We start from the raw sequence: 124,334 nt of genomic DNA on the forward strand, positions 1-124,334 counted from the left end.
GCAATGTAACGCCACACTTCCGATCAACACAAGCAAAAATGTGCTGATACTTAACGCTCGACCATTCGAGGTATTGAATTTTGACTCCTTCACCGACAGCTTATCACTCGGAATGAATTCTACGCGCTCCCCGATATGCACTTGCAACAGTAGATATTGTTTTTGATAAAATAATTAATAAATTTCTTTTTTCTATGAATTGAGACAAGCAGAGATGTTGTTTTAAGATATGACATCTCGTACACCGAGAGTCGAAGGCGGGACTAGAGTGTGTGTGTGAGATCTTTGGAAATATTCACAAAAAAATGCGAGACGGAGTCATGCTTCTCGGTATAGCTTAGCACCTTTCTAGGAACATCCCTCCAGAGAGAGAGAGAGAGAGAGAGAGAGAGAGAGAGAGAGAGAGAGAGAGAGAGAGAGAGAGAGAGAGAGAGAGAGAGAGAGAGAGAAAAGGTTCTAGTAGGGTATTTTACGATAACTTTCCCAGTAATCTTTTACTGATATAATAGAACGCCGTGTGTGACCGAAGCTCGTAAAAATCCTCATCAGCGCTTTGGAGTCAGACATGAGGTCAAGCCAACGTCAACATAAAATTTATGTTTCCTGCCGTCCGCTATACCTACCTGGTCTGGTCGTTTATTCGCAGCTGGAGAGCTTCGCGTGTTCGCCATGTGCGCATTTCACCCCAGTTGGGTAAACCGCGGCTTTTGTACCTTTTCTATAAGTACTTATTCCGTAAGAAAGTCACAAAAAGGTCAACGCGTAGATGGTAATCGTAAATACGAGGGGGGAGCGGGAGCCATGTGGCCGTTTCTTTGTGTCTCACACTAGGCCTTTCAATGCTCTTCGTACACACGCACGCCGTCCAATGGGGAGACGGCACAGCCCACGCTCCCCTCTCTCGGCTGGCGCTTCTCGATACCATGCGGTCTGCTCACTGCTGCTCGCCGCTCGCGCCTGAAGTCTGTCTGAACCGATCGCGCGCAATACGAGTCGAGAGCTCGGCGACGGCTGACTGACGCTCACTCGCTCGTCGTCCACGGAAGAAGAAACTACTCTGCTCTGCTATCCGCATGCAGCGCACGAGTACCGGCGGAGGACGCGATATCCGACTTCAAGTCAGACGCGCGCGCCGCGCCGAATACGAGAGACTTCAACGTGCCGTCGGCGCGTTTACCTTCGCGTGCCGCGCTGTCCTGTGCCATCGAGCCCTCGAACGATGTCATCTTCGGAGGAGGAAGACGACTACCATCAGCAGAAGTCGAGAAGCCCCAGCAGCAACAGCTTGGCTTGTTGCGAGTTCAAGGGATTCCTGATGCGCAGTAATCTGACGTTGACTCGGGCGCACGGCAAGGACCACTACTTCGAGTACGCCGAGCGCTACGAGACTTGTACGCGCTGCCGTCGAGACCTCCACGAGTCACGGAAATACTGCGACAATCCCTTCGACAACCATCAATCCGGAAAGATACTCCGCCACAGCATCGTGCCCGTCACGGGCAAGCTCGCCAACTTCAAAAAATATCCGGCCTTCAAATACTGCAGATACGTATGCGCTTTTTGTGTGTACAAAGCTAAAAAGATGTACAACCAGAGGAGAGGAGACAGACACATTTTGTACGAGTCTAAACCCAAGGTAGATTTTTTCGCTTCGCACGTGTGCATTTTACATTTTCATTTTATGTTCTGCTTTTAAATGACGTTGACAGTGATCTTGACGGGTTGCACTTACAATTTTTTTTCTATGAAAATCACGGTGTTTATTGCATGACTTCAGTGTGGACTGAGAGGTCTATTTCAAATTTCACTGATAAATGTGTGTATTTTTTCAACGATTTAAAATCATTGTAGTTTATTGTACGTTATTCGCGTCAGATTATCTGACGGTGGAATTGTTTTTGACGCGTGACTACTATAGTCGGTGGAAACCAACGCACAGGGTTGCGTTGGCTGGAGACGTTGCGATGTTTGTCAACATTCTTTTGAAATTTTTGAGACAAAGCCACACGGACAGTCGCGATTTTAGAAGAGTAGAACGTGCACTGTGTATAATTTCACTACCATTTTATACTAAATGCTTTCAACAGCGCGTTCGTAAATTTGGTTTTCCTTTGCACCACTTTTTTTTTAATTTTTTGCTGATCAATATTTTGATTCTACCCGAAATTTGAGTTCCAGTAGAAAGAGTTGCATTTGGTTTTGGTTACTTGTTATTTTGAATTAACTGTTTTCATGATTTCATAGCTTTTGATCTCGCTTTTGATGTTAAAATTGTATTCACTGCATTAATTTTTTTTGTTGGTGCGAGTAAAATAAGATGAATATTAACGAATTAATAATATGAAGTTCACGAATAACCGCAATGCATGTGAGCTATTCGACGGAACTAACATTTTTACAACAGTTTTAATTAATTATATATGTGCGTTCGCTGTTAAAAGTAACTTAGAGTGCGCGCTATTGCGATGATAAAAAGGTTAGGTGAATTTGATAGGATTTGATGATAATAAGTCGGATTCTATTCAAATTGCCTGATCTAACACTGTCTGCATTACGATGCTCAATATTTATTTTAAGTGTCTTTTAACACCAAACATAACATACGTAGATTTCAAAAATTATATGTCTCTTTTCACAAAATAGTACATTACAATACTAGTGCCATAATAGTACATTACGATACGTGTGACTTAAATGGTTCTTTTTTATACGGTGCAGTTAGCACCTGAGCGTAGCGAGGGCGCTAAGCGTTGTGTAAAACAAAACCATTTAAGTCAAGAGTATCGTATAAAATTTTATAACACAGACTGCTAAAATCCGCAAGTCGCGTCTATTCGTGACTAAAGTAGTCCTTATTTGCACCGTGAGGTTAACGCACGAGTGTAGCGAGTGTGATAAACACGGTACAAAAAAGGACTACTTTAGTCACAGATAGGCGTGACTTAAAAACGGATTTTAGCCACACTGTGCCATAAATAACTCATTACTTCATGAGAGCGAGGGATCTGAACACCGTACCGTGAAGAACTACTTGTGACACGAGTATCGTTCGCTATCTTATAGCATTGACTAGCATGAATTCGCTGTAATGCCTATTGCCATCGGGACGCTACCGCGCCCGTTGATTCGTGACATATAAGCAGTCCATTTTTGCGCCGTGCGGGTAGCGCCCGAGCGTAGCTTAATACCTAACTACATGCATGGTAAAAATGGACTGCTAATGCCTCGAATAGACGTGACAACGGATTTATGCTAATTAGTACTATAAGATAGCGTGCGATACTTGTGTCGTAACTAGTCCATTACGGTACGGCGTGTTTTAGCACTCGAGTGTATGCCACTTGCATCGTAATACACTCTTTGTGGAAAAATCCGTATATTTTCTATTAAAAAATAACAAGACCAAACCTAAATCTTTTTTTATACTAATGAAGTCACTACACTAATCAATCAAATATGTGGTGCCCCTGAGATGCAAGAGTTGCAAAAAACCGTTTCTTTCAGAAATTTGAATTCTACTGGCCAACATCTCACACCAAATCGAACATAATTATATGCTTTCAAAAAAATCTTTTCTTTAAAAAAACCTGTTGGTTAGCAGTCCAGATCACTGCTATATGTCATATGTCGTCATTCCCATTTAAAATCAGAACGAATTCAACTTGAACTATCTTACAAGGATGCTGTAACTAAAGCCAATCGAAAATTAATATTTTCAGTATATTTGCTTTTTTATTAAAAAATTTCACTCATGTTAGTTTGTTGGAAAACTTTTTTGGCATTTCAATTCTACTCATATAGGGTTCTGATTACATATTCTATTTGAAAAATGATCTCAACAGTCAAAACATTTAAATTACTTATTATTGGTTTTAAGAATGAATAAGATTTTTGGGCTTATTATTTTTAAGCTATGTATCAATTTATTTTTGAATTTCAAATCAACTTATGTTAAATTAAAGATAACGTTAAATATTATTGAAAATGGGTGAATATTAAATGAAAAAATCAGCAATTTATAACAAAATAACTGTAATTTATTGAACTGGTATTTATAAGGAAGAAATCACGTCAGTTAAATGCGACTGCTTTATTGAGACGCTCGTGCGAGACTAAAACACTTGACAAAGAGTCTACAGACAATCGAGGTGCCTTCGGCCCGTTTTTATCTCTTTTTATACTCAAATTTCACATATTGAATCTATATTTCTAGTTATTCTGTAAATTCATAGCAGTATTCCAACAAATATTTAGGTTATTTCCGTATTTAAGTCAGTCTTCTTATTTGTTTTATCTAATTGAAAAGAACACATTAATTTTTGCATTCAAAGCCAAATCAATTGCCTCAATAAGTAGTATTAATTGAATTCATTGTATATCGTCGCTCCCTAAGAAGACTAGCACAGTTCAAATTTCCCGGCATAAGCAGTACAACTCATTTTACGCACACTAGACTAGCACAACTCGCACATTTGCCGCGAAAACTAGCACAACGATTTTCTATAAAAATTTACCGATTTTTGCAAAAATGTCCCCAATGAACATCTTTAAATGTTTACAAATTTTTACCGAATTTAAAATTGTTTTCACAAATACAATAATTTTTTACAAGCATTTATATAAATTGTTCACTTTCTTAGACATTTTCGAAACTTTTTAAAACTTTGAGGTTTGTCTATCTTGGTCCAAGGTTTTCATGAACTTAATTAATCCAATAATCCAATAAAAACGTGAAATACTCACATTTTAAGTAATAAAAGTGCGTTTGCAAGCTGAAGACGAGTACTGCAACCAAACAAGGTCAAAAAGCCCACTTAGCTCTTGGTGCACACTACATTTTTTGCAACGCACAGACAAATTTTTGTGTTTTTTCGTACGTTTTAAGCGGGGCTGACGTGAGTATCTTTTGGTACGCCAACCATGCTCTTGTTCGAACATTATAAAGAAGCAAAACTTAGTTTTTTGTAAATAATAAATAAATAATGTAAAATATCAAAATCAAAGCTTATTCAAAAAGCGAGCAAAACAATTTTAGCCCAGCGGTTGAAAAGAGTCACTTTAGTCCCGATTGATAGGTACGAGAAACGCGAAAATCCTTCGTGTGTTGCAAAATAGTATATTGTGTACCAAGGGCGTAAAGTAGGCTTTTTTAGACCCAGTGTGGAGATTGCAGAACGAGCCACCGAAGAGTACTGCAATATCCACATTAGGTCTCAAAAAGCCTGCTTGGCCATTGGTGCGCACTATAGTTTTTCTAACGTATGTATTGATTTCTGCGTTTTTTGTGCCTATAAACGGAACTAAGGTGACTTTTTTGACACGGCGCCTCAAATTATTTAGTTGTACATATCATATATATACCTATATACATGTATCAGTACATGTGTTAATCATTTTTACAAAATTTTCAAACCGGTCAAAAAATGTCACTTTAGAGCCGCGTTTTAGATCTAAACGCGAAAATCGTAAATGTATTACAAAAAAGAATTTTGGGGGTTTAGTACTGTAGTCCATGTTGAAAGAAGTCCACTATCAATTCCAAATTTTGCGACCTCTACGTTTTGACCCTAAAAATCAAAGGCTGCCGACTCTCCTTGTAGTTAAGAGTGGCAATTACACAATTTGAGATACCTTAAGCGTACAGTTGCATACAATTTTCTTAAAACACCGTGTGCGCAGTTTGGTTTCTTGCTGCACAGCGTGTGCGAAATACCCGAATTTTGCACTGAAGTCGAAACGTGCGTAAAGCACTTCATTTCACGCCAAACGAAGCTTTTTGCACGCGATTCGGCTTCAATCTGAGAATCGGCTTCGTAAACTATGTGGTCTCGAAAAATCGAGCTTTTCACACTTATTGCCAAATAAAACATTTCGATACTAGTGCACAAGAATGTAAATTAAAGCAAATGCAAAAAGGTTACACCATGCCTTAATCATACTGTCGCACATTTTTTGACACGCAGTGTATAAAGTTCGCAAACACACTCGCCGTCGGGTCGTGCTAACTCGCCTCGACTCATACTACAAACACACGTGGTCGAAAAGCTATTTTTTGTATCGCGCGGACGTAAATTCGCATTTTTTCGTCTGTGTTAACGGGGACTGACAACTGTTTTTTTTGTTTTTGTTTAAACATTATGGAAAGGCGAAATTTAAATACTGACCAAAAAATACCGTACACCAACAAATTTTTCTACGCGGAAAAATTCTACACAGATATTTTCAACTCAAGAATTAATTTTACTAGCTACAAAACTTTACACAAACATATAAGATATTGTCATACCATTGTTACAACAATGCTTACAAATTCGTCTAAAGTTTTGCAGTGGAGTAAAATTATCTCTTGTGTAGAAAATATCTGTGTGTACGAATTTTTCCGTGCGTAAAAATAAATTTGTGTATAGGGTATTTTTGTGTACGGTATGTTCGGGGACTTTAATTTAAATTATTAGGAATTCAATAAATAAATAAATAAATAATGTAAATACATCGAAATCGACCTTATTTTTAAAAAGCCGACCGAAAAAGTGTCACTTTAGTCCCGATTAAGAGGTAGAAAAAACGCGAAAATCTTTTTTAAACGGTGATTGAATTCAAAGAGAACGTGAAATCGTCTAAATGAACTACCAAATTGTGATGACAAAGTTTGGCAAACCTTATCGGAATTTTAATAAACGTACATACATAGTCACCTCAATCGTCAGGGCGCTGGATCGCTAGTTGCATTGCCGAAGTCGGCTCTTGCTCTTGCTGCTAGTAGGCGGAACCGCTCTCGCGCCGCAGAATATTAGACTCCCACTGGGCGTTTAAACGTTTAAGTATTTGTATACCTTCGATAGCGTAGGTGTATGCAGGCGTACACGAACCGATCATTGTCAACGAACACTTTTGTCTTTTGAAAGCAGGAAGACTCTTGCACGCAGGTACACAAAAGTTAGAAATGATAGCTTCTTGAAATAGGCGTGTTTTCGCACTTTTCAAATAATGGGCATTATAGTATCGGTGTCGTTTGTTAGGACTATAGGATATTCTCGCATTCTCGCAGCCAAAATCCGACCGCACAAAAGAGGATAGGCATGTGCAGTCTCACGATTATACAGGCTTATATACAGGTATATTATAAAGGCAAAACCCTTCAGCATGTATATGAAAAATTTAGCATTTAGGTGATGAATGCTTCTTCTATGTTAAACGTTATAAACAGACTGAAAAAAGCAAATCATTTCTGCAGAACAAACAATTTTTAATCCAAGTAGTTATTTGTAAAAAGTAAATTATACTTCTTTGAATTCTTCGACAGTTCGCGCAGACTTTTAATTCCATTTAGCCGTGTTTCCTGTGAACGACGCGTGCCAGGGAATGTCAAGTGGCTCGCATTTTAAATGCCTTTTACTCCTGGATTCGCCGATAAAAATGATGCAGTAGAGAGATCCACGCGTTAGATAATTGGTGTGTGTAATTGTTTCGCGCGAACACGTCTCTTTGAGTTTGTCGACAAAGCATCAATAGGTAGTCGTGTTTCGGCTTGATAAAATCTAAAATCTGCTTCTAAATCTATTGTGTCTACTACTAAAATTCGGCGAAAAATCTGATACAGTATAGAGATTCGCATTTCGCGAGACGGGATTTTATTTTTCTCTTCGGTTTTGCACATCCTTACAAGATATCATTCGCTTCTTACGGATTTATTATCACGAAACTAAAAGAAGGTTTAATAAGACACGACATTGCGAATCTTTCGAGCCAGTAAGCTAAGCTCACAACGCTTAGCGGTGTCTCCGATGGCTGCTCCCGACGATGCTCCGAACGCATCGTCAGCGGGGAACGCCGCGGCCTGGAGTTCTCACGGGCTGCAGAAGTGCATTGCATGCACTGCTGCACGTGCAATCGCTCGCCGTCGACGCGTCGCTTTCGCCGGCGGAGCGTACAGATCACCGGCGACCACGACACGAAGCGGAGCTCCTCTCTCCTGCTATACATGAATCTGCAAGCATCTTCTGTTTATTTTCTTTTGCTCACATCAGAGCGAGATCACCACTTCGCAATTTGTCTGTAATGGCAGTTATAAGTTCTCGATTTATTTTAATCCGCAGTTTAAAACAATTGTCGCGTCGGCCCTATAGCTGCTCCCGGCAGGAGTGTATATTACACACACTTGGTTCACGTTTATTGCCGTATACATAGTTTTAAATGGCCAAAACCTCATAAAATTCTGAGAGCTTTCATTCTGCTGTAATCGATTGTATTTTCTCCCGTGTATATAAATTTTTTAATGATACGAGTTATTTCCATGTTTTTATTTTATATTTTATTCAGCTGCGAAGAAGTGCTACAGATGCCCACGAACTTTACTTTCGTCCGCAGTTTCATCTTTTATGCGTGTTAATTTGGCTTCAAGTTTAGTTAGTTGATGTTATAATAAAACTGTCTGTTCTTTAGGTTTGATTATTGTTCAGTAATAAACTTTTGTCAATTCATTAGCTGCATATCGACGGTCGAAGACAAAGAACACACTATCTCGGCTGCTATCGCAGCTTCAAAAATGAAGAATGAAATTTGTCTGCTATTTCGCAGTTATAATAGTCCTGTACACTCTTTTAAAAATGGCCGAAATACAGCGTTCGTGAATCCGCTGCCGAGATAGAGCGTTCTTTCCCACAGGTGTATCGCCATACTTTAAGTTTCTGACTCGTGATGCATGCACTACGTTTTATAATATGAAAAAAACGACGCTCAACAGCTGATTGCGAGCAAGCGCCGCCGGCATCGGGTAGCAGCTCGAAGCGCCTGCGCTATACTACGTGCTCACACAAGCAGCGCTTTGGACCAGACTGCTGCTTGCTCTCGCATATATAAGTATCCCTTTACATTTCACACGCAGTCGCCGACCTTTTATATTCAGATCTCGCCGGGCGGTTCGACGCGCTACACGCGCTCTCGATATAATGTCAAAGTGCAGCTTCGTTTGTGATGTTTTTTTAATATTTATAAAGTGACGAATGGTTTATCTTAGAATAGTGTAAGAAACACGCCTCGAGAATTGATCGGAGTTATGTGTGATTACTGGATATTGGCTAGGGACATCGTTAAAAATGCAAATGACGCGTGGGTGGAACAATTTCTCTGCAAAATTAGTCCGCTGCGACAGAGGCGCGTTTTCAAAAAGGTGCTTATACGTAGACGATTAATAAACGAGTGTATTATATCTTTGTTGAGGAGTTTATGAAAGATCACACGCTTTGCGACAAGTCGTATTATTTTATGAGAATTCTAAGATAGCACGCGTTAATAGTGCTTGATTTTTCACGTAAATGTCGATCAATAAAAGTGAATTGCAACTTTTCTGAAATGTAGACTCTCGTATTGTTGTATTAAACTGTTTTCGCGGCTGATCTAAGACTTTCTTGCAGATTAAAGCCTGTCTAAGAGAAAAAGGACTCAGCAAAGAGGATGTGAAGAAAGGAATCATACAAATAATGACCAAACCACGAGTTCCACTAGCGAAAATCGAAATGTAAGTACATTTTTCATACATCTAGTTATAAATATTTATAGATATCTATACTGTTGTCTCGTCGTATTGTTTTCGTGATTGAATTGCAACTTTTTAGCGAATATGTCGAGTATCTAATTTCGCACGGTCATTAAAAAATAAGTACGCAACAAAGGGTTTCCAAAGTGCGCGCAGAAATGACGCATTACTAATGTAATAATCTAATAATAAAATCGAGCGAGCCGCCACTAGCTGCGAGAATAGGCGTAAACCAATAATTTATACCACCATTAGCATCCTAATTTTATTGCGCTTGAGTTGTGACGCAAATATTGACGCTGAGAAAGAAGGCGAGAAAAAGATAAAAATAAGAGTGCATCAGCTTGACTGAAACCGAGGCTCCGTCTCGTCCCAACCGCAATTCGAGCTGTATAGCTTTTTATGCTGATTCAAAGAATACTTGCGGCATGTGTGCAACGTTGGGCCGCGGTGTGAAGGCTGAAACTTGAGTCAATAGCTTCGAAAAGTTATTACTCCTCTTAGTTTTTAGCTCAGAAAATTCGATTAGAATAGTCGCATAAAACGGAGTTTAAAGTTACGTGCTTCATTCGGTCTGAATGTATCCTTTTGTTCTCCGCCTAAAAATACTGTTGCTTACCGTCATAAAAAATTTTTAACGAAGCATTTCTTCGGATATTTTAAATTGGATTTCATTTCGTCGCTCCCAGCGAAGACTTGTACGCCCCAAATCACTTATACGAAGAGTAGGCAATTTTATTTCCCGCGGCGAAGAGTAGCACAGTTCAAGCTTTTAACGCAAAGACTAGCCCTTTTCACAGCTTTGCCGCGAAGACTAATATAGCACTTCTCGCGAAAACACTAACGGGGCTTCATTTTTAAACAATTGATGATATTTACGGATACAAATTATATTACAATAATAGCAAAATAAACAAATCGGATGGTGTAGTGATGTATATTGAGAATTCCATTATTGAAAATACTGAAATTATTGAAATAGGTAAACTTAAAATAATTAATTCAATCATTGAAACTGATAATGGCAATATAGAGATATCAGCACTATACAGATCACATGACATTCCAAAAATTGAATTTATTACCAATTAACCAACAATTACTATATAACAAGAAATACGCTAATAATCACTTAATTATAGGTGATTTTAACATTGACCTACTAAATCTAGATAATATTAGTCAGGAATTTCTGAACAATTTTTTGGATAATGGTTATCTACCGGGATTTTAAGGTATTACTAGACCGTCCGATAGGAATAATAACACTGGAACATGCATTGATAATATATTTACTAAAGCTAAGACAATACACACTTTACATTTTAAATTATTAAGTACAGTAACAGATCATTACCCATTATTTACAGCATAAAAAAATATAGAAGAATCAATAACCCAAATAAATTATGATAAATTAAGTAGCATAGCCAGTAGAGAAAAATGGAGTACAGTATTCTCAATGCATGATCCTAATGTAGCCGTGAATACATTGTTAGAAAAAATAAATAATTGTGTACAACGGGCTACTTTCATAAAGAAATTAAACAATAAACACAATAACAAAGTACCCAGAAGTAAATGAATCACTAAGGCAATACTAAATTCTTGCGAAAGAAAAGAAATACTATACAAATTATGGAAAACTGAACCAAATAATGTGAATCTAAAGATAGAATATCGGAATTATATTAACATTTTAAATAGGGTAATTAAAGAAGCAAAAATAATATATGATAGAGATCAGGTTGTAAAAAATAGTGATAATCCCAGAAACCTGTGGAGAGTAATCAAACAAAAACTAGGTAAAAATGCGAAAAAAGATAGAAATATAAACCAGATTTATGATGATAGGAAAAATTTAATAAATAATCATACAGATATTGCTAACCATTTCAACTCTTACTTTAGTAGCATCGGCAAAACATTCAGTGATCAAATAGTGCAACCAATGAATGTAAACGTCAAATTAGCAAAGATAAATAATAATTCTATTTTTATTACGCCTACTAATTACTTTGAAATTACTGGCATAATTCAAAATATGAAATTAAAGAATGGAGGAGTAGACAACATAAACTCTAAATCACTAAAAACTCTAACACAGTACATAGTAGACCCACTGGTACAAATTATAAATATATGCATAGAAAAATCTATATGGCCGACTGCGTTAAAAAGTGCTGATATAATACCGATACATAAAACTGGAAACAAGAGGAATATAACTAATTATAGACCAATATCTTTAATATCCAACGTAGCAAAGATCTTCGAAAAAATCATTTATAATAGAATATTGAGTTTTATTAGTACATTCAATATTTTATCCAGTAATCAATATGGTTTTGTTAAAAATAGAGGTGCGAAAGATGCTCTGGCAGAAATAACCAAGATTATTTATGAGAAATTAGACAATAGTACCCCGATTGCAATCACTTTTCTCGATCTTGCGAAAGCTTTTGATACGGTAGATAATAAGATACTACTTGATAAACTTTATAACTATGGAATCAGAGGCACGGCACACAAACTTATAACAAGTTATCTGGAAGGTAGAAATCAAAGAGTAAAAATTAATGACTGTATAAGCGAATCCAAAACAATTACTACGGGTGTACCACAAGGTACTATCTTAGGTCCACTGTTTTTTATTATATATGTTAATGATCTCTTGCAAAATATGCCTGCAAATTTAATAATATCATATGCGGATGATACAGCAATTATTTCGACAGATAGTTCTTGGACAGGAGTAGAGGAAAAAATGACTAACTACCTGTATAAAGTATCTAACTGGCTTGCACTAAATAAGCTATCACTAAACATTGACAAAACAGTTTGTATGACTATCGGGAACTACTCTGGTAGCGTACCTAAAGATTTTTTAATACAAATTGATGGCAAAGACATCAAAAGAGTTGAAAATACCAAGTACTTAGGAATTATTTTTGATTATAATATGAAATGGATAAATCATATACAGTATTTAATAAATAAGTTGAAATATATGGTATTTATTTTTAGAAAGATTAATACATTTATGCAAATTAAAACTTTAAAAATGATATATTATACATTTTTTCATAGTGTTATAAATTATGGTATAATAGCTTGGGGGTGGTGCTTACTCCACTGCTACCAATCTATTACAAAGGCTACAAAACAGAATTTTGAAAATCATAAACAAAAATAATTTTGCTCAGGATAATCCATTGAGTATTGGGCAACTATTTGCATATCAATCACTAATATACCACTACAACACATTAAAAGTTAAATTTTTAAATTCAGAAAGCAAAACTAGGAATAAAAGCATTCAGATACCTAGGAGACTTAAGACTATAAGTAATAAGAATAGTTATATTAAAGCCATAGGAGTTTATAATGATCTGCCAAATAACCTAAAAACTTTAAGCTCTAAGAATTATACTTATAAACTAAGAGAATGGGTTAAGTTTCACATGTAAAAAAAAAATCTTTTATAAAATTAATAAAAAATATTGATAATGTATTTATAAATTGCTATGTATTCTGTATACAAATTTTATTAAAACGTTATTAATCAATCTTTCATATTGTAAAACTGTTAAAGTGTAAGTTAGGTACTACATATCTTGAAATAGATTTTATTTTAGTTATAAGGAACTATAGTTAGTAAGTATACCGGCCTCGCGAACAGGTAACTGCGTTTACCTCTGCGGGAATTTTACTATTATGTAAATAATATGTAATTTTTTGTCTGGTTAATAAATAATAATAATTTATGAACGCCGAAGCGGCAAATAATAACATTCTCATTCAAAGAGCCAGCTTATAGTACAAAAATTATTAATTATCATAAGTTTTTCTCATACTACAAAGAGCGTTAGTTTGAGCCATGAAAAGCGCAACTCTTCGCGGCTAATAAATTAGTCTTCGGTGCGAATTCTGAAATGTACTATACTCTTGATTCGTTCTCTCCCGATAAATATCTTTTCATTTCTTATCGCTATATAGATATAAAGAATAGCAAATGAAAATATTTATCAACGCTCTTAGCAGTGCGATAGCTTTCGAGTGTCACTGGATTGACTTGTAATAGCGAAAATTCCGACAATTTTATAAATATATTATGAAAACAAATAAGGTCGTTGAACACACGATCATTTTAGATGTCCCATCCGCGGTCACGAAATTCTTAAAAAAAGGTAAACAACACTCATCATATGGCAGATGGAAACAAATGCCGCATCTCTCGCACGGCTCACGCTTCTGAAATTTAATGATTTGCTTCGTTGTCGCGCCTCTTATATAAATACTTTCCGCGTCCCTTACGAATTCTCTTGTTTCTATATAAAAATACAAAGAAAACCAAAGGTGGGAGAGTCAACCCTTGTTAATAAAAACTCCAACAAATAGATATACTGACGACGTTGCGTTGGTATGGTTCCCAAAACATTCGCATTTCTTATCGCCTTTTTCTATCTCATACTTCACCTTATCGCGAACAACTAAATACTTGCAGAGAGTCGAGTCTCGGACAGACCCGAGTGATGCAATCAGCAATGTGAACATAGGTATTCCGTCCTTCGGCTCGTCAACATGCAGGCAGCACGTTGATGCATCTCGGAGCAAAAACTCTCCTCCGCATGAGCCGAGCCCACGTGCAACAAGTGCCATTGTATCATATCTATAGGACGCTCTCAGGGCTTTCTGCCGGGCACGGCACCCTCCTGCTCCTCTTTCTCTCTCTTTGCTCTGTCGATCTCATCTGTTTTTCAAGGGACAGCGCTGCAGCCGATCGCTATCGTTAATGCTCAGGCGCAGGTCGGTCACTTTCCCATCAGCGAGATGCATAGAGAGCGACAGAGAGAGAGAGAGAGAGAGAGAGAGAGAGAGAGAGAGAGAGAGAGAGAGAGAGAGAGCTAAAGAGAGCGCGAGAAAGAGCGGTGGGGGGAGCGAAGGTATTAGAAGCGCGCCGCGCCGGCAGTTGCTCGCCGGACGCCGGACGCGAAGGAGGTGCTGACTTCTGCTTGTTGGCGCACGCGGCAGTTCGCAAGTCGCTCTATTCGATTGTTTTGCTTCGCTCCGAGCCGCTTTCCGCGAACCCAATAGTGGCTCCGCGGACTCGCGCTCGGCGCTTTGTGAGACAACGAAATTCGCTGTGCTCGTGTAACCTTCGGCATCGCGATCAAGTTATATGTGACTCAGGGCAGAGATGCGCGCGAGATACCGCTGCTGACTCGCGCTTCAATTCTAAGCTTGCATGTAAACAAACGGGGGCGGCGGTGGCCGATGTTGCCAAGTGCGAAGACCACCAGACTCGCCGACAAAGAGGCCCGATGAGGCCATGAACAAGGACAACGAGGACCGGTACTGCGACTACCCCTTCAGGCTGCAGGAAATCTCGGGCCTGCCTTCGGACTTCATCAGGCCCGATGTCCTACCTGTGCGCGAAATCCCTCACAAGACCGATCCGCGCCGCGACCGCAGCCTCCAGCATGTCCTCGATCTTCAGCGCACGTGGGAGGAGAATAACCCTCCGCTCAGAGACAAGCCTGTGAACAACGATATTCCCTGGAAACTGCGACGCATCGACGACATAGACAAAAAGTCTATCAAACTCGCCGACACTGCGCACATGCCCCACTGCCGTGATCCTCGACGCGCTGAAATCGTGAATCCCCGGCCCCGCGAAGGTGAGGCTACCTCCACCGAGCGTCCCAGACCACCAACACCGAACCTGGTTGAAAACTTCCAGATACAGGTGGAGTTGGCAACCTGCCCCATCCTCACCGTCGACCTCACGGAATGGCCGGAAACAGTTCATTCCTACATTGATGTTATACCCCACGAGTGCAACATCCTCCGGGCCGAATTGCTCGCCTCTTCGCCCAAAACGAGCGAGCAACTAGTCGACGTCGACAACGAGAACGTTAACATCCTGCTTGAGACCATGCGCCGGCGCGAAAATAACGACGACGTGGAAATCGTCGAGGACGACGACGTGACCGAGGTCTCGGGCTACAACTCCGGCGACACCACCAAGCCCATGCTCAGCATGAACGACGCGAACCGCGTGTACGACGTCGAGCTTCCGCTGGGGAGCTTCCTCGGGGACGAAGAACTCCCACCCATCCCCGTGGTTAAGCCTGAGCCGAAGGTAGTGCGGCCCGTGCCAAGCTACGACGAGAGCAACATTGATCTGGTTGATCTGTGCGACGACGACGACGAGGACGTGAGGCCCCTGCTGCCGAAGCGCGAACGTAGCTCATCGATAGTGTGCGGTGTTCTCGAAGTCATAACTCTCGACTCGGACGACGACGTCTACGACGACGGAGCTAATAACAGGGGAGATGCCTCGGTGCTGGAAGAAAGTATTACCCCAGCTGAGCAACACATGGATTCGACGTCGAGGGTCTCCGATCGCCCTCGAATTCCAAGCTTCCCTCGGGGCCAACAAGAAAGTGCTGGTCAAGTGCTACTCCCCGCTGCGAGTGGCAATGGTGTCGTGAACAGTAATACTGCGACGGCGAGCCAAAGCCGTCAAGTGCTACTGGACGAAGTTAATTCGATGCATGTCGACGCTGAGATTTGCGAAGTGCGCGATAATGATGCAATAAGCGCAGCGGGCCGAAATCGGACTTGGAGGCATCTCGATGATGCGAGGATTAACGAAGTGCAGAAAGTAGTTGAATTCGACGAAATCTGGGATAGTATGAAGGAAACCGATTGGGCGGACGATTCGATAATTTTCCGCCCGAATAATAACGAAACTGGTGATGGCGATATCAATAGTGATAAGAAAGAACCCGAATTCCAAATGGAATGCGAGACGACAAATGAAGCTCGCGAAAACTTCGATAACGAGCCTTGTCTATTAAATAATAATAAGACTGATGATGACGAGCCAGCGCCACGGCGAATTAGTATAGTAACGAGCGACGCATTCCATGCGCAAAAAAAACTCTTAATCGATGTCATTTCACATGCGAACGACGATATGGGAAATGATTCCGAATATTTAGATATTTTGCCGAGCCCCATGGAGGAAACTAAAAGCCAGCAGACGACACCTGAAAACGTAACTACCGAGCAATTGCAGCGGGTGATAAACGACATGACGAGTGCCAATTATCTTGGCCGATCCATTTTTGCAAATTGTTCCCCGATCGAGGACATTACTCTCGCTTGCCCGGAGAAGAGAAAGACAAGAGAAAAGGGACAAGAGTTTCCGGAGCAGAACAGCGAAGAGGTGCCGGAGCCGCCGGAAAAAGAGCGACGAACAAGTGAACGTAAAGAGTCCCTCGATCAAGACGAAAATACAGTAGTCAGTAAGCCGTCCGAGCAACCGGTGCTCAAAGTAAACACACCCGCCACCGTGCCTAATGTGTCTACCGCGATCAAGCTTTTTCATCAAAGCAAGTCCATGCAATACCTGCCAACTCGGGACAATGCGCCGCCTCTGATGACTTCGACTATCTTCAACTTCGATCAGGCTCTGCTCAACCACCTCATTAATTATGTGAGGAATTTCAATATAGAGAGGTCCAGCATAGAGTTTATGCTCCATGACTACGGAGGACTGTCGGTCACCAGGGCCATGCAGGTTGTTAACGAGACTTTCTGGCGTAACAGGTAGAACATTGCATTGAGCCCCTCCGCGCTTGCTCTGTTTCGCACATTTTAGACGCCGAGCGATTTGAACTTTATACGAGTGGTGTAGTGGGATATAATTATTGGTTTACACTGTTTAGCTTGATAAAGTTGTTTTTAAGTAAAACTTTTTTTGCCCTATAGCAACGTTGCTTTTTAGACAGAATGAAGTTATATCGATGATTCGTTTAATCGTGCCGATTAAAATGAATTAATCATTATAATAAAAGGCATTACTTTGTAGGGTGGATGTTATAAATTTATAATTTTTTTTTTTTTTTAAAGCTTTGTTGGTTGTAATTAATTGCTGAATATACTCTGAGTTTAGTCGAATGTTCAGCATTAATTTGTTAATGTAATATTTTTGATATCTGAATTATTACATCAATTTCACAATGATTTAATAAAACGTAATACAATATTTAATAAATTTACTTCTGTTTTCTTTTTCAGGTATAATCATTGGAGTCACCATGATTGGGATAGATCCATTAGTACTGAATCTTCAGATTTACTCATTAGTGAAGATACCATAGATATTTTACCTCAAGATGATCAAATTGCAAATAATATTGATGCATCATACTTTTTAAAATACCCGGGGCTAAAAGCAAACAAACCAGCAATAGAAAGCGACATGCAAACAATATCCCAGGATTCACGATTTTATTCAGATAATCATGCTCTTCAAACAAATACAAAAATCAGACGAAATACAAACCTGGAATCAAAAACAAGTGAGTTTGATACCATTGGAAGTAAATCAGAAATTAAGAAGATTAAGAAGCGTCATTCTCTTCCTACAGCTATTGATCCTCATACAAACTTTGAATTCCAATCAAGTGTTTTTGATACCATTGAAAGTAACTCAGATATTAAGAAAATTAAGAAGCGTCATTCTCTACCTACAGCTATTGTTCCACAGTGCTATAGTTTTTCAAAGAGGCCACGTTCAAAATCGTATGATTCATGTAACAGCCACAACAAAAGTATTTCACCTATAAAACTTACATTAACGAGAGACCAATCTAATCAACAAAATTGGTTTGCGTCAACTAAAAAGAGTCCCAGTATTTCAGAGTATAATAATCTGGGAAAAAGATCTCATAAATTGAATTGTTTCACAGAAAATGTGAAAACAAGCTGTCATTTAACAATAGGTTTTACTAAAAATCAATCTTGCAGTGACAAAATTGTTCCAGAGCTTGAAAATAATGATTACATTAGCAAACCAATAATTAGTGACAAATTTATTGGCAAGCAAAGTTTAGAGAAACATTTATCACCATTTTTAAAGAGTAGAGTTAAAAGACCACATCAGGTGACTGAAACAGTAGATATGTTACAGTCAAACTTTACCTCAAAACGTCCAAAACTATCTGAACAAGCATTAGATGCAAATATCAACATTAATATCAATTATATAAATAATCATTTAGGTTGTATGAACAAACAAGATATAAAATCTGTTGAATTAAGTCAATCATTCAGTGACTTTTCAAAGAAGGATTTATCAAAGAGCTTTAAAAATAATGTTTCCAATCTCAATATTTCTCTAAGTTATAGTGATACTTGTGAAAAACACAATGTGTTACATATTAGATCAGAGTCTAATGGAAATGTACAAATAGATCACAATTCAAACATTGCAAAGAATAGTCATAAGGTACAAAAGATATCTAGTCCAAAAAGAAAAAAGTCACCTGAACAGAATAAGAGAGGCAAGAGAACATCAGTGGAGATGAATGAAAGAAAAAAAATGAAAATCGGCCAGAAATTTGCAGAAATCTTTGGTGATTCTGATTCTGATGCATTAGAAATCATATGTAGTCCTAGTAATTTTGCTTTATCTGAAAAGGCATTATCCAAAGGTAATTATATTGATTCAGATGATAGTCATCATAGCGATGCTAATTGTGAAACAAATGTCATTGTGAAACAAGTGACATTGAATAAACATGATATAAATGCAACTTTAGAAAAGTTATCTAAGGTCTCAGAGATTGAATCAGTATTGAACACTGCAGAAAAATGCATTAAAATGGCAACTAATGACTTAGTACTAGACCAATCTGAACATTCTTCTAGCTCAATACAAGAAAATCAAGACTTTGAAGAATCACTCAAACTTACCGAATCAAAAACATTAGGTGTAAATGAATCAAGCAAACTTTCTACTAGAGCTGTACATCCAAATAAGTCAGATAAAAATTCTATGTTACTAGAAAAAATAGAAACAAATACAACAATAAATTCTATTGCCAGGCTGATTTCAGAAAAAACATCAAACACTTCATTAAAAACGTCTGAAAACAACATTGAAATCTGTGAATCATCTACAGAACCAGTAACAATCAATGTAAAGGCAAATGAATTAGCAGATAAATGTGTGAGTAAAGTGCAATCTAATGTATCATTTGAACATTTTTCATCAAATACATCCGAAATAAGTTTATCAAAAACAACTGAAATAAATTCACCAACATCAATAACTGAAGAAACTTCATCAAAAGTTACAAGTGAAGATCAAGTTGAAATCCATGAATCAACCACAATCATTGCAAAAACAAACGAATTTGTAGATAAATCTGCAAATACAGTGCAATCGGATCTATCATCTGACAATACTTCATCAAGTACAACATTTGAAGTTACAAGTGAAGATCGAGGACTTTGTAATTTGAATGGTACAAATTGTGATTCAAGTAAAGATGAAACTATGGATCTGCAAGAGGGTGATTTTGATTTCCAAGTGGATAATCGCTCTGTTTGTTCATATGATGACTGTTTATCTTCAGATACTGCGGAATCAGAAGATCTAACTTGTTCATATAGTGTAAAGATCCAAGGTTTAGGAAATGATGAGAGTACTAATAATAGTAAAAAGCCCAAAAATCAGCAACTACTAGTTTCTAAAAGATCTGAAGTCACAGCTGAGCAAAATAATACTTACTGTTTTGAAAAATCACCTACATATATCAATGAATGTGGTATAGAATGTGTTAGGAATGAAATAAGTGATAGCACTGGTGCTAATAATGAAAAAACTAAAGATTTCAATAGTTATAATGCAGAGGGAAGTTTTGACTATGATTCAGATAATCAATTGATTATTTGTGAATCCCCAGTCCAAAACGAAGTATCATCATCAACTATTTCATTTCCTAATCAGAATTCTCCAATAACTTTTGGTAATAGCAATAATATTAATAAAGAAACTTCTTTATTATCAAGCATTGATGCTGCAGAACCAATTAGGACAGGTGCTTCACCAGACAAAACTTTGCTTGCAGATTTAAAAGATCCAAACATTTTAAAAAAGTATAACTTATTTCTAGAAGAAGTACCAAGTGAAACTTTCACTGAGTCAATAGAAAATCAGGAAGAACTAGAAGCATTTGAATCTTTAAAAAAAATAAATGATTACTTAGAAAATGCAACCTATGAAAATATTATAGAAGAACATAGCAATCAATCATTAAATGAACAACTAAAAAATTCAATTGAGGAATTCAAAAAATTCAATATTCATTGCATTGATATTGATGCTGATGAAGTAATTAATGCAACCAAGTCGATAGATAACAGTAATTCAACAGTAAGAAATTTTTCAGGAACCTTTAAAGTAAGGAATATAAATGAATTATTAGAGAAACCACAAACAAATATAGATTCAGCATTATCACAAACAAATATAGATTCTGTAAATGAAAAAACAGCAGGTAAAGTTGTAAAAACACAATCAGAAGAATTTTCAAATATAATAGAATCAATATATAACAGTATATCTTCTTCTCTTGAACAATTAATACTTATAGTGAAATCAATATCTTTTACAAAACAAATTCATAGTCCAGTGGGAATTAAGATTATCCCTAACACTGTCTCTCAACTTAATAATCAATCTTGTGAAAACGTATTACCAGTAAATTTGTCACAATCAACTGCACTTTCAAATAATTCTCGAGTTTGTATTAAACTGGCCTCTAATATGTTCTCAAATGAATTTTCTACCACAGATGATTTGCCAACGATTTACTCTATGGAATCTCCACTTCTAGATACTCTGCAAGTACTAATGCCAGCATTGAGAACCAAAGAAGATGTAGAGAAGTATAAAAAACTTTTAATAAGCAAACTTGATTCGCATTTAGAATTACTTCAAAACATCCCAAGAAAGGACCTCGTAAGATTCAGTGATGATCTTTTGAAATATAACACACTATCTGAAAAGACTTGGGAATTTCAACAATTAATTCTCACCATAATGCAGTGCATTAGTAGACTTATATACTGTGCTGTGGATGAAAATAAACAGCGTATAATACAAATTATTGAAAAAACCATCAACCTGTCAAAGTATAAGCAAGTTTATTTAGGAGAAGCTATAATACTTTATCAAAAGTTGGCAACCCAAGGTCTATGTCATAAGTATATATTTTTATATGATCCTCTAACTATCGAATTTGACGTCGATCGTAGCTCAATGCCTGATAAGGATTTTAAGATGAATGACAGCCAAATGACCATTTATTTTCAACAAATCACATCGTATAGATCACTTCAAAAACTTCCACATTTAGAAGTGAGTGACCTTAAAGTCATAGCCAGCAAGCCGATCACAACTCACCAAATTAATAGGTAATAATAATAAAATTGAACCATTAATTAATAATGTTCTTTTTTACTATTTAAAATAATAGCACTAATAAATAGTTGAAAATCCTTAATTAAAATTTATAATTTAATTCAAATAAATTATTTAGTTTTCAGAGCTTTTCTACAAATAATGTCCAAATGACAGTATCAAATTTACGAAATGCTCAAATCTCACAGCAAGTGCAATACAATCAAACAACATTAATACCAAGCTGTGTACCTCAATCAACTGGTATCCAAGTTCCTCCAGTACCAATGCCAAGAAATCCTTTAATTCAACAAGTATGTTCAACGTGTAAGAAAGCAAGTACTTTGATGATTATTTGCTATTGTAAAAATGTTATATACTGTTCACCGAGCTGCCATAAAAGGGATTGGATTAATCACGCTAAGATTTGTAAAAGTAACATGTTCATGCATCGTCAGTTAAATTAAGTTTTTGTAAGATGTAGTTTTATAGTTATTATAACTGGAAGGTTTTCAAAACTCTCTGTATCATAAGTTGTAACATCTTGTTATATTGTATTTATTGTTGATTTATATAGAAACACGTAAAAAAGTGGTTGAAAACTTTTTTACGTTTAATAAGTTAAAATATTATATTGTAATTAAAAAGAAACTTATTTTTTAATTTTACATTAAAATTAAACATTTTTATAATATTTAATTCTACAATTTATTTATCCTCAAATCCCAATCACGATATTTTATGATGTAGTAAAACAAAACTTATTTAATAATAAAAGAAAATTTGTTTTTCAAGATTTTATTTTTTCTGCTACTTACATGAATGTGCCAAAAAGTACGATTTGCACAGTAATGCAACAATGGAATACATATCTTTAACAATTTGGTTTTATCAATTCATAGCATAGGTAACTTATGTATTAACTATAACAGCTTGCAAATATTTTAATGTTCATATCCAGTTGGCAGAGGATTAACGCGGGGATTGTGGAAAAGAGTATGGTTGCCATCACCCCATGGGAATCTCTAGAACATTATAATTATTCATTTTATTTGATTTATAATATTAAAAACAATTTTTTAAGTAATATAATTTTTATCATACCTTGGTGCGAATTCTCAAATGTTCATATGGAATAAATTCTGGAGGTTCCTCATGTTCTTCATTCAGATATACATTCAAAAAACCAAGAGTTAATACTACAGGTACACCAAAAAGACTCAAATTTCTCCACATATTATATGCAGCCTCTGAAAATGACAAAAGATAAAATATTATAATAACATTTTCACATAACAAATTCAATAGGTCATTACAAGCTATTTTTATTTCTTTTATTAAGAACTGTATTTTATCATTCTAATATTATCTAATGAAAAAAATATTGTAATTGCTGTTTATTACAAAAGCATTAATATTGAAGATGAAAATTGACGTAAAAAAGTAAAATTTTGTTTATAAGCTCGTGATGAGTATATGAACATACATTATACATGACAAATAGAAACAGATAATCTTAGTTAAGACATATAATATTGAAATAAAATTTTCCAAAATATAAATTTATAAATAATGCATACAAAAGATGACACATATATAAACTAAGTTCACAAATGAATTATAGTTATAACCAAACAATATTATTATGTAACTATAGGGTCTCTAGTACTCAAAATTTGGATTTCAAACAAAAAAATGATGATACTTCTTGTACTGAATTATAATGATAAGCACAATGAGATTTCAGAACTGATGAAAAGTAAAAGAATACAGTACTTAATTTTATTATTCGTAGACAGAGCGAGATAAGAATGAAGAACTCTGAATACATTTGGTTATATAGCTTATGACGTTGGGTGAAGTATTCAATTTATTAGATGCATAGAGCGTTGCGAGTAAACTGTTTACTTACGAATCTTTTGCGGGTCTCCATGCGATGAATAATTTCTGGTAAATAGTTTTTGTGCAATTGCACGACGAAGGATTACAGATGCAGCCATGTTTGCTTCTGATCTGAGCAGAAAACACCTCTATACCTTTCAGCTCCTCTTCTCGAGTTTCAGTTCTGCCAACAATACTTACTAAGTACTATCTTCATATCTGACAACTGATGTGAACTGTCCCGAGTCCGCTATCGATGTCCATGATATGAGTAATATAAGATAATGGAATGATTAGAGAAACATACATTAAGGGCCCTCGGAGTATAGATATATAACTGTACAGAAAGGGTATAGCAAATAATTACATGTATAATTTTCAGCCTGATCGATGCACTGGTTGATTCAAAAGTTGGAATGGCAAGGTATCGCTATAATTTCTCTCGTTTATCGGCCCTTAACTATATTTCTTTGAATTTTTTAATGGATTACTGTCTACTGATATATTTTTTGAATTTTTTTACCTTTGAGTTGGTGCAAGTGTCTTGCGCTCGAAAGACTGAAGTCGAAAGTTCGAGAAATCGACGTTCGATTCTGTCTATTTATGCTCCCTTCTTTCCGGTTTGCATCGACGCACGAGCAGGTATATTACTGCTATAATTTGTTGATTTATTATGGTTTAACAATATAAAATAATTATTGAAAGTATCAAAAGTTAATGTATTGATATTCTTTTTTAGACAGTAAAAATGGAAAACGACGCAGGAGAATTCGTTGACTTGTACTGCCCAAGGAAATGGTGAGTAACGCACGTGGTTTTCGTGTCATTGTTGCCCATTGCAATGCACAATTAGAAGTAATTGCATTTTTTAGTCGTGTGAAAAGTCAGTTTTGATATTTTTGGCCTAATAATCTCAGTATTATAATTTTGCATCATTAGCTTTATTTTATTCTTCGTTTCGAGGTTGAGGTTATGTCTGATAGAATCGCTTGTTGGTTACACGTTGCATCTACTATATCTAGGAAAGAGAAATTCATGATCATAATGATTATTAAAAATTGTTTGCAGCTCTGCGAGCAACCGTATCATCCACGCCAAGGATCATGCTTCTATCCAAATGGCATTAGCTGATGTTGACCCAACCACGGGACGCATGACAGACACCTACAAAATGTATGCTATCTGTGGAGCTATCCGTCGCATGGTAAGTTTGATAATTTAGTTACTTTTTAGAAATATTCGGTATTTAAAAAAAGTTCCAAACCTGCGTATATTTATATAATTGAATAATTTACCATAACTTAGTTTTGTTATTGGATTATCCCTCTATTTATTAATATTTAACGCGGTACATTGAAATCTATATAAAATATTATTGATATTATGAATGTAGCAACTTCAATAAGTTACATACAAACTAATTTATTGCAATTATTTTTTCAGGGTGAATCTGATGACTGCATTGTTCGTCTTGGAAAGAAAGATGGAATTTTGGCGAAAAACTATTAATTTAAAGAAATGAAAAAATAAATTTTTTAAAAATATTTATCACTTGTATTTATTCTTTATTGTCTTCTTTTATATTTATATCAAATAGCCTACATATAAGTTGTTTTACTATACCAGCAGCGCCGTTCAAAAAGAGTTGACATGTGTAAAAATTCATTGAAAGTTATAATGTTTTAAATTTTGTAATTAATGTAACATAGTAGTAACTAGCTGATTGAATGTATACATTTTGAAAAATTAGCCTGTTTAGTATTATAAATGCATTCATTTTTTATACGATTTTAATGCAGATATTAAAAATATCAAATGAACTTAAAATCAGAATAAAAGATATGCAATAAGTTATTCACTTTAATTTTACAATATTTTATAAGACTATTCATTTTTAGACTTTTAAACTAAAAATTTATAAATACCAGATAACAGTGTATACTTTTACACAAAGTTTTGAAAGCGTTATGCTATCTATTAAATTTATTTATTTATTCATCCAGAGTAATAAATACATGTTATAGTTAACTCCAAGATATACTTGGTATATCTGGGTTAACTGACATCCTATAGAGGTAGACACAGCTACCTGTACATAGGTCTGGTATATACTTAATAAAAAGATCTTACAAAACTAACTTACAAACTAAAAACTAACAAAATGAAAATCTTACTAAAATTGCACTCTTTTTTTTTTTTTTTGTTAGTTTACAATATATGAGTACTGATCCATTTCTTTACCTTTTTCTTACTATAATTTTCTTACTAGATGTTTTAGATTTGGATTAGATTTAGGTAGTCAATTAAATACTTGTATCGCTCTAATATGATTATTCTTATCAGTAACAGCTTTAGAGCATTTTGGCGGTTTAATAAGTTTGTTTCTAGTTATACTATTTGATGTCATATGCCGATTCTTAAGTTCATTATAGTGATAGATAACACATTCATAAGCGAAAATTTGTTTAAGGTTTACTGGATTATTTTGATCAAATTTATTTTTGTTTATAATTTTTAATATTCTATTCTGTGATCTTTGTAATAATTCTAGGTTGTTTTTGTACGCACCACCCCATGCAATGTTTCCATAGGTTATTATGCTGTGGAAAAATGCATAGCTAAAAATACATACTTATCTCATTTTAAATTGAAATCAAAATTAATACCCAGATACTTATACTGTTCAACTCTGTTCAGTTCATTACCCTGTATAAATATTTTTATATCATTCTTTTTTGGAACACTATCACAGTAATTATCGAATGTCATATATACAGTTTTACTTATATTAAGAGATAATTTATTAAGCAACAACCAAGTAGATATATCCTCTAGGTACATATTCATTTTATTTTCGACTTTGGTCCAAGTAGCATCAGTTGTATAAATAGCTGTATCATCAGCATATGAGATTGTACTTTCAGTCCTATCTACAAGCAGGTCATTGACATATATTATAAATAAAAGTGGACCAAGAATTGTCCCTTGTGGCACTCCCGTAATTACTGTCTCATAACGGCTGTCCGCTGTTCCTATTTTAACTTTTTGTTTTCTATTACATAAGTAACTATTATTTTGTGCGCTTTACCCCTTATACCGTAGTTATACAGTTTGTCTAGTAAAATAGCATGATTGACAGTATCAAAAGCTTTAGACAGATCTAGAAAGGTAATTGCTATTGGTTTGCTTTTGTTTAGTTTACTGTAAATTATGTTCGTGATATAACTTAGAGCATCTTTGGTCCCTGTATTTTTTCTAAAACCATATTGATTTTTGGCTAGTAGATTAAATTTGTCAAAGAAGGATTGGAATCTGTTATATATTATTTTTTCTAATATTTTTGCTAAATTAGATATTAACGATATTGGTCTATAGTTAGTTATCTCCATTTTGCTACCATATTTGAAAATGGGAACTACCTCCGCTGATTTCAAGGCATCCGGCCATATTGATTTATCTATACAAAGATTAAATAATATGTGTGTTAATGCATTAACAATTAAAGGTGATAGTACTTTCAGAGCTTTGGAGGGAATATTATCAAGTCCACCATTTTTCATAGTCATATTCTGAATAATTTGCAGTATTTCTGAGTTATTAGTTAGTTTGATAATAAGATTGTATTATTGTTTATGGGAGGTAATTGTAATTTTTTACCCTGTGGGTTAATAATTTTGTCGCTTAAGTCTTTTCCTATTTTACAAAAAAAGGAATTCATGTAGTTGGCAATTTGTATCGGTTCTTCAATTGTACAGTTTTTATCTATCGCTATTTTATTAATTGTTGTATCCTTTTGCGAGTTTGTTCCTAACTTATTCTTAATGTGTTTCAAAAGTTGTTTAGTATTGTTAGTGTTATTTTTAAAGAAATTTCTATCATGCCTAAGCTTTGCTTCATAAATCAGCTTATATCTAGCCTCTTGGTATAGTTCTTATACTCTACTTTAATATTATTATTATTTGATTCTTTGCGCATTTTTTTGTATAATTGTTATTTTTTCTCGCACGAGACCATGATAGCTTTAGTGATCCATTCCTTTCTTGGAGTTTTTTTTACTTATTTTCATATTAATCAGACTTTTAGATTTTTCTAAGCAATCCTGTATCTCGTTTATTAAGTAGGCTGTAGCGGAGTTGGGATCATGCAATGTTTCTATGATATGCCAATTTTTACTGCTAGCTATCCTCTGTAGTTTAATAGTGTAATTATAATAATGGCGAACAATCTCTTTTTTTGATTTAGGTGGTTTATTCAGCTTTAAGAAGATTGGGTAATGGTCGGTAAATGGGATCATAAGTTTGAATGATTTAGTGTCAATAGATTTAGTTTTTATATAGATATTGTCAATGCATGTTCCGTTTCCACTACCGTTCTCAGGTCTTGTCGTGTGTCTAAATCCTGGGGCAAAACCCTTTTCTAACATGTTATTTAATACTTCTTGGCTATAATTATCTTCTTTCATAATATCTATGTTAAAGTCACCAATTATTAAGTGATTTTTAAGATTTTTTTTTATATAGACGTATATGTTTTTAAGTTTGCTATGAATTCTAGAGAAGAGAGATCATGGCATCTGTATAAAGATGATAATTGAACATTGCTATTGTTACTTTTGTAAAAAACTACTGTTGTTTCTGATATACCATCCTGTATATAAACTACTACCCCATGATTTTGATTTATTTTACCATTATTGTAATACAATTTATAACCGTTTAGTGCAAAAATTTGGCAATTAAACATCTTCCACGTTTCTGTACATACTATTATGCTAGGTTTAATCTTCAAACTCTTAATAAAAATTTCCAATTTATTAAAATTGGCATTTAGTAGACTTCTGATATTTAGATGCAAGATATAACTGTCATTTTTGTATAAATTCTTATTAAGAGTTTTCAGATCAGGATATGAAATTTCTTCCTGTAATACTTCTTTTTATAGCTCTTCAATTTTTTTTTACATATTAAATTATGCAAAAGAAGTACCCCGCATGGATATTAAAATGATGAATTAAAAAATGATTCAATTGAGCATTTCAATTATAAGTAATGGCTATTTTTGGAATCGTTTGTAAGTAAATAGTACTTATTCAATCAGTTCATCTGAGATATCGCAGTATTATATCAATAATTAACTAGGGAGGTATATTAATACTAAATTCTAAACTGCATATCATTAATGAAATTAACAAGTTAGTGTTACCATATAAGTATTATGGACATCCATATTCTAATATTTTGTAAACTTTTGTGGTTTTTAATTCAACTTCAAATCTCTCGAAGTTCGCATGATCTCGCGCCGAAGGCCTGATGCAGTCTGGCCGAAATCGCTGATTCGCCTATATATAAGTATCCCGTATATTTGGTGATATTCTTAAAATACGTAGGGATTTTTGTTCATAAATCTCTAGATGATTTCATGTTTTCACCCATAGCATGCTCCGGGTCTCCGGTCTCATCCTCGCTTATGCATATATATATATGTATAGTCACTACTCGCTAGTCGCTATAGAGTGGGACACGTGCCTATCTTGGTGTCATTTATAACCTCACCGGTATTTGCGTTTACCAAAACACGAAAAACGAAATAATGTCAAAAAGTTATAGTGAGTTAATAAGGGGTTTGTTTATCCATTATGTCCTACAATTTTCAAAATTATTTTAAGATAACTTGAATAAAAGAGAATCTCTGAATTACACGCGTAATATTCATTGGATACTGAAACTGAATGTTCTTTTGTATCTACTATAATTTTAAACACTTTTTGAATATCGTTGTAATATATTTAAATAATGTCACTGTAAATATTTTACTGAACATCATGACTCAAAATTACATGAGTAGTGATTCTTACAAAATATTTACATTTTTCATTGCTATTTTGATTTTGAATTGTCACAGTTATAATTAAAATCATAAAAATAGTTAAACTTCTTATAAAAACATAATTTAAAATTTTTCAGGTTTTGTATTTAAAATTTAGACTTCTCTTGAAAGTAGTTGTGGTCAGCAACTTATAAATCCAAAATGAGTAAATACCAAAAATCTGGTTTTCGGATGACAGTGAAACATCTGGATCCAAAAAGTCTTGCATTTTCAGTTTTTACTGCTGATGATATAAAGAACTTAAGCGTGAAAAAGATTACTACCCCTGATTCCTTCAATGTACTTGGTCATCCATTAATTGGTGGATTGCATGATCCTGCTTTAGGTAAGTTTTGTTATTGAGCATCTATGAATTTTATTATTGAAAAAAGATAAGATAATCTTGGTATATTAATAATAATAAATTTGTATATTTTCTTCAGGACCTTTGACAGATACATCAGATCCATGTAGAACATGTGGTTGCAATGTATACAAATGTACAGGACATTTTGGCCATATAGATTTGCCAATGCCTGTGATAAATCCTTTATTTCATAAAGCATTGCAAACATTACTAAAACTAGCTTGCTTAAATTGTTTCTCATTACAAATACCTCCTCTTGCAAAGTTACTGTTATCTGCTAAATTGACTCTTCTCCAAAGAGGGTATTTCAGTCATATTGAGGGATTTGAGCAAGAAGTAATGTCACAGATTGCAGATTCAAATGATGGTCAAGGAGCTGATATTGAATATGTTCGAGATCAAATTAATGCAGGTCTGCAAAAAGTTCTCGAAGTAACAAGATTTAAGAAAAGTTATAAAATTGCAGACTTTAACACAAAAAATACTAATATGCAATGGCATCTCTATGTCGACAGTTTTTTGAAGCAGTATAGTGCTGGTAAAAAATGCATTCATTGCCACGAGGCTATATCAAAAATCACAGTTTTAAAAAACAAAATAATGATACAGAGAGTTTTGCAAAATGCTGATAAAAATGAAAGTCAAGGTGTTGTTCACAAATTAGAACAAGTTTTTTTGATGCCAGATCAAACCAAAGAATATATGCAGAAGCTATGGCAGAATGAAGAGGAAACTCTAAAAGTAATATTTCCTTGCTTGAATAATTTGACTATAAAAAATCCTACGGATGTTTTCTTCTTTGAAGTTATACCCGTATTGCCACCCATAGTTAGGCCTGTGAACTTTTTAGATGGGCAATTGATTGAACACCCTCAAACTCAAGTTTATCGATCAATCATCATTAATTGTCTTACTTTGAGGAACATCATTCAAGCTATTCAAGATGGTGACACAAGTAGATTGCCAGATGCTGGCAAACTTGTTTACAACAACACAAGAGGTAGTTCTGCCATTGAAAAATTGCACAATGCATGGCAAGAGCTGCAAGCAAATGTTGACCACTTGATTGATCGTGATATGAGTAAAACCACTGAATCTGCTAACTGCCAAGGATTGAAGCAGGTTATTGAAAAGAAACAAGGAGTCATACGTATGCACATGATGGGTAAAAGAGTAAACTACGCTGCTCGATCTGTCATCACACCAGATCCTAATTTGAACATAGATGAGATTGGTATTCCTGAAGCTTTTGCCACCAAACTCACATATCCAGTTCCTGTCACACCTTGGAATGTTGCAGAGTTAAGGCAATTGATACTGAATGGACCCGATGTCCATCCTGGAGCTGTGATGATTGAAGGAGATGATGGCTTTATTACAAGACTAACAGCAGAAAATTATGTACAAAGGGAAGCCATTGCCAAACGACTCTTGACAGTGACTGAGAAGGCCAACAAATTTTTTCACGGTGTCAAAATTGTTCATCGACACTTGCAGAATGGAGACATGCTCTTGTTAAATCGCCAGCCTACTCTTCACAAACCCAGTATTATGGCCCACAAAGCTCGTATACTCAAGGGAGAGAAAACTTTGCGTCTCCATTACGCCAACTGCAAAGCCTATAACGCTGATTTCGACGGAGACGAGATGAACGCGCATTTTCCTCAGAACGAACTGGCCCGCGCCGAAGGCTACTACATCGCCAATGTGTCAAATCAGTATTTGGTACCCAAGGACGGAACACCACTGAGTGGTTTAATTCAGGATCACATGATAGCCGGTGTCAGACTGAGCCTGCGTGGAAAGTTTTTCGAGAAGGAAGATTACATGCAACTCGTCTTTTCCGCCCTGTCTGTAATTCAGGGTAACCTGATTCTGCTCCCTCCGGCCATTATAAAGCCCATACCGATGTGGTCCGGCAAGCAAGTGATCTCTACTATCATCATCAACATTATCCCTCGTGGCAAGGCGTTGATCAATCTCACCGCCGGCGCTAAGATCGGAGCTCACGAGTGGCAGGTGACAAAACCACGACCTTGGAAATGTGGCGAGGAGTTCAAGAATCCCAAAACCATGTCCGAATCCGAGGTCATCATCCGCAACGGTGAACTGCTCTGTGGAATATTGGATAAGAAACACTATGGTGCTACTCCATTCGGTCTTATTCACTGCGTTTTCGAGCTGTACGGTGGAACCACGTCGAGCAGGCTTTTGAGCGCTTTTGGCAAGGTGTTCCAATCTTATTTGCAGAGGATCGGTTTCACTTTGGGTATCGAGGATATTCTGGTGAAACAAAAAGCTGATAAGAAACGTACTGAAATCATCAGCGAGTGTAGGAAAATCGGAGAGAGCATTCACAAGTAAGGAAAAATTAAAGTTGTATTTTTATTAATTACTTCAAGTAATGCAGAATGCGGTAGTCATTGATGATTTTTTTACAGATCTATATTGGAAGTCCCAGAAGACACCCCGATGGAAATTGTGACGGCCAAGATGGAGGAGTCCTACTGGAGCAATCCGAAATTCCGTGCTCAGGTAGACAGAAAGTACAAGACTGCCCTGGACGTCTACACGAATAACATAAATAAGACTTGTCTACCAGCCGGTCTCATCAAGACCTTCCCCGAAAATAATCTCCAGCTGATGGTACAATCCGGTGCCAAAGGTTCAACTGTTAACACTATGCAGATCTCCTGTCTCCTGGGACAGATCGAGTTGGAGGGCAAACGTCCGCCGCTGATGATCAGCGGTAAGAGTCTGCCGAGTTTTCCGGCTTACGATCCCGCGCCGAGAGCCGGAGGTTTTATCGACGGCCGCTTCATGACCGGTATCCAGCCCCAGGAATTCTTCTTCCATTGTATGGCCGGACGTGAAGGTCTCATCGATACCGCCGTCAAGACCAGTAGATCCGGTTACTTGCAGAGGTGTCTGATCAAGCACATGGAAGGCTTAATGATTAACTACGACGCGACGGTTCGCGATTCTGATGGCAGTCTCGTGCAGATCTACTACGGCGAGGACGGCCTAGATATCCTCAAGTCCCGCTTCCTCAACGACGAGCAGTTCGAGTTCCTTGTGGAAAACCGTAACGCCATTGCGGATGAACAGCTGCTCAAACAGCTCAAGGCCAACGCTGACCCACAGAAGATCAGTAAGCTCGTGAAGAAGATTCACAAATGGGAGAAACGCCATGGAAGTTCTCTGGTTAAAAATCGCACGAGTGCGTTCACCAAGTTCTCTGCAGAGCACGCCAAACCCGATAGTTCCAAGAACAAGATCATCATACCTGCGTGTGGTAGAAGTAAGGCGTCGCTGTCACTCATGAAGAAGTGGATTCGAACCGATGACGAGACCAAGAACATGTACAGATCGCAATGCGACAGGTGTCCCGACCCCTTAACTGCGAAGTATCGTCAGGACTTGGACTTCGGTGTGCTTTCGGAGAAGCTCGAGAGTTTGATCGATAATTACCTCAAGAAAAAGTCTGGTTCGTTCACGACCAGTATCGGCAAAGAGGAGTTGCGCGAAGTCTTGTGCGCAAAGGTCATGAATACATTGTGCCCGCCTGGTGAACCCGTTGGGTTATTAGGTAAGGATCATTGATTTTCTTTTTCATGCTTTTTTTATTGTTGATTCGGTAATCTATAGGAGAATTTTTATATTCGTAGCTGCGCAATCCATTGGTGAGCCTTCGACTCAGATGACACTGAACACCTTTCATTTCGCTGGTCGTGGTGAAATGAACGTCACCCTCGGTATTCCAAGGTTGCGAGAAATCTTGATGATGGCCTCGAAAAATATCAAAACTCCGAGTATGGAAATACCCTTCAAGAAAGATTTACCAAATCTTACGAAACAGGCAAACAAGGTATTGATTTCATTTTGCAATAGGCACGCTTTGTACATTACCGTAACAAGCATCAGCCGCATCAACAAATTAACTAATAAAAATTTATAAATTTGTAGGTGAGGCTGAAGTTAACCAAATGCTACATAGCGAATGTGCTGAAGCATATCAAAGTCGAGCGAAAACTGGTGCACCAGCCCCAAAGACAGATGCAGTACACGATCACAGTTGAGTACCTGCCTCACAGGTACTACAAGAACGAGTTTGGAGTTCATCCGAAAGACATAATCACGAAGACTGAGAGGTTATTCTTCCGCGAGATATTCCGAGATATAAAGAAGGCTGCCAAGTCAACTGGTTCGATCGTCTACTTCAACGAGGAAAAGAGACAGACAAAGAACGAAGACTCGAAGCTGGACGAGGATGACGCAGGCGCAGAGGATGAACCCAAGTCGCGAGGCAGGTTTGACCTAGGAGAGATGCATGAGTCCTCAGACGAGGAAGAGGTAGCCGATGACGCGGACGCGACAACTGCCAGGTCTGTTTCACGTCATCAAGAGAATCGCGAGTACGACGACCCTGAAGAAGAAGAGGAAGAACCCGAAGAAGCGGATAACGACAACGAGAACGAAAATGACAAGGTGAATAATGCACCGGCTGCAAATAAAGATGATGACGATAACTTTAGGGTGTCGATGCATGGCATCAATAGGATACAATACGAGCAGAGGAAGCTCGATATCGTTAACATGTACGTACACGCGCTTGACTACGACTACGATGCCGAGAAGAATCAGTGGTGTAAATTAAAGTTCTGGGTAAGTAGAAATTAGTTTTAAATTATACTATACATTTATAATGTATTTTTAATGAGTTAAAATGTTGAATATTTACTTTAGTTACCTATCAAATTGACGAATATTGACATGCCTACGATACTTCGAAATGTTGCCAATAAAGTAGTTTTATGGGAGACGCCAGCTATCAAGAGAGCATTTACTTTCCAAAATCCAAGTGGTGAAACGATATTGAAAACGGATGGAATTAACGTCGTGGTATGTATATTTTTTATAGTTCATAGTTCATTAAAGTTACTGCATCGTTACAATTTCTACAAAGAATTAAATAACCGTTGATCTTTTTTTTTATAAAGGAAATGTTCAAATACAATGAGATCTTGGATTTACATAGGCTATACTCTAACGATATTTATGGCATATCTCAAACTTATGGCATTGAGGCAGCAAATAGAGTTATAGTGAAGGAAGTCAAAGATGTGTTCAAAATGTATGGAATCACGGTTGATACAAGACATCTATCACTGATTGCCGATTATATGACATTTGAAGGACGATTTCAGCCTCTCAGTCGTAAGGGTATGGAAGATTCTGCTTCTCCACTACAGCAAATGAGTTTCGAGAGCTCTCTTAATTTCTTGAAAAATGCCACACTTCAGGGTAAGAGTTTATATATTTTTGTTTATCTTTGAATAAATGATTTTATGGGAAAACTGGAGCTAAGAGATTTTTTATCTTTAGGTAAAAACGATGATTTAACATCCCCGTCGAGTCGATTGATGTTGGGTCAGCCTTGCAACTCTGGTACAGGCGCTTTCTCGTTAATGGTAGATATTCAACAACAAATTAGCCAACTGCATTTGCAACCTTTACCTGCTGTGAGTTGATACCGTTAGTTCAATTTATGAAAATAAAATTATTTTTATATGTAAATTTTTAAAGCTATGTTAATAATAATGTTAAGGTTGTTTTTATGTAAAATATATTAAAATAAAGGTACATTTAAAACAGCGCATTTCTAATAAATTTTAATTTTATTGTATAAAAATAAAATAATGTATTGTTTAGAATTCATCATGATCAAGGTTGGCAGTAAAAAGAATTTCAAAAAATAATTGTGTATTTGTATATTACGGTGATTATTATAGAGTGAGCACGTCACATTTAAAAAAATTTAATAAATTCGACAATAATGTGGCCTAAACATTATGCCACATTTGAACTTGCAAACTATTTAAACTTGCGTTTGGTTTACAAGCAAAACTTCGTTAAAATTTGTGATTTAGTTGAATAATCATTGCATATTTGACAAATTCGTGATCGATAACAATATGGATATGTTTAAACTACTTGTGTTTTTGTACAGTAAGCTTGACTTTTTCAATGTTGGCTCCAGAGAATTTGTCCAGCTGAAATGAAAACAATGATCAATTAATGAAAAATTGCAAAAATACAAATAATTAGAGCTTTCAATTTTCATGGCATACTAATAAATACTTACAACACTGCCATTCTTGATGAATACAAAGGTAGGCATGCTGTTGACATCGTATTCCTCAGCTACACCTTCCAACTCATCAACGTCAACTTTCAGGAAGACAACATCGGTCAGTTCCTATAGCAAATATGGATGATTAGATTTTGGTATAAAGAGTAATGAGTGCATATTAATATGATACTAATGTGATATTGCATACCTGAGAAAGTTCATCAAGCTTGGGGGCAATCATTTTGCATGGTCCACACCATGTTGCAAAGAAGTCGATGACAACCAGCTTTTCGCCAGCTTCAGTGAGCTTGGTCTTAAGTTCTTCCTGCAATCACCAGGGGAATGTATGATTAGTCATAATTAAGACAATTACTGGAGTGTATTCTTGTCTATTATGCAATTTCATATATGATGCATCACCAAGAATATTGGCTGTAAAAGGAGACTATGCTTTCTTCTGAATATACCATTCAACATTTTTCTACTATTTAGAACCCGCTTAATGGCGGACTGCATATCGAGGCTTTGCAGAATCAAATCTTGAGTCAGGTGAAAATGTTTATCAGAAAAATTGACTGTCTTTTTAACGACTTCTCTGCTGAAGTTATGTAATGAAAAAAAGGTGAGCAGTCTGATAAAGCACGATTTACTGATAAAAAGAGTTAAATTGTATCAGGTTCAGCGCAAAGTTTTACATTGAGCAATGAGTAACCCATCTGAGAATTTCAAAGATAAGAGGCCTATAGGTATAGGAAAATTTTTTCAAAACAACAGCTGCATTGCATTAATTCATATGTCACATTTGCAGCATGTTCAGACTGATTAAGCTCTATATATCCAAGATTTGTGCAAAGCAGAACCAATGACCCAGTTAGGTGTCTCTCTCTCTCTCTCTCTCTCTCTCTCTCTCTCCCTCTCTCTCTCTCTCTTTCTCTCCCACTGCTATTGACCAGCAGAGAGCGAGTGTACATACACTTGGAAGCTACTTTACACAGCCAACCAAGAAGACTGAGAGGACACAATTTCTCACATGAAGTCATTGTACGAAATCTATAAATATCGGGCTACTTAAGAGACGGGCATTTTCCCTGCTCATCAGCCCTATTAATAGGCAGTGCATCATTGTAATCAATCCAGTGTTAAGTACAGTATCCCCAATGATAAAAGAAATCGCGACTCCGAAATACGTTTTGGAGCACAGCTCGTCGCGACTCGTTTTCCGCGTTGTCATCTCCCGATCGCGATAATATTCAACGCGGAAAATGCAGTAGACCGACGACGAGCGTTTTCCGGAGCTCGACTGTAAGTACACTCGCTGCGTACCGAGGATGTTAATTAATTGCAGCTGATCGTCGTCACCCATCAGTAGCGAGACTCATGCGGATTTCGCAATACGCGTTCACACGGCGTATATGCACAGTCAATCCGCGGCCTATGCGTAAGTATGCGGCATATTATGCCTACTCGGCGTATAATCGCGTCAAGGAAAAAAGGAACGCTTAAAAGTAACAAGCGGCGGCGGCGGCCGAGGTGCTCGCGTAATCGGTGAGTAAGCCACGCGTTTCTCGCGCTTTACGACACGGAGACACACATGCCGGAAACGCCGAAAGCCGCTGCACGTCCGTGGCATCAGAGGCGACGCCACTTGGACTCTCACGTGGAGTACTCGTAAGTGTGCGCAATATAACCGTCATAGTTTAGCAGGAATATATCGAGAAAGCTCGTAAATCAATTGGAGAGCGCGTGCTCTCTACGTGGACGCGATAAAAAAGAGTCACGTTATGCTTGCGACCTGCGAGGTTCTATCGCAGGTTCTGATCGAGCGAGGCGCGCGCTGCTGGTGCGCCGTGTAGTCACCACTCGAGCGTAGCGTTCCATTTTTCTTGCCTCTCAAGGTTACGTTCGATTTCGCGCGCGGGAATTCCAGCGGCTATGTAATGCACTGACTATTCGTCGCACACGTTATTATTATACTTATAATTGGTCTCGGTTTCGCGAGTTCTCCGAAATCGATGCACGCGATGGCGTATTATGCGTTAAATGGTACTTACGGCGGTCTTGACTTGGATAACCATTTTGATGGGCGGTTGAGCGAAGTTGATGTAATCGAATTCGGGAACTGTGTGTCCGGGATCGCGCGTCGCGAGTGACTGTTCATTGTGGCAGAGGCGCCGGATTGCCGCCGGCCGCCTAGGCGGCTACGTCATCGGTGAAGAGAAGGGGAACGCTTTGCCGTATAGCACACGGAGTAGGTAGAACTATATCTGTGTCCTGTGAGTGTGTGTGTATACGGTCTAGAAAGAGAGAGAGAGAGAGAGAGAGAGAGAGAGAGAGAGAGAGAAAGGGAATGCGCGCGCGCCGCCGCCGCATCAAAGCGACGAGAGAAGAGAAGTGGGAAAGACCCAAGTGCCGAGAGTTGCCGGAAAGACGCGAGCGATATGCGCGGCTTGTATGTAGAAGTTTGCTTTTTGCTCCGGCCCGTGAACCAACAACCCATAGCTATAGCACATTTCGTAGCACGCGGCGAAGACTAGCGTAATTCAGTTTTCGCCGCAAAGACTGTATTGTAATTTTTAACGCATGTTTCAAGGCAAAATGACTAATATGTTTTGTAGCTCGAGAAAAATTCGCGATTAATAATTGTTGTACTATTTATAGCTATAGCTTAAATTGTCGACGAGGACTTTGATTAAATCCGACGGATACTGACACATTTCCTGCAAAATGTTGCATTTACATACTTTTCCTGCTGGTAGCATTGCAGTGTACAATATTTTTGCGGATGCATTACTAATGATTTTATAAGATCATGCATTCGCCGGCTCTATAGATTTGTGATCGGAAGAATTGTGATTCTCGATGGTCTCACAGAGGTGTATCTTGTACTAATACTGTCTTATACTCTAATTTATGCAAACATTATTATTAGACGTTAAAAATAGGTTGAATAAATACGTCTGCTTTACACTACTGTGTGATCAGGTGCCTGAATATACACATTATACATATAGGTATATATCGATGATATACGCTTTTTATTTGCATTTTCATCAGCCAAAAGTACGAACAGTATTCATGTAATAGCTCCTGTATAAAAATGTCTATATTAATTTCTGTAATTTTCGAAGTATTTTTGTTCTTCAACGCACTATTCTTTTTTGGCGCAATACAAAGCAAGCTCTGACAGTCGTTAGACTCATTATTCTCCTTTTTGGCATTGAGCATCAGACGTCCAGGGGCAAAATTGAGAAATATTAAAAACTATGACTATACCCATGACGCGAGGCCAAGGTACGAAACATGCCATGATATCACGGTGACGTCACGAAAAAACTCACGCTTTAATTGTTCCGCTATTGATCGTGACTCACATTAGATTCGAAATTTTATACTGTCCGCTGAAGCGATGTGGTCTTCAAAAATATCCTTTAATTATTTGATATTACAGCAATCGTAGTTGCATTTGCGTGCCGAAACTCGATTATTATTCCACGAACCTCCGCGTACTGCGTAGTCTGAATTCCTTCAACTTATCGATTGAACTCCTTTATGGTCAGTTTACGTCGAGTTTATGAAGCTCCGAGGTATCAAGGCCAGCGCAACCGAAACAGGACGTTCAAAATAGCTTGTTTTACTCTACTGTTAATAATTTGATTAATAATTAAGTTTTGACTGCATATAAAAAACAAACCGTGTGTGTCATTATTTTGTTGGCTCGCTGTATGTTCTGTATTTGATGTTTGTTATATAATAGCTATAGGAAAAGGTTTTAAAATTCAATCGCAAATATTACAGCTTCTAAAAAAGTATAAGAAATGTGCTGATCTGATAAAAATGGAAAAACTGAAATATTTAAAAATAAGATAAATTCATCGTGTGAATAATAATGTTTTCTTAGTCAGGTAATGCATTACCTAGAACGCAATATAGGCTGTGAGCAAGTATTGTATATAAAATTTTATAGCACGGACTGCTAAAATCCGCAAGTCACGCCTGTTCGTGACTAAAGTATCCTTATTTGCACCGTGAGGTACTTACTCGCTACGCTCGTGCGATAAACACAGTGCAAAAAAGGACTACTTTAGTCAAAAATATAGGTGCAACTTAAAAGCGGATTTTAGCCGCACTGTGCTATAAATATAGATTTGTCATTCCTTATTTAAGGAATTTTTTTCTCAAGTTTTCACAATTAAATTAATAATCTAACCATCGCTCAACCTTTGGTAACGGTTGCACAATGTTACATAATATAATATAGTAATCTGTATATATAATTCGTCGTCCTTTACGAAGAGCAGCATATTTCAGAATTCGCGCCAAACACGTACTTAGTAGTTGCACCTTGCACTTTTCGCAGCGGGAATTAGCATGTTTCATGCTAACACTATACAGTTTCATTCGTTCCAGAATACTCTAAATAGCGCAATTAAGTAAACCGCGCCCGGCCGTTCTTCATTAAATACCGCAGCCGCCAACGAATTGTAAAAAAGTTAATGCACTTGCCAACATACCTATAACATATCTAATAACTATAATAAACCAATAAACTTGCACGCGGCGAGCGGATTTCGCGCAACTCCGAAGAATTATATACGTATATATTATGACATCACCACAAGAGAGCTGTCCGCGTGTTTCCGACTAAGCATCGCCCGCACGTGCGCGTAAAGAATCTTTGCGCGTTTAGTGAATAGCGTCGCGCTAGAGTCATCAATGCCATTTGTATGTATCGTGCATGAGTGAGTAGCGTCGACGACCGCTGCTGTTACTGCACTGATGCTGCATGCGCCAGCTCTTATGATAAGTACGCCTCGCACGATCATTGAGCGAGGGAGAGAGAGAGAGAGAGAGAGAGAGAGAGAGAGAGAGAGAGAGAGAGAGAGAGAGAGAGAGAGAGAGAGAGAGAGAGAGAAGTCTTGGTTGAATGGCCGTTTGGATGTAATTATATGCACCTTAGATGGAATATCGAATAAACAATAATATATCGTTAGTCACTCCCAGCAAAGCGACGATAATATGAATAAAGCACGATGTGCCGTCTTCGTCAAAGAATTGAAATTTGCTAGTTTTCGTCGCTAATATATAAAGAAATGTGCTACTTTTTGCTGGGAGCGACGATATTTTCAAACTCGAATTTGATGGAATTGTGAATTATTTGTCGATAGATTTGATTGTAGTTCTGATGGCAAGTCATTATTCCGACCGATACAGGATGGACTTTGGACTGTTGTTTGTTTTACGGATGTTCTGTTCTATCTCAATTGAAATTTCGATTTTAATTAATAAATGTGCCCCTACAGCTTTGAATAAATTATCGCACTTTCGGTAAACCCAAGATTTTTACCATTTCAAAAATAACAAAATTAACAATTAATAGCAATACATTTCCTGGATAATAAAAGAAAAATACGCAATATAATCGCTCGCATCGTGAAAACGCGTGAATGATTTGAAAAAATATCCCTTTATTCATTCGAAAACACTTTTATTTGAGCTAGGAAAATGCATATTTGGTAAAATATTTTTAGCATCATATTATTATCTTTACGAAATGCGTCGAATTAATGTATGTAGTGCTAATTTATCTTTTTATAACAAACCCCGAATCGCATTTTTCTTGCATGTCATTGAAAGATTAAAGGAAGCTAATTGCTACTAAGTCAGCCGATGTTGATATATATTGGTATAAATCACATACGCACGTATAAAAGTGCATGCATATTATATAGTTCGTTCTTTATTCGGCTGTCCAATTGTACAAACTTTTTGTCGTCGATTTCACGCGCATATATTGGTTTCTGGGTAAGTGTTGTTCTTTATATTTGTATACTACCAACGGTTTACGAAGCGCTTTCGCGGACTATTATGTATATTATAACAATCGTATTGAATTCGAAGATCATGAAAAATTTATTCGAGAAAAGCACCAGATTTTCGAGCGATCAAAAATTCTTCACATAATAACTATGTGTATAGATATAGCTACCAGTATGCCTGACTAGACGCGGCATCTAGGTATATATCTATCTCAATCAATATCGCAGATCACACCTTTACTCGCTATCCTCATCAACGTTGCACTGATCAATATTCCATTCCTTCTCGAAATGTATGTTCATCTCTTAAGTATATAGTATAGACTTATGTATTTTAAACGAAAAATGTATCTCGTGCGAAACTTTTTGCTTATTCCATAGCGATTCTGTTGTTATACGCATCAAAATACAGATCTTAAAACGCTGGAGAAAATTAAGAATAAATCTCAAAATAATCCAAAAGCAACAAATTTCAAAAAAGAAGGCATACCCTCCGATTTTTCTTGTTTATCGTTCTCGAAAAATGTGCCTTGTATCATTATTTTCTAGCAGCTCATATACAAAGCTTTTATATTTTGCTTAGCTTAAGCTATATAATAATATACATACCGCGTTTGCCAGCAAAAGTGCCGAATCATCCCGACAGAGGCGCGAGCAGCCAGCCAGCGTGTTTTGAAGCTCCTTTCCCGAAATAACCTGCAAGCTCGGCGAAAAGCTCCACGCCCGAAAATTCATCGATCTCCAGTCTTATACCTATAGGATATAATCCCCCGCGACACACCTGACAAGCAGTAATAAGTGCGATATCGCTTATCAGGCGCACCGCATATACATAAATCCTCTCTGAGCATAAGCGACCCCTTGATATAGGTATCGATCAGCTGGCTACAGCGACGAGGACGACGAGTTGCCTCTCTGGCGTCCAGCGGCGCGGCTGCATCAGTGGTGGGGCGCGTATATGTCCCTCGTTCCGCCGCCGCCTCTGTTCGGGCAGCAAACGAGACGGGGCATCAGTTGCGCGGAAAGACATCGGCAGGACGGAAGGAAGTCGCGCTGAGCCGCGCTCGACATGGCCAAGCGGGAAGAGCTTGAGTACAACTTTACGTTCCCGGGCGCGGCGAAGCCGGCCGCTTCGTCGAACTCCGTCAGGTCCGTCGACGACTTCGTCTTCGTTTACGAGGAGCAGAAGAGACCGCTCGTCGTGCTGCTGGGATGGGCCGGCTGTCAGGACAAGTACCTCGCCAAGTACAGTGCCATCTACGAGGAGAGGAGGTGCGCTTTTTTTCTCATTTGCAAATATTTGTTTCGACGGAGCTTGTTTTAATTTTCGCGACACACACGCGGAATCGAGACCGGACGATTATTGATCAATTGCTACCGCTGCGCGCTGCTGGTGTAATGTAAACGCGAGGGTATAGCTGTATTACCGAGGCGCGCGGCTGTAAAGCTCTCGCTGCAAGCTCTCGTGAAAGGCACTTTGTCACAGCTCGGCTTATTATGCGAGATTGAAAAGTCATCGGCTGCTAAGAGTTTTTTTTATACGTGATTCCCACAAAATTGTATCGGTCACATACTAATAAAATTGTCCAACGAGTTGAGCAATTCGCGCGAGAGGTATAACGAGCCTGTCTTTTTTGTCGATTTGCGTCAAGTTTATCAACGGTAGCCGTGCTTTGCCTTTTCTTTGCCTCAATATATAACGCGTGACTACAAGATACATAGAAAAGAGTGCAACCGCTCGCATCGGCGCAAAAAGTCGACGATAATCAAAGGTCGATCTTGCGAAATCGAGTTTATTACAATTTGATGAAACTTTTTTTTTGATGCCGACGAACGATCATACTACTACTACTTACTCCTCTATAGTATCAGCGCACGCTGCTCATCGAGCGGAAGAGCGCATTGACTGAACCGAAGAATGAAACTATTACTCGGTAACATAAACCTACTACCAATAACAATCATCGTCAAACGCTAACGACGACTCGAGCCGGCTTACGCAAGAATATAATTTAAATGCATATATATCGCCCGGTCATCATCAGTGCGAAAATTGCGCAACGTCCGCTAGCCGTGACGTATAATTTAAATGTCCCTCCTTGCACCGCCGCCCTGAAAAAGTTCGACATTGAACTCGTGAGACATAATATATTTTTATTCCATATCGCAGCTGCATCACACTGCGATGCACGGCCCCGATGGAGTACGTCTTCTGGCGGCAGGACCGACTGCCGCGAGTCAGCAGACGTCTCATCCAGCTGATCCGGGAGAAGTGCTCGGACGAACACCCGGTCATCTTCCACGTGTTCAGTAACGGCGGGGCCACTTTTTATCACCACATCAGTCGCGCGATGCAACAAGCCGGCTCGCCGCTCAAGGTATCTATCTCTTCACTCTTGTGTATACGTTATGTATGTACGTTGGTGTCTTCCGTCGATGGTCGAGTTCATTCGCGCTGTCTAAGTATATGCGCGCGTGCATGTGTCTCTACAGCTCAGTGTTGATGCGGTATTGACCGGCTTTTCCGGCGAGGGTATATATTATACCGCCGGGTATGTTTACCGCGAGTCAAAGCACTTTTTTACACGTTGTTTATTTGTGTATTTTGAGTCACGCCAAAGTGTGCTCGAATGTGTCATTTATAGTCGCAAAGTGAAAATCTCTTACCTCTCCTTACACATTGTGTATTATGTACGTTATCGCACTGACGTTAATATTTTTGGTCAACTTACGATATTGGTTCATTGAAAGGACATCTCAATTATATTGGCAAGAGGCTAAACGAAAATGAATGAAATGAAAAATAATACTGTTTTTTTTTCAGGTAAAAGGTGTCATCTTCGACAGTTCGCCGGGAGAAAACCGGGTCTCGAGTTTGTTCAAAGCCTTGAAAGCGATAATTGGCGGACACCCCTTGACGAGCATCCCAATCTCGTTCGCGCTCACGCTATTCTTCTCGTTCGTCTGGTATTTCGAGGTATGCACACACTACTTAGCACATATCGTGGCTCACGTTTGTATTCGCGAGAGTAGTCTAAAAATATACCCGTTCGATTTCGAGCAATGTTTGAAGATTCAATCAGACTCATCTCGTTGCACTTTGCCTTGCAGATAATAATTTTTCGAGCTTTGGGCAGAAAGGAGGTGATAAAAACTGATCCCATATCCCTGACGGAGGAGCCGTACTCCTGGCCGCAGATATTCCTGTACTCGGACGTTGATTCGTTGATACGCGCGTCTGTGAGTATATCTGCCATATATGTTACAATATAATCTGCTCTATATAATAGCTTGCTCGAACATTCAAATATTCAAAAATATGCAGCGAGATTCCGCGAAAGAAGTAGTGATTATATACCGCGCGCGCGGTTCAATTTCAAGTACAAAGTTTTTGCGGGTCTTTTTATTTTACGACAGCTTTTACGTAAGCGACGATTTTTAACACCCAACGTCCGCACAGGATGATTATGTTGTTTGCAGTTGTATCTCTAAAGCATTTAAATGCGGCGTCGCTATACTTATATAGCCTGGCTTACCGGAAGGAAAGTCATGAGCATTGTTTAGCAACGCCTGTACGCGTTTCGAATATAAAATACGATTGCGTATGGATAATTAATTCGAATCACAACATCGCCCATCTGCTTGGCACAGGACGTGGAGAAGTTCGCGAGCCGACGGGCAGAACGTGGCGTGCGCACGCAGTTGGTCCAATTCACGGGCTCGCCCCACGTCAAGCACCTCAACACCTACCGCGACGTCTACGTGAGCACAGTGTGCAGTTTTATCAACGACTGCCTGCGCGACAACGGCAGTCCGAACAAGAAACCGGAAACGCCGCTCTACCTCACCAAACGCATCGTTTTGCCTCAGGAAGCTGCTGTTAGCACCAAGCAGCAGTGAGTCGCTAATGACTATTTTTTCTTCGACACGAGATGCGATGAATTGAAATTTACAAGCCGGCGCTGTATGCATGTGTATGAATTGATATGAATATATCACCAACAGGTGTGCTCTCTGAATTTGCTTTAGCTTGGAGCTTTGTGTTTTATAATTCTTGTGTAAATTGTTTTTTTAAGCGCGTGATCTAAACACACACACACACACACACACGCGTATATATATATATATATATATATATATATATATATATATATATATACGTGTGTGTGTGTGTGTGTGTGTGTTTAGATCACGTAACCGACACACACACATATATATATATATATATATATATATATATATATATATGTGTGTGTCGGTTTTGTTGTTTTATTACTCGATTTTACAGTGTATTTTTTATACCGAAATAAGTATGTGCGTTACTTTGACGAGAATAAAACATTATTCGTGTTGTGTTCATTTTTTTTTATTTAATACTTTGAGTCGAGTTCTCGCATCATCAGAAAATTGCACGCATTAATCGCAACTTAATTGATACACTTTGGACGATGGATGCTCTTTTTTAATGCACATCAAGAATAAGTTAATTGTACGAACCTAAGCATGTTATAAAATCCAACAAATTTATCAAACTGAATTGACAAGAAAAATCGCATTTAATTTTAATTAAACTATTATATTAATACGTGCACAATTTTAAATAATGTATGTTCATTTCATATCAAAGATAAAACGTGATTATCTCTTATGATTGAGCTTTTCAACGGAATCTCACATTCTTATACGTATTTTTTTATTATTCTCCTGCTAAATAAATTTTAGTTCCTTTTTTATATTTGAAATTTGACAAGATGCTAAAATGTCTCTGTTGTCGCACAATAATCTTTTATAGCTGTAATTATATTTTATTTTGTTACATTTTTTATTGTAATAATCGAAGTTGATTATTAGCTTTCTATAAACATGATTTATTATTATCCGTCCGTTAAATGATGATTAGTTATTTATATGTTTACTTAGAGGAGAACGAATATATTTCAAACACACCGAACAAATACTTTAGTCTTCCATTTGAATTGATAAATTGACAAAACATACATTATGCCACAATAATGTACAGATATTGCATTTATTATCATTCGATCTTTATCTTGAATGTTTATATTCAAAGTCCAAATTATCATCACTACAAAAAGATCAACTATGAAAAAAAATCTGCAATATAAATATACCGTAATATATTGTACAATTGACAGGCAATATAGCGAATCTCATTTCAATTATTTATGTGTTTACTATTATACCTTCAACAAAAACTTATCAAAAAAAAAAATTGTCACATAAAACCTACATCTCCATTCATATTCATTTCATGGCCCAAGTATTATTATACTGAGGTCTGAAATCAATGAAAAAAATTAACACGCCCTAAAAAAGTAGGAAAGAATTTTAGTAATTTGCTTTAAAATTAAAAACGTTTACGTGCAATTATTATACCTTATATAAGTCTATAACATAAAATAATATGAATGTGTAGATATTTTCAGAAAAAAGCGTCGAGCTGGTCTTGATGCAAGCGACTATTTATAAAGAATCTTACTTATAAAATTCAACTTTATAATTCTTTGTGAAATTACGCATTTAGTGATGTATGTATGTACGTATCGTACGCTCGTAACCCGGAAACAGACTTTTTCAAGAATGACGTACTATATTATATTTTAAAAACTATATTTTACATGAAATTATGCTTTATGATTATCGCATAGGGTATCCAGAATTTGAGTGTATAATGAATCAGATAGTTATGAATAATAAAGACTGAATTGATAATCCTATTTAGATATCCTGTCTTTTTTTACGCTTATTACATTTTTTGCTCATATGAGTATTCTTATCATTAAATAAGTAGAGTGATTTTCATCGTCAACTGCTAATTAAGCACGATCGACATTTCGCGAACAATAAATGCAAGAAATGCTGATTGCTTGAAGTGCCACTAATATAGTATTCGATTCTATGTTTTATTCCGCAATCGATGATAACTTCCGCTCTGTTTTCTCTTTGGTCATAAGAGGTTGGTCGCGATATTTTGCAAAAATAAAATATTAGTTTATTCCTATTAAACCTTAAATGGTCGACTTTTAAACTGGCGAGCGCAAGAGGAAAAAGTTCAGTGAATCGCAAATTTAATTCATCGTCGGCATCGAAATCGAAGGCTTTGGATAGCTCAACACAAATTTACGACTCAATTGAAAATTACAAAAGAATTAATGCTCTCACTGTTTTTCTGGAAGACGACGATCCAACGGAATCCGATAATGATTTAAAAACTAATGATAAAGAAAAAATAAAGAAGTACCAATAATAATTACTTTATAGCATAGTGTGGCTAAAACCCGCTGTTAAGTCACGCCTATCTGTGACTAAAGTAGTCCTTTTTTGCACCACGTTTATCACACTCGCTACGCTCGTGCGCTACCTCACGGTGCAAATAAGGATTACTTTAGTCGCGAATAGGCGAGACTTGCGGATTTTAGCAGTCTGTGCTATAATAGTACATTACGATACATGTGACTTAATTGGTTCAGTTTTACACGGCGCATTTAGCACCCGAGCGTAGCGAGGACGCTAACTGCGCCGTGTAAAAAAGAGCCATTTAAGTCACACGTATCGTAATGTACTATTTTTGTATTATTTTAGTTCAAATATGATGCGTAATTTAAGGATTGCTTTTCTAGTGAAACGGATAAATCTCGTATAACTTCAAGTGCTAAGAAACCACTGATAATCACAAAACACAGTGATAAATTACTAAATCTTAAACGCAGTGAGAAATTTGAAGAAGTCATCAAAGCTTACACCGCAACAAGTACTAATAGCCTGTGAGTTCAATTTCATCAAATTCATTGTGTCGTGATTTCAGATCCTAATAGTTTTCATGATTGTTATCATTTTCAAGACGTAAAGCGAAAGAAAGGCCCAAGAAGCAGTTAGCCGATAATGCGTTAAAATATCGAGGAGATAAGCATGATTCTAAATTAAGTTCAGGAAAAATGGCCTCGGACGAAGCAAATCCAGCTGTGAAGCGAGTTTGTTCAAAAGATCACAAGGTAAAATCAATTGAAACAAAAGACTGATAAGGCCGTTCGCATAACGATTTAAAGCCTCAATGTTTTCAAATAGATTTATAATATAATTATTTATTGATTAATTTTGATAATAATTAGTAAAAAGTACCTATAATAATAAATGTTATTATACAGGCGCGAGAAAAAGCGTCGGCAGAAAAATACGTACAAAAACTTAAACGACCATTAAAAAGGATTTCTGCTACTCAGAAATACATGTACACATTTGGTGAAGTGGCAAGTGACGTAATCGATTATAAAGGAAAACGAGATAATTATACTGACGGTATAAAACGTTCCAGTAATAACAATAAATTATTTTGTTTTATACACATTGAAAGATAAAAATGGCATTTATTTGTTAGTTTAGGTACTAAACGATCTTTATCAACGGAACAGAATAAAAGCAAAAAGACAATTTCGGATGTTTTAAAGCGTCAAGAAAGTAGTGCAACTTCAAAATCTTCTCAATGGTCGGACGTTGAGAAACAGTTGAAAAGTATTAGATCTCATAAGAAGCAAATAAATCAATTGATAACGAAAGAATTGAGAGATACGAAAATTAGTTGGCAAGAGATAACCAGCAACAAAAGCTTTGCTAACGTTAGAAATAAATTGAATCAAAGTCAAGACTCTCACGTTGAAAAATTATGCGAATCTTTAGAGAAATCGACTCAAGAAGTCGAAAATTTCTACCGTTCGTTTACGGGTTTGGATAGTTTAAAAAATGATCATGCAAGCAAAATTGTCGAGCAACATGAAAACGCCAAGTTTGCATATGAACGAGGAGACAATAATGAAATAATCTCGCTGGAAAATTATGCTGAAACGATGGACACTTGTTATATCGGCGATAACGCTCCAAAAGAATTTCCTGGAGAGAATGGTATAACTTTAAAAAAATCTATTTTTAGCACGACGAATGCAGGAAAAAATTCGTCGATTAACGAAACGTATAGCAGTCCGACAAAAAGCATGTACTCTGATATAGAAAGCACAGCCAACAGGTTTGCGGATTTAAATATTTCTGCAAATTTATGTAGGAATACCAAAACAAATAATAATGAAACGATAAATTGTAATGAAGAAGATACAAATTCATTCAACGAAAGTAGAAAATATTCAAGAGCAGGTGGTTGGACAAATACTCTTACAAAACAAAATTGTGATAGCTCTTGTCAGATCGGCACATCTATTCCTGCCAATTTTGTCAGAAAACTTCCAACGGATAACCATGCTATTCCACAATTATGCAAATCCGAATACTTGAGAAAATCCTGTGGTTTAAATTAGTGAATTTCATTTTCTTTTTTGCTTTAAATACTTTTCATTCGATTAACCTGTATTACCCGTCGAAATATAAAGAAAATTGATAATAATAATTATATTTTTGTGTTATTCTTATATATTATTGAAATTAATCATAACTACAGTTGAAAAAGTATATTTTATGGTAGGAACTAATACAATATCAAAAGTTATAGCACCTCAAAATAGTTTTTAAAAATTTAGGTCCTTTTAAAAAATGTAATTTACGATGTTACAATTTATATTATGTACACGGCATTTTGTCACAGAATATACAAAAATCTTCTGCAAAATAAAGATAGGTTTTATTTTTATCACGAACTAATTGATCGTACTTTCGTTTGATCTTGTCAAGATTTAAATCTTTTCAACACTCAAATGTCTTTTGCATGATATGCCTAACGAATATCTTTTTGTTTTTTCCCCCTTTTTTTGTACCAAACATTCGTGTCAAAATTTGATTTTCATGAAGACACTCAAAGTTTCTTGCTATCCGTTTAGTAAACACAAGGCTCCTTCAGAGGATTTGGCGAGTCGATCATCCACTCCGATCTCATTTGTGTATATCACAATACTGGCTGCGCTGAGCTGTGACTTTGGTAAATTATGGCTCCGGTAAAATTGATCGCTGCTGCCAGAACAAATACAGGCATCCATCGACCATGTGATGCAGTTACTAATTCAGCTGTAAGTGGTCCACATAGAATTCCAGGTATTGTTGCCTAAAGTTTTAATTTTTTTTAATAAAAAAGTTTGAAAATCAAAACACTGAGCCATGAGGGTCAAAGAACTTACAATAGTGTTGGATACAGCAAATGTTATACCAGCGTGATTTGGCGCAACATCGGCATGGTTGCTTAGATGTCCAGAAGAATTGCATGCACATAATCCCATTGATATAGAGACAAATCTGTACATGAAATGTGATAGCAAATTATGTGTTTGTGTTACAAAAATAATTTTATGTATTTACTGGTAAAACTTACATCACTGCTAGTAATAAGTTATCAACTGCACAAAAAGCTAATAAAAATGCTCCTGGACCAATTAAACCAATGTTGGTCATCAGTCTTCGTACAGACAAGACTGACCATCGTTTCTGTATGAGATTGTCGGCGCTATGTCCCGCAGCTATAAAAAACACAATTTTGGTTAATTACATTTTCAAATTAAAGCAATTTTGAGAATGTCAATCCTTTACACTTACCAATGCCAATGAGTGAATTGACAATGTATGGTAAAGCTGTTAAGCTTATACTTTCTTTGTTGGCTGATAAATTTCTTGAAAGATAAGTTGGTAACCATTGCATAATAATGTAATTACTCCAGTTCATAGCAAAATGTGCTATGTATAAGGCCCAGAGTGGCCAATGAGTAATGAATTCAGTCCATCGTAAAGCTCTATTTTGAGATACCTGTTAGTAAAATCAATGGTTAATACTATTAGTACTAGCTTACAGAATTAGTAATTGAATTCGTTGAAGTACCTTGGGTAAAAATAATGGTATTTCATCCTGTGAATTAGTTTCTTTATATAATATTGACCACAGCATAGTCCATAAGATACCAATTGATCCAAATAAATAAAAACCAGTTTGCCATGCCAAGTGCGGACATAACTAAAATAGACAAATTGATTACTACGGATGTTTGAAAATATTTCCATAATTTGTTATTGCGGATTCACTGCCTTACAATTGATGCCACAACTTGGCCAACAGATCCTGCAGCAACTAGGTATCCAAATGCTCGAGATCTCTCTTCTACTGGCACACTATGGGCAAACAAGTGGAATATAACGGGTAAACCTGCAACAAGTTGTTTTTTCACTAAAAATGTTCAATTTATACAACAAGATCATAAGATAAGACATGGATTCTTACCTAGGCCTTCACCAAGCCCAAGAATTACCCTGGTTAATATAAGCAATGGAATAGACTGTGCTAAGAGTGGCGTTATGACTGTGCTTATCGACCAAAGCAGCACAGCTGCCATCAAAACAGTTTTGCATCCAAAACGATTGGCTGTACTGGCTCCAATGATCTGTGAAAAAGGCAATTTGAATTACAGGAAGATAATACAGTTGATTCAAACTTTGATTTGATTTGCACAAATACGTACCTGGCTTGTAAAGTAGCCAAATGCAAACGCAGAGAGAATCCATCCTTGCCAGTGAAGGTTCCACTTGAACTCATCGGTCATGGGAACTATGGCAATAGGCATGATAACTCTGTCCGCAGCGTTGATAAAGTTTGCTGCCGAACATAGAGCAACGATCCGCGAAGTTCGCGGCAGCATAGTTAAACGTGGCATCTTTACGTATAAATATCGAGTTTCGCTTTATGACATACGACGGATAACCTGGAAACGGAGGGAGGAAAAAAGCTGTTTAAATTTCGACGAAGCCTAACCTCGCCGGACAAGGTGGAAACCGCACTGAAATATTCAAAAAAGGCTTACCACCGCGAGATGAGTCCATGGTTTAGTGAGACAAACCATGTTCTCTTGTATAATTCACGATCTGCAAAACACCGTTTTAAAGTTACAAAAGCGATATGTAAACATATTGCGAGTCTCGCAGTACTCTCGCTGATCCTCAATTGCGTATAAGTACCGGGCTTCCCGTTTTGGATAACTGTGCGTGTGTAGTCGTGCAGTATATCTTCTCTATATGTATAACCATTTGACGTGTCAGCTGTTGTTGCGGTGAACGGTTGCGTAGGCAGGCGACAGATGGCAGGTAGTGTCTGAAATCAGAAAATTCTGTGCAACTTGTGCGTGCCTGTTAGAGCAATGTGAACACGTTTGTAAAAAGAGCATCCATCATGAGGGTGATAAAACACTTTTAAAACACTTTTGAGTTAATATAGCAGTTGAGAAGTGAGATAGATTCCTCTACTGGAATATAATATGTTTATAATAATAATACCGTGTGAATACAACTATCATGCAGAAATCGACAAAAAAGCGAGCAAGTGTAAGTAGAAACCCGAGTCGAAACGCTGTAGTAAAAGAAAATAGGTGATGCATAAACAATTCAATTAAATTATTATAAGATGATTTGTAGGTTATATTTTATATGTGTTATTCTTACGTTTTACGGATATAGTATGTGAGACACAATTCTCTAGCGTAATTTCAATATTTTTTTTGATAAAAGTGATAAAACCATGATTGTCAAATTTCGTAAGTATAAAAGAGAAACGTGTATGTATCGTTGGGTATATGTCGTCGGTCCCTACAAAGACTAGCACGTTTCAAATCTCTCTGGAAGAGTAATACTTTTCATTTTTCGCCGCGAAGACTAGCACTTTTCACAACTTTGCCGCGAAGACTATATAGCACGTTTCACGACTTTGACAAACAATTGATGATATTTATGAACGCCAAAGTGGTACATGCAAAGAGACGGTTAGTGCAAAAACTATTGTCATACGTTTTTTTCATGAAAGAGCATTAGTTTGAGCCGTGAAATGTACTACTCTTCACGGTAAAAGTGAAAATTGCTAGTCTTCGCGGCAAACAACGAAACGTACTTAAGTACTAGTCTTTGACGCGAGTTCTGAAATCTACTACTCTTCGTAGGGACCGACGATGTATACCCAATCTAAATTGATTGATGCAAGGTTATTCGCATGAGGATTTTGACAGGTGTGTCAAGTGGCGTATTTGAGTTTATTTTGAATAATTCTTGATTTTTGCACATCGTAAGAGGAAAATAAATTTAATTAAGAACATTTTAAGGAAAGGCAGGCCTCCAACAATTAAAAATTGATTAAGTTATACATCCAATTTATGGTAAAAATTAATTTGGGGCATAACTATATGCTGCATACATTGTTGAAAAAATTTCACAGCTGTATACTGTCATCTGTAAACGAACTATATGTTCCAAAAAAATTCTCCCCATTATGGCTTATAGTAACGTTTCTTAAATAAGCGCTGCAAATCCAAAAAATATTGAGGCTGCTTCACAAATATCGCGGCGATCGAAGCTTTTTCCACAGCATTATCTAATACGTTGGAAAGCAAGTCTTACATACTACGCAAGTCTGTAATTCGAAGTGAAGATGATCCCAAAAGTATGAGGATGGGAGGTGAACGGCAAGAAAGGAACTACGAGTGTTACAGTACCTACATTGCCTTTAGGCAAAAGAAATTTTTTCGGTAGTAGGAGGATCCCGCCAAACCGAGTATAAAATGAGCCCAACACGCACTTGACTACATTCAGTTCTCGTCTTCTCGTCCCATTCGGAACTTCGCAGTTCTCAAACTCTCGAACATCATGAAGACGGTACGTACAGTGATTGTGCAGTAATATAACAAGTGATCTGAATTCGTGATACGATTCAATTGTGCCGATTTAATTAGTATGAGCGAAACAAGCATTATAGTCGTGCTGAATTAAGAATTTAAAAACCGATCGGATGCTCAATTAAATTGAACCCAACGTGAAATATATTAGAAACTGTAAAGTTTGTGTGGCATTTCAGATCGCAGTTTTCGCCGCCCTCGTGGCCGTCGCCCTGGCCGCTCCCCAGCGCAGGCAGGCCGGCAACCCAGCCGAGGTGGTCCTCGTGAAGGAGACGCCCTCCGACAACATCGGTCTCGACGGCTACAGGTTCGCCTACGAGCTGAGCGACGGGTCGACCCGCGAGGAGTCCGCCCAGCTGGAGAACCGAGGACCCGAGGACTCCATCCTCCGCGTCCAGGGATCCTACAGCTGGTACAACCCCGAGGACGGCCAGACCTACACCATCACCTACATCGCCGACGAGAACGGTTTCCAGCCCCAGGGCGCCCATCTGCCCACCCCTCCCTCCGCCTAGATTTAAACAAGTTATTTATTTAATAAAGTTGTTTTTTTATACGAAAATTTATGCAGTTTTGCGTCTCCTTTATTTCCGCACCACATGTATCTTCGTCACTTATGCAATGAAGCACTTTTACATTGATTTATCACTCGTCTTCTACATATTATTCGATTCTATTTTTATTAACTAAAAGTAGTATAGATGCACGATTCTAATGATTATCTTAGCTATAATAAATGACATTATAGTACTTGCATAACGACGTGCACAAAGCCATATTGATAACTCGCAATCCAGTTTTTACTGCAATGTTCGAACACGAGATCAGAAAAACAAGCAAAATAAAATTAAAATCATTGATGTAAGTGGAAAAATAATGAAAAAAGTGTTACGATTTATTTACGCGGCCAAAGTCAATAATATTCAAGAACTGACAAGTGAATTTTTGCCAGCAACTGATAAGGAAAGAATTAATTGCTGCGAATGCGAGAGAAGTTTTGATCGGCAGCTGAGATACTGAAAATATTGCCGAAACACATTCTTATTAGATAAATGTCATTACGCTAAGCTAAGATCGTCTGCTATTAGTTTTATTCGTATAAATAGAAAAGCTTTAATAAATTCTTTCAATAGGGTTTACAAACATAATCATCGACATTACCAAGAGAAATCACTAAAATACTGATGTAATTCGTCTTTTTCAGATTTATTATTAAATATTCTGTTTTCAATATTATTCTGATCCCTATATAAAAAATCCCTATATAAAAAAGTCATGACCGGATGAAGTGAAGCCAAGAATGCGTCAATATGATTGGCTCATGTAGTGCGCATGCGTCAAAAGTATCGTTAGAATTTTTTGATTTGTTTTTGATTTCTAAAATTGATTCTAATTTTGAAATTTATATGAGCGCGAAATGAATCATATATTGTAAAGTTTGATATATTTCCGTGATAGAAAACAAATATTAAAAATATCAATCAAGTATTTATATTCCATTTAATAAGTTAATGAAATTATAGTCTACTACAGTGCGCGCAGCGCACTGCGCTAAGTCTAGTATTAGTAAAGAAGAACGCGCATACACATAAGCTATAATACTACTCTATCCTACTCTAAAAAAGAGAGGAATCGTCATTCTATTGGTTCTCTGATTGGTCGTCGATTGGCCAATAAGATTACGAGATAGATGGCGGGACGCTCGTGATAGTTTGTTTCTAACCTATAAAAATGTTTAATATAAAGCAGAGCGCACGGAGCGCGCATTGATCTTGCTAATACAGTAAAATTAGAAATAGATATACGGAATATTAGTTATAGCAAATTTATTATAACTATAGAGAAATAGATAGATAAATTAAAAGAAAATATATAATTTCTTATATTGAAATTGCGAACATAATCTTTGTTGATGGTACGCATGCATAAGCTGGTCTTGTAAATAATCTGAAGCTTAGTACGGAACAGTTAGTCTAGCGAAATCACGAGTCAAGCTGAGCAGGTACCGCTTCGAAAAGTTTTCCATTGCGTGAGACTTGGAAATACGAAAAAAATTAGAACGACTTCAAACGCTGCAAAAAATAACGTAAGTTTGGTTATCTTTAAGGCTAAAACATCAGCATCATGATTATGATATAACAGATATTTGAACATGTCATTTAGGATGGATTTAAATATGCAACGTAGACGCCAGCGCGATGTGACACACATCAGAGTCAAGGAATTCGAGTATACGTGTTTAATAGAGAATTTCAAATTTTACCACTGTCAAGTAAGAAAGGAATTACAATCTCCAGTGTTCAGGATGGGCGACAACGACGAATACAAATGGTGTTTGCATCTGTATCCAAATGGATACGCTGATCAAGATGAAGATTATTTATCAGTGTATCTGGAACTGTTGGAAGAAACAATTGATGAACGGGCAGCATTCTTAGTTTTATATCTTGTCAAGAGAAATGGAGATGACTCCGATGTGGCCATTGAAACCTTTATAGAAAAAATAAAGCATGGCAATTCTCAAAAACGCGAATTTCCCAAGTTTACCGAAAGAGCTTATGTCTTTGACAAAAGCAATGACCTATTGCCAAACGGCGCACTCACTTTACGCTGCAAATTGTACTTGACCGATGAAATCGTAAACGTCTCCCATCCGTCGGAGACGTTTTTACCGGCCGATCAGATGTTGTCCTGAGATTTCGAGGAACTTTTGAGGAACGAAAAGTTTAGCGACTTCAGGTTAATCCTGGGAGATAAAGTGATCAACGCGCACAAGAACATTCTAGCGGCGCGTAGCCACGTGTTTGCCGCTATGTTCGACCAACCTATGAAAGAGCAGCAAGAGAATGAAGTGGAAATCGAGGATATCGATTACGACGTTATGCAGCAGCTATTGCAGTTCGTTTACACGGGAAAAGTCAACGATAAGAAGGAGGCGATTTTCTACATCGATCTTCTGATAGCGGCTGACAAGTACGAACTAGATGGGCTAAAGATGTTGTGCGAGGATTCGTTGATCGTTAACTTGTCTGCGACAAACGTGGGTGAGTTGCTGGCCGTTGCTGATCGCCACAAAGCCAGCGCGTTAAAAAAGGCTTCAATGGAGTTTATACTGAAACACCTAAAGCTCCTCATAGACTCGCAGAAGTTCAAGGCAGACATGGCTGCCCTTTCGCCTCTACTCGTAGAAATAATCACCATGTTTATGCTATCGGAGCAATGAAATTTCATTGTGTTTTTATGTGTTTTAATGCCATTAACTACGTGGTGCGGATATAAAGGAGACGCAAAACTGCATAAATTTTCGTATAAAAAAACAAATTTATTAAATAAATAACTTGTTTAAATCTAGGCGGAGGGAGGGGTGGGCAGATGGGCGCCCTGGGGCTGGAAACCGTTCTCGTCGGCGATGTAGGTGATGGTGTAGGTCTGGCCGTCCTCGGGGTTGTACCAGCTGTAGGATCCCTGGACGCGGAGGATGGAGTCCTCGGGTCCTCGGTTCTCCAGCTGGGCGGACTCCTCGCGGGTCGACCCGTCGCTCAGCTCGTAGGCGAACCTGTAGCCGTCGAGACCGATGTTGTCGGAGGGCGTCTCCTTCACGAGGACCACCTCGGCTGGGTTGCCGGCCTGCCTGCGCTGGGGACCGGCCAGGGCGACGGCCACGAGGGCGGCGAAAACTGCGATCTGAAATGCCACACAAACTTTACAGTTTCTAATATATTTCACGTTGGGTTCAATTTAATTGAGCATCCGATCGGTTTTTAAATTCTTAATTCAGCACGACTATAATGCTTGTTTCGCTCATGCTAATTAAATCGGCACAATTGAATCGTATCACGAATTCAGATCACTTGTTATATTACTGCACAATCACTGTACGTACCGTCTTCATGATGTTCGAGAGTTTGAGAACTGCGAAGTTCCGAATGGGACGAGAAGACAAAAACTGAATGTAGGTAGTAGGATACCAGTTCTTTTTATACACTGCCTACGGAATTCTCCCACTCTCTACCATCAGCAATACATGGCAACACTCATTTGAAATCTTGATTTTTCTTTTTAGCCATTCACTTTTCATCTTCACATTTGGATCATCTTTTTCGGATATGGAGAGGCGTGCATCGCCTGTTATGTAAAAATTATTCGACGTTAGATAATATTATAGACTCACGCTTATTTGAATATGTATGGTGCGTATGTATTAGTTATTTATAATCATTTTACTTTAGCTGTTCAGATAGATATAAAATTCTTCTGAAAATTAACACAATCAACTACTAACTAATATTATTGCCCATAAACAATATATATCTGTGTCTGTACGTATGTGCGTGCGTGAATTTGAACATCATTCAAGATTATTGAAAAGTTTCTATTTTCTGTTTTCTATTGAAAAGGATCTATTTTTTAAAATAACCCCTAAACTCAGGTTTTATAACTGTAAGAAAAATTAGCTCTGATAATAATTATAGGACGAAAACGAATGATTAGTACGTGTCCTAAAATATTTAATTTTACAATAAAATCTTACAATATACATGTGAATCAGTAAGTTAATCGTTGCCTAATAATGTAACAATCTAAATTTCTAATTTTCTAACAGCTAGATTGTGTGTGTGTAGTCTAGCCGCTGAGCCCTTTTCGTCGGACTTGAATGGCCAGTAGATCACCAAGGTTTTTTCTATGTATTTTTGCCTTCTGAACACGAATTTCGAGGGTGGAATGCCCAAAAGTGGTCAGGTAATTTGTTATTGACAAATTAATTGTTAATATTCAACAAAATTATGTTATTTCTCAAAAACTTTAACCCAAAAACAGTTTTTTAGATTCTTTATATGATTGAGAATCAAAAATGTTCCTATAAGATTTTCTGAAAAAGGCTTTTTTGAGTAAAAGAGTACTAAAATCCGGTAAAAATCGTGATTTTTTCTCAATTTTATCAAACTTAATCAATTTTTACTCAAAAACAAAGCCTTTTTCAGAAAATCTTATGAGAACATTTTCGATTTAGAATTATGTAAAGAATCTAAAAAATATTTCCTGGTTCGAAAGAATATAATTTTATTAAATATTAACAAATAATTTGTCAATTACAAATTACCTGACCACTTTTGGGAATTCCATCCTTGAAATTCGTGTTCAGGAGGAAAAAATACATAGAGAAACCTTGGTGATCTACAGGCTATTCAAGTCCGACGAAAAGTGCTCAGCGCCTAGACTAGTGCTACTTATATGCATTTCGATATAAACGGCTAGAGATAGCAATTTACAACCTCAACCAGGTGAATCGGGTAAATAAAATAAAAAAGCTTCAGTTAATAATTCTAAGTTATTTTAAACGTCTGAAACATTTAACCATTTTCAACCGTTAAGTTCATTAGTTAATTCAAAGCTATTTTGAACATCTAAAACATTGAATTATTTTCAACTGTTAAGTTTCTAGGAGCAAAATATGCACAGAAAATTTTAAGGGATAATCTGTAACACACACACACACACACACACACAAAAGCAACTTCGGATCTTATAAATAATGTATTCGTTTCTTTCTTCAAAAGTTAAAAATCAAAAAGACTTCGTCGTAAGATTTCGAAATGAGCTATAGTTTTTGAGAGAAATAGCTAAATTAGGCTACTAAAATGCCAAAAAAATAAGTATGTTCATATAATTCGTTTGCGTTTAGTTTATAGTTTAGTAAATTCTATTTCTATTATAATTTCTGCTTATCTAGTAGTAAATTTGATTTAAACAATCAATTTGAAAAAATAGCATTTATCACTATTAAATGATTAGATAAGATAATATATAGGACATAATTTTTATAGTGCCGAAAAGATAATTCAAAAAGTGAATAAATCATTTGATGAAAATAGTGATTTTAAATCAGCACAAAGGATTCATTGACCCATTAAAAGATCTGAATTGAGTATAACTGTAATTTGATGTGTATACGAAGAAGGTTATCAGGTAATAATGTGATAAAAAGAATGTTTGACTTAACTAAAAAATTTATTCAACTAAAAATTTATCTAAATATTTCAATTTAGGCTACGGGAGCCACGGGAAGATGAGCACCCTCGGGCTGGAATCCGTTCTCGTCAGCGACGTAATTGACGGTGTAGGTGACACCATCGATAACAAAGCTGTATAGGATCCGCGAACGCTGAGGACGGATTCTTCGGCACTGCGGCTCAGGACCTGAGCAGATTCCTCGTGCTTCTGTCCGTTGCTCAGTTCATAGCTGTATTTGTAGCCGTCGAGACCGATGTTGTCAGATGGAGTCTCCTTAACGAGGACAACCTCATCAGTAGAGCTTGCGGATTGTCTGCTCTGAGGTGCAGCTAAAGATGTGGCGGGAGCGTTGTACCTTTGGTGGTGTGCGCTGGGGTGAGGAAGGAGTCCAGCAGCGGCGACAGCCAAGAGAGCAGCGAACACTACGAACTGTACAAATTTAAGAATTATTATCAATAAAACAATTCTCGTATCATTTAAAAAATACGATAAAAATATTTGTTTTGTTAAATTTAACTAGCGCGCCACGCGCGGTCTTACGGCCGCGTTGGCTTGGCGCCTTGCATCGCTTTGCGTTCGTAATGCCTGTCGGTGCGTATACAGTATTATCCTGTTTTTTTTTCAATATTATTGTCAAATTTTTTATTGATATTCTTCTGGCGGTTATCAACACTATCATCAAACTTACTGGAAAATTAGTAACTTATTTGTATTTGTATCAATTATTTATTTTTGTTTGTAGATATTCTTAAAATATATCTTATTTTAATTTTATTCTATTGTAATTTTAGATAAATAATATAACACTTTTGTATCGCAGTTTTTAAGAGGAAGTAAACAAAAGTATGATATTTCGTTTGTAGGATTTCAATTAGAATATTAGAAAATTGATTGTTTAGGTATTTAGCATAGTTTAGAGGGATGTAGTAAGCTACTTAGAGCTTTTCTTCAATCTAAGCAATTTTCTTTATTGAGTTTAGGTTTTTCTAATTCAGTATATTTACACTTGAATTTTTAAAGTGAATTGTACTGATTCAGCTTAAAAGATTTAACGTATTTCCTAAATATGCATTTTTATAATTTAATTAAAAAAGTGGTTTAATTTTGTATATATGTATATAAAGACCAAAATATAACTTTCAGCTTTTAATAATATAGGAAAATTGATGAAAATAATTGGGTTGGATGGGGCATGTTGCACCGAAGTTATTATTGAATTTATCCTCTCTTAAAAAAATGACGGCCTTTGTTGTGAAGCATTTAATACGTGATTCTGATTGGTTGCTGGTTGGTTGTCTAGGCAACGAAATCAGAACCGCGCTTTAAATTCATAACCCTCAAAACAGTCATAACTCATAACCCTGGTAGAAATGTTTGAGGTGTTTAAAATTAAATGTGGAAACGTTGATAACACTGATGTGAATGCAAACTCATGCTATACGACTAAATAATTATCATGGGTGTTGTAGTCGAACACAAAAGTATTTCAGTTAACGTTGATTCAACTTTAAATATCTTTCCACAATCACAAAAGAACTCTACATGCAAAATATGAGCTTTCTAGACCTGTTAGTTTTTGAATGAGAAAAAATACAAAAATGGAGAAACAGGTATGGGTCTCAAAATCTCTCACAACTGTTAAAAGTCAAAATTCTAATTAATGCCTTGACAAAAAAGCTAAAATACTTATCACTTTCTTCATGTAAAAATACACTGGAAACCAGAAATACAATGTACTAGAGATGATAGTTTCTGTGTAACTGTCTACAAGCAAAATATGATACGCTAAATTAAAAAATTCAGATGGGCCTCGATGTGAAAATATGAATGAAAACAGTTAAATCATAATCATGTAGGTTACATGTTTTCTAGGTAGCATAGTAAGTATCCGTGTAAAATTTCAGTTGTATAGCTTTTTTATAATGCAAATAAATGGCATTTTAATGATAGACAAACCCACTGACTCTTATACTGAACTTTTCTTCAAATTCACTTTTCAAACCAATGATGACGACATTGAGCATTATTAATATATTTATTAAAAAATAGTTTTGAGGGATTTAGTAACATGTTACATGCTTATAAAATATTAGCAGACGTTAGTGTGCCGCCCAACACTTATGGTAGATTTTCTATCAGTGTTATTAGACAGAGATAGAATAAAGAGTGCACGATGCGCGCCTTCATTCCTAGTGTATCAAAACATGGGGTAGGGTTGTGTATGTCAAAAAGTGTTAAAAAAATGTTTACCACGGTAAAAAGTTGTATTTTGAAAATGTTTACAACTTTTATATTTAACATTTTCATGTAAAACGTAAATCCGTAATGTTTTATGGCAAATAATTGGTTTTTAGCTGTAAAAAATCGCTTTTAGGGTTGTGTATGTCAAAAAGTGTTAAAAAAAAATGTTTGTCACGGTAAAAAGTTGTATTTTCAACATGTCTACAACTTTTATATTTAACATTTTCATGTAAAACGTAAATCCGTAATGTTTTATGGCAAATAATTGGTTTTTAGCTGTAAAAAATCGATTGTGGGTTGTAAACTCGAGTTCTAAGCATTTTCACAATTTGATTTTAATGGGAAAAAGTTGTATTTTTCAAAGATCTATAACTTTTTTTTGTAGAATGCTTAGAATTCGACTTAGAGCTAAAAAATCGTTTTTAGCGATTTTTGGAGGTGACCGCATTCTGCTTATACGTGCAGAATCAAGCCCAAAATAAATCTGTCAGCTTAGTATTACGAGGGGAGTTCGCACACAAATTTTTAGCCCAATTGATTAAAGTCTTTCCAAGATAATCGCATCACAGGAAAATTTTTATTAAAACAACGCTTAAAAATCGAACAAATTGTGACCGCATTTAAAAACGACGTAGAGGATCGGGATAAAAAAAATAGTTTTTAGCTTTTGCAAAAGGAGACTTTTCGTAAAATTTCAGCCCGATCGGTCGAAAATTGCGTAAGATATCGCATCTCACACATTTTTCGCACACGAAACTGTAAGGCACTTCCGTGTCGCGGTCGTGCCTAATAAAAAAGGAACGACTTGTTTCAAATAAACTGCAACATTATACTTACGGATTTCATTATTTAGGAGATTTTTGAACTGAGAAGTTCTAGAGCAGAAGAGAGAAGCCGAGCACTGAATGTCACCAGTTATCAGATCGTCTTCTTTTATACTTGGTCTAGTGAGCCCTCCTACTGTCGTTAAAAAACTATTTTGCATATTCGAAATATAATGTAACGTATCAGTTGATGATCTATTCCTGCCATTCACCTCTCACGCCACATTTGGCTCATCTTTATAGTGAACTACACGAAAACGAAATTAATATGGTGCTCCGGAATATTACGTGTTATGAGAAATGTTAGAGTGACCTTCCGAAGAAAATTTGCATTTATAAATAGCATAGTATATATAAGTTTAATCAAAGAAAATGAGACGATCCTAAGAAAGAGTGATAATCTTGATAAAAGTACGTTTGATTCTAATATTTACTGTACAAATTGAACTCGTATAGTTTTATAGATAAATACTAATACTGTACACTTCAATTAAAAAAAAAAAAATTATTAACAAAACAAAACTTTTAATTATTTGTAACAGTGATAGTAACATCGAACCCAGCGGCTTAATCTTATTTACACGTATTTTATAGTAGAAAGAATTCTAGCTTTTAATTTTTTAACGTTTATAATCAAATATATAATTATAGACGGCATTATTTAATCATCTTTTAAGTCGGAGAATATCAGCTCATTTTTCAAGTAAAAAATTACTATGTAGGTGTATTAATTATAATGTAACATTACAATTAGGAAACCAAATTTCTTCGCGGCTCGCTATACTTTAAATTAATAGTCGATCAAGTTTAATTAGAGTAGAAAATCAACCCCATTTCTGGGCCGAATTTCTGGTCAAAATTTTTTAAAATAAGATACTATCAGAAATTCGTTTTTTATTATTTCTAGTAATTTTAGATAAACCTTATTTTAACACGCCATGGCCAGAAATTCTTCTCAGAAGTAGTCAATTTTCTACCAGGGTAGTCTCGCTTTTCAAGGAGTAAAGTGGATATCATGATTCAGTCGTGAATAAAAACTTATTCAATATTTCAAAAAAATGACCGCATATTTTGGTTTAGGTATTTCATTATTTTATTAAAATTTTTGTTGCATTTTGAATAGCAAAGTACTTCAGGATAGAAATTAGGGGATTAATTTTAGGTTAAGGAGTGTTTATTTATGATGGAGTGTGAAAAAGTTTTTATTTATTTATTTTTTTTTCTTTATGACGCTGGAAGTGGTGCAAAAATCTATTTTTATAGCACCGACTAAGCACAAATTCGCTGTCCCGTCTATCCGTAGCATTAGCAGTTCATTTTTGCACCGTGCAGTTGGCACAATGCAAAAATGGACTATTTATGCTACGGATAGGTGCGACATAGGTGCGGATTTATGCCACTCAGTGCTATAAAAAGACTTTATTTAAAAATAAATCACGGAAGCAGCGGGGAGATCAGCACCCACGAGCTGAAATACATTCTCGTCAACGACATAGTTGACATTGTAGGTATCATTTCATTAAACAAAAATGGTTCATGTTGAGATTTTAAAATTTTCGACTAAATGACGTAAAGGTGTCTACTTTGCCACCTCTCTCCATACCAGAGATCAAACCCAAGCCAGCAGGAAGCAAAGTTGGTGAACTTAGTGGGAGTGCTAATCATATCAGAAGAATTATAATGATATTTCCTATAGCGATTGCTGATGTTGTCGAATATTTTGATGACGAAGTATGGCAAATGGTGTTGCACTTGCGCCAAATTTGCAATTTGATTTGTGCTCCTGCACTATCCTTTGGACAAATTACACTTCTACAGGATAATATAAACAATTTTTTGCAACTAAGGATAAAGGTTTTTCCAGATTTTAGGTTAAGGCCAAAGCATGAATTCTTGCAACATTATCCACATTTGATACATATTGCAATTTGGACCTCTTAAACATCTGTGGACCTTACGTTTTGAAAGCAAACACCAATATTTTATTCAAATCATGAGACATATCCAAAATTTCAAAAATGTGACGCAAACACTTGTAGAAACGCATGAATTAATGCAGTGTTCATTAGAAGACCAGTACGCAAAAGTACTTACATTCGAAGAAATCGAATATAACGAAAAGAATTATACTACCTATGTCAATAATTTAATTTCCATTGTTAGCAAAGAAAATAAGATCAACCATATTTGCAAGCCGATTTTTATGAGAGGGATAATTTACATTCAGGGTATGAGTGTATGTATAGGAAAAAGCTCATTTGGCAATTTTCTAATTTGTACAATCGACATCATATTGCTAAATGAAGATTTAAGGTGGGGTTCTGGTGTTTTCACTTTTTTCCCCCTTTAGATCTAGTCAGCTAAGATTTTGACCTCATTATGTATATAAAAAAATATGATTTTATGTAAATTTTTAGCCCAATGTATCTAATATTTAGTTCTAATATGCAGATGAAGCAGAATTTTTTATTATAATTTAGCTATATTGCTAAGGTATCCTGCGCAACCCATTTGCATCTCATGATTCCAGAAAATTTGAGTGTAATCTTTAAGCCGATGTAAAAGAATTATAGTGATTAGATTTTCAAATAAATTTGTTTACTTTTATAAATAAATATGTCATTTGAATGCACAAAATTAATAATAAAGTGAGTTAAATTACAATAAATTTTGATGTACCTGGATTTGCCATTAATGTCATATGGGCTATAATAAAAATGTAATCACTATGATTTGCTGTTAAAATAACAAAGAATTCACCGTAGTTTGCTGGAATCATGAAATGGAAATGCATTGCGCAGGATGCATTTTGAATATTTCAAAACTTAAAGCTGAGTAAATGAGGTTTTTGTAAAAAAGTACTGTTATTCATAATATTTTATAAATAATCTATTTCACTGTACATAAATCTTTACAAAATGATTTCATAATCATCCGTACTTTGATTTTTAATGTTAACATTAATATCTTATTATTTTATATTTACATAACCTCACTAAGCATCAGTCTGATCTCAGTCATCAGATAATAATAATCTCAAATACTGTAATCCGGTAAAACTATATAAAATTATTAATTCTCTTGATAAATATTTATACTATTATCATAAAATTTATATAAAATTTTAGAACTCACTTAGAAACATCCGGCACCATAAGTAACACCTTCTGATTGTACTTTTAATGACTCTTGTCGTTTACTGCCATATTTTTTTTTAATTCTTGCAGCTTTAGACTCTGGTTCATGTTTCTTGTCACTTGAGAGTTTCCTTTTTTTATCCTTCTGAGTCGTAATTTTTTCTGCGTAACTTGTCATCTTACTGTTTGTAATTGATGCAAGTATCTCAGCACTTCTTTGACGACCCAGGTTGTACTCAGAAACCGCATGAGCTGCAGCAATTTCTACTCTAGTTTTTGATGAAGAATTATTTTTGGAGCACTTTCTCCGCAGCACTGAATGTATAGCCTCGTTGGCATTTTGAGTAAGTCATTAGGTGCACCGAGCTAATAATTCTTCATTTGACAATCTTTCATATATTGGTAGAATATTTTCTACAACAACCTGATTCAAAAACACTTGCATACTTGTATGACTATGCGGCTTTTTTTCTGCTACAGCACGCTTGTAAAAGCACCAAGACTGCTTTCCTTGAGGACACAGTGAATGATTGTGCTTTTTATCTGTGGAACTACAATGATATAAAGTAGCCATAATTTGTTTTTGCATGTCCCGTACATTATTTTTATTGCGAACAATAGCATTCCTATAATATCTAGCAAGCGTGCCAATCACTTTGTTGGTCAGCGCTCCAGCTGACTTTCCACCAAGTGTTATCCCCTTTGCTTTAGCACTTTTTTACTATTTCTCTTAAAGCTGTAGACAAGCGTTTAGCCACATGATTGATGCACTCTTCTTTCGCTAATGGATCCGAATAAATATTAAGTGAGGATAAATGATTGAATGTCTTAGCGTCACCATCAGATAGCATTGTCATATATCTCATTTCACAATCACTCACAGATCTTCGTCATAGAATTTCAGCTATGGCTAACTCCATGGAGGCGGAAGAGCCATCAAAATTTTTATTACAATTGCCTGAAGTTTTGTGTGATTTGTACCAAATATCAAACTCTGGAGAGTCAGATCCTAAATCCTTTTCAGTATTCATGCACATGTGGCAATATTTACTAAGCACTTCATAGTCGACAACAAGACCAGTCATCACATCAATAACGCAACCAAATCCACAAAGAGAGGTGAACCCAGGCTTATGCCAAGATCCATCGTACGAAGAAAGAATGTCAATCACTTTTTCAGATAATAAATCTGGATTCAAACTTTTCTTAACTTGATGCACAATTTTTCTGCTCTTTGAAAGAACTTCTCTTTTTAGCTGTATAGCTTGACTTTTCACTGTTTCCATGTGACGGGAAAAGGACGAAGTGGATATGCAGTGCATATTTACAGAAGCACAAACATCCTGAAGAGCAGCGATTCCTAATCCTACTTTTGTAAAAGACTGCACTACGATCTCATTGATCACGAAAGAAGAGTTGTTCTTATTAGGATCTGTACGCGAGCTTGAAAATGTATCCATACATACTTCACCACAAACTTTGCAATAAAAAACAATAAATTCACAGCAAAACCATTTCGTTATCCTAATTCAAAATTCACTGAATTTGTTTTACAAAATTCACATGTCATCTTGTCAGCTATAACTTTAAAAACATTTATGTTAATAAACATCTTTTCTTCCTCATCAACATCACTTGAACTTTTTAACATATCAGTAAACGCAAATTTTCTTGTTGTTGCTGACTCTTGCAGTTTAGCTTGCATAGCATTTACTGTATTTTTAGAAACACTTCTAGTGCAAGGTTTTTCACTAGAGAATTACGATTTGGAACACTAGTTTTTGTTGCATTTTTATTGTGATCAGTCTTGTTTACACTTGCTCGGGCTTTTATTAGGTTAGCTGCACTCGTAGCACTTTTACGATTTTTTTAGCTTCGGTTTACGCCACTTTGAATGTATAGCATCCATTGTTGTAATTTATAAATTAATAAATTATAAATTATGCAACTACAACTTTAGCATATACATATATTTTGTTTACATGTATGGTATATAAGTATGTAACAAGCATAGACTCGCACAGCAGAAAAATTTGTACCGTATAGACGTTTGTGCCGCCATCTATCGCAGGGTTCACAGACTGGGCCGATTGGATAAAATGATACTTACGTTTTCGTTTTGCATTTAAACTACCTATTCGTCGTTTAAAAATCAATATTAAAATAAAATGTGTAGCAATTTATGCACTAGAATGCACAAATTTAAAATCTTATTAAAAAATCGAAAAACGTATTATTTTTTTTAAACTTCTATAGCTTGCTTTTCATGTATATAAAATTTATCCCCATAAAAGGAACTTGATACTGGATTCTACGCATTCTTTAGAACACTTTAAAGAAATAAAAAATTTTTCGATTTTTTGGTCGAAAAACACCAGAATCCCACCTTAATGACAGCATTTTTTATCGGAAAAATCAATGAAATTGTATATAATACTGAAATTGGCGTTTACGAAATTAGTGAATACGATGAATATCCAAATCCTTTATCTATTCCCTATTCTAATTTATTGTCACCTGATCCACTACCTCAAGCAGATATAAAATTCAACAAAGTTTTTATCACAAAATATGTTCCATTTGATGACGACTTATAGTCGTTTATAAACACAGTAAGTTGTTTGTAAACACAGAAATATTTTAATTGTTTGCATGTGTTCCTTACATTTGGTGACGTTAATAACGTTTTAAAAAATGAATAAATTAATAAATAACAATAAATCAATGTATACATAAAACCATTTTGAGTCATATTAATATCAATATTCTATTATTTTCTATGTCATAACAATTAACATATAAACAAAAATATATTACATACTATGATTATAAATAATTATTAATAATATTATCAACTTTTGGATGTCATCTTACGTTATTCAAAATTTGGTCTGGCTGTAGACAACAAACAAAAAATAGTCATTCTCAAGAATACTACTGACCTTGTAAAAGAATTGCTTATTAAAGGGAGCACCAAACTCAATATAGATGCGTTCTCTATAGTATGCGAGGATGACGGAACAGAGATAGATGACGATGAAGTATTGGATTTATATGCTGGTCAAACATTAATGCTTCTACAGTTGGGAGAGAAATGGGAACCATCACCTAAAAAACAAGCTTTGATGGAGCACGCAGAAGATCCCTCGTTCAAAAACAATCAGCCAGCAACGCAAACTGAAGATACAGGAGAAGCAAATGTGAATAATGGAGATGAGCCGATAGATAAACCTGAGGAAACACCAAAAGATACATCTGATCCCCACACTCTTCCCAATTTAAGCAAAGAAGCTGAAATTTTACAATCAAAGAAGAAAGTAACGATACAAAATTTCCAAGTGCCCTGGGATACAATGGATCCTAATGTATTGCAGAAGCTAGAAGGCGAAGTTCATGAGGAGCATGTAGTCAATGCAGCAGTAAATAAAGTTATTGCTGAAATGTGATTCTTAGGAAAATTAAACAAAAGTGCATGTTAATACTCACGAGAGTATTCTCGCGTAATTTGCGAAGAAAGGATAGAATAATTTAAACACAAATAAAATCAGAAAAGAAATATAAATTATATTCAAAAATACAAATTGCGAAGCGCACTGCTCGGAGTTCAGCTCTCGACTGACTCCCCCGCAGCCGTCCTCGCAGACGATCGACGCTCGACCCCGCCGCTAGCCGCCGATCGTTTTTCAGTCGCTGGGAATTTCCAAATTTCCCTTCTCCACACTCATCCACACAAAAACTCTAAAACAAAGCACTCGTTGTCGAAGCTGTCCCCGCCGCCCGCGCTAATCCGATCCGCCATAAAACTCGAGCCCAACATCCGCGCCGCACAGCTCGGCTCAACAGCGCGGGCCCACGCTCGAGCCGATGCTATGCTGGTCAGATGCGCTTACTCGAGATTCGAATTCGAGCCTACATACTTTTCAACAAGGTCATACTACTTTGGCATTTCCAAACTTTAACCAGCCGAGCAAAAGATGACATTACAACCCAATTTATTGGAGATATAGATCTCTTTATAGAGTATGGGAATTCGAAACACTATCTTATTTATTTTATCATGGTCCTGTAAGTAATAAATATTTATTCAATATTCCTTTGCTGAAATAATGATAATAAATTAATAAATGTAATACAAATATTTTTTTTCAGATAAACTCTGATGTTATTCAAGTTAATGAGTATCCATTTGTAATTATAACAGGTAGTTAATTATATTCTAAAGATTTCTAAATATAACTATTTCAAGCGTTTCTTCTAATATGCTTTAATTTTTTTTAGAATTTGAAGAAGAAGAAACTGAAACCACTTATTCCATTGTCATAGATAAAGTAATATGTTTTACTTGCGACAATCTTTTGGAAAACATGATTATACTTGTAGTGTCGTATTTTGTTTTCAACAGAAATTACCATGCGTCTTCAGCATGTTTTATGGAATTCATTCAAATTTTTTCAAAAGATGAATCCTCAAGATGTAAAAGTAAATACTTTTTATAACAAATTACGTAAACTGCAAAGTAAAGGCTTGTCAAAGGCAACAGTTACGACAGCATGCGCCTAAAATATTTCTAGTTCTTAATATTAAGTGCTATACAAAGAACGTCTGAATCATTACAAAAAGTAGTACAAAGCAATGACGTACATAATTGCGATATTAGCAGATACATCACATACGACTGATTATGAATGATAATAATAACAAATGTAATAAGAAAATTACATAAACTGCAAAGTAAAGGCTTGTTAAAGGCAACAGTTGAGGCAGCATGCGCCTAAAATATTTCTAGTTCTTAATATTAAGTGTAATTATTAATATACAAAGTATATTCTATAAGAACGTCTGAATCATTACAAAATGTATTGTAAAGCAATTGACGTACATTGTAATAGTGATATTGAGATATTTCATTAAAAAACTATTAAAACTGATATGATATTAGATGTAAAAGTTTTTATTTTTTACCTTTCATTTAATTGAAGCAGTAAAAGTATATACAGAGAATGCACCATCAATGTAAAAATACATTTCTATGTAAAACTACCGTTTTACAGTATTTAAACTTTATACTCGTATTATAACGATACGGACTGTTCATTTACTTCGCTACAAATTTATCAAACTAAATTCTCAAACTTGAAATTTTTTTATGTTACTTTACTGTGCGATAGTAAACCTGCCTTTCGTGACCGTCAGATTACAGCATTAGTACGTGGTACCAAAATTTCTTACAGTTAATGCAGTAATTCTACATCGGATTTTGTACAATGTATGATACAAATAATAAACTTGAACTAATTCACTGTGATTTTTCTGTTGCATTTGGCACTTGATAAACTGTATAGTAAACGATTCAAACCAAGTCTCTGGTGTAAACTTCACTAAGAAGCGATATTCCTACGTACCATCTTCATGTTTGTTGATGATTTGAATTTTGGAGTAACCGATGCGTTCTGAATTGAATAAGAGATATCGAGAACTGATTTGCAAATAGGTGCATATTTGGCTTATTGTATACCTGCTCCACTGGTATTCTCTTACTCAAAAAAACTGTCTCCTTGCCGTAGACGACTATTATCACAGATGTCATACGTATGTGCGTCATATCATCAGGTTGCTCCTCTCCTGCACCATTCACCGCTGGCATTGATGTTTTTGGCTTGTCTTCACCTCTGGTATAATATTAATAATGGGATTCAACTATGTCGTTTAGACTTAGCTATAGTAGTTTACGATACAAGTGGCGTAAGTGGCACGGCAAGTTAAACACCTGAGCTTTGCTTTATATTTAAGGTATTTTTTTTTACGTGGCATTTGGAACTCGAAAGTTCATCGCCTCATTTACGCAAGCCTTCCACGCTGCCCTATCTTGTGACCTACCCTACCCCAGCCTACGAATTTGGAATATCGGTATAAAAAAAAATATAGAGGCACGTATTTTTAATAGCACCTTCCAAAAATAACAATTATTTTAATTGCACCCCCGTAATTAACGAATAAAAAATAGGTCAAGATCGCGCAACTTATAAGGTTAAACCCAGATTATATACTTGGAAATTCGCATTTTTTTAAACATAAATAAACTGCACGCTACTCGAATCTAATTGCACCATCGTTAAAAATTGATAAAATGCGATAGATATTGTAAAAAACCAATAAAATGCAATTCTTCCGTTGTCGAGCGCACGTGGCGCGTGAGCGCATGCGCGGCGCGGGTATATGATATGGAGATTCTGATTTGTATTTGACACTATTAGATGTAGGTATAAGACGATGATTGCTTTAGTCATGTATTTAAGACTGTTCTTTTCTTTTATAAGTACCTTTCTAAAGCAATCAAGATCCTAGATTACAGAAGATACAATATGCCAAATAGAAATTTCCCAAACACATACGCCGCGCATGCGCTCACGCGCCATGTGCGCTCGACAATAGATAAATTGCATTTTATTGGTTTTTTACAATATCTATCGCATTTTATCAATTTTTAACGATGGTGCAATTAGATTTGAGTAGGGTGCAGTTTATTTATGTTTTAAAAAATGCAAATTTCCAAGTATATAATCTGAGTTTAACCTTATAAGTTGCGCGATCTTGACCTATTTTTTACTCGTTAATTACGGGGGTGCAGTTAAAATAATTGTTATTTTTGGAAGGTGCTATTAAAAATACGTGCCTCTATATTTTTTTTAATACCGATATTCCAAATTCGTAGGCTGGGGTAGGGTAGGTTATCTTGTGTCAACCCCACCCAAGATGCGCCTCTCCGATCGTCACCCACCCGTCCTATTTCTACTAGATCCGCTTTTACGTTGTCCTCCCATCTACGTCTAGGTCTACCTAGAGGTCGCGCTACCATCGGCCTGCCCTTCATGACACGCAAGATTCCTTCCAATTTTCGGGTATTGTTTCATTTTTCCAGATGGCACATACTAGTTTATAGATTTTGAAAGTGAGCTCGACGCCCCCATATTTGAGTAACTCAGCTGGTATAGAGTCATTTCCCGCGGCTTTGTTGTTTTTTAGTTTTTTAATCGCGGCCTCTACTTCTTGGTAGCTCGGTTCCTCCACGTGGATTTCAGCAGTGTGAATCCCCTAATTCTTGGCTATTTTCGTACACGTTTAATAATTTATCGAAATAATTTTTCCACAGCGACAGTAATTCGTTGTCATTTGTTACGAGGTCCCCGTTTTCGTCCTTCATCAATTGCGCTCTACTCCTAAAACCCTTTCTGATGGCGTTAATCCCTCTGTACATTTCGCGGGGGTTATTTTCCTTACTGTTAGTTTCTATTCTCCTAATAAGATTTTTTTGATACTCCCGCTTCTTATTTCTGTAGATCGCGCTCGTCTGTTTCCTTACGTTAGAATACTCTACTACGGTCCTATCGCTTCTATTTTGTAAGCTATCTAATTTAGCCTTTTTGCGCCTTTCAAACCAGAGTTCGCACTCTTCGTCAAACCATGGTTTGCTCTTTGGCTTTTTCTTTTTACCCAGTACTTTGTTCGCGGCCTCTTTTACCGTTTTTTCGATGTCCCCCCCATAAGCTATTCGGTTCGTCATTTCCCTCCGGCGATGTGTTTGCTTCTTCAAGTGCCTGAAACCTGTTATTAATTTCTATCTGGTACCTAATTCGCTCTGTTCTATCTCGTCGCTTCTCAATATCGAAGCTTTCTACCTTGTTTGCTCGCTTAGTATTTTGATTCGCTACTAGTCTAGCTCTTAATTTGGCTACTAATAGGAAGTGGTCCGAGTCGCTATCTGCCCCTCTGTAAGCCCTTATGTCGAGAACGTTAGTATGACGTCTTTTTTCAATGAGGAAATGATCAATTTGGTTCTGTGTGGCTCCGTCCGGCGATGTCCACGTTGCCTTGTGTATGTCCTTGTGCTTAAAACACGTAGTTTTGATTATAAGATCTTTTGCCGCCGCGAAATTTATGACCCTAATACCGTTATCATTGCTGGCTTCGTGCAGGCTTTCCTTCCTTATAGTAGGCCTAAACATTTCCTCCCTACCTATTTTAGCATTGAAATCGCCTAATACTATTCTTGTGTCGTAAGATGCGAACTGGTCGATTACCTGCTCTAAATTTTCGTAATAGAGATCCTTAGCTTCTTCTTCTTTGTCCTCCGTAGGACAGTGTACATTAATAAATACATATCTATACCATTCACCTTCGATAATGATGTACGAGAGCCTATCATTGACGGATTTGAAACTTTTAACCGAATGTATGATGCTTTTGCTTACGAGAAATCCGGTGCCTAGAGATCCCCCACTCCTGGCCCCATACAGGTACGTGAAGTTACCCGATGCTAGTACTCCGCCATCTGGCCACCGCGATTCCTGTATTGCTACCAAATCTAGATTGTACCTATCAGCTTCCTTTACGAGTTCTTTAAACGCGCCTGCTCTGTATAGACTGCGAACATTCCAAGTTCCCACCCTTAAGTCCCTTTTGGTTCGGATTTGATTTTTTTGAGCCATGATAGTATGTTAAACCCGCGCGCTTCGGATCCTGTTCCGATCGCAGGTGAGTCCATCGTTCTAGAGGTGATAACCCCCATACCTCTCTAGAACTAAGTATGAGAGCTTTGCGACTTTGACGAGGACAGTGTCAACTCGTCGTCAGACATACTACGGTTTCATTCTCGCATCCTAACGCCCCCCTGCAAGGCAGCGCGCCTTCGCTGGCATCGTTACCGCGTAAGACCAGGTGACGAATCATTCTACACATCCCTTTTCGGGGCAGTTGTCATCGCTCCCGCATTCTCCTCGGCAGCAGGATTTTTGCCCATTTTTGTAATGTGTGATGAAAGAGATAGATTGAGAGATAAGAGATAATGTGAAGTGTTTTTTCTTGTTGTGGTGCTTGCGTAGTGTTTCTAGATGAATGCGTTCGACAGTGTGAGCTCATCACACCCACGCCTGTTCCTATCGGCTGTCCGCGGCTGCTTATTCAATTTATTCGCAGCTAACCTCTTTCTCAGGGGCTGTTCCTCTATCCGCATCCTAAGGACGCGCTATGTAGTGGTGATAGGCACCCGTCCGATTTGGACGACAACGCCCAAGACCCGCTTAGGGTAGCGGCATTGTAACAGATATTTAAGGTATAGTTCTTCTTTGTCCCTTATCTTATATAGAACGACGGGACAGCAAGTGCGCATTAAAATAATAATTATAAAAAGTGCAACTTATTCTCAAGGCTTTATATTTCTTAGTTTTATATCTTTTACTAAAACCTTATTTTTTGATAACTGTTAATAAGCTTCTTAATAAGATTCAACCTTACCTGCTAAAATTAAAAACTTAACATATCTTTAACTAACTTTAACTACATTCATTAACGCATATTTATAAGTATTTGAAAAAATCTTTGGAAGTTGCAAACGTTTTGGATTCCTTTCAATGATTAATTTACAAGTATAAACATTGAAATAATATACTATACTTTTGCATACGCTGTTATAAGTTTAAAAGCAATTACCGACGAAAACAAGCAGATTTCACGTAAAGCCTAGCGGTTTCAGAGCTTCCTAATTTACAAACTGGTAGATTGGATATTTCGATACAAGAAGCGGAAAATCCTCCTTGCACACACTTTATATTAAAAAATATATTATATTTATGTCAGAGCGTGTGGATTATCAAGTTTTTTTTACACTACAAAACATATTACTATTAGTTGCTGCCATGAAATGTGCTAGCTTTTACGGTGAAACTTAAATTGTGCTAATATTTGGGGCTAGTGTTGAATCGTGTTAGTCTTTGGGTGAATAATGCACGAGAGGCTGCTACTGTAACGAGGTTGTTTACAGTTACGTCAAATAGCTAAATATTGTAGTGTGTACTAATAAATAGAAAGTCATTAAAATATTAGTTGTGGTACAGTAATTACGCTTCTTCACGTCCAATATTGATGGGCCAACAGGCCATATTGATTTCAATCCTTTCATAGCGTTCGTAAATTAAATTTTAAATATCTAGTAAAATTAAATAATCAGTATGTATACATATAGCTATGACTGAAGGAAAAAAAGAGAATCGGGGAGACCAAAAATTTTAAACTTAATTATTGTATAAGTTTGCAAAATCCAGCGCTCAATACTTTTGTATGTGCGCTTTTTTGTCACATTCCAAAAACACTCGTACGTTAACAAATATTTGCACACTCTACATGTACATGTTTCTGGTTAGGTATATTCTTTTTTCTAAAAAATATATCACTCAATACAATAGATTATGTGGTCTTCAATTTTTAAGGTTGCATAATATAATTCATCGCTATTAATCTTATGACAAATTATTTATTACAAACTAATTTTGAAATTTAAAACAATATAAAATTAAATGCGATTTTTTTTATTAAATCTTTATTATTCAAACTCAAATATTACATTTTAAATCTTGGCACCATTTGAGTTGGATGTGCATCTTTTTAAATTTGAAAATGGTATTTCCTTATAGCTCTAGTAGTTCAAATTCCAATTTCTTAAACGAGGTCACCAAATACGGTATAAAGTAGCTTTATAACATCCGGTAATCACTTTTTTATAATTTACACTTAATTATCAATGATTGATTCAGTGAATACCATATCATTTTTAACATTGACTGAGAATGTGAGAACTGTGTGTGGTACCCCCCTACCCCAACCTATAAAAGTATATTTTTTGTAATAATAAAAATACTGACCGATGTATTTTAATTAGCTCTATCCAAAAACATCGCCAGATTAAACTGCTCCACCTTATATTTCTAATGAAAAATCAATAAAGATTTGGGAAAAAAAATAATTTATCTTAATTTTGATACAGCCATATCTTTTTAAATAAACAATATTTCAAACTGCTTCAAACTGCTCCAAACTGCTCTATATCCATATAATACTGCTCCATAGTAATTTTTATCGGCTCCGCTATAGTTAACTGCAAAATAAGTAAAATTCATTTTGTCAGAAATGAGCTGACTGAAGCTCGTAGCGCGCAGGCGCGGATCTCATTCATTGCCGTATTGCCGGAATAAAGTTTAAATTAAGGTAAAGAATACATGTGTTACAAACTAAGTTTCTAACGAAATAATTTTTTTTATTATTATTTATTGCCAATGGTGTTTAATGAAAACGTATTTTATTTTAGATTCTGCCTTAGGTGCCACTGTATTAACTATAAGAAGGAGATTTTTAGTCAAATAATCTGTGATAATCTAAGAAATAGCGATGGTAGTTTTATAATACTTCTTTGCTTAGTTTGGAGCAGTTTGAAATATTGTTTATTTAAAAAGATATGGCTGTATCAAAATTAAGATAATTTATTTTTTTTCCCAAATCTTTATTGATTTTTCATTAGAAATATAAGGTGGAGCAGTTTAATCTGGCGATGTTTTTGGATAGAGCTAATTAAAATACATCGGTCAGTATTTTTATTATTACAAAAAATATACTTTTATAGGCTGGGGTAGGGGGGGGGGGTGTGGTGTTATCTGTTATTCTGCTGTATAACATAGCAGACAACATATACAACCTGTATACTATATCTGGTATATACTCTTATATGTATGTGTGTATGGTTAGGTACTGATTGTGCTGCTATGTAAATATAAGTAAGATATAAGCAGACAGCCTGTACCACCCGTAGTATACACTACGTAGCATACTAGGTTAAGTTATTACTTTTTGCCTCTTTAACACGTACATTTGAAAAATTATCACAATTATTTGGGTAAACGGTAGATTTAAGTAGATTATCGTCATAAAGATAATTATCGTTATTAAATATGTTTTGATTGTTCTTATTATACCAGTTTATTCGTATAATAGATTTGTATAAATTATACTTGGTAGTTCTTAGCCAGTGACATATACTTCTTACTGGCCAGTAGCACTGGCCAGTCACTAGTCTGCTCACCAGTTTCGCTGCTCAATTTTCTACCAGGGTTATATACAATATATTTTTAACATAAATAAGTGATAAGCAGATGTTTTGAAGCCGTTAATAAAGCAATTTGATTGGTTGAAAAACAAATATCCGGTCTAAATGTAGTTACAATTACGAGTATCATATTAGTACATTATGATACATATGATCTAACAAGGAAAGGTACCCAACCCGAACTCACCGATTTTGATGATTTTCATATATGTTGTAGAACATAAAAAAATAAGAGACACGTATTTTTTTTTATCGGCTAATTTTCACTTTTAAGGGGTAAAAACCTCCCCTAAAGTTAACCCCCAAAAAGCGTTTTTTTTAAATATTTCGGCTTAAAATTAATATTTTTCAATGAAACAAATTGGAGGTTATTTCTTACAAAAAGAGCAAGTATTTCATGGTGATTTGAAGAGTAAGGGTAGCATCCCCTATTTTTTAGGGGTTGAAAACATATATTTTTTGGCATAATTTTATAATAAAAATGTTTAAACCGACTAAAAAAAATTGGAAAAAATGTTTAAACATCCTTAATAACAAAATTTAGTTGACGTCTTTCGGTGTTTTCATAAATATTATCCCTAAGGGGGTAAACCACCCCTAACACAAAATAACTGTAAATATGTAATTCAATACATAATATTTCGTAGAAAGTTTGTATATAGAGGTTTTCGAGGTCGCTGATTACAAATCTGATATCAGATTTTAAAAATACAAAATGGCGAAACCAATGTGGTGGACGAAAATGTCGAAAAAAAATTTTAACTTTCAAAAAAACTTGTTTACAAATGTGTGATCTTTGTAGTATGTACATGTGAACTAAAGATTCTTAAACCCTAAACCCCTAAAGAACAAATAGGCTAAATGGTTGTGCTTTTTAACCAAACCACCTCAAATTCCTAAATTTGTAAACAAGAAAATTCTGTGTGTGAAGCAGTTTTATAATTTCCGTAGAAATTGTTATCAGAATGTTATTGAAATTCCTTTATTGTAAATTCAACTTATAATGTATTTTTGTTTTTTTAATAATAATAATCTACAATCTTTTATCTTTTGCCATAGTGCATTTTTTGTATTGAGCATAAAATATATTATTTTACGATGTTTTTACAATAATGGTAGTCCTCATAAAAGTGTTTAAAGCACAATGCTTTTTTGCACCAACCACATCGTACAATTGCAATGTTTGTGCACCCTTCTATTTCACAATGTGTTGCACAAGACTTTCCAAAACTGAAATCTATAGGATTATCAAATTTATCTGGTTTTTCATTGACGTAACCGCTTTTATACCAGGAATATTTAAACAAATCTATATATCTCGGTGAAGACAGTTGGTTGTGAACCAATGATTGAAGTTTAATTATATTATTTCTCACATGTAAATTCATATCATGATCCATTAACATTACATTATCAGAAAATGTTCGGACAAAGTTTTTCCAAATACGGAATCCATAGACACCAAGTGGTTGTATTTTTCCTGTGGTTCCAGTTGGAATTTTTTTATGTTAATAATTTTATTTTGTGGCATTGTTTCTTCTATAACTTTGTCACAATGACCACTCCAAGAATCAAGTAATAGTATTGAGTGATGGCCTACATAGGGATAAAATATTTTTTCCAACCAGATTTTGAAGTGATCTGCAATTAAACGACTTACTAATTAACTGATCAACGATATTACAATGTAAAAATTGTTATTAGTTCCCTTACTTGTTGTTAATTTTCCAGATTTGGATGCTTCCACGTACATGTTTTCTGGTCTAAATATGTTTTGTTCTACAATAGGGCCAAACTTGCCACTTGGTTCCTTTAAAACATGAAATAGCGGTGACAACAGTTGTCCAGTAGCTGATATTAGTGGCTGTATAGTATAACTATGCGTTGTTGCTGAAATTGACTGTACCAGACATTGCACTTGCTTTTCTCCTTCTACTGCTAATGTTCTTCCAGAATGCATTTCTAGCTGAAATCCGCTCTGATCTGTATTATACAAATTTTCGAGTCCAATCCTTGGTATACACGATTTAACGTCATCGATAAATGCTTCAGCTTTAGCCGTAAGTTCTGCACTACTTTCTAGTGTTTTTCTTGTTATGAACTTATTTATTTTCCTAGAAACTATTCGGTGTGCTTGCTTAAATTTGAGTAACCAATGTTTAGAAGCTTTGAATCTAATATCATCAAAACCAATTTCTTTTTTAGCTTGTAAGGCCCATCGAATTATATCTTCATCATGGATAATTGAACCACTGTCGAGAGCTGCTTGAAAATTATCCAGGGTATACTGACAAATTTGTGCTACTTTTTCTCTATACGTGCCACCTTTATTAATTGAATGAGCCCAACGACGTAGCTGACTAATAGATGATACTTTTTTGAATCTGTTTTGCACTGTTTTGAGACTTAAATTTTGCTTCGTTTTGCTACTTCTCCAAAATTCTACAGCTCTTTTTTTGTATTCAAAATCTAGTTCTTCATTATCTGCTGTACATTGATTTGTTGGTGCTATATCCGGATCAGGAAAATGATGTTGCACTTCATCTTCAATTATTTCCGCATTATGGTCTTTATACTCTTCTTGAAAATCCAAAGAGTCATCAGTAATCATTTCTACATCGTTGAAATCATGTGTTGCATCTATTAAAATTTCTTTTATTTTTTCGGCCAACTCTGTTTCGTGATAATTCGTGACACTATCTGGTATGTTTAACGCTTGAAAGTATGCTAATAATAAGTTTAGAACGTTTAACGGATTAATTTTCATTTTTCAATCTAAAATGAAAACAAGCGGTAAAATTTATACAAGCTGTGTTTTTGCATGTAAGGCACGACTGCTACATTTCTACCAGAATAAAACGAGTGAATGTAAATTGAATCAAATCATTAATTTATGCATTGGAGAAGAATTCTCGTTCCACTTTGTGATGTTCGGAAAACTCTATTTTTGGTTTTATTCAACTTTTATTCACTTTGAAATTGAATAATGTAAATCTATATAAAATCACTAAAGAAAATTTTCTACAACTGTATGATACCACTGACAAACAAAAAGACGTACTATTCGTACTTTCCGGCATCGAACTAGAATACCTACAAAACTCACTCACTGCCTAAAAAGTAACACAGGCAGCTGAGGTAAACACTCGATGAAAACAATCTAAAAAAAGAACATACTGATTCGCACATATTGTCAACAACTTTTATGAGTGAAAGACATTTATCTGTGGAATTATCATTGAATGTACGATAACATTCATTAAACTAATGAATGCATATAAAATTCCCTTTCAATAACAACGTGTTCTTTAATTGCAAATGAAGTTCGAGTATTAATATTCTTTTATGTATTTTTACCAATAACAAAAATTATCATAGTAATATAATAATAATAATAATAAGAAGAAGAATAAGCATAATTGCAATAGCAATAATAACAGTAATACTGATAATAGCAATGATAATGAAAAATAATAATAATAATTAGAATAATATTTATTATTAAATTTAGATTTTTTGACAAATTCATTAAATCGTAGCAAATAGTATTATTATGGGATTCCAGACTGTAAATATTTTACTATAGATACAATAATCATTACTTCGAGAATTCATCTAAAAAACTTTCGGCTTACGAAATAATTGTAACAATGAAAAACTCCCAAGTTTGACAACATTAAATTTTATTACAAAACGCAAAAGAGTTTGATAAACTAATTTTATTAACCTATGTTTTTTCATTTGCAAAAAAGTGTGGACTTTTTGAATTTATAAAATTATATAATTATGCAATTTATGAAATACTTTATAATTTATGAAATTACTTTTGAAATTATGCTAATTTATAAAAGCAGAAAAATAAATAATCTTTGATTGAAACATAAAACGAGACGTTATTTGTTACATACAAAATGATAGAATAAAATATCGGTAATATGTCTATATGTCTATACTCGTGTCTACGGTAAAGCATAGGCCTTCGGCTTGTCTGGAGGTTAGGGGTTTGGAGTCGTTTGGTTAAAAAGCACAACCATTTAGCCTATTTGTTCTTTAGGGGTTTAGGGTTTAAGGCTCTTTAGTTCACATGTACAGGCTACAAAGATCACACATTTGTAAACAAGTTTTTTTGAAAGTTAAAATTTTTTTTCGACATTTTCGTCCTCCACATTGGTTTCGCCATTTTGTATTTTTAAAATCTGATATCAGATTTGTAAAGAGCGATCTCGAAAACCCCTATATACAAACCTTCTACAAAATATTATGGATTTAAGTATACTTATAGTTATGTTGTGTTAGGGGTGGTTTACCCCCCTAAGGGGAAGTATCTATGAAAAAACCGAAAAACTTAATTTGTTTATTATAGATGTTTACAAATTTTTTCCAAATTTTTTAGTCGTTTAAAACTTTTTTATTATATAAAATTTTTTTTCGATATTTCCGTCCGCCATATTGGATCCGCCATTTTGAATTTTCAAAATCTGATAACAGATTTGTAATCAGCGACCTCGAAAACCTCTATATACAAACTTTCTACGAAATATTATGTATTGAATTACATATTTACAGTTATTTTGTGTTAGGGGTGGTTTACCCCCTTAGGGATAATATTTATGAAAACACCGAAAGACGTCAACTAAATTTTGTTATTAAGGATGTTTAAACATTTTTTCCAATTTTTTTTAGTCGGTTTAAACATTTTTATTATAAAATTATGCCAAAAAATATATGTTTTCAACCCCTAAAAAATAGGGGATGCTACCCTTACTCTTCAAATCACCATGAAATACTTGCTCTTTTTGTAAGAAATAACCTCCAATTTGTTTCATTGAAAAATATTAATTTTAAGCCGAGATATTTAAAAAAAACACTTTTTGGTGGTTAACTTTAGGGGAGGTTTTTACCCCTTAAAAGTGAAAATTAGCCGATAAAAAAAAATACGTGTCTCTTATTTTTTTATGTTCTACAACATATATGAAAATCATCAAAATCGGTGAGTTCGGGTTGGGTACCTTTCCTTGTAAGTAGCACTTTTATGCACGGCGTGAGGTTAGGGCCCAAGCATAGTATCATATAGAATTTTATAGCACTGGGTGGCATAAATCCGCATCTATGTCGCGCATATCCGTCGCATAAATAGTCCATTATTGCACCGTGCTGATCGCCTTCGCTACGCTCGGGCGATAACTGCACGGTGCAAAAATGGACTGTTTAGGCCACGGATAGGCGTGACAGCAGATTTATGCTAGTCAGTGCTATAAAATAGCGTACGATACTCGTGGCATAAATAGTCCGATACGGCACGACGTTTAGCTCCCTCGCTACGCTCGGGTGCTAATACACGCCGTGCCGTAATAGACTATTTATGCCACTTGTATCGTAATACACTGTTATAACAGAGCCTACCTAAGCCCACTAACACGCCTATTCGTGTCATAAGCAGTCCTATCTTGCACCGTGAGATTATCGCACGAGTGTGATAAACACGGTGCAAAAAGGACTACTTAGGTCACGGATAGGCGTGACTTAAGCTCGAGAGCTTGGGCCACACTGTGCTATAAATATACTATTCTACTGGTTTTTTATTGCTGTATAAGAAAAGAAAAGGTAAATAAAATAAAGAAAGGGTTAAATTCTTTGGTAAATACGACTATTTTATTCAACTAAATAACTATCAATCTAAACTTAAGCTACGGGAGCAACGGGGAGATGAGCACCCTGGGGCTGGAATCCGTTCTCGTCAGCGACGTAGTTGACGGTGTAGGTGACGCCATCGATAACGAAACTGTAAGATCCACGGACGCGGAGGACGGATTCTTCGGCGCTGCGGGTCTCGACCTGAGCGGACTCCTCGTGCTGCTGTCCGTTGCTCAGTTCATAGCCATATCTGTAGTTGTCGAGGCCGATGTTGTCAGAGGGTGTCTCTTTGACAACAAAAACGTCTTCATTCTTCTGGAAGGAAGCAGCGGCGGCAACGGCCAAGAGGGCGGCGAATACTGCGATCTGAAATTTTATATTTTATCGTTAAATTAACGATTTTTTTTTATTTTGATTGTTATTCACATTGTTTAAAGTCTATTTCCTCATTTTTCTTTTATTACTTCGGCAAAATATCAATCGTTCGTAAAAAATATCAATAGTTGGTGAATGATGTCCGAGGTAGTTCACATTATATAAATTATTCATTTCTGTATTGTATTAAGATAGTGTATTGTGCAACCTGGTTGCAAAGGCCTAAGAATAGCCTTTATCGTGCTTTAAATGCATGATAAAGGGCCTACCATATGTATATGTGTTAAAGAAATATTATAAATTATCAAGGGCGAAAAAAGCGATTACAAACGAGCCTGAAGTTCACACCCAAGCGCAATGAGAGTGGCTATTACAATTACCAAAATCGTATTTTTGCTTATGATAAACGTAATATTTTTGTTGTAAACATGTGTACAAAAGCTCACTTTAGCGCTTTGGTTATACACGATGTACTTATTCATATTTTTCTCTGGAAATATAGGATCTGACACGTGCATATAGATATGGCTGGAAAATACATCTATATTACTTTCAACCAAGTCTATATGCATGCAATACTTTCGGTGCAGGTGTGATAAAAATAATAACTTTTAACTGATTCACTGTGATTTTTCTGTCACACTTGATAAACTGTCCAGTAAACGATTTAAACCAAGTCTCTGGTGCAAACTTCACTAAGAAGTGATATCACTACGTACCGTCTTCATGTTTCTTGAGGTTTTGGAGAAACCGAGGAGTTCTGAATTGGATGAGAGTTAGCGAGAACTGATTGCAGATAGGTGCAACTCTGGCTGATTTTATACCTGCTCCACTGGTGACCTCCTACTACCGAAAAATTTCTTCTTGCCTTAGGCGACTATTATCACAGATATTCAGATGGCTCCTCCCCTCTCATCATTCACCTTTGGCACTGATGCTTTTGGCTCACCTTTACTCTGAGCTACAGATACTTAAATCCTTTTTTTTTTACTGACCTTCAGGCGTGTCTGCTCTTGCGCCTTCGGAGGCACACGCAATAGTTCGATGCGACGTGACTGTTTTATAATCATCATAGAAATAATTAACAATATTTAGATTGTGCTGTAATTATTTAATTGTCACATATTGTTATTACACATGCTAAATTTTGAACAGGTGATTTAATCTAGGCGCTGAGCACTTTTCGTCGGACTTGAATGGCCAGTAGATCACCAAGGTTTTTTCTATGTATTTTTGCCTCCTGAACACGAATTTCGAGGTTGGAATGCCCAAAAGTGGTCAGGTAATTTGTTATTAACAAATTAACTGTTAATATTTAACAAAATTATATTATTTTAAACCAGAAAACATTTTTTTAGATTCTTTATATGATTCTAAATCGAAAATGTTCTTATAAGAATTTCTGAAAAAGACTTTGTTTTTGAGTAAAAATTTATCAAATTTGATAAAATTGAGAGAAAAATTGCGATTTTGACCGGATTTTAGTACTTTTACTCGAAAACAAAGCCTTTTTCAGAAAATCTTATAGGAACATTTTCGATTTAGAATCATATAAAGAATCTAAAAAACTGTTTTTGGGTTGAAATACTTGAAAAAAAAAAATAATTTTGTTAAATATTAACAATTAATTTGTTAATAACAAATTATCAGACCACTTTTGGGCATTCCACCCTCGAAATTCGTGTTCAGGAGGCAAAAATACATAGAAAAAACCTTGGTGATCTACTGGCCATTCAAGTCCGACGAAAAGTGCTTAGCGCCTAGACTAATTCTGCGCCTAACCAAATTATCACCCGATTCCATCCATTTCACCTCTAAAAAAGAGATTGCGATTTAGTATCTTATTGTACCTATAGAACAGAAAACTACTTCAGAGAGCTTCTTGATGCATTGGCGCATTGTCCGCGCGCATTTTAGAAGTCAAGTTTATCGAAGGATGATATTTTAAGTCTTTCATTAGCTTAAGTGCATTTATAGCATGAGCGGCTCAAGCAGGCCCAACAAAAAGTATTTTTAACATGAGTGGCATACCAAGCTCGTAGATAATGATGAAGGAAAAAGAAAGCTCCACCTATCTTTGCTCAGCAGTATGGACAAGAGTCCAGTCCAAGACTGCTTTGTTCTGGATGCATCATGGTAATTTTAATTTTTAAAAATCAAGAATTTTGCGACATTTGCGAATTATCATACGTTACAATTTTCACTGAAAATTGGGAATTGATACTTTCCTCGCAAAGCTATTAACCCAAATCGAATACAATGCCATTCCTCTTTTGTTATAGTAAGGAATTTTGCAGGACGCTATTAATCATGCTGTTTTTATATATACACAACAATCATTTGGTTGCTTATATTATTCATCAACGCTTCGAATGAATGGGTTCGCAATTTTTTTTCATATACCTAATTTGAAATAAATGATGGTTTATTATTGCAAATTTTGTTATTAAAGTTATATATTGATGATAATTTCCAAATACGTATCAAGTATAGACAATATTCTTATAAAAATCCTTTTTTTTTAGTTTTAATGCTATTATATATTGCTAAGACTTTATTGAGTCTTTATAATCACAAGATATTACAAATAGTTAAAAAAAAAACATCAAAACGTCCGTGTTGATAAATTTGTACATCGAACCATTTATCTCACGAGGAAAAATGTAGAAAAAATCTCTATTCATAATCGGGTTACGGTTTTTATTCAACCAAGTTGGTTTATCTTTTGTTACATTTTTTGTATTCTATTTTGCGAAAATATATCGTCGCTCCGTACGAAGACTAGCACAGTTCAAATTTTCAAACGAAAACTGCGACAACTCACGACTTGTCGCGAAGAGTAGCGCAGTTCAGAAATGCGGTCAAGGGACAACTCGCGAGTTTATATTACTTAAACTGTGAGTATTTGACGTTTTTGTTGTGTTATTGGGTTGGTTAAGTTCATGGAAACCTTGGACAAAGACAGACAAACCTAAAAGTTTTAAGAAGTTTCGGAAATTTCTAAAAGACGTGAACAATTTAAAAAAATGTTTGTACAAAACTATTGTATTTTTGAAAACAATTTTAAATTCGGTAAAAAGTTGTAAATTGTGAATATTTAAAAATGTTAATTTGGGACAGTTCTGCACAAATCGGGAAATTTTTATAGAAATTCGTTGTTTAAGTTGTGAGAAAGTTTGAGTTGTGTTAGTCTTCGCGGGAAATTTTGAGTTGTGCTACTTATGACGGGAAATTTGAACAGTGCTACTCTTCGTAGGGAGCGACGATATTATGCGCGGCTCGAGCGAATCGAGTTCAAAAAGTCTACATATGGGGCTCAAATCCTATTCTTACTCATTATGTCATATGTTTTAACACGATCCGAACCGGATTGTATAGCAAAACTTTAATTTTTTGTTTTTATTAATCTCATTTTTCAAAACCGACTGTGTGAAACAACTTTCGTATCAAATCTCGGAATAAGCTAATGCACTGACACCTAAAATAAACGCTTATCAAAATATTGCTCTAAAAAACATTTCTTGATTAAATCTATAATTTTTTTAAGTCTATAGAATTTTTTTCTGTACGTGCTTATGTACATGTGAAACACACCCGAGAAGACTCTAAGGCTGCGTCCACAATTGAGCGTTAGGGTTTACGTAGAACATAAAGTTTTGGGCAATACTGCTAATCCACTGTAGCAGACTGCAGTTGAAACGAAGAAACACACCTGCTCAAAATTTAACCTATAAAAATGTTTAAATTTGAATTGTATGGTAATAAATTGCAAAATGCTTTTTTTAAATAATATTATAAAATTTTGTAAGAGATTATATTATAATAAATTAGTTTCTGATTAAAAAAAGGCCTACCACTGTCTCAAAAAAGGAAAGGAGAATACAAAATAACGCACATTTCCAAATGAAAATTTTATTATTATAATTAGTTAAATAGCATAGGCAATGATTGTATGATTATGTTCTTCATTGTATAAGTAAGCGATTAATAGCTTCAAACTGAAATTCTGAGATTCTCCTTTCCTTTTTTGAGACAGTGGTAGACCTTTTTTTAATCAGAAACTAATTTATTATAATACATTCTCTTACAAAATTTTATAATTTTATTTGAAAAAAGAATTTTACAATTTATTACCATACAATTCAAATTTAAACATTTTTATAGGTTAAATTTTGAGCAGGTGTGTTCCTTCGTTTCAACTGCAGTCTGCTACAGTGGATTGTCAGTACTGCCCAAAACGTTATGTTCTACGTAAACCCTAAACGTATACGCTCAATTCTGGACGCAGCCTAAATGCTACACTCTCCAAATTTGTGCCAGTCTTTGTCAGCAAGCAAGCATGCTTATGCAAGCACAATGTATCAATCAATTTATATATATATATTACTCTTTCAAATTTACTGCAACATAGTTCGACAATGTGAAATGAAGAAATGTGTATCAATTCTCTTTGAAACATAATTTTTCATAAAATAGGTATAAAAAATACAGCCATGACCCGATACATATATTTTCTACAAGTTTTCTTTTATAATTATTCAGCGATCTATCATCAGCATGTAATATGTATTATAGATCAGAGATTTGCTCGAAAAACGGATGCATATATTCCAAATGAGTTATTTTAAAATTATCATTACGCAGGAAAGAAAAAGGGTAAATAAAGAAAGGGTTAAATTCTTTGGCAAATACGACTATTTTATTCAACTAAATAACTATCAATCTAAACTTAAGCTACGGGAGCAACGGGGAGATGAGCACCCTGGGGCTGGAATCCGTTCTCGTCAGCGACGTAGTTGACGGTGTAGGTGACGCCATCGATAACGAAACTGTAAGATCCACGGACGCGGAGGACGGATTCTTCGGCGCTGCGGGTCTCGACCTGAGCGGACTCCTCGTGCTGCTGTCCGTTGCTCAGTTCATAGCCATATCTGTAGTTGTCGAGGCCGATGTTGTCAGAGGGTGTCTCTTTGACAACAAAGACGTCTTCATTCTTCTGGAAGGAAGCAGCGGCGGCAACGGCCAAGAGGGCGGCGAATACTGCGATCTGAAATTTTATATTTTGTTGTTAGATGATTTTATTTTTATTTGTTCGATGGCATCTAACAATATGATTGTTCAATGTAATCGTTGAATATACATATGTAACTCTGGCACAATTCAGATAATGACAACTCTATTGTGTATGTTCGAAAAAAAAATCAATTTGATGTAAAGCACAGCTAAAAAGTAGCTCTGTTCGGCCACATTCAAGTACATACCGTCTTCATGTTTGTTTTTGGAGTTTTGGGTGTGTGAACACAGAAGCTGAGCTGATCCGAACTGGATGAACGATCGAGAGCTGAGTGCCGACAGGTGGTGGACCGGCTGATTTTATACCAGGAGACTCCCACAGCCAAAATATCCCGCCACTCACCTCTGGTCCATCTTCGATACGCACACACTGACACACACACACACACGCGCGTGATTTTTTTACGGCCTTCGGCATTTGCTCTGCTCGTCTCTCTGTCTGTCTGTCTGTCTCTCTCTCTCTCTCTCTCTCTCTCTCTCTCTCTCTCTCTCTCTCTCTCTCTCTCTGTCTCTGTCTGTCTCTGTCTGTCTGTCTGTCTCTCTCTCTCTCTCTCTCTCTCTCTCTCTGTCTCTGTCTGTCTCTGTCTGTCTGTCTGTCTCTCTCTCTCTCTCTCTCTCTCTCTCTCTCTCTCTCTCTCTCTCTCTCTCTCTCTCTCTCTCTCTCTCTCTCTCTGTCATTGCCGCAGTAGCCACCGCGTGGCGATCGCGTGCTCGCTACGCAATAATCTACGATCCGCGCATAATGGATCGGGCATGGATTATGCGTTTGACGATTGCTATACATATAATGATACTGTTTATGTTTTGCACTTATCTTATTATTATCAATTCGACAAGTGTAAATGTGTATTTTTCGCCTTGCATCAATGCATTATATGAACACATTACATCTAATATTCGTAATTTTTTTAATTTATTAGAACTTCTGAGTGGAATGTAACTCACAATGTCTATAAATCATCTGTTATAATAATAACTATAATTTATTTTAATTTCTGTTAGGAGGATTTGTCCCTGAAATAATGTATAAATGTTATAAAAATGGCGCATAAAAAAGTATATAATCTGTCCTTTCCTTTGTATTTTACGGTGTCTCGCGACTATTGCATTATGCATGAGACGATGTTCGGCCTTTCAGATTTACTTAGTCAATGCGGCAATCGTTACAACTAAGCCGTCGCGGTCCATCCTTAAAATTTACGTTAGAGATGATCCTTAAGATATACGGAAATCTGTTTGTAAACACTGACCTTCTCTCATGGCGAATTCGTGCTCCCAATTAATTAATTCCTTGAAAATTATCAATTGAATAATGGCAAACCATTTGAAAAAATTAGGCTAAAAACTTAAAGTACCATCTGGATGATACTGCCAACTATGACCAGTGTTTACACCCAGATGTTTTTTAAAGTATAATAACAATAATTAGATCTTTAAATTACTTTTTATCTCATGATTTACAAAATTTTATAATCGTTTAAGCAACGTTTTAAACACGATTTAACACGTAATATAAACGTTTTATAATTTGGATGAATTGTAAATAAGCCGGATATACGAACGCTTATCAATGATTTTTCCAACGCCCAAAAATTTGACTTCAAATCTTTTGAAAAACAATCTGTGTTATTGCAGATACTTTTCTTTGCAAGAGAGAAAAACAAGTTGAGAGGCAAACAAAAAACGAAATCATAAAACCAACATTTTTTTTAATATTATTTTTATTTAATATTTTCTGAAATCGATATACATAGTATCAATATATTCGTGATTCATTGAAATAACTTACCTGTATGTGCGCTGTCCAAATTATTAATCTTATAAGGATATATTCATAATTACTAATGCTTTTTATACATTATAAATTTGTGATTTCCATTGCACTTAGCATAACGTTCCCTTGACTAAAGTCAAACTATCTTGCGAAAATTGTTCGAAGCTTTTACTTACAAATCACGGCTTTATATGCCTTGCGAAAAATTCTTGATTTCAATATTGCATTTAAATCTCATTGGCTCCGTGCTCGAGAATAGACAGTCTAAGACCTCCTCGAGGCCCAGCTCGACTGCAAGGAAGGCGACTGAGTTTCTTTCGGTGTCCGTATAATCAATGTCCTGCCGTGGCTATCATCAGAGAGTAACTCATCGAATGGTCTGGGTCTTGTCAAGTATAACCTCTGCCGCCTTAGTGTGGCCTTTTCTCATGCAGACGCACATTTCTTTCGTCCAGAAGGGGTTCACAGGCGACGACCGACGGTGCTGTCTCTCCAAGCTTGTTCATTACATCGTAGCTCCACTTCACTGAAAAAGAAAAGCTTTTTGCGTTGTATTCCCGTATAGAGTTATTGCGCTGACACTCGAAAAAGAGCTGTTTCTAGAATTTTTAGCTTGTGAATTGAATTTTTAGAAGAACATAAGCTTAACTTACCTTCCCAATGTATCGATAAGCTCGGACGAGTTGAGCCTGACGGCGAAATGTAAGGGTGACTTCCCGCAGCAATCGCATCGATATGGTAGAGCTTCCATTCGCGGTTGAGAGTTTGCTAGGGAGAAGCGATTGGCGTTGTAAAGTAAAGCTCTCAGAGCTGCGGTGCCGTGACTTTTCCCATGAATGATCTAGGACGGCTTTCGGGTTCTGCGTTGATCGAGCTCTCGGTTTCTGATTTTAGCACACCTTGCACCTTCTTGGCCTATGCGTCATATTGGTCAAAGACCATGGCTGTTTTATTCCGCAGAATTTTTTATCGAACACTGAATTTTTACCACGATGCTGTTGTTGATTGTACTACAGGTATACTGCACTGTAGTTTTCTTTATACCTTTCTTTATAACAAGCATAAATTCTACGTGATATTAAATACTATAAAGGCTTCACCCAGGTTTCCATCCCTATACCGGTCGTTGAACTATTAGAGCTTTCGGCTCCATCTTTACATTGTAGTTGACTGTCCCTTCCTATTTGCAATCTCGCCATTTTTTAATTATACTTTGATAGTAGCAGTTTCATAATAAAGCACATAATATGTCAATTACATTTTTGAAATCATATATGATAATACTTTTATTGTAACGTTACTTTTTGAAACTCTGTATGATAAGTGCCGTACGTTTAGTATTTTCTGATACATATTATTATGGTTGGAGTTTGCATAGATTAAAATTCTTTTTACACATATCAACAGATTTTTATGTTTGTTTTATTCTTTCATGTCCTCATCTTTGTAGTTACAATAGTTACAGAATCTTGAGGAATACCTTTTATGCACCTTCTTGCATATGTTGTACTTCGCAATCGCACTGACCACACCTGCAAATCGCGATAATTTTTCAACTCTTTTTACCACTTTTGAAAATCGACCGAACCTTTGTGGTTTTACTGCGTACATATTTCTCTCTTGCTCATCTAGGAAATGCTAAAAATAGAAAATTAGTTATACCAACGTTGAGCCTTTACCACACTTCGTAGACATTCATTTTGAAAATAAGCAAAGCCTCACGCATGTATGGCAAATAAAATATCTTGCAATCGTATCAACGAAATCTTAGTCATTAATCACGACCTGCGCATATGAACAGCATTCGGCGTACACTATTTTCGTTCTTCATCAACTCGCAATAATTTCACGTTAGTCGCGCGCGCGCGCATCGTTTAATCACAAATTTCCCAATACCCGATGCACATAAACTCCATCTTTGATATAGCAACAACAAAACGGCGCATAATCCTCGTAATATTTCCTCGAACTTTGACTCAGCTCGCACGCAACGTACGCAAGAACGCGGAGCTTCCCCGTTCCAGGATCTCTTGGCTTTTCATTAATTCGCGCCACATCTACGCGTACAGACAGGCGCGTCTCTCTCCGCGACTCCACGTAAAAAACGGCAAATTGAAATTGCAGCCGTTCGCGCAAGACGCGCGAAGCTTGTAAGTATACAGCGTCGCGGCTGATTATCAAAAAGAGGAGGGAGAGAGAGAAGCTAAGCGCTGCATAGGTGTATAATACACACAAGCGAGCCAAGCCGTTTATCCACCGGCCATAAGATGCTGATGATCCGCACGGCGGCCCGAGTGAAGCCTATTAATGGAAAGTGAGCCCAAAGGCGCGAAGGCTGCATATTAAATTGCATAATGCATCGCGCAGACGTAACGCGGCACACGCGAATGTGCGGCGGTGCATCGCGTCGCGCGCAAAGACGACGATGACGAGACGAGCAAAAAGTGTCGAGGGATCGCAAGCGCAGCGTCGATTATACCTATATACACGTGTGTGTACGAGAAAATCCTTGATGGATTGTAGCCACGCGTGGTTCGTTAGGGGAGAGACACGGAAAAATCTTTTCGCGCGTGTCCTTCTTACGATCTCGTCATGGCTGATGCGATATTTTTTTTTAGTAGAAGGTAGTAGGAGATTGCAACGATTTGTTTACGTCTGACGCTGAGCGTTGCTTCATGCGCGTGATTGGGTTTACGTTTCTACGGGTGGACTATCATGTAACGGTGATAGCGATGGCGCTATATTGTTGACTAACGCTGCGCGAGGGCACTCTTCGAGCGACGTCGTAAGCTTGACAATTTATCATAATTAATTGACAAGTCAGGTACGAGCTTTTGTTAATTATAACGTTGGTTGATAAAAGTGACGTGATTTTTTCTCAACATTTTGTACGTCAATCAAAACGATTTAATAAATATAGACTCGTTATCGAGTATGTATTCCTATAATCTGTGCAAGTCCTTTCATGGGGCGTGATTCCATATACTGAAGATGTTAAATATACGAATAAATTTGCGTAATGTTTCTGCCAGATAGTATCTTTAATAGTATCTAAAATTATTCCAGAACGCGGTTGATACCGCGATGGTAATAAAAATGCCGAAATAAAAACTGTCACGCTTAAAATACATGGGTGATCTCCACACACTGTATAAATATACAGATGACACGTACGGGAAGGAGCGATTTCAATCTATAGACAAATGAAGATGCGACAATCTTTATCTCGCAGCGACTTCACAAACTTCTATAATGTATTCCGAAGGTTGCACATTATATCATCGGGCGATTTGCAGAACTCGCGTATCGTCGTGAAAAAATCGTGGGATTTATAATGGACCTTTGTAATTGCAATCACATCGAGCTTTAAAATTCAGCTTCTAGCGAAAGGCCATTATTCACGAGCGCAGCTCTTTCGCACTGTGCGAATTTAGAAATACCTCCACGGGGGATTCCCAAAAGTATACGCAAGACGGGCTATCGCACATGCCAGAATAATTGATACGCGCTCTACTATATCATAGTTTATAAACTACAACATCGAAACGAAGGGAGTATTTTCAAAGATTTTCGACCTGACTATCCGTAGCCTTGCAGTATATGCCGAGAAAAACTACACCGATAGCGCAGACCGTTTCGCGCACGTGTTGCATAAAAAAGTCGTCTGCGCTAATCGGAACATCTTCAATGCCATCGATCCTGCACGAGCGATATCCTCCATCGGCTACTTCTACAAATCAACCGCACCTCATGTGTTTCGATTTCGCCATACCGGTCGCTCCAAAAATAAACGCGCAACGTTCGCAAAAAAGGAAAGAGACAAAGCGCCCCACGCAGGAACATAAAAAGATCCATTAAGTTGGCCATCTGCGCATCCTTAGTCGACACTATAACGAAACTCGTCTAAAAGTTCATCGAGAGTAAAAGGGATCCTCTGTTGTGCCGGTGCTTCCTTGTGCGCGAATTTCGGTTTCGATGAACCGCGGGGCGACCTTGCGGAAATCGTTAACGATCCCGAGGACGCTACCCGGCGAGATTATAATTATGCGACGTGCTTTATGGCTGTGACGAGCTACCGCCTGAAATTATACCGGCGATTCGCATGCTCATTTGCGTGTGGAGATTTTCGAAGATGTCGTTGGGACTATGATTATTATAGAGGTTTGAATAATTACAATAATGAGTGCTTTATATTCCAAAGGATGGAGCTGCAAGGATTGTTTTTGTGAGATTATGCGAACATACTTTGCAAAAAATCAAGCTTTTGTTGAAAGAATTAATAATTATCGTGACTCACAGAACCGTAAAGATTCCACTGGAATTATATCTGACTAATTAATTTAAACTACAAAATTATACGACGAACCTTGGACTTCCTGGTTTCGCCCAATCTCGCATATAAACTGCTGCAAAAATATACCTTATGATTTTGTTTTCTGAAATACTTTATAAATTTATGTTTTGCTACTACCTTTTGAGGGTATAAGGCAAACTGTTTCAGATGTGGTATTCGGTTCTGCTGGTTTTTGTGACTTTTGTGTAATATCGTTTAAAAAATGGTATCATCGATAATTTTAAATATTGATAGCCACGTTAAGTAACGTGAAGTTAATTTAAAATTCTCAATTTTATAAACCGTGAAAATCATTTTCGTAAAAAGCCAGGTTTCGTAAAAATTTTGAAAGAAACAGACTAAAAAAACTCTATTGAACATTGACTCAACGACCGGCATCCCAAGCGTTTTCCAACGCAAGATTCCTCATTCCACGTAACCGCTTACCGACGAATGCCCAACGTCGTTGCGCATCGGCCAATTTATCGATGGCTCTTATTAAATTGGCACCAAGGAAATAAACAACAATTATCGTGCACACACATACAAGAAATCGCAGCCCTGAATGATTAAAGGTCGAGTCACGCGATGCTTCGCAATCGGCGCGTAATCCTGTCGCAAGGTTATACGTTCTTTTGCTGCGAGTCTCGTTCTCAAGAGGATAATATTGGAGGTGAATCCTTCGGCCGAGACATATCCTCTTCGTTCTCCTTGCGCAGCTTTCTCCTCTCTTGTCGGAGGTGTGTTTCTGCCGGTGATTCGTTATTGCGACCGAGTCGAAGCTTCCTGGAAGTCGATGTGGAAACCCGAGGCAGGGATTCTCGTCGCCGAAGTGGAGAAGACCAGTCGTGCAGGAAGTGATATCTCGAATGGAAGCAGCGCGGAGTAGCAGTTAATTGGTATTGACCTAGTTCGCGGCTATTATTTTTATAGTCTATTTTTTTAGCGCAAATGTGCCTCTACGAACTATACTGTTGTTTTCAAATGCAATGTTACCTCAGTTCATATCACCGAGAATAAGCCGCGATTTTAAGTGCTGCATAAAACGATCTCGATGCTCTGCCATAAAAATGATAAGCGTATTAAACGTAACTTGCACCACCTATACGATTTGTAGCAGATCACGAGCATTTACAAAATTTTATCACCCATAAAATAATTTAAGTAAAGTTGCAGCTCAAGTGCTCCTTGAAAATTCCTAAAGGCAGCTCTCGCACCAACATAGCTTCCATATAATACACGACTCTTATTGTACAACGCTATAAATAAACGCGTGAACGCGTTATATCGAACTTTGACTCTTTCTCGACAATGGTGTTTCGATTATTCGCTAAGGACTGTTATTACCCGTGCAAATCCTTTCGAGGCATCCAGCACTCGAGCGAGCGAGCGTTTAATGGGCGCCTCTTTATTCCTTTATACGGGATAGAGATTGTTGCGCAAAGGAGCAAACACGAGCGGCAGCGTATCTGCTCTCTTCGAATTCGAAGACTTGTGAATACGGTCCCGTCGCGTTACCTTCATGCGTAAGTATAGGTATGCAAGGATTTCGATTCTACTCGGCGCGCTCGATAAATCATGATGCAGCCGCGAGTCAGTGCAGTATGCGCGTGTCGCCTTACATTCTTCGATCTGATTGATTTTCTGCAGAGCAAGTGACTCATTTTTATTTGTCGATTGCTTTTTCTCCATAGTACGATATAGATCGTCTGAATTATGTTACTGCAACTGGGCAATTTTTGCGCTTTTTTTAACTTCTATAATGTGAGACACAAGTTTGCGCAAAATGAAATAAAAGCCGGTTGGTGAAAACAGGTTTTATCAGTTTAGCTCGACGAGGATTCACTTAATGACGTTTATTTGCATACGTCGTTATATTATCTAGTATTAGGTAATCGAGTATAGGAAGTGTTAGAGATAGAATATATATTAAGAATTTTGAACTTTTAAAAGAAGCCAACCAGCGCACTCGCTGCTCTACACGAGTTAAATAATCGAAATATACGTGTTCTACAAATTTTAATCGATGATCGCATGCATTCTTAATTTTGAGATTTTAAATTCTAAAGTGGTTCGTAAAAATTAGAGAAACTAATCTGCGGGCCAACACAAAAAATAATAAAGCGCGGATCGGTTTCTACTACTTTGCAACCGATACTCGCCTTGGGGTGATCATTTTTCATCACATTAGCCGTAGGTGTGAATAATTGAATTTCGAAAATCGCTAAAGAAACCATCCAAAATGCAAATTTTCTGGGGGGAAAAACCAATCGCAGACGGTAGGTTATTAAATTTTAGCGAAAAAAAGAGTTTCAAAATTCGTCCATTGTTTTGTAATCTGGAGAAATTCACGTTTTAAGTTTGCACGGATTTATGCTTGCGAAAATTTTAACGTAAAAAAGAAGGCTTTAACAACGTAACATCCATAGTAAACTTTGTAATTCAAAAAATGGGACTTGTGCGCCACGAGATACACGCCGCACGGCAGCAGCCACACAGCAGTAGCATTTCAGGCGGCATAATTTAAGTTTAGGACAGTTTACGTAAAGACCCATCAGACTGGCAGTTGACACCTGCGCGCGAGGTGTGACTTGTGCCGAAAAACATAGCTTAATTGCAGCAAATCTCCGTCATTACAAAATTATCAAAGCCTTTCATCTAAATTACGAGAATCGCGATAAAATTGTGTCTTTCGTCAGCTCGATCGCGCGTGGAGAAAGCGCGTAGATTAAGAGAAGCACTCGAGCTGACGCGCGAAGGCGTGGTCGCACCGTGAGATGGGACGTGCGATGCGTTCGCCAGATAGACTCGCCACTATGTATATCATAACGTAATTTATGCCGTAACCGGTTCATAAAATCGATCTGCGGATGCTCTCATTGTTTACCGTTCTGTCGAGTCGAAGCAACCTCTGAACTATCTCGTCAGAAATTTCGTTTGAATTCGAGAGAATTACGAGTTTGAGAATTCGCCAAAGGTTAACGATGTACCGAGAGACGAATTTTATACCGATGCTTATCTGTGCGTATTAAATAACAATAATAGCATTTTTGGGTCGCTCTTTTATAACAAGACAATCAGTGATTAAAATGATAATTAGGAGCCCTGTGAGCACATTGTAATCATCCATATTAAAGTGGTGTCCATTATAAAACAGAATGCCCACGGCCCAAAAGGATTTGCTCTGATAGATAAGCGCGGAAGGTTACGAAACGTATTATTGCATCGTTAAAAGTGCCATCGCGCTCGTGGTGAAATGCATGCAACTTATATTGGGTATCTGTTATAACTGTATATGGCTTATTAGTTTTTGGAAGCAGTTTTTTTTTATCTTGCTAGTTCAGGAAATTTTTTCAAAACGAAACTATAGTTTAAACTCAGAGTGAATATTAAAAATTTAAATAATACGAGATTCGAATTTTCAAATTTGAGGTGAACGAAAATGAAATGAGAGGTGAATGCACTACAGTACGTAAAAAGGAGCACGTTATAAATTGTGGATGCTACACAAATCCACAATAACAAAAGACAAATTCGAGCGTGTGACAAACTCAGACTGCATCATTATATGTGTAAGGACTAAGGAAGAGCGTGTAGGAATAATGCGTGACAAACAGCAACACAAATATTTGACTTAACTAAAGAATTTTATTGAACTAAGAGAAAGCTATTGATGAAATTTAGGCGACTGGGGCAACGGGAAGATGAGCACCCTCGGGCTGGAATCCGTTCTCGTCAGCGACGTAGTTGACGGTGTAGGTGACGCCATCGATAACGAAACTGTAAGATCCACGGACGCGGAGGACGGATTCTTCGGCGCTGCGGGTCTCGACTTGAGCGGACTCCTCGTGCTTCTGTCCGTTGCTCAGTTCATAGCCATATCTGTAGCTGTCGAGGCCGATGTTGTCAGATGGAGTCTCCTTAACGAGGACAACCTCATCTTGGTCCCTCTGGGGAGCGGCGAGAGCGACGGCCAGGAGGGCGGCGAAAACTGCGATCTGAAATTTTTTATTTTCACTCTATTAGCATGCAACTTACTTTGACGAGCTTAAAGTATACATCAAGTTTCTGTGACGCCTAATCGATTGTAGAGACGCACGAGAGTCGTGTAAGCGCTGAACTAATTGATGGTAAGGAGGCAAAATTTAGTACCGCGTCGTTACATAATTTATGCATATTTACGGGTCTTCTCGTTCGCGCCATATTGCAATTACGATTTTCGCAGAAGCTTTCACCAATGTACTATGCACCGTCCCGAAATCATCGGAACGCTTTTGATTCATACGCAGAGGTATAAATGCAGCGTAAAACCCGAAGTCGCTAAAAATGATTGATCGCCCTGTAAATTACTCGGCGCTCATGCAAGCATTCCGCGTTTGTTGCGCGATAAATCCATCTAAGTAGCCGTAACGAGCACTTTTTCTCTGACATTTGACTGTGCAAAAAATTTCTGCGAACGTCCTTGTTAAGACTACATCAGAACAGCGGCTAATTTATATAACCGATCTTTAAGATCGGTAATTAAAAGATTCGCTATACATCGATCACTTCCAACCGCTCGACAACTTGGTACATCCTGCAGTAAACAGACCGGTCGAAAAAAGCGACTCAACAAGATCCAACACACGCGGGATCGGTAGAAAATCGGTATTCCTTACTATAGAGACTAGACAGCGGAAAAGAAAAGACTGACGCGAGCGATAAGACGAATCATCGAGCCCTATCCCCGTATACGCGCCCAAAGGCAGTTAGCAGCCCGATACAATCAGTCAAGTGATAAACACTTTCGTCGAGGCATCCATTAGCCGGTCTCGCGCGTCAGAGATCGGCAGCGTACACTCGCGCGCATTGCGCAAGGCTGCGAGTTTTACGAGCAAGCGAACTTTAGAGACGCTCCTTTCCAAAGCCGAGCGCGACCTTTCCAACCGCGCGCGCGAGCGCGCATCTTCGTTTTTTCCCTGCATAATACTCGCCCGTTCACCAAGTGCACGCAGGCGAATTTCATATAGATGGAAGCATCGAGAGGAAAAAAAATTCCGTCGCGCTCTTAGACTCCTTTCCCCCAGAGGCAATTCGCGATTTAACGATCGTTCTCCGATCGCGCGGTAGGTCCACGCGAACACTGTACTATACGCGCGCGCGCGTGTGTGTGTGTGTGTGTGTAGAGGAGGCGACATTGCGCAACACGCAAATCGCGAGATGCGCGCGCGAGCGGATCGTCTGTGGTCGGCTCTTGGACCTTTCCAGTGAGAGATCGTTGCGTGCTGGATATCGCCACGTGCTACGGTTGGCTCATCGCGAGCGCGCCGCGGGAATTTCGTTTTTTTCTCGAGGTTTCCTCGATCTTTTTTTCATGCGGCCAGTAGCTTCTCGATTTTTAGAATCTCCGAGCGGCGATGTCGAATATCCGACTCTATATAGCTGGTTAATTTTAATAGCGATTTTAACGATCACGACGCCGGTCGACCGAAAACGCGTAAACGTCTCGCACTCGATTTCAAACTTCAACGCGTTCGCGCCAAAAAAGGGCGACTTTGATACACACGTAGAAACCGAGCGCAGCGCCTTGCGCAACCGATCCCCTCGGTCCAGCACATAAATCGCGAGGCGAGGGGAAGAGAGAGCGAGTCTTTTGTTCGGCGCTCCCGTACCGCGATTTTTGCAAGTTTCGAGGGAAAGAGGAGACAGCACGTGAGTTCCGCACGCGAGTGCCGCGGAGTATTGTAGAAGTGAGGGGCAGAAGAAGAAGGTGCATCGTCTCGGTCGATCGGAGGGCCGTTTAACCGCGGCGAACTGACAGCCCTTAAGAAATACGACCATTGTTGTTAGCGCGGTTTTTTTTTCGTTTTAAACTCGTCTTGCGAGAGAATAAGAGTCGCGATTCCGGTTAGCGAGCTACTGCGGTCGCACGGCATTGCCGAAAGAAATGGATTTTGCAAGGTTTAGAACAAATTCAAGCGAGACTACTTGTACACGTGAGTCTGGACCGACCGTTGTTTTGAGAGTAAAGTAAAAAATGAAATTGAATCAAACGCCACAGAAACTACATTCGATTCAAAAATATAGCTTTATATGATAACACTTGAGTAACACGCACCATCTTCATGTTGAGAGTTGGGGTTTGGTATCGGCTGGTGCGACGTTAGAAGAGTGGACTGATGAGCTGGGTAAACTCGAGACTGATTTGCCAGAAGATCCAGCGGACTATTTATACTCGATTTAACGCCGAATTAGTCGGTCCCCACCCGATATCAAACTCCGTCGAAAAAGACGAAATTGAGGAAAAAAAGAAGAATATCAAAGGCCCGGACGCTCGTGGTCAAGAAGCGACGCCCGATCCGGGGGGGGGGGGGGGATTATACGCTGGCGAAATTTTTGATTGCCGCGAGAAATTCGAATTTCGTCAATGGGCCGTTTCTTCACGGCTAGCAGGTCCACAAAACATCGTCGTGTCACACCCACTCTGTTATACCGATTTGTCAAGAAAATCTTGGACCTGAAAATTGTCATAGTAGACGCACTCGGTTGTGAAAAAGGCGAGGACTGCAGCGTTAACGACTCTTTCAACGGCTCAGCTCCGAAGATTGATAGCGTTAGATTCCACACGAAATCTCATATATGTAAATGCATACGCAGCAAGAGACATCAGCAGGTGGTCACGAGCTATCAGGCTGATCGGCCATTCTTCCATTGCCTCGGCTTCACGTAGACGGAAAATGTTCCCGCGGGTTCACGCCGGGAGTATACTGAGATATGAAGAAGGTCGTCCAAGGCGGTTAATGATCGTCCTCATTCTAACGATGATTTCGGAAGCTGCTCGACCTTGTCTCCCGCCGACTCGTCTTCGTTCGGTAATTGAATATAATTTTAAATTAACTATGAATTTATTGTTCGTATTCTTAAATTTTGAAAAGGATAATAAACTTTATTGGTAAAATGAACAAATTCTTAGAGATGTAAAATATTATTTAATTATATCTCAACGTTTCGGCCAACGTAAACAATACACTTTGTAGTGGCCTTCTTCAGGAGAAAACAAAATAATTCCTAAAATACATTAAATTACTTTTATAAACTTTATTGCAACATATTTTTGCACATCGTGTATATAGTGGATAACTTACAAAAATTGTGTAAATCAAACCATTAAAATAAATCATAAATCATAAACAAAAATTTGTAGAAGTTTTTCTAATGTTGTACGCTATATCTTATACTTAGTTATAAATAATTTTGGACTGACAAAACATTGATTTTTAATGGTTTGATTTACACAATTTTTGTAAGTTATCCACTATATACACGATGTGCAAAAATATGTTGCGATAAAGTTTATAAAAGTAATTTATTGTATTTTAGGAATTATTTTGTTTTCTCCTGAAGAGGGCCACTACAAAGTGTTATTGTTTACGTTGGCCGAAACGTTGAGATATAAATAAATAATATTTTACATCTCTAAGAATTTGTTCTGTTCTGTTACAATGCCGCTACCCTAAGCGGGTCTTGGGCGTTGTCGTCCAGATCGGACGGGTGGGTGCCTATCACCACTACACAGCGCGTCCTTAGGTTGCGGATAGAGGAACAGCCCCTGAGAAAGAGGTTAGCTGCGAATAAATTGAATAAGCAGCCGCGGACAGCCGATAGGAACAGGCGTGGGTGTGATGAGCCCACACTGTCGAACGCATTCATCTAGAAACACTACGCAAGCACCACAACAAAAAAACACTTCACATTATCTCTTATCTCTCAATCTATCTCTTTCATCACACATTACAAAAATGGGCAAAAATTCTGCTGCCGAGGAGGATGCGGGAGCGATGACAACTGCCCCGAAAAGGGATGTGTAGAATGATTCGTCACCTGGTCTTACGCGGTAACGATGCCAGCGAAGGCGCGCTGCCTTGCAGGGGGGTGTTAGGATGCGAGAATGAAACCGTAGTATGTCTGACGACGAGTTGACACTGTCCTCGTCAAAGTCGGAAAGCTCTCATACTTAGTTCTAGAGAGGTATGGGGGTTATCACCTCTAGAACGATGGACTCACCTGCGATCGGAACAGAGCAGGCGCGTTTAAAGAACTCGTAAAGGAAGCTGATAGGTACAATCTAGATTTGGTAGCAATACAGGAATCGCGGTGGCCAGATGGCGGCGTACTAGCATCGGGTAACTTCACGTACCTGTATGGGGCCGGGAGTGGGGGATCTCTAGGCACCGGATTTCTCGTAAGCAAAAGCATCATACATTCGGTTAAAAGTTTCAAATCCGTCAATGATAGGCTCTCGTACATCATTATCGAAGGTGAACGGTATAGATATCTATTTATTAATGTACACTGTCCTACGGAGGACAAAGAAGAAGAAGCTAAGGATCTCTATTACGAAACTTTAGAGCAGGTAATCGACCAGTTCGCGTCTTACGGCACAAGAATAGTATTAGGCGATTTCAATGCTAAAATAGGTAGGGAGGAAATGTTTAGGCCTACTATAGGGAAGGAAAGCCTGCACGAAGCCAGCAATGATAACGATATTAGGGTCATAAATTTCGCGGCGGCAAAAGATCTTATAATCAAAACTACGTATTTTAAGCACAAGGGCATACACAAGGCAACGTGGACATCGCCGGACGAGGCCACAAAGAACCAAATTGATAATTTCCTCATTAAAAAAAGACGTCATACTAATGTTCTTGACGTAAGGGCTTACAGAGGGGCAGATAGCGACTCGGACCACTTCCTAGTAGTAGCCAAATGAAGAGCTAGACTAGTAGCGAATCAAAATAGTAAGCGAGCAAATAAGGTAGAAAGCTTCGATATTGAGAAGCTACGAGATAGAACAGAGCGAATTAGGTACCAGATAGAAATTAATAACAGGTTTCAGGCACTTGAAGAAGCAAACACATCGCCGGTGAGGAATGACGAACCGAATAGCTTATGGGGGGACATCGAAAAAACGGTAAAATAGGTCGCGAACAAAGTACTGGGTAAAAAGAAAAAGCCAAAGAGCAAACCATGGTTTGACGAAGAGTGCGAACTCTGGTTTGAAAGGCGCATAAGGCTAAATTAGATAGCTTACACAATAGAAGCGATAGGACCGTAGAAGAGTATTCTAACGTAAGGAAACAAGCGGGTGCGATCTACAGATATAAGAAGCGGGAGTATCAAAAGAATCTTATTAGGAGAATAGAAACTAACAGTAAGGAAAATAACACCCGCGAAATGTACAGAGGGATTAACGCCATCAGAAAGGGTTTTAGGAGTAGAGCGCAATTGATGAAGGACGAAAACGGGGACCTCGTAACAAATGACAACGAATTACTGTCGCTGTGGAAAAATTATTTCGATAAATTATTAAACGTGCACGAAAATAGCGAAGAATTAGGGGACGAAATTCACACTGCTGAAATCCACGTGGAGGAACCGAGCTAGCAAGAAGTAGAGGCCGCGATTAAATAACTAAAAAACAACAAAGCCGCGGGAAATGACTCTATACCAGCTGAGTTACTCAAATATGGGGGCGTCGAGCTCACTTTCAAAATCTATAAACTAGTATGTGCCCTCTGGAAAAATGAAACAATATCCGAAAATTGGAAGGAATCTATCATTATACCGATTTTTAAAAAGGGGGATAAGACAGACTGCAATAACTATAGGGGTATCTCACTTTTAGCAACGTGCTACAAAGTTCTGTCAAATGTAATACAAGCTAAACTCACTCCATTCGCGGAAGATATAGTAGGAGATTATCAGTGTGGATTTCGGCGCAACAGATCGACGAGCGATCAAATGTTTACCATAAGACAGTTGTTAGAGAAAAAGTGGGAATTTTGCGAAACCATACACCAACTATTTATAGATTTTAAAAAAGCGTACGACTCTATTAAACGGAGCAAAATGTATCAAATTCTAGTACTTCTCGGTGTACCGAAAAAACTCGTGAGATTAATTCAAATATGTCTGAACGGAAGCACGGGAAAGGTCCGAGTGGGCGGTAATGTATCAGAACCCTTCATGATACGCGATGGTTTAAAACAAGGGGATGGGCTCTCTACGGTGCTGTTCAACTTAACGTTAGAGTATGCCGTTAGAAAAATGCAGGTTAGCCAGCTGGGCGCAACGCTTAATGGAACAACGCAGATACTAGGCTACGCAGATGATTTGGATATACTGGGGGATTGTAGGGAAACGGTAGCAAGAAACGCGGAAATCCTCATAAAAGTGGTGGAGTATACAGGGTTAGAAGTGAGTGAATCAAAAACAAAGTACATGATTGTGGATAAGCTAGGCATCTGCAGAGGGGAGGAAGATCTCAGAGTTGGGAATTTTACTTTTGAAAAGGTTAGCGAATTCAGGTATCTGGGTACGACCATAAATGATAAAAACGAGATTAATGTCGAAATAAATAAGAGACTCCATTCGGGTAATGCTTGCTTCTACGCCGTAAGTAATTTACTTAAGTCGAGGCTGTTGTCTAAAAACGTTAAAATAAGAATATACAGGACAATAATATTGCCGGTGGTTCTGTACGGGTGCGAAACGTGGGCTCTCACTAAGCAGGTGGACAACCGTTTTAGGGTATTTGAAAATAAAGTCTTGCGAAAAATATACGGGCCGAAGAAAGATGAGGAAACCGGGGAATGGAGGAGACTACACAATGATGAGTTACACAATCTGTATGCGTCACCAAATATTAACAGAATAATAAAATCGCGCAGATTGGGGTGGACAGGGCACGTAGCGAGAATGAGAGACGACCGTACGGCAGCGCGTGTCATAAAGGGCAGGCCGATGGTAGCGCCACCTCTAGGTAGACACAAAATAGGGCAGCGTGGAAGGCTTGCGTAGATGAGGCGATGAACTTTCGAGTTCCAAATGCCAAGTAAAAAAAAAAAGAATTTGTTCGTTTTACCAATAAAGTTTATTATCCTTTTCAAAATTGAATATAATTCCCGAGCTTTTTACATTTTTATGATACTCACGAGTTTTCACGAAGATTAATCAATTAGGCGTCCCGTGTGATTCTAAAATTACACGCGTGACCCGCAAGAATACAAGTTCCAACGGAAACAGTAGATCCTATAGCGTTATTACTCTTAACGAGGCAAGCGCTGTGTTTTGTAATGTTCCGTGAGGTATGTTTTAATCTCCAAAGGACAGGCTTTTTTCAGGATTTCTAACTCTCGCTTTTTGTCCTGCATACTACTTATGCATACGCGATAATCGGGATGCGCCTGCGTGAAAGATTGATATTCGTGGGCATAGAAGCTGTAATTATCCTCACAAAAAGTCGACCCTTATAACGCCGAGGGATTTCCAGCAAAAAAACTAAATGATGTAGATTTTTCAAAATTGAGAAATCACTCTCGATATTCCGAGGTTACTTTATTGCCTCCGATCGAATCGCAACACCGGACACTTTCATCAATTAAAGTCGCGGGGACGAGTGGTATATGTTAGCCAGATAAAAAATCATTGATTCATTAGTCCGCTGAAAATACTCAAGCTTTTTGTGCAAGTGCACTTTTCCGAGATAGCTATTTGCATTAGACGGCATACCAATGCTTCGATTGATACGTTAAAGCGATTATAGTGCCGATCGAACCCAAGATGCTTGCGAGCACATTCAGGATACTCTCGGGGACAATTTATAATCGTTGCGCAATGTATAGGAGCGAGGCACTGCTATATGAATTAAAGGTATATAATGGCTTGGATGTGTGGCGCATCGAGTCATCAGCATTTTTTCAAAGCCAAACGCTGCTCGTTCGTCCCTGTATATATAGGTATATACGTTTATACAGGCGTTTTAGAGTCGGCGGATTATATACGAGATAGAGTTAGCAAGCAATAAAGTTCGTTAATTAGCATACGGACGCTTTGAATTTTTTTCAGCGTTTTCGGGATTTACGACGCGTCTGCGAATCTAAAATCTAACTATGCGGGCTCGAAACTGTTTGCTTAATTATACGCGGACGATTGGGTGCATCGCGCTCTCGAAATGACGATTTGACGATCATCCGTTTAAGCCATTATATTTATGCGCTTGACTCCTTTTTATCGACAGATATAAAAGTACGTAAGGTACCTCGTTATGCAAACGTTCTTTCATTCAAAATTACCTGGGACATTGTTCCGCGTCTAGGCTGTGTATTATAATTTCCAGGCAAAATTTTCGATGCACCTCTGCTCCCACACAGCACGATCGACAAGAAAAAGCATAATACCAGATTAAAATCTCGGCAGTGTATATAATATACGTTGGAGCCGGGGATAATTCCTTATACTAATTAAAATGACAGACGGATCCCGAGGCTTATCGTATATACGTACACATAAATCGGCAAAAAGATCGCAGCTGCAATTTTCGGCCCGACAATGAGTGCTATGTGTGTATAGGTATAGGTGTATATTATACACATAGGCAGTGCACTCACGCTGCTCTCCGCGAGCGCGAACGAGAGTGAAAGCATCGAGACATTTACTCCCGCGGGACCTTTGACTTATTCAAATAGCTTCGCCGTCGCAAGCTGTGTACGAGCACGTACACCACACATACTCGCGCCCAGTAGATTTTAACCTTTTGCACGTTTTCGAGCTGCTCTTTGATGAATTCCTCGCTGCGAGAATCGAGGCTGCGCTGGTATTCTTTGTCTGTTATAGGTACTCCGTGTTTCTATACTTTTACTTTCGTTTGCGATGCGGAGGAGCGAAGAATGAACGTGTTTTATATTTCCTATAGGAAAGTTGACACGTGGACGGTTCGAGAACGTGACGTAATTTGGTGATTTCCGCGGGGGTTTATTATTGATAGATAAAATTATCACTATATGCGACGACGACAATGACACGGAGTTATGTGCTCGGCATCACGTTCGCAGACCGCCCCCGAGATCGGTAATCGCACATTTCGCACCTACTATTTACTATTGCGCCAGCTTCTGCGTTCCGGAGGATATCTTCGCAAGGTAAGACAGAGAAGCATCGAAGATGGCCAATGCATGTCGCTACTGATGTGCGGTGACCTGACTACTCACTTATGACACGCTGAGCCATATGCATATTGTGTCGTCGTCGCGTGTGGGCTTCTGAATTCCGAGGATGCGTCTCTGTTTGGAGATCTCAACGCTCGGATGCTCTCGGTTGCTCAATCGTTGAAATCGCTTTGACATCGAAAGGCTAATCTTGTATAAATAAATTTTACATGCACATTATGTCATATCCAAATAGCCTCGTTATTTTTCTGCAAAAACATAACAGCTCGCGATGAAAGCCGATTTCATGATCGAAAAGTATACACTACGTATCCACTCAATCGCGGCCGCGTAGGTGGCTATCACATCCGTAATTTATCATGCCTGGGATGTCTTTTTTCATTATAAGCTCCGCAACAAACGGACCTCACCGAGCATCGCACCATGTGGGATTATGCGAGTATATCGAGATTAATATCGAAGCTGGTACACAAGACCGGAGATTCTTTTGACGCATTTGGCGCTCACCATCATCCTCTTTTTTCTCTTCTGCTTTCTCTCGCCACTTTCCAACGCGCTGACTGTAATAACGCTTTGGAGAGGCTGTATATTTGTTGATTTTCGTACGCGTACACATGCCAACACGTTATACCTCGTATGGTGAAATCTATAGAAACATAGTGTCGCAAGCCCTCGGGGGGTCAATGAATCGTGTGCGCTATAGAATCATCCTATCCTTTTGCTTTCGTTCGATGATGCACGCTGAATTTTTTCGATTACCTGTATGTAAACTTTCATTTACATATTTATACACTCGATGTCAAAAGTGAGACGACTTTCGGGCGTGATTTATTTTTATATGCGGCAAAAATAATATAACTATATAATATTATTTATTGCTTGTGCTCCAGTATATAGTGGGACGAAAACGAGTTTATTCTACTAGCGTATGGATGCAGAAATTATATTGAAATATAATTTACGATTATGCGATATTTAGGGTAATTTTCCGTAATTTATTTAACAGCGAGCGAGTGAAAAATCGAGGTACCACAGATTACATCTCGCGCGGATACTTTTTCCTCGAAGAGACGACCGATGGAAAGTTCTTTTTGATATATAGAGTGTTGAACAAATGAAAAGTTTTTTTTTCGTTGAGCTATTTCGTGCTTCACTCTCGCGCGCGCTAAAAGGTGACGATGCAAATCATCCGTACATAATTATTATGAAATAATCTTCATTTCTCGATCCCCTGCAACCGTGTATTTAAATCATTAATTACAGTCATTTAAATATACCTGCAACATCGAAGTAAGCTACTATTTACGATCGCCTTATCTTGCTCAGCACATCATCGTTTTGCAGCATTTATGTACAAAATATTCATACATAAAATCGTTTATCCGATTCATTAAAACCTATATACTGCAGAGGCTCGCACTCGACAAGCCGAGATAGCGATCTTACCTGGACTCGTCGGCGTAATTCACGTTCGCCGCACACCCACGAAAAGCTTGTCGGCCGACGCCGGTGAACGAAAATATATAAATTGCGTAATATCGCGCGCGCATCGTTATAAGCGCGAGCGCATCTTCTTCTCTCGGGATCGATGATGCATACGCACAAACGGGTACACCTCGCTACATATGTCGAAAAGAAAGTGCGCCGGTTGCGTCACGCTAATCGCGTCGTCGCTGAGAAAGTATGTGTAATGTGTATTTATATAGCTGCAGGAGACGCGAGAGAAGCGCGGAGAAAGAATCTCCGGCTGATCAATCGGCGTAAAAATGAATGATACGCGTGTGTATAACACACGCGCGCAGAGTCAATGGATCACGTGAGAAAGAGACGGAGAGAGAGAGAGAGAGAGAGAGAGAGAGAGAGAGAGAGAGAGAAATGTGCCTTCATTATAATGACAGATAACAGGGACGCCGCGGTGGAGATAAGATCTGAAAAACTTTAATTGATGAGCAGCTGCGAAAACGACACGACAACGACGGACCGAAAAGAAAGTATCTCGCGCATACATTGTGCGCCAGAAAAGTGATACTTTGCACAACGTGGCGAGAGGAAGATTCTTTCACGGCTCTGTTAATTATAACAACGATGCGGGCGATATAGGTATATTATAATATCATCATACAATATGATTTGTCCCGAAGAATAGGATTCTTTTGCCGCTGATATGCGAACTTTTTCCCGCGAGTGCGATGTATGTTATAGCCGTTAATTCCCGATCGAATGATTGAGCGATAGATCGGGAAGCGAATGAATCAGTGTCGGCGTAAATCTGCGATTTGAAAGTTCGCTGTGTTGGACGGCCTCTTTATACAGATTATAAAGTTTGCGCGAAAAAGTTGCAAAAAAGATACATGCTCGATTAAACCGCGCAGCGATCGGTTGCAGAATCGGTAGAGGATCGTTGATAGATTGATCGAACAATCAGGATGATAAAGCCGCGGGAGCTCGAGTGGATAACTTCAGAAGAGCTGTATACTTGAATGAAAACAGAATAATCGATTGAATAAGAGAAGCTGCGCGGCTGAAAGAGAGCTCTATTCAAATTTTTATTTACGAGGTAATTTGCTCGAGTCGAATAGAAAAAAAAGGCTATTGATAAATCGAGTTGGCGCGCGGCGATAAAGGGACAGAGACTCGCTTTCTTCAGGAATGCGATTATTTATTCAATCTAGCTTGCCGTCACCCTCGCGGTTCAATGAGCATTTATTGCGATTTTTGCAGCGACGTAGCTGCGATATAAATCCACTGCGAGGATCTTCTTCGAAAAATATGAATCGACTGCGCAATCCGTGGCGTAAAAAATGTAACTCCGCCGTACAGGAGAAAGTATGGGATCGAGGACAATGTGCACGACACACAGGATTAAAAAAACCGCATGATGACGATCGAGAGGATCAAAGGTACACCTATATCGCGCGTATAAGCGTGGGTGGATGAATCCCGGCACGCGCCTCGGGCCTTCGACACGCATTAAACCCAAGATATGCCTTTCATACATTATAATGTACTCTCGACGTGGTTTAGTTAATAAATATACGATGAATTGAATTGGCGCTCACGATCCACTGAAATTCCAGGATCGCCGCGATCGCGATCGCAGCGCGAGCAATCGATCTCTCCCACGACGTTTAATCGGTAGCCTTTAGATGAATACACTGGAGTATTCGCATCCCCCAGAGCAGACAAGATGTGTAGGACGATAAGATAATACACCACGAGAGACCCATCTGCCCGTCAATCTCATCGGGAGGCCTTATTCTTTTTCCTTTGTTTCGCGAGGCACAGCATATATCGGTTTCTTCGTTTCCGATTGCGCTGCACTCTTCGAGGGGGGAAAAAGAGAGGAAGGACGCGGGCCTTTGTCACCCGCGCTTCGATCGATACAAGTGTACCTGCAGATAAAGATCGACGAAGGATGGGTTGTCGATGCTCTTTTTTCTCCGCATTCTACATACTTTTGATGCTCGCGGAGTTGGATGGTTTTAGCGAGTGAGAGTTACATTTTGCAGCGTTATTAATGTCATCGGCCTTGAGGCGCCGTGCGCACGCGCGCGCGTGAAAGTATCGGCTCCGCGATGTTTTATTTCATATTATTTATGCTTTCGCGTGCACGTACGTGTATCCGTGTATGCTAAATGAGAGGATCGAGGATGGGCTCGTGCATCTTTGCTGTATGTGTGTTTAAGTACTGCGAAATTTACATGCGTATGATTAACGAATGCGTGATTAAGCTTCTTTTAGTAATCGACGGAAAATGTGAGATCTTGAGTCGACTTATAATTAGTTCCGAGCGGCGGGGGAGAAGCCTACGTATAAAAGTATAAACTGTATCAATAAATATGATGAAAATAGCATACACAATAATTTATCAAATTAGGCATTTGAAATAATAAACTTAATACATTCAGATTTTAAAATCACAACGAGGAACCTTGGTAGGTCAATGCCTAATGAGTTTTAAGGGTTAAGCAATGCTCTTAACCGATGGCATTTTTCAAAAGAATTTTTTAATTACGACGACGATCGTTTTTATAACCACAGAATCGTAAAATAAGTTTGCAGGACGCAATTAATAGTGAAATGCCAAACTTTATGACAATAAAACGTTAGGTATATCACTAAAGCATTGAACGTGTTATTTTTTTTATTAAGGCTTTTTAAGCTTTCCATATAAAGCTTATATAGCTACATAAAGTTTACATTTGTATTAAATACGTAAATTACATTCTTCGAAGAAGGTACATAGAAGTTTGCAAGCAGCAATATCAGGTTTGCAAATTAACATATCGGATGAAAGCGGAAGAGAGTAACCAAGTTTAATAAGATTAACAATAAGTTTGTGCTTTTCTGCGTTGTACAAATTGCATTGCCAGGCGACATGATTTAGATTTTCTTTATGTTCGCCGCAGATACATTTGGAAGTGGTTTTGCATCCAATTTTGAATAAGGAGGCCGCTAAATTGTAATGATTGGATCGACATCTGTTAATAGTAACTATAACTTGTCTGCTTAAATTCTTGTTATGAAACCAAGGTTTGCTCCGTTCATGGTGAAACTTAAGGAAGAATGATTTTCCTTTGTTAAGGCCTTCTATTTTAACGTGGAGATTTGTTTTAAATTTGCATTCCATTTTATGGAGTCCATAGAAGTCGGCGTAGGGTATTGTAACATGTGATTCATCATTCAATTCAGCGGCCTCCTTAGCGAGTTGATCAGCCATTTCATTTCCCAGAATACCGACGTGTACTGGAATCCAGTAGTATTTGATATCGTTTTCTGGGTTCTTACTAATGAATTCATTGTGCTTTTTCTTGATCCCCAGCACATGCAGGTTGATCCCGGCGGTGAATTTAGTCGAATTAAGACTGCTTAGAGCACTGAGGGAGTCGGAGAATATTAAGAAGGAGTGACCTGGGTTTTGCAGAGCGATATCTACATTGAACGTGTTTAACATCGACTTTGTTAATAAATAACGCTATTATCGATCAACAGAACAACGAAATCATGGGCTAAAAAGCTACGAGAGCGAACCAGCTATATCCTGCATTTTTATTCAGCTGTTCATCGTCTGAATCATCCATCCAAAGATGACTATTGCTTCTCGGCGCATAAAACGCAAGCATTCGCTGCACCGCGAGATGAGTTTTCTATATCTATCCGTACACACAGCGAAATAAGGATGACATGAGACACACGCGGGGACGATGTATATACAGTCACGATGTGGCAACGCAAAATCCTTACCGCATACAGCAGTGGGAATTTAACGTTCAAAATTTCGTAAGAAAAAGCATCAGTTGCTGCAGTTCATTCGCGCACTCTTTTCACTCGAGATTCGATTTTCACGTCCTGATGACACTGTGTAGTAAGTATACGTATACTCTCGCTTGAGCAACGCCGCGATATTAGTGTCCAATATAATAATAATTGTAATTACACGACCGGTCCCATCGCGCGCGGGATAATTTATCGCCGTGGCTCGTCATTGTCGCGAAGAAAACACGTTTTACGTCTTCCGATTGCGATTCTTTTCATTAAGCGACGAACTATTCGGTGAGAGCGATCGGTATAGTATCGGTATACACGTGTACGTTTATTATTATTTTATATTTGCGTCGTATCACTATTATAAAGTCAATGTAATTTTCTATATGTTCTATGCTGTTTTAACAAAAGTCTTGAAAGTCTAGACGGTATCACGTTAAGTGAGATTTACTTATAATTACTATCCGTTCGCGTGCTGATTTTTCAGACGATAAAAAACTATAGGCATGATGCTCGTCTAATCGAAAATTTAAAAAACAACTGCTGCTTTTTACAGTTTAAAAATCGGAAATCTGTCCGAAAAATGTATGCAAAAAGTTACTTCGTTACGTAGAAAATATTTTACTCGGATGTGAAGTTATAGGGAAGCTCGCAAGCTTTTAGGTTGTGGAGTCGTAAATTAAAGATGACACACTCTAGTTTTAATTCAACACTTGTAGCTTTATTGAGAGTTGGCGAAGCTAACACGTCCGAATCCTTCTACGGTTGCGACGAGAGAAGAAAAAATGCTCGAATTGATATGCAAATTAGACGTACGCGTCAGCTATACTACGTTGATCAAACGTGACACTAATATAGTTGAAACGCGCGAAGATTTAAAAGGCTAAATCATTAATTGTACATTACATAAAATTTACATCAGGATGCACCATCACGTAGTGCGTTATTGAAATCTCTACTTATTCGAGATGTTGCAAAACACGCAGACGAATCAATTATTAATAAGAAAGAGGATCCAATTTTAAATCCAAGTTCATGCGCACAAGTTGCCTCACTATCGATTCGTCTATTCGAACGCACTGCAGCATACATTCAGCGCTTACCCTTGAGCAACTGGCTTCCGCGCAGATCAGCTCGTAACAAGTACATGAATCAATCGCCGCTGCTCCCGCGTCACGATCAGCCCGCCGAGAGATCGACAATGAAAAATCGAAAGTGAAGGACAATTTTCATAATAAAAGGCTTATACATCCCGCGCGCGGCGCCGGCGCAGGCGGCATTTCGATTTCCCAATCCGCGACACTCCCCCGATATGCCAGCCAGATAATGGATTTTTCATAAACAGCTAGAGTATAGAGGAGGCGCTCGAAAAGTTGCGCACGAAGCCAGGCGACGAGAGAATCTTTGTATACTTATACCTTATACATACGAATTGCTGCACGGAGAAATAATTCCTTGTGTTATATTCGCGCGAATGAAATTCACGCGACGGCGAAAGCAAATTACTGTCTGCTGTCGAGGTGAGCTGCGAGAAGAAGACCTATGCGCACGAAAGGTCCTATGCTGTGTGTTCCTCGATCGTAATTTAAGGAGGTCGCAAAGACTCGAGTTGCGCAATATATTATATCGCGCCGCGTGTGTAGTGGGTCGTGGTGCACGTATTGTATGTGTGTATACAGTGCGATATACTGGATTCACGCTTTCTGGTGGTTTTATCGCTGCTTTTGAGTGGCAATGCTTGCGTTTCGATGTTTATAACATTATTTAGCTATACTCAATGAAATAACTTCGATCGACGTCTCTGTTCGCTAAACTACCAATATATTAAGCAAACTAATGCGCAAATAAATCTTTCGAATTTCGAATCACGCCTGTACATCAACTGCATTCAGCTCTCAAAATTTGCGAATAATCAAAATTTATGAGCAAAAAAATCTAGAACACATCCGAATATACAAACAAAGCACCATCGCAACCACGACAATAAATCTCTCCATCGAGCTGCACAGCACCGCAGCCGATCCATCAAAAAACCGCAGACTGCATCGCACACGAGACACTCGCTAAACTATTCGCCGGGGTAGGCTCAGGCGTTTCTGAAAGGCCCGCGAAGCTCGCTTCATGCGCAGCGATAAATTAAATTAACCGTATGACTTCTTTATCTCCGCTGAGCATCGCTGCCGCCGCGAACGAGAGAGCATATAGCTGCAGAGAGGCACGTTTACAGCGAATGTATACGTGCAGCCGTACACGCGTATGCTTGTATTCCTATATGGTTTAGCCGCGATTGAACGTCGATGAAATGTGTATATAGAGGTATACATTGTTGATATGGTACGTGTAGCTTATACCTATAATCTGGCTGTGAGAGAGGTTTGTATAACAGGCGTATATCCTAAATCGTCGCAACTTCACACTTTTCTCTTTTTGCAACGAAAACAAGATGAATGGATTGAGATTTTTTTCAAATACAATCGAAAAATAGGCTTAAATTTGTCTCGAGCTTGTTACGTGAAAAACTCGGATCCCGCAGGTGAAGCGAACTAAAAAACCCTACTTCACCAAAAAAAAAAAAAAAACACTCCGTCTACAAAGGAGCAAAATAAGTAATGGTGTTTATATATTAGGTGCGTTAATAAGCACAAAGTGAAAGTATCAAATTGGCGGAAGTGGCAATTATTAAATAACTTCATCGAAGAAAAGGTGAGAGTGTCAAACATCGATTAACGAGATTACAAACTCACTGTGTACGAGCAGAAAGGAAAAAAATTAAGTGACTTCTACTTCCATATAATAGAATCATTACGCACGCGTCTGATCCAATCCCCGTAATAATAATGGACCGTCGCGCGTGCGCGAGTCGGATGTTACTTATATACTCGCCGGTGAATCTCAAGATAGGGCAGCGCCGTTATATCATTGTCTATCGCTCTTTCTCGCTCCAAAGCGCCTGAGGTCATTACTGAGCTCTTAATCTAGGCCTGTGTGCAATATCATCGGTTTCCTCTCTTCGCGATCGTGAATTGTGGCCGATTTCCATCTGTTTGCGTGTTGCGGCAATTAGCTTATCGCGCAGTTGCCAAATGCAGCGTACACGATTCCAGATGCATATCGTATGCAGGAGAGATTCGAGACTGCCGATGTGCGGCCGGGAAAATTAATACATCTCGTTATTGCGAGCTGTGGGGTTGGATCGAGAAAGACTTGAGGGTATATGATTAAGTTGTGTCCAGTGTGTATTATCGTATCAATCAGTGCAGAGAATAACGTCAGTTTTTAAAATGAATATTACAGAATCTTAAGTAGTATTTATGAGACGAAATAATAAAAACCGTACCTAACATGATTATATTGGCGCATCTATATAGCAAAAGCTAAAATAATCTTCAAGGTTAAAATTGAATTACCAACAAGTCAAGGAATAACAATATCTTCAGACTTTCGTCGAAGCACGATTCGCAACTGAGAAAAGGCAGTGTTTTCGTAATTTTTCCAACAACCTGAAAAGCTCGCTCATTAATATACCTAACGTATTATATCTTATTATATAGCATTACGCCGCGTGCGCGCGAAATTACGAAATCGCAGCGAGAGCAACACGACGAGGTGCCGTAAGATTTTATAACATAATATAGATTAGAAATTCGACGGATCTTCTTCGCGCGCTTGATCGCTCGCTACGCAGAGACATTCATCTCTTGTGATAATTACGGCCGCTAAATGTATACATACATCTGATGCACGTAACGCTTGAATCGCGGAAATGCCGTTGTATAGACCCTTCGGCGAATTCTTCGAGGCTATATGCACTGAATGATCAATTAAACCGGCTGCCATATAATTGAACGATGCATTTTCGTGAAGCTGATGATTTTTTGGTTTATCCCCGCGCGCGCCGGTTATAATAATTATGCGCACATTGCTTTGGCAAAAGTGTAAATCTTAGAATGCGACTGAGATTTTGGCTGGGTAATTAAATTAGTTTGTTATATTATTAAACGTAATTTCTTTTGCACAAGTTACAAGGCTATCAGACCAAACGAGTAATAGGCGCATCTGAAATTGGCACCTTGTTCGTAAATAAGTTAAGTTGTCCTGTTTTGTGCCATTGCGTCGTTGCGTCTGGTGCTGGGTCCACGTTGACTTACTGACTCCGTTCTGATGGACCTTATACCTCCGCAGGAAGATGTCCGACAACGTCATAACTAATAATAAGTCCATAACTTGGGCCGAGCATTTATCGGCGATCACGGGTATGAAAGGAAATATATGAAAGGGAGGATAGAAGCCGCGTGAACAGTTATAGCATGATCGGTCCAAACCAGTTCAACACAGCTATTTATTCTCTAGGCTCGTGGATAGCGCTAAGGGGAATAGAAAAACGCCTATGCGCCACCTATCGCCGCCGGCCAGAGACTCGGAGAGTTTAAGCGACCGACTAAAGTATACAGTGTATACTTAAAATTTTCTGCAGTGGCATAAAATTTTCATTTAAGGAAGTCGAATTTTCCGTTCACGAGACTCTCGTGCCCATCTCTGAATACACTACCCCTAAGCTGCAGCGTCAAAAACAAAAATACATAAAACGGCGAATAAAAAAACACTCGCACTGTGGCATTATAGCCGGAGGATGATTTTACAAGTTGCGCCAACGCGTCTCATACAGACTCCGCACATAATCGCCGCCGGCAATATTCGAGCCGACGCGCTGCAGCATCACGACCTTTGCATCGCGAAAGTGAGTATACAGGCCTTACGCTGTATAAACATCTCCACAGGCGCATTCCTCACCTACGATGCGCATGTGTACTTATGCGCGGCTCTGTTCTTTCGATTCGCCCTCGACACTTTTTGCATACCTATCTCGTATTATTTATGCGGTACAGCCGCAAACGCTAACGGTATACATATAAGGTGTACACTATAAGATGCTCGACGTTTTTCCTCGGCGCGGTTTTTGCGGCTCTTTTGTTCGATTTCAGGATGCCGCGAGTCTTGGAAAGTAAAATTGAAGAATGCGAACGCGCGACGTGTGCGCGAGGGTGTACTCGCTTTGCTGCGGTTATATTTCTCGGCGCTGAGCTTTTATGTGCATTATACGACGCTTATTGATTTTTTATGCAGTATTATCACGAGGCTCTCTTGATTTCAGCGTAAATTGATGTGTGTGCAAAATTTAATTTAGTCAACACGCGCGGCGAGGTGTCAAGTAACAACTGAAAATTACGTTCGATAAAATCAACGTGGACGAGATCGTGTAAAGGCAGTTTTGATCGAATGTATATGTACGGCTTGTGTTACGTAATAAACTCGAGACATCCAGATAACTCGTCGCGATGAAAAATACGCAAAATCGTTTTATGTATTTGCTATATAATAGTGGTATTTAATATATAATTCAACAAATCGCGAGGACGACGAGGTGCACTTACCGATGATGTTTGCTGAAATCTGTTCTTCGAGCAACCTTCCAAGTAATCTTTTGATTTTTAGCAGCTTGTACAGCCGTCGAGTAGATTTACACCTCCCATAAAATACGGCTTTTAATGCGAATAGATTGTACAAATTAATTTGCCTTTATGTAATCGCGAAAAAGTTGCGTACAGATACTTAGCGCATGCAGAAGGAGAATTTGATTGCCATTCACAATAGCTATACAATCGATTTGTTGTTGTTGTTGTTTTTTTTTATGAAGAAAAAACGAGTTTCGCGTGGTAAAATGTTATTTTGTAAGAATATTTCGCGTGTGATTGATATTGTATGTTTTGTTGGTAAGTTTATTTATTTGCCTTTTTGGTGAATAGAATGATACGCAAATAAGAAAGTTTCTTTATTATGTGTCGGAAATCTATGATTGGTCGGCAGTCTATTCTTATCTATACTATAGGATATTGTTATAATTTTTGTTCCACATCGATATAAGATATAGCGGATTCACAAATGACCTGCAAATTGCACGTGTATCGTCTGACTATCGTTACAGTCGTGCTACTTTTAACCAACGCGCTTACGTACATTGCACACTACGGCACAAGTAGTTCGGTTCACGCTTGGGCAAGACCAATGTGTTACATGAAAATTTGTCTAAAATTTTTGTGTATCATATCTCCTATGCAGGTAAATCAACGTTTTCAATTTTTGTATTTCTGATGCTCTTCGACAGTTCTAGATTGCGTATAGGTAAATCATTATTATAGTACTCAAAATTAAATCAAGTAATCAATTTTTTTTTTACTAAGTTAAAGTTATGTCTTCTCGGATGGTTAAATGATTGCGACTAAACATATGCCAGTCATAGATGAATTAACTTAAAAATTTTATTTTGACTTTATATTTTATACGTTAATTAAATTACGGCGAAAAGTAACTTTTTGCTACATTATTTTGAAGCCAAAATTAGGCCAATTACAGTCTCGAAGAATATAGTCGAGTCACGCAGTACTGGCAGTAAAAAATGTAACTTTTGTGCTGTCTAGAAACTGCGCATCGTACGGTGCAATAGGCAAAACACGACGACCTCACGAAAAAGAGAGAAAAAATGTGCGCTAACGAAGGCAGTTAAAAAAATGTTGACGTCTTGTTAACGACGTCTTCACTAATTTGAGCACGCGTACAAACGACTCTCTGTTGTAGATCCTCGCGAAATAATAATAATAATAATAATAATTGAAATATCTACTGTTGCAATACAGCCAACGAATGTTTCCCTCTCGCGCGTCTGCAAAATCGCCTTAAGACGGCTTCATTCGTCATCGATTGACGCGTGTAAATGTCGTCCTCTCGTATACAAAAAGCTTTGATTAACCTGCCTTTTTTTCTACCCAACTTTTGCGGAAAACTGTCAAAGCCTACAAGCGTATAAAACATGCGTTAGAAAGGCGCGCGCGGCGACGTCGCGTCGCGCGAGGATTTATTTTGCAAGTCCGTGCGCGTACTTTATTTGAAAAATTTCGATTCCGCGCAATTGCGAAACAGCGAGACTACTGAATTCGGAAAATCTCGCTAAATTTATTCATAGCTCTGTAAAAATAATTACACGCACGCGCGAGTAAACAAAATTCAAATTTAAAATAACCCGTATAATCCCGCTCCGAAACAATTAATATGATCTCCCGAAAAATCGTCTTCCGCGAAAAAGACCGTGAGTATACGAGCCGGTGGATTTCGCGATCCGCTTTTCGCAAGTCTTCCCCTCCGGTCGCTCTTTTTTCCCCGGAGGGCGCATGCGAGAATCCTCCGAAAGTGAGCGTGGGACCGCGATTTATCGGCGATTGCGCAACCGCGTCACGCATTTGGCATGTATAATACAGGTAGAAACTGTATAATATGCGAGTCGTTCGCTTTCGATGAGTCCTTTCGAGAGAGGATGGCGCCGTGACTTGTTATATATAGATGGGATCGTTGGCCCTTTAGGCTCTATGCTAATATAATGTATAGACGCTTTGTCGGTCGAGAGACTTTCTTTTCGGAGAAGAGTGCGTTAAATGGACGTTTCGGCTATAATTTAGTATCGAGAAGCTATATTCGGTAGCTGTCCAGGCGTTGATGTAACCGCTGATTGGTTACAGCTTTGTTGGAGTCTAACGTTTCTCATACGACAGAGGTATAATTGTATCGTTCGTGTAGAAATGTATGTAGTAATGAATATCCACATAAGATTCGTATTCACTGATTTTTATGTATTGTAGCGATTAACAGTATACCTTTTGCACACTTTATTATACAACGACTCAAAAGGATATTTCAAATGATTTCATGTACTGTATGACTGCGATTGGCCTATTGATATCGTGTTCCCCTAACACAGCTTCATTACAGATGCCCACATTGACATATATCGCTGATGTCTATTATTGCAACTTGCAAATTCATGGTGTTCAATTGAATCACATTGACTTTGTTCGTTGCAAGCCATGTATTTAAGAATCACGCGCAGCTCGTGACATCTTATCTAACCCGAAAGTAAACAAATGACAGAGAATCCTACACTGCAACTTTTCACTTTTACATAATTATATTGATTTTATTGAAAAGCTCAAGCAAAAAGCAATTTTCGTTGAGTCATAGTGTGCACAGTTGGGTTGGACATTTTCATTTTTGCGAGAAAGGCAAACTTCGATTTTTTAAATAAAGTGTTCATTTATTCCTTTTGACTGCGAGTTAGGTAACACAACTACCGCAACATCAATTTCGTATTACTTTGCGGAATACGATAATTATATGTCGATACATTAATAAATCATAAAGTAAGAGGTTCGGACCCGTAGGATAGTCGGCAAGGGTTGATTATGAACTTTGGAGAAAAAAATTATACCGATTCCATCTCCAGGAGAAAGTGCGAAAATAAATGTCGCCGATAAAAATACAGCTTTATGTTAATTGATATTAATTCAAATTTCTATATCTCCTGCGATCGGTAAGATATTTAAATATACAGTTTTTGATGACACGGCGCAGTTTTTTTCTACACCTTTAAAAATTACCGTACGACAAATTTCTGATTTTGAGAAATGGTGGTCCGACGATGCTTACTTTTACTTTTATGAGCACAAATTTCTCATATACAATCCAGTAAAATATTAAGTAAGAATTTTCTTCCTTTATGTAATAAATTCATTATTTTGACGTTGAATAAAAAATTATATATTAATTTTCCATTAAATTGCTTTATTCGCGCCATCAATATCTAACAAACAAAAATATTGATTATGAAATTCAGCAAACTTTCTTCTTGGCACCAATATCAAAATTATATTGTCATCCGAGAATCCAACGTTTATAACTTAAGCCATCGTTATAGGCCAGGTGTCTCTGGCAAAAATAAATCGCATTATTTAGGACCGACAGCCAATTAACAACGCGTACGTTAATGAGCACGTAATAACACACCGGCCGATTATCGCGAGTAAACGTTGTTTATTTAATAATACTCCATCGAACGCCGCATGCACTCGACCATACTCCATACGGGAAAATTAACACAGACGGCGCAAAAAGCATCGATATAAATCATCCGCGGCAACAACAATATAATTATAACACTCCTCTCTCTTTTCTCCGGCAAATAATCGCGAATAAAAAGGCCCGCGAGAAAATTATCCACGAGACGGAGAGAGACTAGAAAAGAGAAGGCAGCATCATCGCCGTCGTCGCGCACAGCCTCGGGCGGTTCTACTCGACGGCGCATCTTCAAATGGCAAGGTCGTTGGCGCGCGCGCAACTTGTTGCGTCAGAGCGATGAGACTTTCCTTCATCAGACCGCAGCATCATCATCGCGCCGACGAAAGTAAATGACATAACGCGACCAAGGACCGCTTGGGCATACTTTGTTGCTGGAATTCGTCCGTGATCGGTTTTGATTTTCCCGCGCTATACAATGTATCCGGAATGTGCGTGCACGGGAGTCCGTTTAACGTTCCTCAGACGACTGTTGATTGCATTGCTGAGTTTATAATTGCTTTTTTTCTCTTTGCTTATTCGAAGGGTCATGATTCCATTGTTGCGTCGACCTGTCAAAGGTATACCAGTGTCAATCACGCCGTGTATGGTTAAATAAGCTTGATTTTATAACGATCGTAGATAAACAATGGGGTGTTTGGTAAACGGCGTGTAACGACTGCACCTACAAGCGAATATAGGATGCAAATTCGATCTCCCTCACTTATTTAGCTTATTTCTACGTTTAATTTATTTTACGCTATAAATATTGAAGAGCGAAGGAAAATGTCGGAGATAAAGTTTTGCGGTGTACACTGCCAGGCGTATATAATTATAATTTTTTGTGTAAAAGAATAAACAGGAGTACCTATGGCAGTATAGGCACACCTTTTTTGGATTTATTTTTCGTTCGCTTAGTAAAGGATAAAGTCTTTATAAATACGCGAATTAATATACAAGATATGCAATTCGATAATCCAGAGATATTGCGACGATTGGTTTATATTTTTCAGTCAATTTTTTTTTTTTTTTTTTTTTTTTTTTTTTTTTTTTTTTTTTCATAATGCTTCTTCCGTAATCGGCAATTTGTGCGTAAGTTTGGTTAATGATGAACTGCGTCAAAGTGTTCATATCGACTATATGGGCGTCACGAATAAAGCTTGGAAAATTAGGTAATCCCTTATGTAATGGCTTTTATGGATCTTGAAATAGCGGGACGCTTTCCACTATGTGAAAACAGTAGTGTTTAAATGAATAATTTGCGCGTTTATACACACACACACACAAGCGAATCGCTGC

At 37.4% G+C, this 124,334-nt stretch overlaps 15 protein-coding genes, 1 long non-coding RNA gene and 1 pseudogene across 20 annotated transcripts; 9 read left to right on the forward strand and 8 right to left on the reverse strand.

Annotated features, from left to right (window-relative positions):
• The first annotated feature begins 14,502 nt into the window (after positions 1-14,502).
• On the forward strand, positions 14,503-22,489 carry LOC100678155. Its single transcript, XM_003424831.5, has 3 exons — positions 14,503-17,155; positions 17,627-21,814; positions 21,940-22,489. The coding sequence occupies exons 1-3, from the start codon at positions 14,868-14,870 to the stop codon at positions 22,265-22,267; spliced, it is 6,804 nt and encodes a 2,267-aa protein (XP_003424879.2). The 5' UTR covers positions 14,503-14,867; the 3' UTR covers positions 22,268-22,489.
• Positions 22,490-22,582: 93 nt separating this feature from the next.
• Cox6a1 (cytochrome c oxidase subunit VIa polypeptide 1) lies at positions 22,583-23,837 on the reverse strand. Its single transcript, NM_001172343.1, has 3 exons — positions 23,713-23,837; positions 22,905-23,050; positions 22,583-22,825 (listed from the first exon to the last, which is right to left on the reverse strand). Exons 1-3 carry the CDS (start codon positions 23,798-23,800, stop codon positions 22,745-22,747), a joined length of 315 nt encoding a protein of 104 aa, NP_001165814.1. The 5' UTR covers positions 23,801-23,837; the 3' UTR covers positions 22,583-22,744.
• A 367-nt stretch (positions 23,838-24,204) lies between these two features.
• On the forward strand, positions 24,205-25,225 carry LOC100114107 (40S ribosomal protein S21). Its single transcript, XM_016983114.2, has 4 exons — positions 24,205-24,323; positions 24,421-24,479; positions 24,750-24,885; positions 25,125-25,225. Exons 1-4 carry the CDS (start codon positions 24,285-24,287, stop codon positions 25,188-25,190), a joined length of 300 nt encoding a protein of 99 aa, XP_016838603.1. The 5' UTR covers positions 24,205-24,284; the 3' UTR covers positions 25,191-25,225.
• A 3,925-nt stretch (positions 25,226-29,150) lies between these two features.
• LOC100118719 (DNA-directed RNA polymerase I subunit RPA1) lies at positions 29,151-35,490 on the forward strand. 2 transcript variants are annotated; one of them, XM_001602567.6, is made up of 9 exons: positions 29,151-29,286; positions 29,645-29,892; positions 29,990-32,273; positions 32,355-33,502; positions 33,582-33,781; positions 33,880-34,578; positions 34,660-34,815; positions 34,914-35,217; positions 35,299-35,490. In XM_001602567.6, the coding sequence occupies exons 2-9, from the start codon at positions 29,709-29,711 to the stop codon at positions 35,442-35,444; spliced, it is 5,121 nt and encodes a 1,706-aa protein (XP_001602617.2). In that variant the 5' UTR covers positions 29,151-29,286; positions 29,645-29,708; the 3' UTR covers positions 35,445-35,490. The 2 variants fall into 2 exon arrangements, with proteins under 2 accessions (XP_001602617.2, XP_016838265.1); XM_016982776.3 differs by having other exon boundaries at positions 29,178-29,301.
• Positions 35,491-35,572: 82 nt separating this feature from the next.
• On the reverse strand, positions 35,573-40,809 carry LOC100118754 (thioredoxin-2). Of its 3 annotated transcripts, none has more exons than XM_031924879.2 (4): positions 38,098-40,809; positions 36,255-36,371; positions 36,059-36,172; positions 35,573-35,966 (listed from the first exon to the last, which is right to left on the reverse strand). In XM_031924879.2, exons 1-4 carry the CDS (start codon positions 38,119-38,121, stop codon positions 35,904-35,906), a joined length of 318 nt encoding a protein of 105 aa, XP_031780739.1. In that variant the 5' UTR covers positions 38,122-40,809; the 3' UTR covers positions 35,573-35,903. The 3 variants fall into 3 exon arrangements, with proteins under 3 accessions (XP_031780739.1, XP_001602650.3, XP_008209873.1); XM_001602600.6 differs by lacking the exon at positions 38,098-40,809 and adding an exon at positions 36,467-37,129; XM_008211651.4 differs by lacking the exon at positions 38,098-40,809 and adding an exon at positions 36,514-36,832.
• Positions 40,810-42,454: 1,645 nt separating this feature from the next.
• LOC100118793 (transmembrane protein 53) lies at positions 42,455-47,606 on the forward strand. Of its 2 annotated transcripts, XM_008211663.4 has the most exons (6): positions 42,455-42,660; positions 42,733-43,134; positions 44,033-44,240; positions 44,687-44,839; positions 44,974-45,102; positions 45,514-47,606. In XM_008211663.4, the coding sequence occupies exons 2-6, from the start codon at positions 42,932-42,934 to the stop codon at positions 45,760-45,762; spliced, it is 942 nt and encodes a 313-aa protein (XP_008209885.1). In that variant the 5' UTR covers positions 42,455-42,660; positions 42,733-42,931; the 3' UTR covers positions 45,763-47,606. The 2 variants fall into 2 exon arrangements, with proteins under 2 accessions (XP_008209885.1, XP_031780738.1); XM_031924878.2 differs by having other exon boundaries at positions 42,508-43,134.
• An 878-nt stretch (positions 47,607-48,484) lies between these two features.
• Positions 48,485-50,278, forward strand: LOC103316672. The gene is made up of 4 exons (XM_008211697.4): positions 48,485-48,647; positions 48,725-48,875; positions 49,029-49,179; positions 49,264-50,278. Exons 2-4 carry the CDS (start codon positions 48,819-48,821, stop codon positions 50,184-50,186), a joined length of 1,131 nt encoding a protein of 376 aa, XP_008209919.1. The 5' UTR covers positions 48,485-48,647; positions 48,725-48,818; the 3' UTR covers positions 50,187-50,278.
• LOC100118832 (sodium-dependent phosphate transport protein 1, chloroplastic) lies at positions 50,279-52,899 on the reverse strand. Its single transcript, XM_001602666.6, has 9 exons — positions 52,662-52,899; positions 52,323-52,562; positions 52,085-52,244; positions 51,897-52,009; positions 51,689-51,820; positions 51,409-51,616; positions 51,188-51,332; positions 50,997-51,111; positions 50,279-50,923 (listed from the first exon to the last, which is right to left on the reverse strand). Exons 2-9 carry the CDS (start codon positions 52,512-52,514, stop codon positions 50,768-50,770), a joined length of 1,221 nt encoding a protein of 406 aa, XP_001602716.1. The 5' UTR covers positions 52,515-52,562; positions 52,662-52,899; the 3' UTR covers positions 50,279-50,767.
• Positions 52,900-52,941: 42 nt separating this feature from the next.
• On the forward strand, positions 52,942-55,077 carry LOC100118868 (cuticular protein RR-1 family member 30). Its single transcript, XM_001602693.6, has 2 exons — positions 52,942-54,495; positions 54,695-55,077. The coding sequence occupies exons 1-2, from the start codon at positions 54,487-54,489 to the stop codon at positions 55,028-55,030; spliced, it is 345 nt and encodes a 114-aa protein (XP_001602743.1). The 5' UTR covers positions 52,942-54,486; the 3' UTR covers positions 55,031-55,077.
• Positions 55,078-56,667: 1,590 nt separating this feature from the next.
• Positions 56,668-57,210, forward strand: LOC100118899 (TD and POZ domain-containing protein 2-like). The gene has a single exon (XM_031924260.1). The coding sequence runs from the start codon at positions 56,668-56,670 to the stop codon at positions 57,208-57,210; it is 543 nt and encodes a 180-aa protein (XP_031780120.1).
• Positions 57,211-57,327: 117 nt separating this feature from the next.
• Positions 57,328-57,738, forward strand: LOC116415690 (TD and POZ domain-containing protein 5-like). The gene has a single exon (XM_031924259.1). The coding sequence runs from the start codon at positions 57,328-57,330 to the stop codon at positions 57,736-57,738; it is 411 nt and encodes a 136-aa protein (XP_031780119.1).
• A 78-nt stretch (positions 57,739-57,816) lies between these two features.
• On the reverse strand, positions 57,817-58,463 carry LOC100118932 (cuticular protein RR-1 family member 31). The gene is made up of 2 exons (XM_016981632.3): positions 58,399-58,463; positions 57,817-58,199 (listed from the first exon to the last, which is right to left on the reverse strand). The coding sequence occupies exons 1-2, from the start codon at positions 58,405-58,407 to the stop codon at positions 57,864-57,866; spliced, it is 345 nt and encodes a 114-aa protein (XP_016837121.1). The 5' UTR covers positions 58,408-58,463; the 3' UTR covers positions 57,817-57,863.
• Positions 58,464-60,558: 2,095 nt separating this feature from the next.
• Positions 60,559-61,010, reverse strand: LOC100118974 (annotated as a pseudogene).
• A 9,809-nt stretch (positions 61,011-70,819) lies between these two features.
• On the forward strand, positions 70,820-71,657 carry LOC116416363. The gene is made up of 2 exons (XR_004226806.1): positions 70,820-70,930; positions 71,008-71,657. It is a non-coding gene; the product is annotated as an uncharacterized LOC116416363 (long non-coding RNA).
• A 12,631-nt stretch (positions 71,658-84,288) lies between these two features.
• On the reverse strand, positions 84,289-85,533 carry LOC100119013 (cuticular protein RR-1 family member 32). The gene is made up of 2 exons (XM_031924355.2): positions 85,387-85,533; positions 84,289-84,658 (listed from the first exon to the last, which is right to left on the reverse strand). Exons 1-2 carry the CDS (start codon positions 85,393-85,395, stop codon positions 84,341-84,343), a joined length of 327 nt encoding a protein of 108 aa, XP_031780215.1. The 5' UTR covers positions 85,396-85,533; the 3' UTR covers positions 84,289-84,340.
• Positions 85,534-89,317: 3,784 nt separating this feature from the next.
• On the reverse strand, positions 89,318-90,339 carry LOC116416354 (flexible cuticle protein 12-like). Its single transcript, XM_031924389.2, has 2 exons — positions 89,929-90,339; positions 89,318-89,714 (listed from the first exon to the last, which is right to left on the reverse strand). Exons 1-2 carry the CDS (start codon positions 89,935-89,937, stop codon positions 89,397-89,399), a joined length of 327 nt encoding a protein of 108 aa, XP_031780249.1. The 5' UTR covers positions 89,938-90,339; the 3' UTR covers positions 89,318-89,396.
• Positions 90,340-99,498: 9,159 nt separating this feature from the next.
• LOC100119046 (cuticular protein RR-1 family member 33) lies at positions 99,499-101,953 on the reverse strand. The gene is made up of 2 exons (XM_001602844.4): positions 101,945-101,953; positions 99,499-99,845 (listed from the first exon to the last, which is right to left on the reverse strand). Exons 1-2 carry the CDS (start codon positions 101,951-101,953, stop codon positions 99,528-99,530), a joined length of 327 nt encoding a protein of 108 aa, XP_001602894.2. The 3' UTR covers positions 99,499-99,527.
• Positions 101,954-124,334: the final 22,381 nt, after the last annotated feature.

The sequence above is a fragment of the Nasonia vitripennis genome, chromosome 2 (genome assembly GCF_009193385.2).
Source record: "Nasonia vitripennis strain AsymCx chromosome 2, Nvit_psr_1.1, whole genome shotgun sequence".
Classification (NCBI taxonomy): Eukaryota; Metazoa; Arthropoda; class Insecta; order Hymenoptera; family Pteromalidae; genus Nasonia; species Nasonia vitripennis.

What these genes read in the sequence shown, in the direction of transcription:
- LOC100678155 (XM_003424831.5), top strand. Translation starts at nt 14,868, where the DNA reads ATGAACAAGGACAACGAGGACCGGTACTGCGACTACCCCTTCAGGCTG. An exon ending in GAGACTTTCTGGCGTAACAG is followed by an intron (nt 17,156 to 17,626) that starts GTAGAACATTGC and finishes TTTCTTTTTCAG; the next exon opens with GTATAATCATTGGAGTCACC. An exon ending in ACAACTCACCAAATTAATAG is followed by an intron (nt 21,815 to 21,939) that starts GTAATAATAATA and finishes TAAATTATTTAG; the next exon opens with TTTTCAGAGCTTTTCTACAA.
- Cox6a1 (NM_001172343.1), bottom strand. Translation starts at nt 23,800, where the DNA reads ATGGCTGCATCTGTAATCCTTCGTCGTGCAATTGCACAAAAACTATTT. An exon ending in TGGAGACCCGCAAAAGATTC is followed by an intron (nt 23,051 to 23,712) that starts GTAAGTAAACAG and finishes TGTCATTTTCAG; the next exon opens with AGGCTGCATATAATATGTGG. An exon ending in ATTTGAGAATTCGCACCAAG is followed by an intron (nt 22,826 to 22,904) that starts GTATGATAAAAA and finishes ATAATGTTCTAG; the next exon opens with AGATTCCCATGGGGTGATGG.
- LOC100114107 (XM_016983114.2), top strand. Translation starts at nt 24,285, where the DNA reads ATGCTCCCTTCTTTCCGGTTTGCATCGACGCACGAGCAG. An exon ending in TTGTACTGCCCAAGGAAATG is followed by an intron (nt 24,480 to 24,749) that starts GTGAGTAACGCA and finishes AATTGTTTGCAG; the next exon opens with CTCTGCGAGCAACCGTATCA. An exon ending in GTGGAGCTATCCGTCGCATG is followed by an intron (nt 24,886 to 25,124) that starts GTAAGTTTGATA and finishes TTATTTTTTCAG; the next exon opens with GGTGAATCTGATGACTGCAT.
- LOC100118719 (XM_001602567.6), top strand. Translation starts at nt 29,709, where the DNA reads ATGAGTAAATACCAAAAATCTGGTTTTCGGATGACAGTGAAACATCTG. An exon ending in TTACGAAACAGGCAAACAAG is followed by an intron (nt 33,782 to 33,879) that starts GTATTGATTTCA and finishes ATAAATTTGTAG; the next exon opens with GTGAGGCTGAAGTTAACCAA. An exon ending in GAAAAATGCCACACTTCAGG is followed by an intron (nt 35,218 to 35,298) that starts GTAAGAGTTTAT and finishes TTTTATCTTTAG; the next exon opens with GTAAAAACGATGATTTAACA.
- LOC100118754 (XM_001602600.6), bottom strand. Translation starts at nt 36,562, where the DNA reads ATGCAGTCCGCCATTAAGCGGGTTCTAAATAGTAGAAAAATGTTGAAT. An exon ending in TTTTACAGCCAATATTCTTG is followed by an intron (nt 36,372 to 36,466) that starts GTGATGCATCAT and finishes TGGTGATTGCAG; the next exon opens with GAAGAACTTAAGACCAAGCT. An exon ending in AGCTTGATGAACTTTCTCAG is followed by an intron (nt 36,173 to 36,254) that starts GTATGCAATATC and finishes TATTTGCTATAG; the next exon opens with GAACTGACCGATGTTGTCTT.
- LOC100118793 (XM_008211663.4), top strand. Translation starts at nt 42,932, where the DNA reads ATGGCCAAGCGGGAAGAGCTTGAGTACAACTTTACGTTCCCGGGCGCG. An exon ending in AAGCCGGCTCGCCGCTCAAG is followed by an intron (nt 44,241 to 44,686) that starts GTATCTATCTCT and finishes TTTTTTTTTCAG; the next exon opens with GTAAAAGGTGTCATCTTCGA. An exon ending in ATTCGTTGATACGCGCGTCT is followed by an intron (nt 45,103 to 45,513) that starts GTGAGTATATCT and finishes TGCTTGGCACAG; the next exon opens with GACGTGGAGAAGTTCGCGAG.
- LOC103316672 (XM_008211697.4), top strand. Translation starts at nt 48,819, where the DNA reads ATGGCCTCGGACGAAGCAAATCCAGCTGTGAAGCGAGTTTGTTCAAAA. An exon ending in TTTGTTCAAAAGATCACAAG is followed by an intron (nt 48,876 to 49,028) that starts GTAAAATCAATT and finishes GTTATTATACAG; the next exon opens with GCGCGAGAAAAAGCGTCGGC. An exon ending in ACGAGATAATTATACTGACG is followed by an intron (nt 49,180 to 49,263) that starts GTATAAAACGTT and finishes TTGTTAGTTTAG; the next exon opens with GTACTAAACGATCTTTATCA.
- LOC100118832 (XM_001602666.6), bottom strand. Translation starts at nt 52,514, where the DNA reads ATGCCACGTTTAACTATGCTGCCGCGAACTTCGCGGATCGTTGCTCTA. An exon ending in CAATTCACTCATTGGCATTG is followed by an intron (nt 51,333 to 51,408) that starts GTAAGTGTAAAG and finishes TGTTTTTTATAG; the next exon opens with CTGCGGGACATAGCGCCGAC. An exon ending in AACTTATTACTAGCAGTGAT is followed by an intron (nt 51,112 to 51,187) that starts GTAAGTTTTACC and finishes TTTCATGTACAG; the next exon opens with ATTTGTCTCTATATCAATGG.
- LOC100118899 (XM_031924260.1), top strand. Translation starts at nt 56,668, where the DNA reads ATGTCATTTAGGATGGATTTAAATATGCAACGTAGACGCCAGCGCGAT.
- LOC116415690 (XM_031924259.1), top strand. Translation starts at nt 57,328, where the DNA reads ATGTTCGACCAACCTATGAAAGAGCAGCAAGAGAATGAAGTGGAAATC.